The sequence below is a fragment of the Tinamus guttatus genome, unplaced genomic scaffold (assembly GCF_059628265.1).
Source record: "Tinamus guttatus ecotype Peru unplaced genomic scaffold, ASM5962826v1 Tinamus_guttatus_pri_ptg000140l, whole genome shotgun sequence".
Classification (NCBI taxonomy): domain Eukaryota; kingdom Metazoa; phylum Chordata; class Aves; order Tinamiformes; family Tinamidae; genus Tinamus; species Tinamus guttatus.
The window spans coordinates 633,161-769,218 of NW_028288674.1; the positions used below are offsets into that span (position 1 = coordinate 633,161).

General features: G+C 39.8%; 3 protein-coding genes across 3 annotated transcripts; 1 reads left to right on the plus strand and 2 right to left on the minus strand.

Annotated features, from left to right (window-relative positions):
- Nucleotides 1–10,738: 10,738 nt before the first annotated feature.
- Nucleotides 10,739–16,591, minus strand: COX18 (cytochrome c oxidase assembly factor COX18). Its single transcript, XM_088521971.1, has 6 exons — nucleotides 16,244–16,591; nucleotides 14,917–15,017; nucleotides 14,557–14,720; nucleotides 13,676–13,788; nucleotides 11,725–11,832; nucleotides 10,739–10,917 (listed from the first exon to the last, which is right to left on the minus strand). Exons 1-6 carry the CDS (start codon nucleotides 16,589–16,591, stop codon nucleotides 10,744–10,746), a joined length of 1,008 nt encoding a protein of 335 aa, XP_088378097.1. The 3' UTR covers nucleotides 10,739–10,743.
- Nucleotides 16,592–18,596: 2,005 nt separating this feature from the next.
- ANKRD17 (ankyrin repeat domain 17) lies at nucleotides 18,597–96,707 on the minus strand. The gene is made up of 34 exons (XM_088521972.1): nucleotides 96,336–96,707; nucleotides 60,434–60,587; nucleotides 59,702–59,858; nucleotides 57,952–58,099; nucleotides 57,499–57,646; nucleotides 56,168–56,401; nucleotides 54,456–54,550; nucleotides 48,598–48,835; nucleotides 47,851–48,042; nucleotides 47,342–47,451; nucleotides 46,565–46,652; nucleotides 45,456–45,583; nucleotides 44,814–44,957; nucleotides 44,144–44,246; nucleotides 41,847–42,602; nucleotides 38,529–38,677; nucleotides 37,298–37,409; nucleotides 36,989–37,134; nucleotides 35,997–36,139; nucleotides 35,127–35,340; nucleotides 34,589–34,764; nucleotides 33,573–33,735; nucleotides 32,469–32,564; nucleotides 31,792–31,908; nucleotides 30,812–30,983; nucleotides 30,079–30,526; nucleotides 28,932–29,087; nucleotides 28,550–28,699; nucleotides 26,020–27,668; nucleotides 24,027–24,224; nucleotides 22,744–22,992; nucleotides 21,169–21,344; nucleotides 20,659–20,823; nucleotides 18,597–19,198 (listed from the first exon to the last, which is right to left on the minus strand). Exons 1-34 carry the CDS (start codon nucleotides 96,705–96,707, stop codon nucleotides 19,139–19,141), a joined length of 7,806 nt encoding a protein of 2,601 aa, XP_088378098.1. The 3' UTR covers nucleotides 18,597–19,138.
- A 23,168-nt stretch (nucleotides 96,708–119,875) lies between these two features.
- On the plus strand, nucleotides 119,876–131,608 carry ALB (albumin). The gene is made up of 15 exons (XM_010223713.2): nucleotides 119,876–120,014; nucleotides 121,414–121,474; nucleotides 122,397–122,529; nucleotides 122,976–123,190; nucleotides 123,893–124,025; nucleotides 124,658–124,755; nucleotides 125,704–125,833; nucleotides 126,743–126,957; nucleotides 127,528–127,660; nucleotides 128,357–128,454; nucleotides 128,616–128,754; nucleotides 129,229–129,452; nucleotides 129,992–130,124; nucleotides 131,127–131,183; nucleotides 131,418–131,608. Exons 1-14 carry the CDS (start codon nucleotides 119,933–119,935, stop codon nucleotides 131,175–131,177), a joined length of 1,845 nt encoding a protein of 614 aa, XP_010222015.2. The 5' UTR covers nucleotides 119,876–119,932; the 3' UTR covers nucleotides 131,178–131,183; nucleotides 131,418–131,608.
- Nucleotides 131,609–136,058: the final 4,450 nt, after the last annotated feature.

The following is a 136,058-nucleotide window of genomic DNA, read 5'->3' on the forward strand; positions in this document are numbered from 1 at the left end:
GTAAACAGGTTTACTGTCCATCTGAAAACCTGGAAATGAATCATCTCCCATCTTCCAGGGACTTCAAATCACATTTATTTAAGCTTAAAGCTTAAGCTATTTCTTGTTGAGGTGATTTAGTACACAGCTGTGAACAAGGTAAAATGTGTATGAATAAACAACATAGTAATGTACTAGAGTTTATCTTACCATGCTACACGAGGTAAAAAATACAATCAGAAAATAAGCACTGTATGAGGATTCATTTGAGAGGAAAAAAAAATATAGAATGGCTCATCACAAAGCTGATCATTTGGAAGAAAGGGTTTGGTGAGTTCTATTAGTTTCTCTAGTTTCACGCCTTGGGCAATGTTCTGATCAGTCTAGATGTTCCTCTGCCTCTCACTACTACATAGAGTAGAATTCAACTATCTCACATGGTGATGGTCATAAATCACTACTGTAAAACATCAAACTAGTTGAAAGTCACTGCCTTAAATTCAGTTTGTCATCACTGCAGTTGATAATAGTCCTATTTTTTTTTTTTTGCTATTTTCTTCCATTGGACTGCGTGAAAGCAGAGATAAGATCTGTGCTACCATTCTGTCTATTCCTGGTCAAAATCATGAAACACTAAAATTGCTGATCAGCAAAAAAATTGCCAAAGTAACTCTAGCTGGATGGAGAAGTTAGAGCATATTTCTTTGACAATATGGTAGGGGATTTTATTAAATAAAGCAGGGAAAAATATTTTTACTATTACTGCAATTGCATGGTTAATTAAGGCATTAAAATATCTTAGTGCAAAAAAAAATGAGCACAACAAGCTTATTATAACTCTTTAAGTTCAAGGAAGCTATGGAAGTGTGCACTTAGCTTAAAACACGTTATAACTAAGTTAGGTACCTAACTTCATTCAGCTTTTTAAAAAAACCTAACCCAAATCAAGAGTTCATAGGATCATAAGATAGGTACCTGCATGAAGTGTACACAGATCTTACAGCAAATCTCAAATGATTCTCCCACTCATTAGACCACCTTGCAAATCTTCACTGTGTGATTGTATCATAGAACTTGCCAGTGTCGCAAATACGGAGTAACAGGATACCAGGATGGCAACCAGCAAAGGGCAGGAGCAGGAATAAAAACTTAATATAACGAGAGTGATTTCTTTCGGAAAACCTGGACAAAGAAAACAGTTTTATAGAACAGTGTATGTATCAAGCTTTAGGCTCCTAATTCATCAAAAATTTTATGGCCACATTGATAGAAAGCATCAATGCCTTAGAAATTCATTTTGCTGATGTGTTTAAATGTGCATTTCTTTTTTTTTTTTTAAAAAAAGGAGGACAGGTTAATTTTCTTGCTTCAGTCTTGCAGCATATACTATCCTTCTGTGTCTTTTTGCTCAGTCTAGTATCATTTGTCCTCCCACAGCTGGCATGACACTGGCCAAAAAAGAACCAAAAGAACCCTGAAGTCAGCATAAATTCTGTATTTACACCCTCTAATTCAACAAAAATGCAATTCCATGGTTCAGCTTGATCTAGACCAAACTTGCACTGCTGGGGGACACAGAAAAGGCTAGATCTACGAAACCATGGCCTAAACTGTCTCCTAAAATCCACAACACAGGGTAGGAAAATAAAAATAATAATAATAAAAAAAAATTAAGAAGCTTCTCTCAGCCACCTTTTATGTGGTACAAGTACCCACTGTCTTGTTCCACCCTTTCTTTTTTAAGAGAATACACTCTTCCCATCTCTCAAACTTAGAAAATAGAGCAACTAATCTCAGTTATGAGAACAGAAGCAGCTATTCATGCTATGTTAAGCCATGAAAGAACATGTAGCATTTGTATTTATCATGAGAAGTAAGTCAAATCCAATTATATACAAGTTAGACCAACTCGGAAGTTCTCCTCCTATCTGGCCACTATAGTGCAAACACGAATCACTTTGCAAAGACAACTAGTCAATAGAGGGATTATCCTGACACCTGACAATTTCCACTTGGCATCCTCAGTCCAGCAGATAGATAGCTGGTGAGTGCTTTCATTATTGTAAAGATCAGAAGTGTTAAACGCCACGTTACTGCAAAGCCACAGCAATGAGGTGGAAAAGCAGCCACACTGCAAAGGAACAAGCTGATTAAGTTCTTAAACAGCATCAAGATGAAAGACAGAGGAGGTATATTTCGATCTGAGTTCTGCTTGCCCCGGATTTTAGAGCCTTTCTAGTTCAACAGGTTACAAGTAACTACAGCTTGAGCACCCCCATGTGCACAGCAGCATATTCAAAAAAAATGCTTGAGCACCTCTTTTCCCTTTCCTGAAACCAGATACAAAATGTCAAAAAAGACAGTTTGCCTTTGGAAAAGCACTGTTCCCTTCAAGGAATCCACCCCAGTAAATCAGCTTTGAATTATGATTTTGGATTCCCTTCTAAAACAACTGCAAAAAACAACCAAGTGGATGGGCAGTCTAAAACCCTATGGCGGCCACTGGTGCTCCCCTCCAGTGCCTTGCGAACGGTGTGGTAGCATACTGAGATCTGCATCTTGAATGTGATACTCACAGCCTCACTCATTTTTCCTTGCAGTTTTTAAAGCTAATAAGCAGAGGAAAGTTAAGAATGAAAAACTCTTCCTTTTGCAAATATCAGATCTTTTGTATTATTAATAGAAACCTAAAACAATATTCTCTATTAAAAGTTATATTTTTGCTGCTAATTTACACATCACTGTGTTTAGTAAAGCCAGCATGGAAAGCGAGCAGAACAGGTGAAGAAACAAGTTAAGACAAACATTGCTTTATATCCCATTACTAAAATGATCTGTTATCACTCAGAATACCATGCAGCCTTTTCCAAACCAGTTAAACTTTGCTGCTGAGAAAACTGTCTGATTTCTTCTCCAGATATCAAGATCTGTTTGCTTATTCACAGAAAGCATGCCCTCTAATATTACATGAGCACTGGCAAAGCCAGTCACTCATAAGAGATCATAAAGCATGGGTCTTGGTGGGACAACTTCCCATCCACAGCTAACACGCTTTTTTGACCTCAGATCCTTGTACTCTCTCTGCTGCTATTTCCCCTTCCAAATGTAGATCTTAGATCTCATCAGTGTGGACAGAAAACAAAAAAAAAATACCTTATCACGAGTTTGTGTAATAGGAAGGAAAACCATAAAGCTCTGATTCTCTTCACTAGAAATAGCACCAAACATCCAGACAATCCAGTTATGGATAATAGATTAACTACCACAGCTAAAAAATGAGGGGTTTTTTTGTGCACGAAGCCTTTTTTCAGGTGAAAAATATTCAAGCCAAGAAGCAGCCCAGACCTATTTTCAGGACAGGGGATTAAAATATATAATATGTAAAAGCACCTCTAATTGTACACCAGGAAGGTGAGTATGCACTATGAGCATGAATAGGGTCTGCTACTTAAATAGAAACCTTACATAAAACCTCATATATAAAAGAAACCTTATGCATCCTGGATAGGCAAAGGTCAAAGTTATGCTTTTAAACTGGGGCTTTTTCCTCCCCCGCCATTGTACATTGGAAACATTACCAATGCAACAAGACCTTCTATTTCCTCTCTCTCACATGCACCACCTTCCAAATCTAACTCCATGATTCACAAGAATTCTTTCTGCCCATGGAAGAATACAAAAAAGAAACATCCATTCACTGAAAAGCAGCGGCAACAATTGCCTGTAAGAGAATATTAAGTTTCAAGGCTTACAACTCAGCAGCTCCCAGATGTGAATTATAAGCAGATTTCAGAAGATCTCAGTTGGCTGTAAGCTCCGTTCCTTTGAAAATCTGACCACGTCGTGGATCCTTAAAGGGATACTAAGCTCTGTTAAAAATCTTCACAGTTGCTCTCCTGGCAGGTGCCTTAGATATACTGAAAATAAATCAGATTGGGTTTTGTGATGTTAGTATTGAATTCCTACCTTCATGTTGAAGCCTTGTGCGTGATCCAGATGGTCCTCCTGCTTCCCACACATTTCTGTTGAATCTCCAATGCCAAAGAGCTTCAGCTGTTCCCAACTCGGATGAGGTTTCGCAAACCTGAAGGAGACAATGGGCAGTGGCTGGTGCTGCAAAGATTCCAGCTTGCTAAATCAGTGAAGCTTTCTCAGTCAGGCTCACCATGCTGGAGATGGTCCAGATCAAGTTTTTGGCAGCCTTTAGTAACAGAAGTACCAGCATAAAGAAACTAGTAACATTGCATATAATGGCACCTCAGCAGTTAGCTGGTAAGGTCATTAATCAATGCAGATCTGTCCCCATCTGCCAAAAGGTAGCATCTTCCGATACCTATCAATTATCACCTACATTTACAAACCACCAAAAACTCTCTTTGATTCTTTGCACAAAGACATACAGTACCCTCTGTACAGATGAACAGACTTCAGTTTCTGTCAGTGTGCAGTAAATCACTCTTGTATCACAGAATTTCTTCTTCACTACCATCATTAAGGGTCAGTTTTAGAAGGTGTTATCAGAATAGATATATAATGAAAATGATAATACCAAATGTGTCCTAAGAAAGGCTGATTCCCACATATTTTCCAAGCAAAGTGAAACTCAACAATGTAATTCTTAGAAGCCTTCCATAGATTTTCTATCAGATATGCGTTTATGGTGTGAAAAGTGTCCTTTCTAATGACTGGAAACATTAACATGAAATTTTTAAACAAACCAAAAGAATTCTAACATGAAGCCAAAGTGTTTGTGTCAAGTTATCCCTTCTATACTTTCCATTGGCAGAAAATGAGAAAAAAAAATAAGCAAAAGGAAGATAAGCCCGTGACAAAAAAGTTAACCTTTGCTTGAAAATTCATTTGCCTAAGCCATTTCAGTCAGCTCTGTTACTGCCCAAGTGTTGCCCAGCCATGCTCCATTACAGGAGCACAGTCTAAGCATCCCACGTATAAGCAAAATAAAAAGTTACAGCCTATGTTGCCTTCCATCAATATTATGCCCCCTCAGCTTGTCTTTGCAGAAGGACCTTCTGTACAGCAGTGTTAACAAATACTTTCCAGCAGCTTGGCACATTTCCAAGCATGCTCTGAATAACGGTTTTGGAATAGGAAAGCAGTATGGACACTGAAGGCACCAATTATTTTTTTCCATACAGGACACACATATTTCAGTAATTTTAAGCTCTATCAGTACAGAATTCATTCACTGAAGGTATATATAGTTGAATATGACTATGCTGATCTCAGTTGCATTAGCCAACCCCCCCCTCTTCACCTCCCCACCATATATTGCTTTCTCCAGACATTATCCAGGAAAGGAAGCAAAGATGCTTCTTCCTCTAAGCCCTCAATTTTAGACCTCAATCTTAGAAAGTAGCAAGCTTGCAAATACATCTAAATGAAAGGCAAATTTAACACAGCCCATTTCAGGCACTAAACTTTGAAGGTCCTGACAAAGTAGGTAAGCTGCATGAGATACTTTTCAGCAAGCAGTTTTAAGGCCCACTGTCTCCATTTTATTTTTTACTACAAAAAAAAAAAAAAAAAGATAGATATGGTTTAAGTGCCTGCCCTGAAGTTTCAGCACACTTCATTCCTGAGCTGGAAACACAAATTACACACTAAGCACACTTTAAAGGTAGCAAAAAGGCTTTTTCTTCCTGAGCTGCATGGAGTACCATCTCCCCCTACTGCCATCCTAAAACTCGCCCAATCTCTGGAAATCCTCTTTTTGCAACTCCTTCAGAAGACACATATGAAGTACGACCTGACACTTGGGAAGATCTCTAACACCCTCTAAGAACTTAGAGACACTTTTCTACATCTGCTGCAACTCCTCAAAGGGCTTGATTATAACACTTTTGAACCCAAGCCATGAGAGCCTCCTCACATTGGGCTTTCAGTTTTCTTATTACTTTCTCAATTTTGTAAACAAGCTGTTCTCCTGCTACACTGGAAAAAAAACTGTCCTTCTGTCCTTCTTTTGCCTTTTTGAGGCATTCTGCTCCCTTCCTTCCTTTAATATTGTGCCTTCTCCACAAGAAATGATGTGCACTGGCAGCACTGAGCTGCTTTTGGCTTAAGGTGCAATGAGTGGAAATACGCACTGACCTGGTTATGTCTCCAGGGCGGTTTCCAAGACTGTGAAAAATACTTCATTTATTTGTTTTCTCCTTAGATACAATTTCTTGTGGCCTATAATGTGCAGTTTCACACACACAATGTATTTTTGGCATTAAAATACCCCTGGCGACACATTAATGGAGCTATACTACTAATGTTATATGACTAACAACCATCCAAAAATCATCCATGGGAAAAACAGCCAAATCTGTTCATGGGAAGCACGATTAGTCCAACTGCATCTGCATTTTCTCTTTCTCCAGAATTGCTGTGTCACTCAGAAACAATCTCTCTTCATACCTGTAAAGTTAGTTATTCTTACAGCCAATTTTTACTGGTATGAATTAGACCCATTAATGTGCTTGTATGGAAACCTTTCCAAAACTTGAAGGACTTTGCCAAGGTGTCAAAATGCCTCTGTGGGAGAAAGTTTCTATAATTTCCTCAGATAATAGCTGAGCGTCTGAACCAGGAAAATAGTGGTAAGATTAACATAAGAAGCTAGCTGGGTTTGAACCTGTACTGTAAATTAGTTTTCCTCAAGTTTCACTAGATCTAAATTAAGGCAGAATTAGCAAAACACATAAATTTATTATAAATTTAAGAATAATGGGCTTTAAATTCCTTAAGACTAGAGTTTTTCCCTGTCCAGTGTCATCCCTTGCTTGCTAAGGCCATTACCTCTCATACAAGACCAAAACACATCTGAGGCATATGGATTTATTCAATCTAGACAATAATTTCTTCAATAAGACAGGAAGTTTACTTCCTGTCTTATAGTTTATTTTAGTATTTGTCCTGTCGTATTTCTTCAGGGGCTTTCAGACAGCTTTGTGGCTGAAATTCATGAATTTTTTGTCATGCCTGGGATGTTCCTTAATAACCATTTTTTTCCAGAATTTTCATCTACTATTTTGGAATAGAAAGTTATTGAATTGTACTTATCTCTGCTACTGTTCACAGGTCAGCATAAAACTGTTAAGTGATCCCTAGGGTTTATGGGGCTGACTTCTACTTTATGGGTTGGTTTTTTTTGCAATATTAGGAAAAACAATTTAGAACTTCCATCCCTTTGGATTTTGATACCTATTTGAAGTTTCTTTGCAGAAATATCTGTTAGAAATTTGAAATTAAACATACATAAATTAGAAATGTCTTTTTGTTTTACAGATAACTTATGGTTAAGGAGGTTTTTGACAGCTACTATTAACTTGTTCAAACGTAGAAAACAGAGGGATCTGAGCCATGGTCTATTCCAGTGATAAACTGGAAAGTTACGACAATTCTTCAGCCAGCATGAAACAAAATGAGGTAGCTCAGTAACTACTGTAATGCAAGGGTGTGGCTGCAGACATGAGAAACTGTTGCCTGTATTTCGGGCTACAACCACCACTTCAATTTATATTATGCTTGGATTATTGCTAGATAATTCTGAAATGAAACATATCAGTAGCATAAGCTACCAGTACTTAATTTGGAGATACACCCTTTTCAGTCTGTTACTTCTTCAGACCTGTTACTTCTTCAGACTGTTCCACAAACAAGAACATCCTCAGTTCCTCCAGTCTGCTCTGCTGCCACCCTGTGTCAGGCAGTGAAAGGAGGACTGCCACACACAAAATCCTTAAGCAGTTCTTTTTCTCACTGATGAATTTCATATGCATTTGTATATTATGGACTTGAGGGGAGGAAAAATGGAAAATTATTCTTTCCTTCTGTATTGTTCTTTTCTTATTTGAGTGACAAAATCCATTTTATACTAAATTGCCAATGCTTCCAACAAAGATGAAGAACACTGAACTGCATTACTCTGAAAACAGCCAAATTCTGAGCAACAAAATTTTGTCACCTCAAGATCTGGAACAGCTGGAACAAAGTACCCGAGTACCCATAATTCTCTTTACAAAATTGTTTGGGTCAATTTCGTTTGGTGAAGCATGGGTGGTGTTGTGCTCTCCACCATGACAGCACCTTTTATTATGTTCTGTATTTCTGAGGACTGACAGTCCCAATTGCCATAATGTCTATCCACAAAAAGGATTATCATATCTTTTATACCTGGCATTACCGTTCACCTATGTTAGCTGATTTGAACCTCTGTCCATAGAAGTCCAGGATGCTGTCCTTCCAAAAGTGGGGTGCTAGAGAGGTAAATAATTTAGGTCTTATGTCCTTTTTCAAAAATCTGTAAAACTGATTCGTTTTTTTTTTCCCCCTCTGCTTTTAACATGAATTTGGATTTTGTTCACCTCGTAATCTTAGTTCCATATACATTTCCTTTTCAACAGAAAACCAACAAACAAAAAAAAACCAAATCAAAACAAACAACCTCCCCCCCCCCAAAAAAAAAAAACAGTCAAGACAAGAGAAAAGTTGAATTTCTTGCAGAGAAGAGCAGCAATGTTACAACCACAAAATAGTTTTATCTTCCTGGACTTCTACCCTGTAGATATGGAATCAATTATACATACATTAAGAAGTAAAATAAGAGATGAAGAAAAAATTTGGGAGAGCTTCCTCTGTGTAAGTTCCCAGTTAATCTGACACCTTAGGGCTATTAGTCCTTCACTTTACCCTTTCAAGTCTTTGCTTACTGTAATTATTTTGTACATTTGTCAAAAGATAATCTTACTAACTGACCTGTTGCTCAGAAAAAAAAAAAAAAAACAATTTACAGCGCCCTAGTTAAGATGTCTTATAAAACAAGTACAAATCCATTGTGAGATAAGACAGTTAACAGGGCAGCTCATGACAGTTAGAGGATATCAATGACATCAGGCATGTGAAAGTTGGTACCACCTGTGTCCCTGAGCTCTTAAACTTGTTGCCATTTTAGTCAAAGAAAAGCTTTCCTTTGGCATTAATAAAGGGTCTAATAAGCACACTGGAGTCTTTGCTGTGCTTTATGACGGGAAAAAACAAAGTCATTCTTTGTATAGCTCTCGCATCAAAATCAAGAGCACTGTCTCACAGAGTTATGTAGTCCTATATCTAGCAAGACCTAATATCAACATTGTCAAGAGAATCATGCCATTTTAATTTACAAAAAAAAATAAGTTCATATGCTAACACTCATAATCACGCAAACATACCCCCCTTAACCGTAGAAACATACCTATTTTCCTGTTCTTAAATAAGTACACAAATCATTGCAAACAAGACTATGATATTTGACTGAAATCTCCAGAGAGAATAATACAGCCTTTGGGAGAGAGCGTTCATTACACAGTGCTACACTCAGCATTAGTAAACGAACAGTAACTACTACTATTGCATTCTAAACATTTCAGAAAGCTAACTTAAATTTTAAGTGCTCTTTCTCTATAAAAACTCAAAAATGTGCCATTAAACTAACCACAAATACAAGGAGCAGAAATTGTGCAATTCACTGATTTATAGGAATAAACAGGCTCACTGAGCAAAAGATTTGACTTGAGGCTACAAGTTTTTCTTACGATGCTGCTGAAAATTCACTACTACGCATATATAGAAATAGAAATTTGCATTCTCTTCTGAGTTGCATAACTGGCAATGCATCACCTGTTAAGAAAGCAAGTGTCCTGTGTTTTATAAAGGGATTTATAGACTTTGTCATTTTTCTCCAGATTAGGCACAAACAGAATCACAGGATCACATAGGTAGGAAAGGATCACTACAAGTCTATAATCTAACCTCTGCTCAGAGTAGGCCTCATTACAACAGGTTGCCAAGGGTAAGTCTCATAATTGCCATATCAAAGCAAAGTATCTTTTGCTTGAGGGTGTGTGTGGGGTAGGGGTGGGGGGGGGGTACAAGGACGAAACTACCAAAAGAAATGACAAAAAAGATTCTAGGTGCTTCCTGCCATGACAAAGGCAGGTGACTGCTGACAAACAAAAAAACCCCAAATCAAAACAAACAACCCCCCCCCCCCCAAAAAAAAAAACAGTCAAGACAAGAGAAAAGTTGAATTTCTTGCAGAGAAGAGCAGCAATGTTACAACCACAAAATAGTTTTATCAGGTACAGGTAAATCATCCTCTCTCTGTGATATGAGAACCATTTGAAAGCGAAGAACATAAAAAAATGCTTTGCTCTCTATTCTGACTTCTGCTTCTACAAACAGGAAAAAAAAAGACATTTTCTGTAGACTGTGTACTTGCACAGACTTCTGTGAAAGAGGAGAATACTGCAGAGAAGTTTCATTACAAGGTGCAAGTCTGAAAACTTAAAACCTTTTTTTTTTTTTTTTTTTTACTAGTCCCTAGGACAGATTAGCTTCACTACTAGAAAGAGCCCAGGTAAAACATGATTTTTACTTAGTATTCATCTTCCCAGTATCTTACCACACTTCAGGAGACAAATTTCTATTCTTGGAATGTTCTTAAAAAGCAAACAGAAAACAACAACAACAACAACAAAACAAAAACAGCACCCCTGAAACAAAACTGCCAAACAATCATATATATATATATACATATGCCAAACAATCATCCAGATTAGTCAGTAACATTATTAATGGCAAAACAGATGGTCAAAGCTTTATTTAGAGAATAAATATAATTCCAGATGCAGTATTGTACAGTAAGTACATTTCAATAAAGCTTATTAACTACCCATGCTAACTCTGGGGGACAGCTCTTTCAACAGTTCAAAAAACACATCATTTCTTAAAAGAGTATTTGGCAGTCAAGGCAGAGACAATATCCCTGTAAGGAGTGTCCGAGTCAGATTTGGTCCTTGGTATGCGGCACAGTCGACGAAAGGTTGGAGAACGGAGCAACAGGTTATGTGAGAGTCCCATGAAACTTGATGACAACCAGTACAACGCCATGGACTGCAACAAGACAAATACTGAGTTCAGCCCTAGATGCAACGAACACACTACCATTCTAGGCAGCTCTTCACAAACCACACTCACGGGCAATTCCTAATTATTAAGAAAAACAACTGACCTAAATATACTCCCCTCAATAACAATAGTAGCTTCCATTCCAAATGCATTTCTCACTCTTTCTCAACTCCTCTGGGAAAAAAATGCCACCTACACTGAAGTTGGACAACAGCTCACAAATTAAACCATGTCTTTCTTGAACGGCTATGTTTCACTTAAATGAACTTGATGAGCCAAACAACTAGACAGACTGATTTCTTAATCACTGAGAAAATATGTATTTGAACAAGTAAAAAAAAATAGATCAGAAAAACAGAAACAAGTGCTATAAGAAGTTCAGAGAAAAAAAACGCAAATCTCCCAAAACATGCAAAGCTAAAGTTGTATATTACAGTAACCAAATAGGTTCGTCTATACCTCTTTATACAAACTTTGCCTCTACTTTTTAAAAATGCAGAAAGGAAAAATGCAGAAAGGATGCTAAGCCACTCTTCGTTTTTTTTTCTGACCTCTAGGTTGTAAAAATGTAACAGTAAGTTTGTAGGTTCTTCCCTTGAAGTATTACATCAAAGTATTACAAACACAGTAAGAATATAAATGCACATGTAAACAAAGCTGGAACAACATAACAAAGCTGTGGTCTATTAAATAAGTCAGGCCTTTGGACTGTCCCTTGAGCACTGTGAATGCCTGAAGTAGGGCCAAAAATGTCAGCTGTCAATGGAGACATCCTTAAGATTCTGGACTTACCGAGGGCACAGTTGCAGCCACAGGGATCATAATTACTGACACCACTCGAAAGAAATTTGAAGCTAACTTCTGGAACCTGGTAGCTTTCAGTTTTTGCAAAGCAAAGATCTGGAAATAAGAGGGGGATAAAAATACAAAGATATGAAGATCTTTCTAAACAACTAAAACCAAATAAAATCTTACAATGTTTTCATTAAGCCAATATTCTTGTTCATCTATTATTTTCATTATTCTTTTCAACCAAAATACTCATACATTCTTCAGTTTAATCCATCTGATGCCTTAGAGGCCCAATTCCTCACAGAAAACATATCAACCTAACAGACTACTCACCCCAAAAAAATCTCATTTTACACAATAGTTTTTACACATTAACATTTTTCCCAAGCACAGTCCTCTGAGGAAAGGTTGCTGAGAGGAAATGGGCAGAAAATGTTTGGTTGATAACTGAAAGTAGAACAGTAAGTATCTACAGTCACATACTGACTTTTATTACCAAAAAATTGTCTTAGTCCACAAAACCTTAGCAAGAAGGAAAGCCAGATGGCTAGAGTTCAACAAGAACTAACAGAAATATTTAGGAATAAGAAAAATATTTCCATTAAGTTATCAAAAGATATGGGAAGACCTTTTTGTTTCATTTTGTTTCTTTTATCTCCCTGATAATATTCCAAGGTTGTAGATTTTTCAGTGTATCAGAAAGAATTTATAATATTGCTCATTTCAACCACCAGTCAAATTTCTTTCCTAGAAATTCATCAAAATACTTGTTTTCATCCAGCATCCACTATACCAGGATTCAGTCTTAGAACACAGAACGTAAAAAGGGAGAATACAGATCCTCTAGACTGCTTAATAATATTACAGCTGTTAATACTCTGTTCACGATGGATATATTCTTGTTTTTAATGCAAAAAATAAGTCAGTTCTGAAAAAGTTTTATACACAGGTGCCTGAAGTACTCGCAGAAGGTATAAAGCGTATTAAAAAGGAAGCTATTTTTTGAAATGACACATATTACTCTATCCAAAATGTTATGTTTACTTTCTACTTGTAGAGTTCCTGGTGTACATAGCAAAATACTCTGTGAAATGCTTGGCCTGCATATTTCTGTGGAATGAAAGCAAACTGACTCTCTTACTGGAAATAAGTTTTTTTTTTTCAGGCATTTATCAAAGCAGAACCAGAGCTCTATCTGCACAAAGACAAAAAACATGATATATGCTTGCGTGGAAAAGACATTCAGAGGAAAGGACAAGATACAATGTCTGAAGGAAAAAAAACTCATAATCTTGATGTCCTTGTCCTTTTAACATCTTGGCTTTCATAACTTAATCAGAAATTCATTCTCTGCCTAATATTTTTTTAGATCTTGTTTCTTATCAAATGGCCTCTGTTTCTCTAGGACATCACCTTTCTTTCACATCTTTTATACACACACACACATCCTCCTCTTTACATTTATCTATATCATTGCACCACAGAAACCTAAGCTGGTCATAAATGCAAGTCAATAACATTCTTATTCCTGAAAACAAAACAAAATAAGAAACCTTGTTTCAGATGCTTAAAACCTAGTAAGCTCATAACAACATTCTCCTACGAGAAACGTCAGTTATGACTTTTAAAAGCCTAAAAAAACTATACTTTAGCTTGTAGTTAAGGCTAAAATATAGTATATAAAATAGCCCTGTAAAGTCACATTAACATTTATTTTCTCTAAACAATACAAATGCATGGTCAAACTTATGGAACAATTATGCAGTGTTTCAGTTCTGTCCAATGCACTGCAGCAGTCAAAATCTGAAGTAACCATAGCATTACTGTGTTTTAGAACTGGTAAGTGTGATCTTACAATTCTATAATTACAGTATTCTACATACAATAACCAATACAATTCCATAAAAAAACCTGTCCTTTTGAAATCATCCCATTTGCTTCCCCAACATACCTCTACTATCATCAAATTCATAAGCCCAAGTGAAATGGGCAAAATCCACGTAGAATCTGGTGCTGTGAGGTCTGTAAACCACAACGTTCCACCTGTTGAAAACTGTTCTTGAACTATAAGAGAAATTTTAAAAGTATTTGCAATTAAATACGATTTTCTATTTCAAGTTATGCAGAACTGCTGAATATTGAATTTTAATCACCCACGTTGCTAGATACATTTTGTTTATATAATAAATACAAAATATGAACAGTATAGAATTTGGGGTATGAAAGATTACATGTCAAGACAATCTGCTATTAAAACAAGGAAAAACTGGTGGGAGATACAGGCTAAGCTTTTCGTCACATGAAAAAAAAAAAGCTATAGATTAATGGCAAGCACACTGTTGCATGGCTAGCATAGCTTTTTAAGTATCGCAATTTTATGAATGAAAAGATCAAATGACAGCATTTCTTTCCCCGGTAATTCAGCCCTCAGGAGAGCACACTATACTTAAATGACTGTGTAACAACATGCTATGCTGTATGGAGATATAAGAATATACAATATAGCATTAAAACATAGGTCATGCTCCTTTCAGAGTTCAGATTCCACCAGTGCCTTTAAAGAGGCATCTTGCAAAGCTCAAAAGCCTATTACAAATACAGACAGCACATCAGCTGAGATCAGTGATACTTTTTTTAACAGATCTGGAACCACCAGCACCCTCTGCAAAAGTTCAGAGCTCCAGTTTGCTACAACACTGCAAATACAAGATAGCTCTGCTTGAACTATACAGAGTTTAAAAATTTAAGAGTGATTTTTAGATCAGCTAATAAGTCAAGCTTTGGAGATCCTGTTTTTTAACGAGCGCTTTGTTCATATATCAGAATGATCACCTTCTGAGTCCGTGGCACCGACACTACAGTTGCGCAAAGCAAGGGACACGCAGACCCACATTGGAATCTGCACCCACATCATTAAAGTGGCTTTAAAGGGGTGGCAGTTGTCTCGGATGTACAGTTCTGTAATAATCCTCCGTAGATTCTTCTTAAAATGGAACCTTTTAAGAAAAAAAAAACAATATCTTCTAAAAAAAAATGCCACAAATTTCTGAAATAACAACTCTACGGATTATACATGCTAGATTACCTTATTTAGGCATAACTAGAAAATTTGAAAATATTTCTTCTTGAAACATTTCCCCTCCCTCTCCCCACTAGAACAGATTTGTGAGGTACATACAAACACCATCTTACCTGGCAACCTTTTCAGACCAACTGAGTTGCCTTCCACGAACAGAAACTTCATAGCGAAGACGTTCAGCCAGTTTCTGAATTTCAGGCTGCAAATTTTCCAGCTAGCTAAAGCAAAGGAAATACGTTTATGTAACAGACTAAAAGAAGCAACCATAACAAATCATTTCTCTCCCCACACTGTCCTGCATGTCTATTAAAAATTACTGTAAATTGTGAAGCACAAACACCATTTTTCTGTAAATAAAATGAACACATAACCAAACTAATTAAAAATATTTCCCATAAGAATCAAAAAGCTAGTAGCTTATGAAGTATTTTATTATTAAGCATTATTTTGCTTTTCACAAAGGGACTGTGAACAACCACTTCATAAAACAAAAGACCTTTAATGTCCACTCAAACTGCAGCACAACATGACCCAAACCCTGTCCAAAAGACAAAGCACAGATTCCATTATGAAATAGTACAATAGAATTTTCGCTTTTGCAGACAAAAAGATAAAGAAGTAAAAATTACTGATAAGAAAACAAATATGCTTTAATGGAAAATTTAAATTACACATCTTCTACTGTAACCTTTTTGACAGTCACTGATGAAGCACGTCTAAGAAATACATCTCCTTTCACCCATTGTCCTTTCCAGCAAAAACATGATGCTAAACCAGACTTGAGCTCTCCCTTCTGAGATGCACCACCCTAAAAACCACATGACTTGGACAAGAAATAACATGGCCTACAAAAAAGAGACATTATTCGAAGGATGCATCCAGGAAACACTCCTTTTGATACCACAGAACTATAAAGGTTCTTCTACTATTGTAGGGGCAACATATAATCTCTGTAATAACTTCAGCTTTGCCCATGAGAGCAATGAAAGTATTTAAAAGATTTTTTCCTAGAGCAACTTCACCAGGATTTGTGTTTAATTTAATGCAGCCAGCTACAGAGAACACCTACATATGTGTCAACCACGTCTCAGGCAAGGCAACCAAATTTCTACACTGCTCCCATGGCAAAATATTTATTTATTTATTTATTTTTAAATTTATAGCGATTGCACCTGCGAGTGGCCGTGCTGGGGCAGCACCAGCAGACCCAGAAGAAGGGAGGAACCGGCGCCATACCCACCCGGTTGCAGTTTTGTGGAAAGGCGCCAGCAGCAACGCCCGACTCGGAGATCACCCCCCTCACTCCAAGCACGGGTTTCAGCCATGCCCGCGCGGCCTCTCACACAAGCAGGACGCGGGACAGCAAAGGGAGAAGAGCGTGGAGGTGCGGCACCGCGGGCACGGGAGCAGCGTTCGCCTCCGGGCGCAGCGCGGACCCACCTTGGCCAGCAGGCGGCTCTGGTGCGCGGCGAGCGGCAGCGTGACGGCGGTGCGGAGCGCGGCGGCGCCGCACGCGATGGCCGCCCACCACGGCAGCCCGGCGGCGGCCTGCAGCGCCACCAGCCCCTCTTCCGCCCAGTGCACCGGCGCCGACTGGGCCAGCCACTCATACCACGCGCCGGGGCTCCCGCTCGGCGCCGCCGCGACCGTTAGCGGTCTGCTCGGCCCGCGCGCAGCGCCCGTTAACGGCCTGCCCAGTCCGCGCGCGGCGGCCGCGATTGCTAACGGCCGGCCCGGCGCGCGCGCAGAGGCCGTTAACGGTCGCAACAGTCGCGTGAGGCCCCACATGCCCACAGCAGGCGCTCAGCACGGGCCGCCTCAGAGAGGAAAGGGCGGGCGGCCAGCCGTGGGCAATGCGCATGCGCCACGGGGCAAGGCGCGCAGCCGACAGCGCCGCGGCTACGTTGAGTAAGGGCAGGGCGAAGGGCGCTGGAGGCGTCCTTCACTTGTGACCCCCTTCCAAGCGCTGCTAGGACCGGCTGCAAGAGCGCAGTTAACACCTCGAAACGTGAGGGAATTGCCCCGTCCTCCGGTGAAAAGAAAAGGAGGAACCAAGAGGAGGAACCTTGTGATTAATCCGCTGAGGGGACAAGGCATTAACCCCACAACAGACCCCCATTTCAACGAATAAACTCATAGCTTCCCTCAGTCAGAGATAAAAGGTTCTGTAGATGTGTTCCTAAAAATATTTTTTCCCTCCCCTCTTATTAAAAGATGACCATAGCTGGTCTTAAAACAATATATTCTTTTTTTGTGTATTTTTTTATTGTTCAAATAAAATGCATTACAGAGGAAATATAAAAGATGCTTCTTTAAAAAAAAAAAAATCCTAGTACAGACTTCTACTGAACATCCCAGGATTTTATGTAAGAAGGCAGATGCTACAAATGTAGCATCCAGCCTCTGCTCCCCTGTCCGCAGGTTTGATTTTCAAGTTAGCAAAATAGAGGTAAATAGAAACCATATCCCCAGAAATCCTGTTCTTTTGACCCATGGAAATACATTGCTGTAATAGTGAGTGGTATTTCTCAGAAAGATTATTTCAGAGTAAGAACGCAAATAATCCTAATTAGTGCTTAGCATTCAGCACAAAAATCTTAAGTATGGGCAAGGTTATAGGAAAGGCATAAAGAGCACTGTTCCCCACTTCAATACTAAAGTGCTGAAATGAAATTTAAATTATTAATGGTCCTTTCTAAACCAACTAATTTGTTACACAATATATATCTTAGTTCAAATACTTGGAAAAGTGAGTTTTCTTCTTTTCTTCTTCTGGTCTTTAAGATGGTATCATGACAAATTACAAAACAGAGGCTGAAATTTTAAAACAGTAAGTCACATCACCTAACTAATCTTGGGTATTTCTTCCTCTGAAACGATTCCAAAGATGCCTCTGAACAGTAAACTTCCACAGAAAGGACAGAAGGGTTGAAATCTCAGTGACACCACACTAAAGACGCAAGCTTTCTTTTAGCCTTCCTCCATGCAGAATAACCAGTAACAAACCATGTATCCTGTCCAAAAAAAGCACACCCAAAAAACAACACCCACCACATTTGACTTAAGTGTACTTCAAACCATACATATGTACACTGTACTGCTATCTGACTTGCACTGTATCAGTTGAAATTTGCCTCAGATGACACAGCAGTTTGCTTTACAGAAGCAATGCTCACCCCAAGCAACTTCAAGAAGGTAAGAGTTTCTAAGGATTACCATAAGGGAATTTTAATTTGCCTTTTTTTTTTTTTTTAAGGTAAACCTTCATGAAATAGTGACCCAATTCAGAACAACGCATCACCTGCTAAAACAAAGTCTTTTATTCTGAATAAGCTTTCTTCTGCAGCCAGTTTTTATCAGTGAAGGTCTACTAAAACTTCAAGTGAATGCTTTCCTTTGGGAAAAAACACAGAAGTATATCTTGAACCACCCTGTGTAGACAAAACAAGGAACCAGAGAAACAGAAGCTCTGGGAACACTCATGAAACAGAACAAACCTGCTGCATCAATCCCATTTTAAGAATTATCCTTACTAGATACTGCACTAAATGATACATTTACCATGTCTATTAGGCATGTACAAGAGTTGGTGTGTGGAGACAACTCAGAAGGTGCCAAAAGGCTTCCTCAAGCATTTTTTCTGCTGAAAAGCCTTTGAAAGAAGAAAAGTGGAAACCCTTAACATCTTGTCACAATTGATGTATGCCTTCTCAAAAAAAATCCAACACATCTGGAAAAGAAGAGTCTGATAATGCCCGTTTTATATTGTACTTAAATTACACAAGTAGAAAAGTTATGCTTATTAATAGTTTAATGTATGAAGGAAACATCCAGATTTCTGAATATGAAGGTACATATCTCACATTAATTTAAGTCTACATAAAGTAGAGCCTCTATACTGACATATTGAAATTTACTTTCTGCTTAGCCATTTGTTATGTAAACAATTGTACATTTATTTGCCATTCTAAAACTTCAGGATCAAGTTTACATAATTTTGCTAAATTTCTGTGTTGCTCAGAAGCAGTTTACAGTACTAAAACCAACCAGCCAAAGAACAGCTTCAACAGAAAGTTATGTCAAAAAAAAAAAAAGAAAAAAAAATGAAAGAAAAAGGGGAAAGAATAAAGGCTAACTAAGTTGAAACGTATGATGATGGGGAATGGGCGGTCACAATGTTCACAGAAAAAGGTCAGTTAGTAAGTTCTTCTGCAAAAAGCCTACACACTTCAGTCAAGCACATCAGTAGAATGATCTGGGAGCACATAAACTGTTTCTGCCATTTGTGTTTTCCTTTGCAAAAAAGGAATCTCAAGGCTAGCAAGTTGATCCCACTCAGCCAAGTTGGTTCATATGCACACTGTTCATGTGAGGTGTCCAAGTTCCAGTCCACACCTGAAAGAGAGAGCTTTATTTAACACCATACTTCTGGGCTTCTCAAAATATTTCAGAAATGCCAATTACACAAAAATGCTTACAGTTTCAACTGCTTTGAAATTAATTTCCATGTCAGACAATGCAACTATCAATCATGAGTAAACCTAAACCACACTGAGTTAGTCTCATGACTTTTTTTTTTTTCTTTTAATTCAGGTGAGAAAAGGGCTTTTGAAGAGGGAACAGGATCTTTGATCTTTCTGCCTGTAGCTTTTTCTCTTCGGCACCATGATCTGCCTGCATGTTCCTTCCCACATAGTGCAAAAAAATACTCTCTCCCAGCCCAAGTGGGAAGCCTTAATAGCCCATGCAAAGAGTGAAATCAACACCATTATGTCAACAATTCCTCCAGCACAGCAATAAATTATAGCTTTCTACATGAATAATGTACTCCAAGGAAAATAAATATGGTCTCAAAGCATGCCCAGTCCCTGTCCAGGAGATATAACAGGACTTGGCATATGCACAGGATTGTGTGCAAGGGCAACACCTCAAGATCTAAAGTTTTCAGAACAAAAGACAGAACAGGCTGACACCCTGAGTATTTTTTTTACCTATCTGTACCACCACCCTCAGCTTCAGAAAGAAAACAAATGCAACCCAGGTAACACCTTGTGGGACCATGGTTTTTCAACTAAACCTGAAGTTGATAAATTATGATAAAGTGCCACTTCAGAGCAATACATGAATTATGCCTAAGGAACAAGTTACTTACTCTGCTGCAACCCTACAATCTGCCAGAGCTGGGAGGTGCTGCCTGCTCCTTGGAGTGTTCCAAGCTAACTGAAGTCCACAGCTCAGTGTATAATGAAATATAGAGGGAAGATTAAAGATGACAAGAACTACTACTGATCCATGATTGTTTTAGGGGCTGTCCAAGCAGTGCCAAGAGGTTTAGGGGAATGTAATCCCTGTACCTAAGTTCTATTTAATGAGAAGACCTCTAACCCATGAAAGATCAGAGAAATTGCTAAAAACATTTAAGGAAGAGCTACTTTCTCCCTTTTCATGTCAACTCTCAAGACAGGAAGGCGTTACACCTTTCTGGCTCTAATAATAATCATTTAGAGTCATGCTGTATCCTCTTTTCCAGAAAGGTAGATTTGCATAAGAAAAATAAATGTCTTCCTTCACAAAAGCGCACATTATCTCAAATGTGCATCTGTCCTGAAGCACATGATAGTAATTTTAAATACATGTGTGTGTGCACATGTGTGTATATATATAAATATATATGCACAACTGTGGTCGCAGAATACACACATACAGCACAGTGTGTATCAGGGGTGTATCAGCTCAGATAAATGAGGAAAAACAGGCAGCACCATACAAGACATTTTTCTCACAGCTAGAATGTTTTTGTCTTGATCACACTATCTGTTAAGTTAAAACCATGAATAAAAAGACCAAAATGTTACCGTCTGAGGCCCGTTATTTTCTGTGGAATTTGAAACCATCTTTATCAGTGAGTTCCAAGATGGGTCAGCAGCATGAGGCCCATTAAATATAGGACCTCCAGTACCATCTGTGATGGGGGCTACTGGAGGAATCATTGCATTCCCATACACAGAGAAAGGCATACCCTAAAAAAGGAGAAAAAACAAAGAATCACTGTGTATTCATAAATGCTAGTATTCTTGCACATACGGAACGACAGAAAAGGTGGCATGCTAAAGAATTTCTCCACCTTAAAGCAGTAATAGAAAACACAAGCCTAAAAACTCTTCTGAGCATCTATTTTTTTTTCTCTTGGCACAGAAAACAGAAGACCTTTATTAAATCTAGGTTGCCTACAACATTGGGAAGGTTCCTAAATATTTACCTTATACATGTTGAATAGTGCAAATGAACGATACCTCAAGCAGCCCATCTGCCTCATGCACAAGCGTGGAAATAAAATAGCACATCGGCAATAAGAGAATCCTTACCCCGACTTTCGGAAAGTCCATGTATCCTGCAGGAACAGGCTGATGGAATGTACCGGAAGGCGTCACTATTCCCGTACTGTCGCGTTCCATCGCTTGGTGCGAAAACACGCCTGGGTCTGACATGGGCCTGTGGATCATGTGGCTTCCCATTCCGCTGTGACACCAGTCCACTTTATCTAATGCAGACACCAACATTGCAGCGGGTTACTACCCAGAACGCACACTAATAATCCTTTCCCCCAACCTGAATGTTTGGGCACTAGAACATTTATGAAAATGATGGCTCAGTTACTGTTTCCCATACATCGCAATTAACATTTTTGCGGAAGGGATGGAGCACACCAGAAACAGCACCTGTGTGGAGAGATACTCCGAAGCAGAGACCTCAGTCTCAGCAGTGGCAAAGAGGGCTGAAACCCAACACGCAACTAAGGCACAACCTCTGCAATTTTTAACCTCTGAAATACAAAAACGCCATTTGTGGCAACTCTTCCTCCTCCAAAACCCTAAATTCCTGGCAGGCGTGGTGCTGCAAAGAGATCACGCTGTGTGCTATGAAGGTCACTTGTTTCATTTGATTCCCTCCCTTTGAGCCATCTCATTAACACACGGACCCAGAAGCACTTTTTACAGGCAAAACCAGGAAATGGCTAGCTGGAGATGCATGCTTACATACAAGCTTTATTAACTGACATGGGACAGCTGATGTACAGCTATTATTTCCATCTAAAACATTACATAGGCCAATTTTCCATACAAAATAAGGCAAATATGACTATGGGATAAAGAGGAGAGGGGTTGCAGACATGCTGTGGGAAGAAATTTAACAGTAGGTCTGAAACCATCCTAATTCTTGAAAGAAAACATGAATTAAAGCATAAATTCCATTTTAAGCTGAAAATCTAGAGTAATGGACAAATTAAGAAATAAAGTAACCTTACCAAAATAAACTAAATAGACATCAAAAGAAAAAAAAAAACACCCTCTAATGTGACTCCACCTTTGACTCAGTTTTACACAGGAGGTTGAGATGACCTCCGCAGGTCCCTTCTGACTTCAATTAACCCACCAGCCTAAAAAGATGACTTAAACTATCAGTCCAACCTAAATTACATCCCAGAGTCTTAAGCATTTGCTGAGGAGATATCCTTTTGATGACAAACATTTTTTAATAAATTCTTGAATCCTGAATTCCAAAAGACTATAGGAAAGCTAAGATCCTTGTGTGAGTGAAAGGAAAGAAGGTGACTAGACAGAACAAGGGGAAAAACAAATGCAGAATATAGTCTAATAAAAAAATTCCACATCCAAGTTGAAAGTACATAAAATTATAGGTATTCACAAAGAAAAATACATCCAGTTACTTCACTTTCACCTCTTTTGAAACGTATCAATCCTGAACCAGTTAATCCCCATATAAGTGGTATTACTTTCCTTGTTCCTTATTACTTCAGGTAAGAATAAACCTTTGCAACAGAGACATCCATTTCTGCATTATCTTCAGCTTCAAAGCAAAGTAAGGAAAACATATTACAGTAAAATACTAGCATAGTGATATCTACTAACACTACATACCTTGATTGCCACCTATACCTTCAAAGGACCAGATACCGCTATGTCCCACTGGAGCGGCTAAGTTGCTCCCGATAACAGATGGAGTAGAAGTTCCAGTTTGTCTAATACGTGCAGACCGCTCAGTCCCAATTGGAACAGGAACTTTTCTGTCCTGAGAAACATTATTGGGTTTTTCTGATCCCAAGGACACCGCTGAAGGAGCAGGAGACGGTGCTCTTACTCCAGAAGACACTGACTGGGCAGGAGATTCTACAGGAAAACAAGAGCATTTAGTAACATGAGCAATATCCTCTCAAGTCACCATAAATCTCTCCTTTTATGTCAAACCACACACCAAACAAATGAAAATGGGTAGTTTGTTAGTGCCACATTACAACAGCAGACACTTTAGGATTACTTGAACAGTTTTACTTTCAGATCAGAGACACATTCATAATTTGTTTAGTTTCTCACATAAAATGATTATCAAACACTGGCAGCTACTGGACATGCAGTGTGACTGACTGAAACAGCTCAAAATTGTAATCAAGCATTACTGTCCATCAGCAATACAGGATTTGAGGATTATATCCAAAAGCATAGCTCAAGTAAACCCATGTTTGCTTCTGTTGGTTTAAGTCCTCCATATGTTTATTATTGTTGTTGTTGCCGCCAGTAAAATAAAACAAAGATTAATTTGTTCCCTGAATAACTCAGCATTGAATAGTTTTTTTAAAAAACAAAAAACAAAAAAAAAAACACCACTGTCCACAAAAGAACCTAGCAAAACCACAACTGCAGAGGGAGATAGCAAAGGGAAGTACCAGAGCCTTCATTTAGCTTTCGCTCCTAGAATACATTACACAGTCCAGCTTACGGAGCATCAAGAAGCCTAACCAGCTAGTGCTGTATAGGTAGGTTAAGTAAAGCATCATTACCACTCACACTTGACATGTTACCTGAACAAACCCCAAAACACAGATCACTTTGTAATATGACTGAAGGGAAAGTTAAAAACCCTGGCAGAGACTTAGCAAACAGTCCAGCGTTCATTATGAGATAGAGAACTCCAAAAGCATGACCCAGTTCAGCTATGAAAAGAACAGAGACTACAGTTCAAAACTTCCATTGGGAATTTTCTTGAAACCTCTGGCTGCAGAATTTTAAAACACATCCCTCCCCTGCCCAAGTGAAAAATAGCTAGAAATGGAAGAGGAGAACAAGCTATTTCAAATAAGCAGTACACAAGGCCCTTTGATTTATATGATAGCTTCTCAACTGGTTTCCCACTGACTAGAACTCACCATTTGATGCTGATGAACATGGAGGCAATAAACTAAGTGGGGAAAAATGCTGTCTGTTAAAATTAGCAGCTGCAGGTGGTCCTCCCAGAGGTGTCCCAGGTGCATATATCTGACCTCCCGAAAGGTTTGAGGCAAAATTACCCAGGTGTGTAGAGGAAGGTGTTACAGAAGCATAGGGTGAATCCATACTGACAATACCTAAGGGAGAAATTGGCACAAGTGACTCCCACTATTGAAAAAAGTCTCTATAAAGATGTCTCTGTCAAGAGGCCTGTTAAAACGGGAAATGAAAAAAGGAAGATCCATACCCAACCAACTGGTGATTTTTTTTTTCCATTTGGTTAAGAAAATAGAGAGACTTAAGCTTCTTACACAGTACAGATGCCACATACTGTGAAGAGTTGCAGATAAATCAAGAACAATTAATGTTACCATACAGCTATCTTCAGTGACAGTGAATTCAAGGAACAGAATCCATGTTCTGATATAACTGCATGTTGGCATAACAGTATTTTATTAATCCGTAACTTAAGCTTGCTACAGTATGAGATTACACTTTCCAAATAAGAATAGCTGAGACAATACTCAAGTTTTTTTGTACTTTCTCCTCTCGAATTTTGTTTCTTTGTGGGGAAAAACAGTAATAAGCTTATAAGCATCAAGATCAATTTTGAAGCATTTTCCTCCAACTCAGAAATGCATTTTCAATTGTTTAAGAAAATGGTATCCAATTGGGATAAAGGGGCACCAATTCTGTAAGAAGAATTTATCTTAACAGGGATACCCAAAATACAGAAGTGAAATCCCTCTCCATGTCCTCGATGAAGGAAAAAATCCATCTAAGATATTAAGAAACAAAAGAAATTAAGGAAGTTTGTTACCATTCATCTTTCTCCAGCTAAGGACAGAAACCTAGAATTAGTAGCCATAGTAGTAGTTAGAAAAAAAAAAAAAAATGTTTGCCATTGATAGGCAGAAGAGGAGGAAAACAGAATATCTGCCTGCCCTGTACTGTCTTTTATGAAAACACAAGCTCTTTTTCTCCCCTCAAGTTTTCCAGGGTCTAGGGAGTTATTTTCCTACGAACATAATAGTTTCTGACTCTTCAGACCGCTCCACCTTGATCTGCTTGTATCTGAAGCCTTCAGAAAGAACTGAGCTCACATGATTGTGGATAGAGTGCTAGCGTTACTCACACTGTTCAACAGATTCAAGTGATGTGATATACGGGCATGCAATAAGTACAAATGCATAAGAAGGACAACAAATCAGACCAAATTCAGATTCCCTCAAGAGCCGCTTTAGATATGATATTCACAAAATATGAAAACAACAGCTGTTACATGTGTCTTGATTCATACACAAAGCTAGATAAACAACTTGTGCATCTTATTACAAGGGGCACAGGTTGCAGGAACTCTATTTGCTGGGGGCTTCTAAAATCTTACTGCAAAATTCGGCACATCAGTGAAATTGGTTTTTCTGATCAAATTGAGTACTGAAGAAAACATAATCCTCTTCATTCAAGGTCACATTAAGACTTTTTTTTTTTTTTAAATATTGTCCTAACACTTTGAAGAAGTTGTAAATTTTTTTGTAGCCTAAGCACAAGCAAGTTATCAGAGTGAAATGCCTACAGATGGTAGTAGGGAAAGCAGGAAGAAACAGTGAACTGTTTTACTATCTGAGCTATCACTGAAGAGCAGAGTTTAGTGTCAAAAAGAACGCCTCTGGTGGACCATCAAATACATCAGCTGCTAAGTAGTTATTAGATTTTAGAGAAGGTACTTGGAGAGGTGACCTGAACTATGCTTACAGATATAAAAATCATGATTAAATTTATTAGAGTCCCATTTCAGTGCAAAGCAGAAACGGATTTACTGTTAACAATTACAAAAGCAGATGCAGAAAATACTGGAAGTTCAAAACACAAGCATGCAGCAGCGATTAGTTGAAAACAATATTAAGATACAAACACAAAACATGCACTTACCTGAGGGACTTGGAGCTGGCCTCTGTAATGGTGGCCTAAAACCTGGGGCTTTGGAAGTATCCGACTGATGTAAGGGATCCGAGTTTGGCAAAAATGAAGACTTTCCTGATAGAATAGATTCTGGTGCTGTCTGAGGTGAAATGACAGAACCACCCCAGAAGGCATGAGCAGACGTAGGACTGTTTTCAAACAACGTACTAAAGGGCCCAAACGGTAAAGTAGCACTGAAATTGGTACCCATAGACTTGTTTGCTGGATGGGCTGAATTTTGAGAAGCACTTTGTGTACTTAAGGTAGAAGGAAGCTGCACTGAAGAAGGAACACTGTGAGGCCTTTTGATGTGATTAACATTGAGGACTGCGACAGAAGAATTTTGCACAGGAGCCGGATTCTTATGGACGCTACCAGTTCCATGGACAGGCGGTCTGATGGTTGGGGTTTCCATCTTAGCCGCAGGCTGCGAAGGCCCCATTGCCGTCTGAGACATGGGGTAGGTCATCGGGGCATTAGTTGACCCTGCCACAGGGGCAGAAGTGCTTGCTGCTGCCAAATTTGGAGGCACGACCATTCGAGGATCTGGTGCAGGAACCTGAGGTTGCTGAAGAGGAGGTCTTGCCTCTTGCAGAGGAGCTCCTTGAGACTGCTGATGAGCAGGGTGCACGGAGGAACCCCCAGAACCAGCACTGGGCTGCCTGCTGCTGGCTGAGCTGCTCGTTTCCACTACTGGCGGACTACCCACTTCCTGATCAGACGAAGGCGCACCTTTATGCGGAGAGGCTGCTGCACAGTCTGAAGGGCTGTTTCTAGAAGCACCTATGGACTGGGCAGGAGGAGAAGGAGATGACGGGGAAGATGCAGGGTAGTGTTCTTTGGCAGTAGAAATAGGATACGTGGCATTTGTCGGCGCTGTGCTGGTGTTACTCGCTGTCGTTGTCACTGTGGTGGTGGTAGCATTTGACGTCTTCACAACTGTGACGAAAAGCTGCCTCCTGACCGAAGGTGAACTCGGGCTGCCATTTGTAGTAGGACCAGGCACAGTAGAAGCCACTGAACTTGTTGTAGCTGTTGGACTAGTCGTCAAAGAACTTGCTGAATTCACCTGAGAACTGCTGCTGTTCTGACTGTTATGGCGAGGCACCATGTGAGGTTTAGGTGAGTTGGTAGCTCTTGCAGGGCTCAAAGGCCGAACTGGAAATGGACCCCAGGTGGACTGAGCTGGTGGAAAAGTACCTCCAAAATGGGTCATGGGCAACCGAGGCGGACGGATTTGCTGGAAAGTCTGAGCAGCGAGTAAAGCGTGTGCAAACTGTGGAGGAGGATATGCTAATGGAAGAGAAACTTGGAAGCCAGGCCGCACATTATTCACTGGGTTCTTAATGGTTTTGTGAGTGGATGCTGAAGAAATTGCAGGCACAGTGAGTGCAGAGGCAGTTTGAGATGCTGATGAAGCAGCTACAGTGGTCACTTTGATCCCTACAAGAGAACTGTTAGCAGCTGTAGTCATGGCAGGTGTTGATGACCCCGTTTTGGAGCTGGCAGCAGAACTTTTCAAGCGGTTCTTTGGAATAAGTTCATCGATTTCCTTATCTGGATCTTTAATCAGAGCATTGATTAACTGCGTGGCCTGTCTTGTGGATTCAGTGCCACCCCTATAGAGTGAAAGGATATGAAAAGGTAAAAGTACAGAGCATTTACTCATCAGGTTACACATAAGTACTTCAACCACATGGTTCAGCCTGTCATGCTAACATTGACACGGAAAAGACCTCTTACCAGGAGACTGAGCTTGACACTTCCCTGATAACAACTACTACTAAAGCAGCTCAAGACGAGTATGCTAACACAGAGAGAGAAAAAACAAACAAACAAAAAACCACCCAACTGTCTTGTCTAAAAAGAAAAAAAACATCTCCCTAAACGCCTACATATTTAGGCATCAGACAAACCTAAATAAGCCAAGCATATAGATGCCTACATTTATATCTCCAATAGAAAAAGCCTCCCCATCTTACTATCATACATTTTGTATGATCATAGAATCATAGAATGCTTAGGGTTGGAAGGGACCTCTAGAGATCATCTAGTCCAACCCCCCTGCATACGCAGGGACACCTAGAGCACGTGGCACAGGACTGCATCCAAGCGGGTTTGGAAGATCTCCAGAGAAGGAGACTCTACGACCTCTCTGGGCAGCCTGTTCCAGTGCTCTGTCACCCGATAGATAGTAGATAGTAGATGATAGTAGCAACTGGTAGATCTTTCCATCATCCCCACTGCCTTTGCCTCCTCTACCCAAAAAACAAAGTGGCTGCTTATTCTTAGGGGTTAACCACAAGCCCATTCATTTCCCCTGCCCAAAAAACAAAATGGCTGCTTATTCTTAGGGGTTAACCACAAGCCCATTCATTTCTCTCCCTCGAATCATGTTCTAGAAATAAAAAATATATATAAAATAAAAAAAAAGGAACACCCTATTGCAAACACACAATCCACACTCACAAGCGAACATGTCAAGCAGCAGTCTGCTTACCTTATTGTTATTATCCGATCTCCAGTTTTGTCTTTCTGTTTGTCAATATCTATGTGTGCTCCAGTGCACTCACGTATAGCATTGATGTTACATCCTCCTCTGCCAATGACTCTGGAAATGACAGTTGATGGAACAGAAACCTTCTTGGACCTAGGCAAAACAGACCACAAAGTTAGGCAGGAAACACTTCAGCAGTGTGAAGCAATGGGCAGAATAGGCAAAAGAGCACCATAAAGATTCAATGTATGCAACAGTTTGGGAAATTCATCACATCCATTAGAGAAGGAGATTTGCTAACTGCAAGAACAATTAGATTCAAGCTACAACAGTCTTTGAGATACGACATAAAAAGAAGGGGGATTTGGAAGGATGTTTTGCTTACCTTCTTACAACCTCCTTCCATCCTTCCTCCCTTTTCTGACCACATTTAGGGCTAGCGATGGTCAGCTTTCCATTGGGAGAAGAGAGAGGAGAGGGACCAGATTTTGTGCACGTAGACAAGGAATTACTTGTCACTTCACTGATAACTTCAGACAACCTTCAGAAGAAATTAAATGCTCTCAATACAAGGTCACAAAAAAAAAAAAAAAAAAAAAAAAGATGACTTCCATCCCCTTAGCTCATTCCCTCTTAGCTCATTCTTCCATCCTCCCAACTCCATTTCCTCTTTCAGTGCAACAAATACTCCAAAATCACAACTGATAAGCTACAGTAACAATCATGTTGGGTGAAAGACGATAAGCATCATGCCACCTAGAAACAGCCCAAAGACTCAACTAATACTTGTAAAGCTTGCATGTGGTATCAGCATACCACCCAGTGCTTGAAGATATTGGCACTTGAGGAGCTGGCATTGCCAAAGCTCCTGCTCAACACAGCTGTCATCACAACAGTACCACACAGGGAATGTGGAGTTAGTTCAGTGCTATATGCTATGTCCTTGCAATACCCATTCAGGGAAGGAAATGGTACATCATGACCCCGACTAAGTCCTATCCACCAGCAGTTAAAAAGGTGGAGTGCATCTAGTTTGTACCTTCCAAACTGGGTTCTGGAGACAGCCCAGAGATCTCCCAACAGCACCACTGCACAACCCTAATTCTTCCAAAGGGAAGCAAGTACTTAAAGACTGCCTCCAATGTCAAAGCTTTTAAAAACAAACAGTGGACAGCCTTGGGCAAGGCAAGGAAGAAATGAAAAGCCAAAGTAACTGCAATACTGCTGACTTCAAGTGGGAATGGATTATATTAAATAACTGCTTGAACCTAGATGTTGACACTTTGATAAAGTTAGTGGGTTGTGGTATATATCTGACTCCTGCTTCTGAGCCTACTGCACTGAGGTTCATACTGAAACCACATTTATGCTCCTCATTACAACAGGAGTTGTGACTAACAGCAGTAAGGATACAGGGTTTCATCCTTTCCTAAAAACATATTTGATCCCATTTGACCGTGGAGACAAGGATTCAGCTTTCCCATGTATAGTCAACACCTTGAGTAGGCATGTACACAGCCACAAAAACTTACTTTATGGATGATTTGGTAGTAACTGCTTTCCTCTCATCCTTCGGACAAGTGACAAGAACTGATGGTTGTTTTTTGTTGCTCTGTGCGTTAGTAACAGCTGTGGAAGAATGATTGTCACTTTTGTGGCTACTGTTGCTATTGCTGCTTTCATCGCTACAGCTGGAAATCCTCATATTATCACTGTCGCCGCTTTCACTGGTGCTGCTGCTCTTTGATTCACCATTCACTTTTTCTGGTTGCCCATAGGAAATGGGGAGTTGATCATCAAAGATAATTTGAACGTTATCAGGGGTGACTTTGTTTTTCCTGTTTTTTCTTTTGGAGCTTGCAGTGGTGATGGTATTATTTCTTTTTCCATGGGAACCTGCTAAAGTTGTCCAAGTTGCCGAAATACCTATGGTGGTGGTTGTGGTAGCACTAGGAGGCTCCATGGGGACCTCCGGCTCATCTGATGGAAGAGGAAAAACAAAAAATAAATCAGTATTAATCTGTCTCAAGGAACTTTGTGTCATTTTGTTTTCCATGTTACATCTCATACCAAAGAGCTCATTAACTACTTGAAAAAACACCAAGACTCAAAACACTCAAACAAGTAGAACAACTGCATGGACTTTTGTACAACTATTACATGTGGTACCACGTAGCCTCTTTCGGTGTGTTATATGAAAAGCCATTTCAATCATTTCTAATATGGGGAGTAAATACCAAATCTCTTTCAGAACTGTAAAGTCACCTTCAGGTTTTAGCTTCTCCTTCTCCTGAGCAGCCTGGAGCTCAAAATTCTCTTTGTTTTTTGCTTCAATTTCTTCTAGTTTTCGCCTTTGTTCTTCTTTCTTCTTCCTCCTTTTCTCCTTTCTTTTTTCTCTTTTGGCAGCCAAAGCCAATCTTCTGCTTTCTTCCCTTAGCTACAATCAAGCATATTCGACTGCATTACAGGATGTACCATGCATTTCAAAAATGTGAATGTTTCTTTACAGCATGCTTGCCCATTTCCTAGGGAGCTGAACTTCAATTTTAGACAGCTTTTTTTTTTAAATAATAATAATAAAAACACCACACACACACACAGAAGGGAAATATTCTCTCCTGTGGTTTTATGTAGTTATGCTTCCAAATGCTAATGTTGCCAAGAACTGTAGAAATAAAAAAGTCAGACTGAAGAGTTTTCCTGCATGTGTTTTTAAGATTCCTTAAACAACCATACATGCAGCAGTATGGTCTGCACAACACTCACCTCACTTTCTAAGAATGGGATAAAAAACACTTTCAGCTATTTGGATGCTGTGTGTCATATGACATTACATTCTACTTGTATTTTTTTCTATTACATTTCCAATACAGTACTCTGGTTCCTAGTGACATTACTGGCATACATATTCATATGTAAGACATACACAAAACAGGTTTTATATCTAAAATGCCTAGGAATGTGATTGGAAAAATCCCGACTTATGACATACTTGGCAAAACAACTGCTAAAAATACTTCTTTGGGTATAATATTACATAGAGAAATCATTTAATTATACAGAACTTTTTTGATCCATTGCTCAGTTAGTAAATGACAAAAATCAATGGAGCAACTAGACACTAAATTCTTTACATGCACATTACAGTTAGGTTTGCATTCTTATGTACTTTCACTGATCTTATAATCTTGAAGGAATGCAGAATTGGAACTTAAAAAAAAAAATTCCAAACGCTTTCAACTTGCCTTCTCCAAGTCCAGTTCCTCTAGCAGAATGCTTGCATTCTTGTTTGCTTCAGCAGCCTGTCTATCTTTGGCTTGAACAATTGATTCCATACATAGATGGCACTTCTTCAACATCTCCTACAATGATAAGGTATGTGAATCTTCAGTCTGAAAAACGTCAAATCTCACAGTACGTGTGTTCAAATAAGCATTCTCAAGGTCATACCTGCAATTTACAGCCTGCTTACACATAAGGTTTTATGTAAGGCTACCACAAAACATTTTTTTTTACTTATGAAATGCCAATTTTCTAGTGATATGGTGCCATCATGAGAAGGAAGAAATTTTCCCTCAATTCTTGAGTAAGACATGGATATCTAAACACAACTATCATGCTATTTAGGCAACCATTCTTTACCCCTGACATCCTTCCAGTAAGCATTTCTTCATGCCCAACCTTGCTAACTGATATGCCACAGTCATAGGTGAAGACTGCAATCAGGAATCAATCTGTGTGGTAAAAACTGTAGAGCAAAGACAGTTCATAACCTATGCCTGTTATCAAGATAAATTAAGCTCATGAAACAAAAAGGGAAGAGTCGGAAAGGTGAAGAAAGCCATGAAAACAAAAGCATTCGTGCTAAAGCTGAGTCACAGTATCATCCCTTCAGAAATATCTTATTTAGCACTCTACTTACCTTATCAGTAATTGTTGCTATGTATCTCATACATTCTGAGTCTGATGGAAACTGGTTTACTTCTTTGACTAGGTAGCGCACCACTTTTACATGACCCTGAAAATTAAATTTCACAGCATTCATTTCATATCACACTCATGACCTCTGCTTTCCTAAGTGGCACTGAAGTTCAAGCACTCCTTGCATAATATTTCTTTTAACTGCCCTCACATAATCCTCCCAACACTTAAAATATTTCTGAACTATCTTTAATATCTCTTTAACAGTAGTATATTTTCTTGTTTTTATGAAGAAAAAGCAAACAATTAATTATTACTGTCAAAACTGCACACACTTGACAGTAAGAGAAACCTGATTTCTACCTCTCAGTTACATTGTTTAATTGGGAAACATATATTCCATTCTGTTCATGCTTTTCTTCTATTTGTGTCTTAGTTTAACTTGAGTTTAGGGTCAAATGAAACTCTTTCATTTCATGTCATGGGATGAACAGCGTGAACTGCAGTACCAACTTTTTATGTAAAAAGTTTCCATAACAGATTAAGAAAATGGAGTTTTCTATGCTAATTACAATTGAAGCAGCCCTTCTTCCAATCACGTGTTCACCTGCTTCTTTCCATCTTGTCCTTTTCATTGGTTTTCAAATGCCAGGTTCTGGCAATCTAGACTCTAAGTTGCTACAACCACTTAACATTTTTAAGTAGAACAGCATTTAAAATGATATGTAAAGAGTCAGAGCTGGCTAAAAAGTCCTTTTTGCTTGTTTTTCTTTTTCGTACACAAGTGCTCATCTCCTCTTGCTTGAGACTCCAATCCAACATTTATTTCTAGTTCTATTGCAAATTTCCCCTCTCCACCGACACTGGAATTTTCCTCCTGGCCCATGAGAGCCAGACTAAGAACACCTATACAGCAAACCTCTCCTAGAATTTCCACACAATAATTATACAGGTGACACACATACCTATTTTTGAAGATTCAGGCCAAACACTTAAAAAAGCTTGCAGCTTTTGAAAGATTTACTTCCTCTCACCTATGTTCTATTATAACCATGCAGTTATCATCAAGACAACAGTAACACCAAAGTTCAAGTTCAGATTCTACCTTTCGAAAGGCTGCCATTAGAGGAGTTATCTTCCTGTTATCAGCAGCATCCACATCTGCTCCAGCTTGAACCAGCAGCTGGACAACATCTAGATGTCCTCCATTTGCTGCAAGCCAGAGTGGAGTATTCCCCTTCTTGTTACGCACATCGATGTGAGCTCCTCTACAAAAACAAACATAATTGATCAAAATACCAAGCCATATTTAAGTAACACATGTCAACCGGACTGGCAAAAGTCCTGCAATCCCTGAGGAAAATTGGCTGAGTCAGAATTCTTTTTTTTCTGTGAAACACATACATAGAGCATTAGAGTTTCTGAAACATTATTTTTTGACTTTCTCTGATGCTGGTAAGAGCCAAGGCTCAGCCTATGATCACTCATATCTGAATCACTGTCAACTAGCTTTGAAGCTTCAATAACTACTTCACTAACTCCCATCCAGCAGTGCACTGTATTCCTCACCAAGTTACCTGCACAAACTTGTTAAGCTTTGAGCGCAGGCGAACAGCCAGTGCTGTCACTTGTCAGACTGACTCGTCAAAAGCTGCTTAGAAAACTTTTGCATTGGATGTAGTTTGTGATCAAGTTTTACAACAAATGGCATCATTAGGGTTTATGTTTTACGCCTTCTTTTTGCCTGTTTAAGGATTTGACACTTTTATCTAACATATACTGACACAGTTATCTCCATTTAACATAAATGTCAATCTATTAAGACACTGCTCACTTCCAAGACATACGACTTGGCGAGCTAGAAGAAACTCCATTAGCCAGACTTGGGCAAAAAGAAGCACCCAAACACCAAACAATTTTGTTTGATTGCTCTCAATGAATAAAAATATCAAGTTCTCAAAGTAAACAGATTCCTATGACCCGACTTCTTTTAGCCAAACCCTGATATGGGATAAAAACAACTGCCTTCTCCCACACACGTGCACTGGAAAATAAAGATTTGCGAAAACAACTCTAGATTCCAAATGTGTTTTTTTAAGCAGTATTGCATCAGTTACGTACCTGCTAATAAGAAGCTCACAGAATTTGTAGTGCCCTTTGTCTGCTGCGATGGTTAAAGCTGTGTCTCTTGAGGAAGGTACTGGAGGAGCATTTACATCTGCACCTTTGTCCAACAGAACTCTGCCCACTTCTGCATATCCACCAGAAGCTGCTTCCATTAATGGTGTGAGGCCAGTCTATAACGAGCAAGCAGCAAACAAAAGCAACTCAGACTCTTTGAATACATGAAAGTCTTCTATTTTATTAAGTTAATGGATCAGTACTCTTATGCTTGTAACATCTGAAGATTGATTAAGGTTTCATAAAAAATACTCTGGTCTGAAGAGCTGTATTGCCACATGATTACGCTAGCCTTTAAACACAGCCATATCTCTTCTTTAAGATATATGGTCCTTCTCTGGGTGGGTTCATAAATATGCACTTGATCCACAAGAGGTTTCATGTATTCAGTCAACTTCCAAAGGAAATGCAGAGAACAGAAAGAAGTTTTGAGTCCCACACAGAAGTCATGCCTTAAAAGAATCTCTTGGCTCCTTACCTTAGCTCTATGCTCCACATTTGCCTTTCTGTCAAGGAGCAAGCTGACCACTTCAGTTCTCCCCTGGAAACAAGCTAGGGTCAGCGCTGTATTTCTATTGGTCTCTATCTGGGCATTTATATCAGAGCCCATGTCCAGCAATAGCTTGACAGCAGCAGTGTGCCCATTCATGGCTGCTAGCATCAAGGGTGAAATGCCCAACTTGCTACCAGTTCTGAAAGAGGAAAAAGTTTAATCATAACAACATTTATAAAAATGACTTATACACACTTGTGAAGGCAGATTATCCAAAACAGAAAAACAGTTAAGCAAACTATTGATGTAGCCTTAAATGGTGTATTACTTAACACCAATAAGCTTCTTTTTAATTGTGACAGTTTTGAAGGCATCCTTTACAAGCGGATGACTTTTTACTTGTGCAGTCCATTGGTTAGGTTGCTCTTCCTCCCCAAAGCTGGATACAGAATTCCACATACCAACACAAACCCACCACTATACAGGAAAGAAATAGAGGGGGCACAAAACTAACACTCTTTTTACATAACCCAGAAATGATTTCAACTACTAGGTCAAACAGGGCAAAAAGAATTATTTCTATCTTTTGACTAAAAATGAAAGTCAGTAGGGCAAACGAAAAATAGTTATGGAGACTATAGAAATAGATGGAAGGAGATGGAAGTCAGTGCTGCTGATTGTTAACAAGCAAAGGGGAAAAAAATCCCACAAGACCATGCTGTTGTTAAATGACCAAAAGTGATCTATAATACATATAAGTCTTTGTTTCACTTAGTCACCACGAAAGCCTTTTGGCTGGGTCAAAACGCAGAAGACTACAAGAGCCATGACAGAAGGTGTGAAAAGGGAACTTGCCTGGAATTGATTTCTGCTCCAGCATTTAGCAAAATCTTGATTATGTTCACATATCCACCAGAAGCAGCAAGACTTAAAGGTGTGTAATCAGAAACATTCCTGTGCTCTTTGTTTGCCCCTCGAGCTAGCAGCAACTCCACCACCTGCAGTGTTTGAAAAAAATAACATTTGCTTTTCTTCCAATCTTGCAGATCTGTCTGGAGTAAATGTTTATGAAGTCTAAATATACCACTGACACCTTCCAACAGAAACAAAACCCTTTTGCTTAGTTGCTTCACCATGCTCTCACACTTCCACACAAATCCACAAGACTGCAATCATGCTTCCAGAACTGCGATGACACTACCTTCCACATCAGCCATAACCACTCATTAGCATACTTAAGGTTCATATCCAATTATACATGATAGTCAGATAAATGTATGATTATTTCAGCTAGTAAGACTGCCAAAAAATACACATTCAGTTTGAATTCAATATAAAAAGTAATCTTGCCTTTTGCCCTCTGCCATTCTGGTGCTCAATTTTTTATCAAGTTAAAAACTCATCTTCCAACCAAGGTGTTGGAGCAAACCGAAGATGCACTCATTTGTTTTCATGTTTTGTTTGCTACTGACACAACTGAATCAGACTGCACATAGAAGTGACATTGTGCCCCCATCGCCTCTGCAGGAAACATGCACCACAAGCTAACAGAGAACTCGGTACTTGCACCACTCAAGCTGTTCTTTGCACAGAGAGAAAAAGAAATGCCTAGTGTTTCTTAGAGAAAGCCTTCCTTACCAGTAATTAAAAAAATATATATTGCAAAATGCCCAATATACAACCTAGAAGAGGTTTTGTTAAGTTATGTCTCTGCATTGCTTTTAAAAACCACCCCCGTAAGACAGGATGGGTCATGTTAGTCCTTTTTTTTCTTGGAAGACTGTTTTGGTCTACTGACATAATATTTCATCTACAGTATGCTTTTGAAAACTTAAGTTAAACTTTACCTCTTGCCTCCCTCCTGAACAAGCCAAAGACAAGGGAGTGTCCTTGGTTCTCTCTGACTGGGCTTCAATATCTGCTCCATTGTCCAGCAAGATTTCAACAACACCCACGTGGCCTGCTGTGGCAGCCAAAATAAGTGGAGTAAATCCTGGAAGGAGAAAGGATGTTAGAATTGTCTACATGCACAACTTCAGTTTAAGTGATGAATTAAACAACCAAGAAAGACTCTAAAAAATTGACATAAAGATTTTATTCATTATGCTACACTCTAAGCTTAGAGTGGGTCTACGTAAGCACTTTTAGTTACCTACCTTTCTTGTCCCGATGTTCAATATTAGCTCCTCTCTCCAGCAGTGTTTGTACTAATTCTTCATGGCCCCCAGCACAAGCAAGTGTCAATGCTGTGTCATGGTTACTCTCAGTCTGAAAGAAACAGATACCACACACAAAGTGAAATAACTATCTCCTTCACGACATACAGCCCCTTGTCATATTGCATAGCAGCCTACACACAAGTGCATCAGGGACCAAAAAAAGCTTCCATAATTTAGCACGTTTACTGATCACCACACAGTCTTCATGTGAACTTCAAGATAAAACATTCTACTTCTCACATGAGTTTGGTAGAGGGACTTGGGCAGCAACATATGTTATTCCTGGAAGCACCTGGGTATGTGACCACCAAAGAATTTTGGAGGACTATCATCAGGCTTTGCTTCAGACAAGTTTCCCTACTGCTTTAGTTTACTACGATCCACGGGAGCTGTTCTACATTGGGTCAAAGCCTATCAGGCTGTGGAAAGAGTCCTTGCCCACAGTTACAGCAAAAACCAAGCCAATACCAAGAGCAACAGAACTCATGAAGGCTGGTTTCCGAGGGATTTTTCTCCCTTTCAATGCAAGTTATTACCTCTTCTTGACCCTGCCTGCCATATCTTTTAAGACAAAAAACAGCCTTATCACTTGCAGTCTAAAACTATGCATGTGCACCCATTACTATATGTACATATTCTTCTACAACCAGTTTGATCAACATCAGCTAGCCAATTAAAAAGTTATTTTCAATAGAGATAGCCTTTTCCCTTAAGTAGGGAAAAGAGTTTGCATTATTTCTTCCTCTTAAAAACTTATACAAGTGATTAGTTTTGACGCTCCCATTTTTTCCATACTTGGTTGGCATTAGCCAACAACTTAAACAGTCCAACTCTTCAGCCTCATGACTCTCTCAGGATCGTAGGCAAAGAAATATTTATATTTTGTCAGAAAACAACTTAGCTGTTTCCTGTAATTACACAGACAATTCAAAAAAAGAAAAGATAATACACGCTGAAGTGTTCAACCATTCAATAGCTTCTTTTCCTCTGTTTAGCTACAGCATAGAGGAAGGTGGGTGGAAACTCTATGCGGAGTTATACTGCCTTCCTAAAAATCACCAAATTAAGTCTCTAGAACGAAGGACACTGTACAATAGAGCTGTTGATAACCCAGTTATTCCTGATCTAGAGAATACCTTCTGTGCTGTGAGGATGGTTTCGGGCTTACCTGGGCATCAATATCTATAGCAGGGTAGATTGGTAGCATGGCTGAAGGAGAAATGATAGGACTTGGAGTTGATGTCTGAGGTTGGGAGACAGAAGTTGCAATGCTGTGGGTAGGAGTGTTTGACATTGCAGATGCTCTTCCACTCACTGCTGTTGAACAGAATAGCTATACTTAGTAAAAGCACCATTTTTACTTCTAATTTTCAACATTATTGTAAATGGCCACTAAGATGGACAGAACTCTCTAAAGTCATTTTATCCAAATAGCTTGTTATTTCACACACTTAACACTATTTTGAACCTTTAACTCTTTGAACTTAACAAATGTGAACTTTTAGACATCATTAGATCGAATAAGTATCCAAATGACATGTTGTAAAAAACCTTCAAAAAAAAGTATTTTTAAACAACATCTTTTTCCACAAGAAATCAGTCATTGTTTGGACTCAAGGTTCAATACCTTCCCAAGGAGGACCACAGCACAAGTAGCAATGGGTACCTATGTTCTTTTTTATTAAACAGTTTAAGAAGTCTCATACGAGAATCTATCCAACACCCCCTCCAAAACATCACACAGAAAGCAGCAGTGATGGGGCCAGGATGACCGCAGCATGATTTGTTAAAACCAGAGAAGTAGCAGCTTTGCATCAGCCATTTTGCAGAGGCTTGGGTGAAAGATGTCAGGATAAGCAAAAGGTCATAGCGTTTTACAGGTGGTGACAACGTATCAACACAACACAGGTTAGCACCCTGACTGCAGCACTTCCCTGAAATTCATTGACATGTGGGATTTTTGCAAGTACAGAGTACATATAACACTAGCACAGCCTTTGTAAAAAAAAAAAAAAAAAAAAAAAAAAAAAAAATTTCACAGTTACTTTCCTCCCACTTCCCCCCCTGCAAAGGAATTCCATATTATTCTTCCTGCTTTTTCTTCAGTATTTCTCCAGATACATCAGGCAAAGGAAAGAGTCAAATGTCGTACATTTCTCCTGTCAAATCCACATTCCAATGTTTCTAAATATCACCACCTGAGCACCGTTCAGTTTTTAACGAACATGCAAAGGGTAGCGATCAAAATCTTTTAGGTGCCCCAAGACCAGTATTACCAAGTTTTGAACAAGCCCAAATGCTTCAGAGCATTCATGAGCAATAAAAAGAGTAACCAACTAATTTAATTCACCTAAATGCACTGATTCTCCCCCACCACCTACCCCAACAGACTAGCTGCAAGTCTAGGTAGCAATTTAATATTTCAATACAAAGCAATTGCTATTGGGAGACTGGTATACTGAACTCTTCCAAATTGCATTACACAATAGGATATATATAAATAGGATAAATATATGTGCTTGAGTATGCAGCCAGCTACATTTCTCAATAATGCTGAGATGCAAGGTAAAGCCCCCAAAGCTCATTTGTTGAAACACATAAAATCTAAGCACCACTTAAACACTGCAGTTGACCTTTTGTACATTTATTTGGCTATTATGCACTCGGTTTTGTGCTTACTGCCATTCATACCACAATCTGCCCTTTAACATTGGATTCTTTATGAAGATCTCCACTTTGTGATCTACATCCTAAATCAAAAGCATACCAAAATAAAAAAAAAATCCTGAAAAGGAACGTGGGATTGCTTGACAAGTTTGTTGCTTGCTTTAAGAACCACTATTTGCAATAAGTGCAACAGGTTATAGTTAGATATAGACACCAAATCCCTTTATAAATCCTGTTCAATCTTTATCTTGACTATTATTGCTATATTTCTTACTGATGTTGTCCAGTTGTGTGTGCAGTGGTGTTCTTATATTTACTGCATACTCCCTTTAATATCAGCAGGGGACATTTAACGAACAGCTTTACACTACATTACAATAAGCCAATATGAGCAACAGAAAATAATATATTTAAGAAAATATATCTGATGGCTCAACTTTTCCAAAGGTTTTTTTTTAAACACAACTCAAAAGGCTTCTGGTTTTATTGTGAAAATGCTTCTGTAAAACCCTTACAAACAAGGAGAGAATTGCCTAATGAAGACAACCAATCCGAAGAGAACCCGTGGTGATCAGACCTTAAAAGGAAATACCTGGTTTTGTGTAACTGCCTTCCCCTTGCTTGTATATAAACCCTGCGCGCGACACCAGGGGGGTCCTTGGCAAGATTCCCTGTTTGAGGGTGAGCCGGGGACCCCAGCTAGCTGGTAATAAAGTTGGATCCTGCATCTATCGGCCTCTCTGCTTCTGTCACGCTTGTGGGCTGGGGAACCGGACTTAACATTATACGTCCACTTCTTCCTCTCTGTCCTAGTATCTTGCAGGAGAGTGTCTTTGCAAGATCTCAAGTTATTAAGTAGCTATGTTCCTTCCATGTATACTTAAAAACAAGGTATTGATATATATCAATCTCAATACATACGCACAGCATGCTCTGAATTAGAAACGTAAAAATCATGTTTTGCATTAGAACACATACACAGCAGCACTTCTATCCACTAATGGTTCCAGTGACGAAGACCCAAAGCACCACACTGGGGTTCTTCCAGGAAATCATCACTAGTCCTAGGGTAGCTCTTCCCAGGTAGCCTCTCACAAAGTTTCAGTCTGAGGGTAGACTATCAACCCTTCAGGTTGTGTTCAAATGGGTTGCCCATTTAAAAACAGCCAGGAATCTCTTAGCAGTCCAAGGAAAAGAGCCCAAGTGCTTTTACCGCCAATTTGCAAGAGCAGCAAAACCATTGCTAAGAACTGATCAAGTTCATTATACCCGTGTCTAAGAATCATGCAGCCCTTCTTCATAAGGAGAAATACAAATTTTCAGTAAGACTATATCAAGTCAACTATAACAGTTCTCAAACACAGCGGGCCTACAGGTTCACTGCAGAAACTAGATTTGATGTGGGTCTAGATCTGCTCAAAATCTACCCTCAAGTCCTCTAGTTCAATTCTCAGGTGACTAGTCCCAAGTACGGACAAACTGTATTTTGTCAGGGTCCAGAGCTACAACAGGCTGAAACCCAACGGTTAAAACTTCAACACATCCTCATATACTATGAAAAGAGGGGGGAAAAAAAGCTACTTCTGATATACCAACCTGACAAACAGGTATCAGTTAGCACAACAAAAGGAAAGTTCACCCTGGAAATCAAAAGGTTATAGCTGCTTCTGTGAACTGCTAAAGACAGGGCTCAGCAGACTAGCAGGGCTTGCTGCAGAGCTAGCAGGAATACACACATACACACACACACACACAGAAGTTGACATACCCTCAACTGGTTAAGCAAATATTATACCTGCTCATAACAATATAAACCCACCTGCCATGATGTCATCCAGCGTGTCATTGAGGGTCTGAGCAGGGCTGGCTACCATTAACCCTTGCTGTGTTTCTGTCAGTATTCCTTGCCCCAGCCCTGCTAGTTGTGCTTGGCCCAACACTGGCTGTCCAACTATAACACCTTGCAGTTCTGTAAGGTTTGCGATGGACCCTGGAGGTAAGGAACCTGCTGCCAGAGGCAAAGCTTGTGGCATCGCCAGAGGCTGAATTGGTGCAAAACCCGTCTGAGTAGCAGCTTGCTGGGGATCATCTTTAAGCAAGATGGGGTCCACTTGCTGTAATCGTGCATAGTCTCCCTCTGAGAGTTGTTCTCCTACCCCAACAGGAGTCAGTAGTCCCAGATGCTGGCAAGACTGTTGCTGCTGCTGCTGCTGGAGCTGAATTCTTTGCGCTTTTACCTCTAGATATTGCTTTTTTAGCTGCTGCTGAGTTTTCAACTGTAACTCTCGCTCCACTTTCTGCAGTTCCTCCAAAATCTTTTGTTTCTTCTGAATTTGTTCCTCTCTCGTTTTGTTCAGCTCCTCAATCTTCTCTTTGGTGAGCTGGTCAGCATGTGCCAATTCCAAGGACTGCAGCTGAGCATTCTTCTCTATGGCTTCTTTTATCCTCTGCTCCAGCTCTGTCAACTTGCCCTGAGCCTCTTCTACAATGCTCTCTGGAGACTGATTGGTGATGTAACCCTGTACATCCTGGTTGTTTGCTGGCAAATGACTGCTGGACTTTTGTTTAGAAGCAGCTGTGTGAAAAAGAAACCCCCTCAGAACCAATGGAAGTGCATATGAATGGCATCCTCATTATAGAGCTACTGTTGGGATGCTAAATGGCTGGTTACACACCAAGACACAGCATCCACAGAAGGTGAAAGTGGACTGTAAGGCCCTCCTTAAAAAAAAAAAAAAAAAAAAAAAAAAAAAAAAAAAAAAAAAAAAAAAAGGTATCTTTCGCCTCCCATTTTAATACGGCAGTCAGATTGCAGATCAACAGCACAGACACTGTGCATACATTACAAATAATCCCTGCGCTATGTTGAGATATTTACTCCAATTGTTATAGTCTGTCAAATGACTCAAGACTGTCTCAAGATCCGTTGTGACCCACTGGTGCAACAAGGTCAACGAAAACAAAAGGGCAGGATATGCTGTCTATTACCTTGATGTTTTGTGCCTGAATATTGTGTTAAACAAACATATGGTTACAGCCCTGAAACACAGCACAGGTGATGCAACAATATTTCAAGGGACAGGGTTTTTTCCCTAGGCAATCAGATTTGGTACATTTTAGGAAGCACTGATTTTTCTAGAAATACTGAATCCTTTCACTACAGGTATCCAGCTTTACTCAGTTGTCAAATGCTGCCAGAACCCAAGATATGCATTTATGTCTTAATATGAGCTAATACAGGGTATGCTTAGCCATTATATTTTATCCATAGGAGACATGATTTTGCACGTGTGAAAACTTGGCTCTCTGCCTAGGCAAGGCAAATAATTCAGCCTTCCTGTAAGAACGAATGATGGACTAATCCAATAGATGCTTTATGAAGAAGTCCACAGCAATACAGCTGACATGGTCTGCCGTACCATTTGGAGAAAGAACAAGCTGTTAATTTTGAAGGGTGAACAGGAAATCAAAACTCAGTATTTGCATCAGTGGAGGTGCCCAGTTTCTTCCAGTAATACTTGCTGTATTTCCAGAACAATGCAAGGGTACACACAGTATTAATTTTATGACATGCACACATGTATCTGTGCTAATGCTGATCCTTGATAAAAAAAATATTTTGGAAAGACTTCTAAAGTAGAGAAAGTATAAGTATCAAGGCGATATCAAAATAAATGCAAATTTAGTCCCAGGAGGACCTGAGCCACATCAAATTAAGTCTTCCATAGCACAAAAAATTCTGCCTTCAGTTAGTCAAACCCACTCCAAGACTACTAAGCTAAGTAAACCAGAGAACCCAAATTTACTATATGTCAGTTAGCATTTTCACAACTTCCATTATTAATTTTATAAAAGCTGCTGGGTGATATTCTGCATCAGTCCAGGATGCCAGACTAATACATATTTCATATATTTACTAAGGCAGAATTCTTGATGCTGTGTGATTATAGGGTTAGATGACTTGATACTTGGTGGATAAACAATCCTCAAAAAAAATTAGTTTCCTTGACTGAATGTAGAAAACCTCTTCATAGGAACTACTCTGCTGGAAGTGCAACCCTAAGTCTTCTACCTAGAAAGGTTATTTGCAAAATAAGCTACAGAACTAAAACTGACCTTTATTTCTGATGGGAAGGGTTGTGGCGACATTAGCAGGGGGTTTGTCAGGCTCCTGGGGTGGGACGACCATGGGCAGCGCCTGCACTGGTACACGAGGAGCCTAAAATGTTGGATACTAAGAGATTACTTTTCTCATACTCTAATCTATTTATAATTCAATAGAAGGTAAACAAAATCCATTACAAAAGCAGATTGTTTCATCGTAACTAATAAAACTTAACACTTTTTAATATGCCAAGTTCAACAGTTAACAGCTTAAGACCATCAGACTTGCATACACTTCACATTAACCTAAACAACTACACACGAAAGAATACTTGCCTTGATATGGTACAATGCTACAGTCTGGTTTAGCCAATTACAGCTATAACTGAAGAAAAGCCTCACAGAAGCAGATTCCCTTTCAGTTGCTGTTAATTTTCCCTTGTCCAGATCTCAGTAAAATGACAGGAAGGAAACTGAAGAACTACAAAGTAATGCTCACTGAGAGTCTTTTTTTTTTCTCCCCACCACAGCTCAAAGTTATTTACATCATGTCTTTACTTAGAATTTGTAGTAAACAAAAATGAAATAACTGGTTCTTCTCATCTTTAAACTTTCTTAAACTGCAAGAAAAACAGCAAAGCGCCCCACAAACCCACTCATATCATCAACCCTTAAATCTTACCCTATTTAAATCATGGGATGGAGGGGTCAGCTGAGTAGCATCAGGCGGAGGAGCAGAAAGCAAGTTGTTTGGGTAATCTAGAAGGTAACAAACCACGCTGGTATGACCCCCTTTTGCTGCCTCTATTAACATCGTCGATCCATCCTAAAGAGGTAAAGACCACAGTATGAGAAACAAACATCATCAAAATACAACAACACTCAAGTGTTTTATGGGGCATAACACAAGGCATGACTTAAGATAGCTTTAATAATTATTCAATCAGTAGTAAGTCTGCAACTAAGCTTACAAAGTTGTTCAATAACTTGGAAAAAAAAAAAAGGGACTGTGTAAAGAGCTGTGTTATTTTCCTTCCTCTTCCTCAGTTATTACTGCACTACCTCAGTCAAACATGTGGATACATGGTATCAATGACTACTTAATTCCTGCACACACGTGCTTCAACGGGTACGTTCATAAAACTAGTGTGTGCTCGTGGTTTTAACTGACAATCTAGCCCTTGCATCTTGTTCCTGATTAAATCACAAGATACTGGGTCAGGTCAGCTGCAGTGTACAAGGACCAAATAGTCTTGGATATGTTCAGTTGTAAGGTTAATGAAGGGCTTGCCTCAGAGAAAAATAAGGTAGTTAAGTGACCAACCTTCAATCTGTGTGTAGGATCAGCACCATGAGCTAGCAGTAGCTCCACAACTGCCAGATGACCTCCAGCACAGGCCAGCGACAATACTGTATGATCGTTGTTAGCTGTGGTCCTATTCACATTTGCTCCTTCAAAAGTAGAAAAAGATTGCCAAAGAGACTTAAGTCTGCCAAAACTCACAGGAAGCTAACCTTTTTCCAACATGAAAGCATAGCTGTTCACAACTGCAGTCTTGTGACAGAAATATAGAATTGACGAGTCAAGCACTACCACCATTAGAAGCTTCCAACCTGTCACAGTCACTGAACCAAAGGACTCTCTTGTCAGCTGGCTATCAGCTCTAAGGAATTTAACTCTTAGAAATACATCTAGAAAGGAGAAGGCACTACTGTATTTGCACTCATTTTTCAAGCGTCTTGATTTATAAATACGGAACTTCATATACTAGGTGTTGCTATAGCTTTTAGTTTTTCCAGCACTTACACCAATATAACGCCTATTTTTATGAATGAGTCAAGGCACAGATCTTAACTGGTCACTAGCAAACAGAGATGGCTCATTGCAGCACTGCTTCTTTCCTTTACAATCTATACATGAAAAATAGGCCATACTGGAAAGTTTAGGCCAGTTCGGTTCCACACAAGATAGGCATGACCAAGAAAGCCTTTGGTGGCATCAGTTCAAAGAAATAAAAAATAGCAGCACTGAGCTCTGTAGCAACTATATCTAAGGCTGGAACTGGTAGTTAGCAAATTACAGTCAAATTGTGAGACAAAAAGAAACCTAGGCACATGAAGTTAAACTTCTAAAAAGACAGTACCTACAAGCTAAACCAAGAGTACTGAGACAACCAGTAACCATTACTGCTGTTGCAGTATTAACTACACAACTGGGATATGACCATTTTTCAAGTTGTTGCAAATCTCATCACCCATTAAAGGTGCTCATTACGTGCCTAGTTTAAGACTTTCTCAAAATATCTGAACCAAATTCGAAGAAGTTGTGCTAGTAGCAATGTCTGTCTAAACAAGTTTTCAGCAACATTCCTAGAGTTCTTCCAAAACCAGAAAAGGAAAAGTGCAACTGCGAGAGCCTTCTCACAAGCTTACCTTTGCTTATCAAGAACTGGACAGTGCAAACGTGACCTGCCCTTGCAGCTTTCATGAGAGGAGTTCTTCCACCTTCAGATTCATGCTCCTAGAGCAGATAAAGAGAGGTTTAGAGCTCAAGAATGAAGAAACAGCACATGTCAAAGGAGTAATTCAGTCTGTTGTTTATTCTTTTTGAACTGGAAGCAATGGGCATGAAGATCCCGTTGTGACTTTCTTCAGACATGGCATTTTAAACAAGACTTAACGGAATACATCTTCAAGACCCCTGATAATATCACCTACCCTTGTACAGGTCTGACATTACCGGAAGAAAGATTTGAGCAAGTAATGGGGATAAATTTAACAAATTATAACAAAACATTAACAAATATTAACAAAATATTTAACAAAATATATTTAGACACGTTTAACTTGATATTTTGTTCATGCACTGTTCTATGACTCTACTGAAATACAACATCAGTTTACTTCCATGATCTTAATTCATCTGCAGTGCACCAAATAGTTCAGTTCTGATGTCATTATCAACTGTGTGTTGTTTAAGAAACAGAAAAAATGCAAAGCAAAAGATTAACCCATAACCAGCTCAAGGATTCTACTTAGCAACATCACTTTTCAATGTCAAAGACAAAGCTACTAAATAATTTGCATACAAATGGAACATTAGCAGCCAATTTGATAACAAGTTTTCAGCAGTAAACAAGACCAAAAAACAAGTATCACACTTGCCATTTTACTTGGTAATCGTAAATTTTTAAGATGGCAATTACTTACCAAATCTGCACCTGCCTGAAGTAAGACATCTGCTACATCAGTATGGCCATTTTCACAGGCATATGTCAGTGCTGTATCACCTGTTGCTGTTGTTGCATGCACATTAGCCCCTGAAGCAGTATTAACAAGTATGTAAGCTTTATGGAGGTCACTACAGAAAATATGCAAGTCTCTTCATAGTCTTTATCACATCAGATTACAAACATTTAGCGTCCCCTTTTTAAATAACGCACCCATGAATTTAAGAAACATTGTTATCAACTGCATTTGGGGAGTTGGGGTAGTAGTGAAAGAAAACCGCCATAAACTAAAGTTTCAGGTCTAACAGAGTTTGTGTCAGCTTATTCTACAAAAGCTAAATAAGAGTCCAATTTGTAAAGCACTGTAAAACATTACACAAACCTTTGCAGTCAACATCAAAAAGCTGCTAATCAAAACATAGCGAATACAGAAACATAAGTCTTAAGGTTATGGTACTCTACAGAATTAGCAAAAAAATTAGTCCATACCTGCAGCTAATAAATATTTAACCAGTTCCAAATGACCCTCTTGAGCAGCCTCCATTAAAGGTGTTGAACAACCAAGTTCTATGTCAGCTCCTGCTTTAATAAGAAAATCAGCAACCTCCAAAAAACCTCCGCAGCAAGCCAGAGTTAGAGCAGTTTCTTGCGTCTCCTCTGTTTGAGCATTGATGTTCGCTCCTTCAAAAAAATAAATGAAGGCACATACCATAACTTCAGCCACAGCAGAAAACACTAATTATCAAAATCAGAATCAGCAGACTAAACCTCTTCTTCCAGCAAAGAACTCTTTACGGCATACTCCTTTCTACAGCTGCATTAAGTATTTCTCCTGAAAATGGGCTATGCCAAACAAACATTTTGACTTCCTCTCACTACTTCAGAAACTCCTCCAAAATTCTCACAAAGCTCTTGCCTGCAACTCCACAGCCTTAATGCATTATCCAGACATACTTAGGCCACTATGTGGAACCTAGGTTACCCATATTGGTTGTTCAATACTTAATCCCTGTCTGAAAAGCAAAAACTCTTCTGAATGGCCAGTTATCAATTAGGGTTTAAGTAAGAGTACAATAAAGAATATTGGGCTAAAATTAACTACTGGATATTCAAATTTGCTAAGAACGGAAATAAAATTGCAACAAGCAATGTAAAAATATCTTTAAAACCAAGTGTACATTCACAATACCAGATGCTTATGAACCTGTAATCTATCGAGTGCACCACAGTAGTTACCTTGGCCAAGTAACAGTGCCACCATCTCTTCGTGTCCTTCCCTAGCTGCTTCCATGAGCGGTGTGTATCCTTCATCATTAACCTCTTCCAAGTTAGCTCCACGTTCAATCAACAAAGCTGCCAGTTCAACGTGCCCACCGCAGGCTGCCAAAGTCAATGGAGACTCGAAAGAATCCGCGGGCATGTTCACCTGAGCTCCGCTGTCAAGTAGTAATCTTGCCACTTCCACATGGCCATCCTAGCAATGCAAAGAAAAACACACCAAAACAGAAACACTAGATTAAGACAGTCCAAGAAAAGGCATTTGGCCTGATCCAGGTAGCCTCTCACTTAACAGCTGAATTGCTTCATTGATCCAGGTGATAACAGATGTATTGTCAGAGGAGAGGTATTTTCAAAAACTTGAGGAATTCAGAAACTCAAATCCTATTACAAGTCTCAGAACAGAAATAAGTGAATTAGGAAACCAAAATATTTAAGAAAGCTATTCAAGAAGTTTTCTAAAATATTTTCATTAGTGCTAAAAATCCACTCCGACATACGCATGTCAGAGAATGCTTATGCTCAAGATTTTTTTTTTTTTTAATATGCTTGATGCAAAACTACAATAATGTGAACCACATACTCAACTTTGCTCTGCCTACTATAACAAGGTGGTCAACTTAATACCAGATTCACAAGCTCACATGTTATAGTGTGGTATAAGTTTAGTTCAGAAAAAACCCACACCCACATATTTAAAAAGGAACTTGAGGCTATTTTAGAAACTTGCTTCCTCCCCAAGAACAACACCAAAACGCTATGACATCTTGTACTGTTCTTTGTTCACAGAACCGAAGAAGGACTAAATTATGAAAGAAAGAAATTCTAAGAAATAATTTACCACAGAAATACCATGTATTTCTTTTGATCTACTATCAAAACTTTTCCTATTAACAATACGTGCTCTGTATTAAATAAAGGAGTATTAAGGGAATGTCACTAGCAAGTATTTGATCTTAGTTCTGAAAACAGATTTGTGTGGGGTTTTTTTTTGCCCTAAAAACTACAAAACCTTTATGCTGCAAACAATTCATCTGACATCAGTATTCCCCATTTGTTCAAAGAGAGACCTTCTTGTTTAAATAAGTGGTTGCATTATTTGTTACATAAACCCCAGGAAGCTATCCCGTCCTCATTTCCGCTGAGACTGTTAGTCTTTCAGGTTATTTACATTACACATTCACAACTTGGGGGGATGGAGACAGCAGAGAGGATGAGCTCTAAGTATAACAATTTCACTTCCTTTCTTCCTTCCTCCCAAAGAAGTGGTGTGTAATTACGCTGCTTGCCTGCTGTCTCCTGCAACATCATTGCACTTGCTGCTCAATTTTAGAGCCGAATCAGAACATTCATCTCCAAGAGAAAAAACAAACCCAGACCGCCTGTCAAGGGTCCCTCATACATCAACAAGAGCCACCTGAACTAGAGCCTTCTCTGAGCCTTCTCTTTTTCAGGTACTGTTATCAAGCTGTTCAAATAGCTTACCAAAATATAGCTCCTAATCCGATTTCTTCATCTAAAAACAACAAAACCTGAGGAGAGTATCTTTGTTACGTTATTAGTACGCTAAAGATTCAGGAACCTGCTTGAATGGCTTCTCATATACATACATACATACATATATATATACATACATACATATACATATATATATGTGTGTGTGTATATATATATACATACATACATATACATATATATATATGTATATATATATATATATGTATGTATGTGTATATATATATATATATATATGTATGTATGTATATACACACACACATCTGTCAAAACAATCTTTCCCTTTAGCCTTTATATAGAAGAGAAAGTGAGTAGCTTGGACAGAGCACTCCAACAGTAGGCACAATCTCTCCAAACACATTTTCTCCATGAGGAAATTGCCATCTTTGATTCCAACTTGCAACAACCACCGTAGGAAATATATGGTATCAGGCATGCAAGAGGGTTGCATAGGAATAGCAGCAGCTTAGCAGGAACATGAGGTTACCTCAAGGCCGTCATTGAACAAGCTAAGTATACCATTGTGGAGTTGTTCTTGGAGGAAAATGGCCGCCCGATGAACCAGCCATATCAGACATTGGAGTCAGCACGTGGCGCAGAACAAAAGGATACTCTGAACCTGCGACCTAAGAGAAGATCCACGGAGCCTGACAACAACCAGTCAGGAGAAAGACTCTAGCCAATCAGATGAGGCGGGAGCACAGGAAAGGAACTGGTATAAGGGACAGCTTTGTTTCAATAAACGTTTTTTTCAGGTTGATTCACATTGGATCATTCTGAGCCCACGTTTTTTCTCTCCTCATACCATGATCTTAGATAAGAGAACAAACTGAAGCTACTGCCATCCTCATCCATCTAGGAACCACAGCTGGAGCTTCTTTCCCAGCAAAGCACAAAACTACACCTGACACTGTTAGAGGCTTCATTTTCTAATGCTTTATACCTATTCATCATATCCAAGGGGCCTAACAGGATTTTCTCTAAGTAAAAGGATCTAGGACATATTATCTAGGACATATTCAGCTTTTAAATAACAACATTATTTTAGGGAAAGATTCAAGGGCTGCATAAAGAATCCTTCCTTAGGGAAATACAGGGATGGTTCCTCAGCCATCAGTCTCTGTCATGACAGATCATTTACCATCCCAAATTGATTTACCATGAAAAAGGTATTGCAAATAGCAGAAAATAGTATGTTTCGAATTTTCATGTATAGCTCAAAAAGTCTTTAAAACAATAGTGGTGTTTTAAAGGCACCACTAGGCCGTTTCACTGTTTCTTCAGGAGCCTTGCAATGGGTGGTGCTCTTTATCTCATCTGCAGCATCCCCTAACACTCCCGAGCTACTATCTGATCACAAAAGGATGCCTGTCCCACCTGCACCAGCACAAAAGGAGTTTGAGTGCCAAGGAGGGCAGGCAAACCCTGCTCAGCCTTCACTGTGGGTCAGGTTACAAGACAGAGGGCAAGCTAGACAAACCAGCTTTTCACTCCCATGAGGGAAATCACATTACTGAAGAAATCATCTGCATTGAACTAGTACGTGTCATCCTTCTTGGTGCAACTGCTTTACAGTGTTACTTCTCCTCATGACTGGTGAACGATGCTCTTTCTGGAGTGTGTGGCCTGTGGACAATTGGACAGAGTCCTGGAACAGGCTGCCTGGAGAGGTTGTGGAGTCTCCTTCTCTGGAGATCTTCAAACCCGCCTGGATGCCACCCAGTGCCAACTGCTCTAGGTGTCCCTGCTGGAGGGCGGGGGGTGTGGGTGGACTAGATGATCTCTAGAGGTCCCTTCCAACCTCAACCATCCTGTGATTCTGTGATTGAAGCAAAGCTACTGCTGTATATAGTAAAAGCACTTGGACAGAAGTCCTTTTGAATGCCTTGTAGGACAAGGTTTAAGCAGTTCCACAGCCTTGCACTGAAGCACTGCAGTACAGGCACACACTTTGGTAACATATATTCAAGCTCAATGCTGCGCTAGAGAAGGTGGTAGCCTTATTGAGATGAGCAAGCCTCTGCCTTGCTTCATCTGAGACCTTCAAGTGCTGCTACAGAAAGCTGCTCCTTTTTGCAGGCAGAAAGAAAGGTACCAAGATTCCCACTACATCCATCCCTCAGTCCCATGAGTGAGGGTGGAGATGCTGACACAGAAACTGCTTCTTGGCAAGTCAAGGAAACCAGGACACTTGCCTCATAGCTCAGCAAGTCTTAAGAAATGGTCTAGACTTTTTCCCAGTATGTTGAACTTCTGTTAGTCTGGTGGGGACATACAAAGCAAAACAGCGTAGGGAGGCAAAGCAGGCTTGATCGTATCTCCATGAATAGCAGCGCTCTCAGCAAACTCCTGGTGTATCGAGGTACCATGGCAAGCGGGTTGCTCGGAACAAGCAACACCATTTTATAGTCACCCTGCATGAAGCTCCCTGCAAGGACAGCAGCCTGATCTTCATATGGCTAATCTACTAATATTTCACCAGGGTAAAATATACAATTCCATACACACTGTTTATCTACATGCCTGTCTTTCTAAAGCCTTCTTGACAAATGTTAACAGCTTCTGTCAAGAATTCTCCCACCTTAAGACATTACATTGCTTGTACAGACAAAACCGACCGCATTAGTACTATTACAGTTAGTTCAGAAAAGGGAAGACTAGATCCAGTCCCTAATGAGAATGTGTGGCACTTCACCGTGGCTCTAGAACCATGCTGAGACACTGCGCAGCCTCGCAACAGGGCGAAAACCAACCCAGGGCAAGCTAGGTAGGCAGGAGAGCAAAAAGGAGATATAATACATGTTTCCAATTTTAGGTTTGAGCTTCACATACCAGTACAGCACTAAAAGAACATAGGCACAAACATTAATATCTCATCTAATCCAGCCACAACTACAGGAAACCTGTGCAACAAGTGCTTTTCACTGTCTCAAAGCTGTGCACAGCAGCCTGTTTCATTTCAGGAGCACAAGGACAACTAGGGAAAAAGCCTAAGCCTGCTCAGCTTTGTTTCCTTTTCTTCACTGCCAGATGAGGAGAAGGGAGAATCTTGACCCCATTTACTCAATCAAAAGAAATTGCCCAAGTCAAGTTCAAAAACTTTAAAACCCTTTCACTTCAGGTTATTTTCATTAAGTAAATTTCAAATAGGATGTTTGCTTCAAAGAAGATGTAGGGAAAAAAAAAACACACACCTGCACAACTGTTTCAGCTGGACATTACCTCAAATGGAAACTCTACCTGAAGATACTGATTCTGGAGTTTTTTCACTGTGGAAGTCTGAAATCATTTAAACTCAGACATGGTATCATTTCAGATTTAAGATGATCCTAATATGACCTACTGTAATAAAAGCTTCACACCATAGGCATTGTATGACAGGAAAGTATCATCCAAAATCAGGACTTATCTCAGTCTTACCAAGTTCTTTTTAAAAGGCCATCTAGTTTACACAGCCATTTTACAGCTACTTCAGATAGGCATATTTGCCTCTTGCTAGTCAGTCTAAATTAATAACTAACATCATCCCAACAAAATTCCCTTTAATTTCTAGTTGCTTCCCTAGCCGCGGCTAAGCAACTATATGACCCACACAGGAAAAAAGCTGCACACATACACTTACACATAACTACTTCCAACCTAAGCAGAAGAGCATAACTAGGCTTACAAACTCCTTAATCACGATAGGTATGTTGAATGCATTTGTTGCATAAGTTGGGCACATTTTAAAACTGTTGCAAGCATTTCGTCAGGCAACGACAATCTGTTGTTTTTAGTAATATAATTTGTAAACTCCTATAAAAACAATTTTCTAAACTTCAGTTCAAACTTGCTGACCCAGAAGCTAGTAGAACTACACAAAGAAAAAAAAAAAAAACAAACATTGTTTAGGGAAACAAGTACATGCAGTGAGACACAAAGACAGGCGCAACCCATAGAAGCTGCTTCTGGATAATGAGGACAACCTACTGCAGAAAGACAATTGGATGTACATGCACTTTGAATCCCAAGTATGAGTTAACTGAGGTCCCTGCACTAACGCTCAAATGATTCAAGTTTTACCTGATGTCGTTCAAGACCCTGCCTGCTTTATCAGCCATAAAAGTAAAGGGTTGAATTTCGCTGTTTTAGAAAGTACAGTTTCAAGGGCATATTTTTCTCCGTTCTTCTGCCAGCAAACCATCAAGCGCAGGGAGGACCAAAAGGTTTGGCACCAAAAAGAGATCAAAAGCAATCACTTTACCTTCACAATGTAAAGAGACACCAAGAACCCCTCCTTGTTCAAATTAGGCATTTCTTACCATGCAAGCCTCCATAAGAGCAGTGTGCATTTCATCTGTCTTGTGCTCCTGGTCTGCACCAGCCTCCAGTAGAAATCTCACCATTTCTAGATGGCCTGGATTAGACAAGGCAAGGAAGTGAAACACAAACAACAGATGAAGATAACTTTCAGCAAAAGGGTGTCTCAAGAGGGTAAGAGTTTATCGAACACAGTTAAGGTAACCAAGATCACAATACAATATTAACAGTGAAACACTCATGGAAGATACATGCATATCTGTACCCACAGTGCAATCAGCAGCTCAATAGCAATTCGCTGTATGAAAGATTCAAATCACCTCGTTACCAGAGTTATTTCTGCACTATGTGAATTTCTTGAGATGACATTTAAATAGAGTAGCACAAACTCCAGAAGATTACCAGAGTGATTTATTATTCTCCACAGAACTTAAAACATTTTCATCTACAGATTTATTTATTTATTTTTTTTAATAAACTCACTCAGTTTTAAAGGTTTCTGTATTCATAAATGGGACTGTACCCAGTCCTTGCATTTGCATCAAGCCTTTGGCCATGGGAAAGGTCAAGTAGGTGAAGCTTCACCTGCTCATCAACAGGATGAAGATGACATATCAGGCAATATGAGTATATATTCACTGCCTTTTCATTCTCCCCCTTTTATTGGAGTGGAGAAGGGGAATGGCACACTTGGCCCCAGCTATCACATATTACAATAAAACATTTCAGCCAAAGAGGAAATTTAGGAACAAGTTTTTGTCTTAAACACACCTAGTTGGAGCAATACCATCTCATATGCAATAAATAAATAATCAATAAATAACTTAAGAATAAAAACCCTAATGTTTTGGAGTTTTTTTCCCCTCCTTCATAGCAAACCATTCATTAGGCAGAAACATTTTCCCATCTCTGATTTCCAACCTCACTTCAGGAATTTAAGGGAGGATGAGGGTTCCCCCCCTGCTCCCCCCACCCCTTTTTTCCCCTCAAAACATCTCTGATCTTATAACTACCATGAAATACATAATATAAGCTATTATTATTATTACAGACATGTAAAATCTATGCTCCAAGAATTAAGGAAGAGAAAATGAACATAAATCAAAACAAGGACTATCTTCTACCACCTCTCCTATAAACACGTCAAGAACCATTCTAAGAGCTCTAACAAAACACGTCCTAGGTAACTAGTAGAGCAACAGCTCAGATGGTTGTACAAAATTGGCCTTTTCATAAATAAACTTTGACCTTTTGAGTTCGTGTAGTGGGGAGAACAGCCTGTTCAAACCCTGCACCTAAAACACAAAACCCTGAAACTTGGCACATTTTCCATCGCTTAGCCATTTTAATATAAGTCACTTTGGTGCTTGTGCAGAGATGCCCTGTAAAATACTTTTGTATTTTAAAGCGATTCTCATTTACTCTGGTATCAAATGAGTAATTTCTTTACCTTGGAACTCACTTGAGACAGAACACAAAATGCTGGTTGTTAAGACTCAGATCAGAGTTCTGTGTCTTGATACTACTATTTTCCACATATACCCCTGATCTTAGAGGGGTCGCACATGTTTTAAGCAATATAGAGCCTGGATAAAAAGCTTTGAGGAGGTCAAAATCTACAGCCTTCAAATTCATCTTGTATCAAACAGTGACTTCACAGAACTACAAGCTTCAAAAGACTGCCCACAGCCAAGGAAAGGGCTCTGAGGCATACCTTTGTAACAAGCCAAGGTAAGTGCGCTCTCCTTGAACTCGTTGGAATGCGTATTGATGCCTGCTCCATTTTCCAGCAGCACTCTGGCCACCTCCACGTGGCCGGCACTGCCTGCTTCCATCAGGGGAGTGTGACCGTTTTCATTGTGGTCCTCAATACTAGCGCCCGACTCCAGCAGCACTTTCACGACATCTACGTAGCCTCCGGCACAAGCATATGTAAGGGCTGTATTGCCTAGCAAGAGAAGACAAAGTTGTAAAAACTCAGAAATTTCTACACCAGAACTTCAGCTTTGGCTCCATATCAGTCTTTTTACAGGGCTATATTATGAAACAGGCTTCTTACCTCAAGAAGACAAACAAACAAACAAAAAAATCCAGCATCCAAAAGAGTAAGTAACTTTTGAGGAGCAGTAGTGACAAACTGAAGATCTAACCAATTGCCAACAACACTAGTCTCTTCCAATTTATCTCCCAATTCATCTCAACTCTTAACCATAATCCCCCATGCAACCTTCCCTGCTCCTGCTCATCAACAGGGACATGCACCATGATGTAAAAGGAAGAGCTTGTACCAAGAGCTGTATCAAGAATCAGCTGCTTCTCTAAATCAAGTCTTAAACAGGTGGAACAACTGCAAAATATGAATGCGAACAAACCAATGAAACAACCTGCCTTTCTGCATGCCATGTTTTGGGGGCAAAGGCAGATAAAAATCAGTACTCAAAGTTAATTTGTTGGAGGAGGGGAAGGGGAGATGTTTTTTCTTATCTTTATTTTCCTTATAAACTGTTTGTTTCCCGATTTAGTGTCTGCTTGTTAATGACTGGTGACTATACAGACTCTCCGCTACAAATATGAACGAAATTAAAATGCTGCTAAAGCAGTTCTGTTACTTCAGCAGAAAATTCTGTAGAGCTGAGGAAAGGTAAAAGTCAGGGAGAGGAGAAAAAAGAAATCCCTCCTCCACACCTACCTTCAAGATCATTACTTAGCACTTGTTTACCTAGACCAGACAGCAATTTAAGTACACATTTCTACTCAAGCTGTTGTCACATAGTATTTTGAGGACAAGACTCATATACTAACACTTTCTAGTTATAATTGGAACGTACCCACTTGTATTTGTCTGCAACCAGGTAATAGATAAGAGCCTCAAAAAGAAAAAAAAAAAGAAAAAAAAAAGAAAAAAAAAAAGAAAAAAAAAGTAATCTGCTTTGCAGAGCCCCACTTTGACAGACAGCCACTCCTCCTAAATTACTGCACCAAGTTTCCTGTACAAAAAGATCATATTTTCCAAGTTCCAGTAAGCTTTCCAACACCCACATTTACCTGTTGATGACTGGGCATTCACATCAGCACCATGAGCTAGCAGCAACTTGACAATTTTGACATGCCCACCATTAGCGGCGGCCATCAAAGGCGTTATGTCCCCTTTAATGCCCCTGTCCTCCACATTAGCATGCATCACCAGAAGAACCTGTCAACAGAAGAGGTCATCAGCAACACCCAAGGGACAAACCAGCACGCCAAGATAGTTACAAGTCTACGCGCAGCCCATAATTTCAGCAACGCATGGCTCCATGTTAATAACATTTTAAGAAAGCAAGCACAAAGAACACATTAGCAGCACAGAGTTTGTATGTAAATTTTCATCTGTCCATTAACTGACTCCTTGTACAACCTCAGCACCCCCATCCAGGTGAACAAGATGGGTTTACATGAATTCAACACTTACTTTTATGTAATGATCACATATGCACACTGAGAAGTTTGGAAACCAACCTGTGCAAGCTCATAATATCCTGCTGAGCAAGCTAAACAAAGGAGGCTTTCCCCTTCTTCTGTGTGCTCGTTCACACTGCGGCCTTCAATTAGCAACTTCCGCACCGCATTGACGTCTCCTTCCGAGCAAGCCTCGGCCAAGCTACGGCTGGAAAGACAGAAAGCGCTTAGAAGGGAAAGCAGACCACCTCTGAAATTCCTCCTCTACACACACAGCAAAATAATCCAACGCACCATGAGGACGCAATCAGCTAACCCAAGAAAGCATCATCACAGCAATCTCAGTTGCTCATTAAAGAGGTGCTATCTTCACATTTTCCACGCAATTTCTTCTTTAAAGAACTAATGTGAGTATTCAGCCACCCCTGTTACTAATTTTTTAGCCCAGTAAGATGCTAACTCAAACATCTGCCATAATATTTTTCTTTTCTGTTTGATTGAGTTATCCTGGCTGCAATCACCCTTAGTCACACAAGGGAATTTTGGATCCTTGTGTCACATTACGAATTCTTATTCTTTATCTAACTCCATAATTCAAATATATATATTTGGGACTGATACAAGAATGCACGTTTTGTCTATTCAGCTCCCAATACTTGGAACATTAACAAGAAACCCAAGACTACTGGCTTCATCCCACCTATCCTCCTTTTACCTCTTGTCCATCTAGGAAAACTCATTACCAGAGAACTAACTCAAAAGGCAAAGGAAAAAGAAAGCAGTTGACAAGAAAAAAATTGCAAGTCATATTACTGAAGGTGATCAGGAACAACTTCTGAAAAGCACAAAATGTATTAAGTAGTAGTAATTCTTGAACCACAGGCTAAGTGATACTGGCATATAGCATCTATAGCTAGGCCTTCTTTGTGTCACTAGGCCAAATCTTAATGCAAACAAATACTTCCCAAATATGTTTTGTTGACAGTGCTGCTGACATATATTTTCATTTTTCCCATACCCTCTGCCCCCATATCATCCATTGTTAGCAGCAAAAAGAAATAGTTAGGGGGAGAGGTGCCCTCCACATAGGAACAGAAATAACTCCAAATGCTTCCTTACTCTTTCTATGCCCTTTTTCACTTCCCTCTGAAAACATGCTAAGAGAGGAGCCAAACAATTTAAGCCAGAAAGTCTGTCTAAAAATCAGAGGCTTTCAGGCCTTGGCTCTGTCCAAGGTCCTACCAACTGCAAGAGCAGTTACCAGCATGAAGGCTCAAGTAGCCTCTTAAGTCCTGTTTGCCTTCCTCAGGAGTTCAAAAGTTCCCCAAGACACATTCTGTCCCGAAGCTGGCTTACTGCTGTCACTGAAAGACTTCTAAGGTCTCTACAGTAGTTAAGAAAAAAAAACAAATCCCTCCCAAAAAAAAAAAAACAAAAACCAAAACCACACTACACCATTAATTTCAACACTCCTACTTGTTTCAAGAAACTTTGGGTAAAGTTCAAAGGCTTGGGCTACTCACAAGCTCAGGGATTTAGTTTTTATATTTGTCAAATTAAAAAGACCAGCTACTTGTTGAATGATTACTGGGGATCTTGAGCATTACTACTTGCTCCACTTCCTACTGCAAGAATTATTAGTCCAGGAATATTCAACAGGAGAATCAGAGCTGACAACCTGCTGCTAGGTCCACTTGCCTAGCAATCTTGCAGTCAGAAAAAATAAGAGAAAAATACCGCAAGCACTGCATGGAGAAGTCACAGCAGCACAGTACTAAAAGCAGCCTTTTAGGAGCAAGCGCAGGCTTACTTGTCCGTCTGCCCTGCATTGGCGGTGCTCTCGGCTCTCATGCGGGTGAGCGCAGCAGCAGCTTCATCCAACGCGCAGCTGACCGAGGAGGTCAGTCTGCGAAGCACCTCGGGATCCGCAAATGCCTTCCCATCTGCGGTAGACAGCTTGCCTATTCCTGTCATGGCAAGTGGGCACCGCAGAGAAGGAAAGAAACAGAGAAGTTAAAATTGAGCCTGAGTTCTGCCAGCACAAACATTCCATATTTCATCAGCTATGGCTTCAACAGCTATGGCTTTAGCTGTTCAATAAGGTAATGTAAAAGCTGCCATAACATTATTAACAAATGTATCATACTGGAACGAAAGCTTCCAACACACAGAAGCTGCTATTTTTCAATTACTGACAACTACTTAGCATATGCAACCAGTAAGGCTTTTCCTTCACCAATCACTACAAAACAAGGCTTCCTTGAGTAACCTAACTTTAAAAACTCAGGTTTTTCAAAATAAAAATTTGGAGAAATCCAAGTAGAAAAGTTGCTTTTCCATGAAATTTCCACTTGACCAAAATTCAGAAGGTCCTAATGAGTTCCCTCCCTCTTCAGTAACTAGCACAACCTTGCTGGGCTCATGTTGCATTACATTCCATGTTTGCAGCACACTCACAGGGATTAAACTTATGCAAGCAGTTCCACTATGGTGTCTTGAACCTGGGCTTCAGGATTAACCTGTAAGGGACGGGAGTACTTACCTGCAGCTTCAAGTAAAGCTTCTAATCTAGCCTGGGTCTCTGGATCTACTGTTCTCAAGTCAGCACCATCGGCAGTACTTGACAAAAGCAATTTGGAAGCCGTTTCCAACATGGGGTTTTCAAGATCATCCTGATCCAGGATGAACGATTCCACCTGAGGAGGAGAAAAAAAAAAAAAAAGATTTAGGACTAACAGAAGAATTAATAGGAATCCAATTAATTCATAAGAAACCAAAGCTGCAATTATCTGCTAAGGGTTTTCTTCTTGAGTACTTTGCCAGCCTAACTATCCTCAGCTGACTCTAAAGGGATTTCCTCCCTGTTCACTGGAAGCAACGTTTTCCAAAAAGCATGTACAAGAAACCACTTTTTTTTTCCCCCCTCTTGTCAATCTGCTCTCCAACTAAAATATTCAGGCACATCCTGTGGCTTTTAAGTTACACTTCAAAATTGTTTAGTGCAGTGTGTTGTGATGTGCCATTTTAGACAAGGATGGAAATGTTAAGGAACAGATATTACTGCAGAAGGCCTATGGTTAGCAGCTGCTATATGTTTCTATACACACAGTATGTTTCTGTTTCCAAAGCATCAATGATGAACATACAAAGAAACAAAAGTGCTCCAGACTATGCAGTCATCTTCCAAAGAAATAACCTTCCCTTAGTGACACCCAAATGACTTAGGTTCTTCTAGACATCCCATTTTTTTGCACTCTCCATTTGTTCAGCTTGTGAGATACAGTGAAATTCAACAAGAGAACAGACAGAGAATAATGGAGAGAAAAGCCTCCAGACTCCATCCGTGCTTTATGTCCTATTCAAAAAAATGGACTGGCCAAGTAGTTTCAAGATCCATAAACACTCACTCCTGTCTATGAATCAGGGCTTTTATTAAGACTGTCAAGACTGACCCTAAACACCATGACCCCCAAGAGAGCTCAACCACCTCCTTTTTCCACCAACCCAGCATCTTCACAAGTCCAACAATTATAGCTGCAAGTCTGCCAGTCAAACACGCCTCCCCCCCACACAGTATCACTGAAATCTCAAAAACTTCTTAATATTCAAGAAGCTCCTGTCTATTAACACAGCAGTGGTACATTGCCACACGAAATAGAGTTCTGTCAAGAGAGTAATACATACATTTTAGGGCAAGATCTCAGAATTTTACAAGAATGTTCACGAGCATTGCAAATTCAGATTTCTGTAGATGCCCCAAGTTTCTCTCAAGGGCAATAGCACCAGTAAAGTGATGCTTCTTATCAGACAACTCCAGTAAAGCCTCTAACCTTCCTCTCATATTGTGTAAGAACTTCAGAGCCCACAGCAAGTCTACCTTCTGCTACCTGTCTCCAATACTCTTGGGTTTATGCACTTTTTCTCCCCTTTTCCCTACGAAGGGTAGTAGAATGCAACTGCCCATAGCCCAGTTTGACATGATCTACTGAAATCCAAAGTTCCTATGATATGTTACTAGCACATCAGTACCTACACACGCAGTTTGTTTAGGAAGTCAAGCTGCGAACTGCTTTTGAGGTAGTTATTTATCACCCACAAGACACCATCCTTTAGCAGTTGCTTTTATACCCACAGGGTATTTGAAGCCTGTCTTTCCTCTCCTCCTCAAACCCCAAGGCACAGCCAAGCTGTAGAGGAAAACTTCTGACCAGAGTGACCCCGATGGCAACAATATATTTTTTCCTGAGACTAACACAACACTCTCTTCTTACTAAGGTTATGAAATATTTACTATGGAAAATATAATATGAAAACTTATCTTTCACTCACCTCCCACCCAAAATTAAGTATCTTGCACAGTTTATGTTTCAAAGGAAACATCATCTCATTTTCATTTTCCTTTCAACTATCCAGATGAGCACAGTGGGAAAAAACAAAAATAACAAGCAAACAACACAGCCTATTAACAGAGCACCAACACAAATCCAAGTCATCAGGAAAAAGCTTTCCCAAAGACGGATTGTGGAAGAACAGTTCTTATTATGCATTCTCATCTAAACACAATTTCAGAGCAACACCTGAAAAAATTAGCATGTTAAAACCTGAAATGAAAACCCTTTTTTTAAGACAGGAAAATTTTTGTCAAGCCTCAGGGATGGAAGATCAATTTCCCTCAAGCCTGCAGTCACACATGCACTATTTCCCCAAGCGGCCAATCCTAGGAGTTTCATTAGGCCAAGAGCTTTGCTGTCCAGTCTGTGCTACCTGAAACAGAGCTCTTTGCAGGGTAACACTGCAAGGAGATGCTCTCCAGCTGTGGTCAGCTCAATGGTACTTCTGCAGGAGAGAAATTCCATTCTCGTTTGAGGAAATTCTGCCTTCTCCACAAAAGTCACGAACTGAAGATAGCATTTCCATCAACCAGTCTAAGAAAATAGACATTTTCTTTAAATATCTTCAGATGCATTTTATTTTCCTTAATTAAAAAGAGGTGCAGAATGTATATTTAGAGATAAGAATAATCAACCCAAGGTTTCAGTGATTATTTCTTAGACCATACAAAGCTCTCACTTGATCCATATTTCATCCTGCGTAAAGTCTCAAGTTCTGGACTTGCCAAAATTTAATTCACCCACAATCCTAATAAAGCAGATACTTTCATGAATTCAAAAAGGTGCAAAGAAGATACCAAGTTCATTTTAATCTCTATCAAGCAAGGTGACCTACAGCTTTGGTGCATTAATATAACGGTGAAGAGAAATTAAAACACTCTTCTCCTCTCAACTCTTGTTAATCAGCACTTGTTTAAATTTGAGGTTTTTCCTAGAAGACAGCTCTGCTGTAAGGATGACCCAAAAGCATTACAGACGGACATCAAGTCACTTACTCCAGCAGGGACCCAAACTGTGGGAAGCAGTGGCTTCCTCAGCTTCTGCTTCCCAGTCCTTTTCATGAGGGAAATCCTGCAAGCACCCAATACTGACATTTATCTCCTTTCTAGTGTTTAGTCAGAAGTTAGCACATGCAAGACCAAAAAGCAGTATGAAAAAAGTAGCATTACGTTACTGCAATGCTTTCCTGTGCCACTCGGAAGCTGAAGGCATAGGAAGCAAGGGCAACGTGGGGATGATTATCCAGTACACGCAGGCACACTGCGTCATTAACCAGCCAACAGTGGTTCTCAGAAGGACAGGACTGGTACCCGTGGGCAAATGAGCAAAGCAACAATCAAGTTTTCTCTCCTGAGGCTTACTGTGAAGACTTGCTCTCCCCAAAAAAGCTTTAGCTCCTTGAAAGTTATCACGTCAAGCATCTGAGGCCAACACATTTCAAAGGCTGTTGCATAGCAAGTGGTAGTCATTAACGTAACAGGACCAACGTGATTTTTAGATTCGGTTATTCAGAAAACATTAGTCCAAAACCAGATATGGACAAAGGAAACTAGCCCAGCCTAGTGCTTCAAGAAGCCTCCAAACACCTTTAAGGACACTTTTTTTTTTTTTTTCTCCCCTCTCTGCAGATTAGGGATGGGGCATAACTGCTTTCTATGCTTGCCATTCAGTGGCAAATTCCTTTCTCAACTTTTGACAGATTATTCTCATTATTTTTTCATTTTATTATTTGCTAGATTTTTCTTGGGCCTGTGGTATTGGTTATCCAGAAACTATCCAAGAGAATTCTATGAGAACACATATTCAGTATAAAACTTTTTAAAAGAATGCAGTGCACAAGCAGCAACTACTTGCTTCTGTCACATAGCACATTTAACCACTTAGACATAACAGCTGAGAGTCTATTTTTTATTATTTCTTATCTGGATATTATTTCTTATTACGTTTTTAGAAAGTACTCTTGAGTACTCTGTTTTAAAGACAACTTGCAATTTAATACAGATTTTCCAGCCCATGAGATATTGCAATGTTGCCTTTAGGCTGGATCTGAAATCGGTTAAGTCAAACTCCAGCCCTACTGCTTTGACAAGTCACTAGCTACAGGGGCTAAAGAGACTTTAGACACTTTATTTTCTCAACTCAAACAATTCTCACTCAGTGAGAAGTTTTACATAAAGACCACCTAGCAAAACAGCAGAGCCATCCTCAGTTCTGCTGCTTCCCATTGGGTTCTAGGGACTCATACCCAAGATAATCTCTGCTTTTTCTACCGAAGGGGTTTAGCTTAAATCTCCATGGGTAGAGAGCCCATTATTTCTACCACCATCCTTCAGCTTTCTGAGACCAGAGTTTTTCATAACAGTTGACATCATTTACTTATTCAGCGGTGGACTGCAAGGCCACAAACTCTGCATGTTTGACTCGACAAGCAGAAACAAGGCATGGGGCTACGACCTGGACCAGTGTTTACCCAACCATCACCAATGGACAGGTCTCCACAAGTCAGAACACCTAGGATATTGTCCCCAAGCTCAGGATCAGGACCTCTGTCAGGAGTTTGATCCATTGGTGCTTTTATCAAAAATAGCATTTATCAAAAATAGCACTGAAATGCAAAAACAGCATTTCATGATGTTAAGCAACCTCCAATCATTCTAAACTGCTTCAAGATACCACACAAAAATAACATTCCTGAGTATTTATTCTTTTTATTTCCCCTTGTTTGTTTCATGATTTTTTTGGCTGTTTTACACAAAACACCAGCTTTTATATTGCTTCCCATCAACCTAAAACACACAACAGAAAATACAGGAAGTTTGATGCAAGAACAAAGTCAAACCCAGAGGAATAACTAATTTCACAAAACTGCTAGGTATTTTTTGAAGTGTCTCCACATACTACAAGCATCAAGACATGCATGAGAAAGGAGAGAATACAAGCAAAGCAATAATACATAGTTCAAAACCTGGCCAAGAATTTCAAGCACTCACTTCTCACTTAGGCATTCAAAACCTAAAATACAAATGTGCAACCCAAAGTTAGGCCAAACACTGTAACTTTGGTTACCAGTGCATAATTCCATCATATGCTAACTTAAAGTGACGACCTAAATCTTAACATACAGCTTTTAATTGCAAGCATAAAGAAATCTGGAGTCATACACAACACTTAATTCCAGGCACACTTCATATTTCCTTCTCACTATACATGCCCTGCATTTTTTGTCCACCTTAATCACAACTCAAGATGGGTGAAAGGTTAAGAAGTTCTTTTTCAGTCTCTTAGATCCCCTACCAAAATAAGAATTGCCTGGTGTCCCTTACCCTGCTACTTTTCACCCTTCTAAATGCCCTATCTCCCAAGGCACTTTCAACATGCATGAACTCCCATTCAACAGCCTTCTGAAAGAACAAGTTCCATCTGTAACAGCAAGACAAAGCACTTACCTTATAGATGTCATGTGAAATAGTAAGGCAAAAAGAATGTACGATCCAGCCCTTTCACTTAAAGCTGGAAGTTTTCAGTGGAACTTGTTTAGTTAACAGAAGTAAAAAGGCTTCTGAAGATGCAGGTAATCACAGCATGAACATTGTATTATGTTTCACAATGAGACTGCAACACATAACATTCACAACAACCATAGTTTTTTGCTGGCAGAAAACATCAACTAATTTACATGACAACTCTCAAGTGTAAGTGATGAGTTGGTAGATTTTTTTTTTTTTTTTTAAACAAAATACCTTTGGTTAGATGTAGATCAAATCCCTCGCTACTGAAGGGGGCCGCAACACCTGCAGCTGAGCCAAGGACCCTATTTCACTTATCCCATTTCAGCCTCAACGTCTGATTAAAAACATGAGTTTTTAATCAAAACCACTTTGAACTATGAACGAGTCGTATGACCCGCTACTAGGGCGGCATTGCCACGTTAGAGATGAAGCCTGACAGTGATACTCCCTCTCCGTGCGGCGCCGTGGGCTGCTCCCCGGCACCTGCAGTACGGAACTTGGTCTGCTCTTTTTCCCATCACGTGATCATCCTCCTCAAACCAAACTGTTCCGCTCGGCAAAAATCCTGAGTCCGGCAACCGAAATGTCTCAACAGCATCTCCTTTCGTTCTGTGCTTGGCAAGTCAGCACTCCATTTCTCTTGCTGCCTGTGAGGGAGAGGGAGGGATGCATGGCTGAAGTGGCCTCGCGATGGCCTGCGGCAGGGACCCCTGCATCACACTGCGGTGGCGGCTGCCGACGAGACAGGTGCCGAGGCACTCACGTGAGAGCCCTCCTGCCTCCTCCCGAGGCCCCATTACCAACAGTACGGAACAAAACAAGCAAAAAGACAACCACAGAGCTGTCTAGAGCTACACAACCGTTGTTCTTGAAAACCTGCAAGAGCCTCAGCTTAATGATATTCCCACCTCCCTGTTTCCAAGCTTCATTCCAAACACTTGGCACACCTCCATATAAAGCAAATTTACACATTAACTAGTACTTAGCTTCAATTGTGCATGCTAGCTAGACAAAATTTTATCGCACTGTAAAAATAACACGTCAGCTCATCATCTTATTAAGTTCCCTGCCCTAGATTCATGTTAATAGAAAAAAATACAACTTAGGTCTTCAATATGACTAACAGGGTATTTAAAAAAACACACACACACACACAAAACAACTTCAGTGTGACCTTGTCTCTAAAACTTCCTGCCATCATAATCTGAAAGCCCTACCTCTGCCACTACCTGCCTGCTCACAATAAAAGACTGGGCAGAAAGGCCTAGTACAACCTGCAACCACTTGGGCATGTGACTTCTTTAAGCTCAAGATTTGATAGAAATAGTCCCATTTGGTCTGGGCTTGGAAAGAACTTGAAAAAAACAAGGCAGCCAGCCAAACTTTCTTGACTGCATATGAATAACTCACCAGAGTGCTGCTGACTGCAAAACGACCCCAAGATGTGGTAGTTTGCATCAAAGCAACCGCAGTCAGATGCGCCGTTTCTTCTGCCCACTCTCCCTCAGGGTTCTCAGCTCCAGCACAGAAGCAGACATGAGCACCAGGTATGCTCAACTCTGCCAGTATTTTCTACCCTTTTCCCCAGCAGCAAATTAACCTTCAGCTGGAAAGATTAAGCTGACCAACTAACATATTTGTCCTGCCTATAACTAACTAGGTAAGACAAAGACTACCTCTCCAGGCCACACTTGGGCACAGATCTCAGCATCACCTTTTCCTTGTAAGCCTGAGCATCGCAGATGTAAATCCTTCACTTTGAGCTGTAACCAAACAGGTGCTTCGTTGTAGGCTGCTGCCAACTCTAGGCTTCAGTTCACCAAAAAGTAAATTACACATTACATCTGTAAGAGAGATTGTTCCCACAGTGCTGGGAAACCAAAACAGAAACCACTTCCTGCAAGAGCACTCAGACACTGGAGAGACATTTTGACCCTATCCAGGCCATTTTAGCTACCCTTGATTAAGTAACTTGTCAAATCTTCTCAAACAACAAAAATCTATCAGAAACACACAAAGAAAGGGCACATGATAACCATGAACAGGAAATATAAAGCAACTGTGATCTTCCCTCCTCTCCCCTTGCCACTCAAGTCTCCCATCTCTGCATTTACTCAAGAGCTGCAGTCCCCTAAGTCTCTTGCCAAGGTAAGCATCACTTAAGCTACTTAACACATTACTTATAGGGCCACACAGAGCAGAGCCTCCTCATTAGAGCTGTAAAATGCTTAAAGGGGTTATGCTGCCTCTGCCTGCCAGCTGATTCTCCACCCAGGCTGTACCCTGGGCTCCTAAAGAGATGCCTTCCCAGTTACATAAAAGACCTTTAGGAGTTTTCCTATTTCTTGTCCCATTGAAGGGCAACACAAGGACTCAGCCTCTCTAGATACGGCTGCATATCAGGCACGTCCTCACAAACACCACTGCAGACTCCCCGGAGCATTTCCCCCTTGCACAACTCCAACACTGAGCCACAAGCCAGGCCTCTAGCATTGCCCATTGTGATATATTTTGTAGAACCCAGTGATGCAAGGAAAAGCAGCAGGACCCTCAGACCCCTTTGGGTCCCCATCTGAAAAAGACATGAAGTTCCTTAGATGATCATTTAGTGGAATAAGATCTTTTCAGTCTGGCCATTAACTATATAAAAATTGCTAAGCATGTTAAGTATAACTTATAACAAAGGAGAGTTTGGTAGTCTACCCAAGAGCACTTCAGTTAACAACAATACCTCTGAACAACATGTGTCTTGTTACTTAAAAACGGCTACATGGTGCTGCAATGCACTGCTCTATTCCTCACTGCTGTACTTGTAAGGAACTAATTACTCTCCAAAATCTTGTTTAAGGCAGGCAAGCTCAGAAGAAACCAAAAATTCTTCTCTGTTAGTCATGTTTCCTTCCCAACAGACTTGCCTTTTGCCTTGCCGATATGCTCCAAGGATCCTTCAAAGGCTGCCTTCTCCATAAGACCATTTCAAAGCCAGCAACATATATATATACACATATATACATACATATATATATATATATAAAATCTCTCTCTCTCTCTCACACACACACACACACACACAGAGATTTATCACCTTGAAGCAACCTCCTCTGTAATGATACCTAAGGAAAAGGTGAAAAACACACACAAAACTCATACCCAGACCTGGCACAAAAGCGATGTTTCAGTTGTGTTATCTCTGCAAAACCCTGCAAGCCTAGCTTGGAACCCCAACCTTTACCATCATTTGCACTGGTTAACATTAGGGGCTTTGTCTGCATATTTGCCTCCTGCGGAGCCTTTAAGGAGAAGCATCTTGGGCTTTCTTGCCACAGCTCAACAAGCAGCCATTTCTCTGCCACTCGCTTGGGCTTTGAGGCAACAGATCAAGACCCTTAACTAATCCATTGAGAAGGGAGTTCAGAGTAGCTTGGTGCAACTAAAGTGCTTATGACAAGTTGGCCACCTTCTTTCTGGAGTAGTTTTTTTTTTCAGTTGCTCCTTCCGTTCCACCAGGCAGATGCTATCTCTTGTAGCTTAACTTGGGAGCATACGCTCATTTCCAGCTGAAAAAGTTATCTTCTTCTAAGCATTTTACAGAAGAACAGATGACTATCTTTTATATGGACAAACATAACAGAAATAAACCTATATACAGACACAATTCTGCTGTCTCTTGCCTTTGCCTGGATTTGGTTACAGTGTAGTTGTTTAAGCCCATCAGCACAATGGCTGCTTCTCTGCCATGTGCGATCGTGCTTATTTCTTGCAATGAGGACAGGCCTCAAATGACCCAAAGCCGCCTCAGTGGAGTCTCTGCCAAGGAAGCTGCTGAACTTAGCAAATTATGCAGATTCAGAGGAGAAAGAGGGCAAGCATTTATAGCTATTCATGTCAGTCATCAGCAATATCACTCTTCATCTCTCAACAGATGAGACTGAAAACACTGCACACTTACTACTCTTCAGAAGATATACCCAGAAAAAAAAACTCCGTGAGCACTTCCCCCTGCACAAAAACATACCGCATTTACAAGAGGAGAATAACACCAGACTTGTCAGCCTCTGTAAAGAGATGCTTCATATTTGTTATGCTAAGTCTGCCAGCAAATATTTCCCAGCCAGCAGGTCTCTGAGCAACTTTGCCTAGTCAGCTTGGCTTCTTTCCTCATGTATCTCAAGCGACTGCATTTGGGCTAAACCATCTAACACTTCCTTCCATTGACCTCTTATGTCCACCACCTGCAGTCACACAAGAAAGCTGGAGCTGAACATCATATAAAAAAAAAACACTACTTGACTATAAAAACCTACTTGAACCCCAAACCAGCGGAAGGCAGCTATACACTCACATGCTCATTTATACCACCAAATATCCAAACAGAGGAAAGTCAACTCAACTGTCCAAACTGTAAAACACATACACAGAGCAAGACCTCCACCTAAGACTGCTGAACTTCAGACAAGAGCATCTTGCTTTAACAGTACCAGAGGCAAGCTCCCTGTGCCTCTCCACAGATTTTATTCCCCTTACACCGATAGAGAGACATACAGAATAGCCACATCACAGAATAAGAGAACAGGAGCAGAAATAGAAGGATTAAATAGCTTTTATTATGTCACAACATGCTACTGTCACCACCAGGATTAAACCTCAGACCTCCTGATTCCCAGTACATCACTCGCCTAAAACCCTTGCCTCTCATCTCTATAACAGGCTGTGCCAAGATGCCACCCTCTCCAGACAAAGTGAGGTGCCTCAGGCGCCAGCCCTGCCGCCGCACACCCCTCGGGACACAGGAGCAGCTGCTCCCGACACTGCAGCGCCCAGGAATACCGCACATTCCTTCCACAGGAAAAGGAATACAAAATGCTACGGCTTGCTGCAAGCAAGGATCGATCGACCTTTGTGAATGCAGCGGATGCCTAGAAGGCTCTGTTACCGCTGACTGGATTTGGGGGCAGGCGGAGAGGCAAGGGTGCACACACATACAGCGCTCCAGAACCTTCCACACTCCCACCACCAAGCTGCACAGTTATTACTAGCAAAACTAAGGAAAAACCATTTTCCCTGCTGCATGAAGGGACCCTAAAGTCCCCTCATGTCCAAAAACTACAAGCTTGGAAAGAGTTTTCCTCAATGGACCAGTTTGGGAGGGGGACAAGTACATGAAGTAAAATAGCAAGAGTACCTGCACAAGAGGGGCTTTAACAGCTCTCTGCACTCAGGCCTCCAAGAGCAAATGCTTTTTTCCTGACTTTTCACAGGCTGCACCATTGTTCCCATGCTACAGAAACTCCCAAATACTTGAGCACCACTGTTGAAGAGCTCAGGGCTTATGTAAACACAGAATTTGCACTGCACACCTAGATTACATCAGCTGTTAAAAAGTATAATAGAGGCCTGTGTCAAATATGCTGGTGTTGCAGTATGCACTCACCTAACCACAGGACAGGCTCTTTACCAAAGTACTCATGCTAAGGCAGGCGCACACAGAAAACTGCCCTTCTGAGCAGTACCTACGGAGCAGGGAAGAGGAAGGCGTTAAGTTTTCCCCAAAAGCATCCCATTTGCTCTTTTTAGTAGCAGCATATGTGAAACTTGGCATAAACCTTCAGTACCATCAGCCAAGTTCAAATTTTCCATTTAAAGGATGATGCAGCAACCTTGGGGTAGCAAAATTCAGTTCCATGGTAGTAGCACAGTGGGCAGAACAGAGTGTAGAAAACCAAGTGTGCTGGAGGTCTTCTTCACCTTAGAAGATGCATCTTACTGCCCAAGATGCATAGGCTCACTCAGAAGGGCATAAATCAAACTTAGCAGTCTAAAAGATAGTTAAGGCTAAGGACAGAATGCAGCTGAGAGCCACAAGCAAGGCTGGCGCACAAGCCCTCTCCTCTAATCCATCCCCATCCATGGAGGGGGGGCTCTTGGCTGGTGCTAAGCAAAAGTAAAAACTACTTCATAGCAACAGACATGTGAAGGGCACAAACACAGCTCTAGCAGAGCAGAACGCCAACCTGTTGACCTCCCACTGTTGTCTGCCTTGTTTCCCAACCTATGCACCCAACAGAACCATTTCTTCCTCCAGGACATCACCAAGAAGAAAAGCTGAGATAAAATTCCAAGTCAACAAAAATTTTGCACAAACGGTAGTTCCTGGGTTCTCAGTGAATGAATGATGCTAAGCAGCCCTAGCTTTTCACTTACGCTGCATCTTTCTTCCTCCTCATCTTGAACGAAACCCCCTTGGATGGTCAGTTCAGATGGCTCTTGCACAAGATATTGACACCAGGATTTCAGGTATCAGACCCACAATCACTAGCAGTAAACACAAGTTGAGCCTACCGTGGCTACTGGGCAAAGCCACATAAAGTCATCTGAACTGCACAATGCCATATTTTTTTGAAACAGAAATAGTTCTAGGCTGCCCATATGCTTTCTTACACAAATTTGGCAGGGAATCATGCTCTTCTGTAAGTAGATTTCATCAGCTATTCTTCACAATATAGCATGCAAGAGCTCCGCAATGAAAGATGAAGCAGCAGAAGGGAATGAGGACATGAGGAGGAGGGAAAGGACAAATGCACAAACAGCTACTCTGTCTCAGCCCAACTCAGAATTCCCTTTGGCATGAATGAGATGGGGTGTGTGTGTGTGTGTGTGTAAATGCAACATCAACATGGGTGCCGAGATTGAAAATTAAATTCAGCAGGACTAGAGCAGTTTCCTTCCAGGAATGAAATTAGGTAGTTCAGCTTAGTCATGGCTTTTCCTTCACATTACCAAAGTGATTAGAACACCTATCCACTACTGTTCCTGTCAGGATAGAGGAATCAGCAGATTCTGTCCCTGTCTTCAAGATTTTAAATCCCAATAGTGGGAATAAAAAGAAGAAACCAAACACATACCTAAAATCCCTATTTCTTATTGCTAGATGGCTACTCCTTAAGCAAAGTCACATCACAGTAAGCAACCAAAGAACAAGGATGGCAATGCATACGAAAAACACGAAAAAGCATGTAAGACAGGAGAGAGTTATTAGCTAAAGAACACTTTTTCAAATCTATTTCCATACTAACATAAACAGTTGAGATATGCCAGGGAGAAGAAACTCTATCGGCTGCATTTTGTTCCCAATCATTGCTTTAAGATAAGATGGGGAAAACATGTTTCTCTTGAGCAAGTTTAATCCTACATGTCATTCAGTTGCACAACGGTCTATACAAATCCAATTTTCTTCTGAGCAGATGACAATTAAGAATTGGCTACTGCATTGCCTTTAAAAGGTCTGTGGCGGGCATTCTATTTAAACCCTCTCAGGATCAGGGAGGAGAAACTAGAACAGTCTACAAGACATCTACTTTTCTGTATGTAATTAGCTTGCTCAAGTCTCCACTCAATAACTCGTCATGAAGTACATGCAATTCAATATATTATGTAGATATCAATCAAGTTAATAAAAATAGTTTGGAAAGGACATGACTAGTCAGGTCAAGAATTTTAAACCTGCTTAAAATGATTCCAGTTGTTGTAAATTTGTAATTCAATGTTGTCTTACAAAGTAAAACAGAGCAATAACTACCAAAATGTCCCAAAACTGACCATACTTAAAATTCTAAAAGCTGAGCACAAACGAAAAAGTAACAACCCAAACATAAGGCTTATTTCTTTTCTTTTTTGCAATTTTTTGCAATTAAAGATACAATTCCTTTGCAAGAAAAAAGACTGGTATGGCCTGGGTTTACAGTGTGCTGTTCTGATGAGAAATGAGAGGATAACATTACAATAGAAGGCAGTTGGGTTTGGTATGTTACAATGATCTTCATTGTTACTGTCCAGCAAATTGAGCAAACGGATTCATTTCTAATTCTTTTTGACATATTTGGTCAAAATTGAAAGGCTTAGTACTCAGTTGTTCTTCCAACAGGAAGTACTGTTAAGCACACCTAATCTATGAACTACAATCTGTGTTGCTGTATTTAGCATATCCAGCTGAAAACTTCTCCATGTCCAGCACACATGGGCTCTCCTATCTGGTAAATTTACAGGACTTATGAAGGTACCACAATAAAAGCACAAGTACTTGACTAATATCAAATATGCGCATACCTCGTTCTTCTGAAAAAGGAGTCCTGAATCAAGGTTTGGGAGGACAGTAATTTTCAGTGGAGTCCTCTCTGAACAGTGTTTAAAACAGCATCCTAGTTTTAAAAATCATGTGCCAAGTTTCTACAAATCATTGTTTCAAGTGCCATGTCAACCTTCCCGTTAATGTGTCTGATCATATTTGCTCCATGAAGATATATTACCATTTTTTCTCCCTTTTTTAAATGTGCATAAACCCAATACCAGTTTCTTGGTATGACAACCTGTATCATCCATCAAGTGTCTTCTCTTTCCCTCCTGCCCTCCTTGTTCAGCTCGTGAACACACCTCCTTCAGCTATATTCAGGTCACAGATAAGGCTGATGGTACAAAGCTTATTTTCAGATTACAAACTCGTCCACAACGAGGAACAAGAAAAATATTTTTTTTCCTTTGGGCAGATTTGTAAGCTGATCATGTCTGCTACCTGTTAACAGGAACCTTGCTGCTTCCTCCAAGAAGCAAACTAAAGAATTTGTTCAGGAACTGTACAGAACAGTCAATTCCATAACCGTAACATCCATGGCATGACAAAGAAGGGGTATTTGTACTAGCCAGTTATCCACACTTGCTTCTCCCACAGTTCTGATGCTGAGGCAATGTAACAGGTTGTTTTGACTGTGGTTACAACTCTACAGCATGTGACTTCCTATCAGCAGACACAGCAAGCAAATTCCAGCAAGGCAAAGATCTTGCAGGACAAAAGGGACAAGTTACATTAGCCATGAGAACCACCTTCTTAGAGATTTCCACATAATTTAAGACAGTACATATGAAGAAAAAAAAATCTATTAAGTTCTTCTCTGTAAATACAGAGAAAAAAAATGATAAGTCAGGCTTGAACTGCTTCCAAAAAAAAAGGTGCACAGTCTGGGTTGAAAGAGAACTTAGAAGATATTCTGGTCCTACCTGTTGATGAGAGCCTTAGGTTTGAGTTACTCCAATTAACAACTCGTTTTCTGGCAGACAGAGCTGCTTAATAATGCTGACCTTTTCCACAGCACTTACCCAAGTACAAAAGTTACTACTGCCTTAAACTTTCCCACATAACAAGTCTATTTTCTGACCATTCTGCAAAGAACAGACTGTTACTGAAAAAGATAAAACAAGAAGATGTTAATAAGAGGAAGGGCTTTTGATCGTACCATCAAGCCTATCACCTCTTCTTGCAAGTGAAGCAGAGGCAGCTGAAGTCTCCAAGCCAACAATAAACCCACCAGGTTCTACTACTTCCTTGTCAGGGAAACAAATTCAACTCTGGTAGCTGAAAAATTAATATCTTGCCCTGCAAAAATGCATTTGATTGCAAGGTACAAGTATCAGAAATCAAATGCGGAGCCTGCTTTTCTAAAAGACTCAAGAGTACAAGCTCATTACAAGCCTTTTGTTCCAAACAACGAGTGAAACAGGCAGAGAAAGCAGTATGAGGGCAGGTAGTATGAGCGTAGGGAAGGTAGTTTGAAGGGGAAATAAATCACATTGCTGTTTTGCTTGAGAAAAAATGAAACGAGCCAGGCAGCTTTACTCTAATTCCCACTGTCCTTCCGAGGCTGCAAGTATTCCCACTGTCCTTCCAAGGCTGCAAGTGCGCCCAAGCTTGCAGGGCCCTGGAGACTGCCATCACCACTGCTCAAACTGACACAATTCTGTCAATTCCACAGAGCCACAAAAACAAGGTGGCAGCATGGGAATTTTTAAACATGTCAACTAGTTGAGCACAGTAGTTGAGTAAGCAGCAAAAAACTGCCTCTGCCAGCAGGCTCAGGAAGACATAAGAAACAGACTTTTCTTCTCCAGCTGATTAGAAGTTGGGGGGAGGAAGAGGGTGGAAGGAGTTGATTTTCAAGAAGTTGATTTTCAAATATTACCTACCGGCCAAACAAGGATCTGGCAGAAGTCCTAGCATCCTGCTCCTCCTTGCTAGTTTAACCTCACTAAGACTGCTCCTACTCACCCTTGCTACAGTGACTAGGGGAGCTGCCTCCTGATTAGCAGGTAGCTGATGAATTTCAAAGCCTTCTTGCCATAGTCATCATGCCTAGTGTCCTCCGGCTCTTCTTCCTCCCTGAACCAACCACCCTTGGGTAAGCCACATTCAAGTATGTTCCATCCTCGCTCCTTCAAAGAGCTCCTGGGAGAAGAGTTCATCTCAGAATAAGTCAGTCACGTAGCCAGAAAAGGCAGCAGAAACCATCTGCTTTCCTCCCTAAACTCTGGACAAACCATGGCTGGCTACTGACTGGGAAAACTGTATGAAGTCTAACTTGATGCAAATGACTAATGAAACTTACGGTCCTACCTAGTGGCACTCGCTCCACAGGCATCCCAGCATTAAGTTCAGTTCTACTTCAGAGCATCTAAGAACTGCAGGACTTACCAGTATTTCAGCAGGTAAGAGGCCAAGTATTGACATATTTCAAGCGTTCCAGATTACATCCTGTCTTGCCATAGTACATAAGGCCTTCTCAACATAGGGTTGGGGGTATAGAGCCACATCATATCTAAGTGGGGGCTTCTCTCACTTGTGTTAAATGAAGGTTTCTCAAAACTCATCCATAGAAATTCTACTAACTTGGAAGCATAAGCTTCCAATTAATTATTAATTATTATTATTATTAATTCTCTTTTATCACAACATTATTACAGCAGTGCTCCAAATTAAATGAAAAGAATGCAAGTAGTAGTTCTTCTGGTAGAGAATATACAGAATAAACTTCACACAGAATCCCTAGCAAACTGTGGAGCACATTAGTAACCACTGGTGACTTCACAGAGGAAAATAGTTTACCAGGAGAAAAAAAAAGGGGAAATAAAGATGACAAATTAGGAAGGTGGGGGGAAGCAGGGAAAGAATCAACATATTTCAGAGATATCAATGTTCAAAACCAAAATGCTGTAGTCAACTCATAATTTTCGTCTTCAGATCAAAAGACTGCAAGGTTTATAAATAGTAAAAGCCTTGGCCTTTAAAAACCACCAAAAACAAAACAAAACAAAAACTACACACACACACATAGACCTTTTGCAGTGTGGAGGACTTGTTGGTGACTGCATGTGCAGTATATGCATCACCCTCCCATTTAACATGAAATGATTCCCTTACTCTGGCTTTATTTACTAGCTCATTGAGCACAGATGCACTCAGGCAGGACACCGCTCTCCACGCTACATGAAGCTTTTGGTCACCATGAAAGCTGAGCTCCCCTCTCCAAGCTGGGGCTTGACCTTGCAAGACAACCCATGAACCCTTTGTATCACCTTGCCCATATCGACAACAGCTGCAGCATTACAAAAACCAAGGTAGCACTTAAGGGGTTCTAAAAATCTCGTGATGTTACTATAAAATCCAGCAATTCTCTGAAGCTTGGAAATACTCCCAAAACTATAAAGTAAGGAAGGTGTGCTGTTTGCTCATATTAATTCAAGTTTCAGCCTAACAAAGCAAAGGAAGATTAACATTAATGACCTGAAACCAGAAAATCAAAGGCATTAAAGACATCCGAAATGCAGTTCAATTCAGGTCATTTGAAAGAAGGAAAAAAGGAAGAAAAAAAAAAAAGGAAGTTATCACACTCAGACTTACAATATATCCCAGTCAGTCTGTCTTAAGTACAGGAAAACCTGGATTGTTCTCTTTTAGAGTCTCAAGTGAACATGTGGAATGTAAGTTCACCTATTTATTGCAATAAGCTTACTCTGTACTGGCAGTTTGAGTTCAGCATACCTGCAATACAGACCACGTGCCCATCCATCAGGACCAAAGATACCTCCACTCTGGCCAACAACAAAACCTTTCTGTTGATCAAGACAACTGGCAGCAGAACAAGCCCAGGTTTATGTCTCTATTTGAAGGTCACATTTAGATCTCTCGTAACTTAAGTGTTCCTCCACTATCTAACGTCAGCTGAAAACTGGAGAAGAAGCCCTCATCACTTAAGCTGCACACCAACAAACAGGGAGTGCCAAGACACATATTCCAGAAGAACTAAATGAACAAAAGCTAACTGGAGATCAACCCCATGGTATTTCCATTTTATTCAAATGTATTTCTGTAAGCAGCTTTCAATAGCAGAGAGGGGGAAAAAATAGAGCTGGGACACTGCTCAGCTGGTAAAAACAGAGCATGCTCACATACTGTGCCTAGGCTATCTGTGAGGCAAGTGGGCTTCACTACACTACAGCCAAGACCCTGAATGAAACACTGTGGGCCTGGAGCTGCGTTTAACTCACCAGTTATTTCAGTTTTACACTCAGATGCTAAAGAAAACTCTCAGGGAAGACTACTTCCTGCAGCCTCAGCAGGTAAGGAAGCAAACGGGAAAGGTTCTTTCACCCAACCCTCTTTCCCTGCAGAAGTCTCCTTTGCACTACAAATTTGAACATTTGAATGCACAATTATGTGATTACCATCTACTATTTAACTCAAGTAATTTTTACCCCACATATTCAATCCTTGCAACAAGGCCCTTGAGCCCTGGACTCAAGGTGAACTCATCAGCAGGTTCAGTAAGCTACAGGACAGCCCCTTTTTCCCATTTCCTACTAGAAGAAGAAAATGGAGGACAAAAAAATATATTAAGTTGTGTGAAGGTTTTGGAAAGAGGTATGGACTGATCCTTGGAAATTTAACCAACCACTAAAGAATACAAACTCCATCCAGTGAGGTAGTGGCCAGATTTGGGATGTCACTGCCTAAGCAGAAATACCTCTTTCAATCTTCATATTGTGTCTCTTAAGAAACATAAGAAAAGGTCTCATAGAGAAAGAAAAGTCCTAAAAAGAAAGAAAAAAGAAAGAAAAAAAAAAAAAAAGAGACAGAGAAGCAGCCACACACAATCAATACACTTCAAATAAGAAAATCTTCAGTAAAAAAGGCGAATCAAGTATGATTTCTGGATCCCTAACAAGAAGTCTAGACAGCTATATACCTCTCTAATGTGCTGTGAACAACTTCTGTGGCTACCCGAGTACTTTAGAGATGTATTAACAACCAATTCAGTTAGAGCTCACACTGAACAGAAGGCAGACAAGCTACTTAAGTTATTTTAAACACGTTTTACCTGCATACAAGTGGTTTCATTACCAGGAAAACAAGGTATGATGAAGTTACCAAGGAAAATACCTGCTTCCTAACCCGAGAAACAAGATGTTAATGCTTATTTCATACAGGCAACCACACAATAATGCTGTATAGACACAATTCATTTGCTAATTATTCCTCCCCAAACATTAAGGTGAAGGAATATCAAGTTATCACTTAGCCAACATACTGGAGGCAGCCACAATTATAAATAAATAGAAGGTAATTCCAAAACACAGAGACAATTTTCAGAATTAGGCAAGACAAGTGAAATACCCAAATGTCTGTCTGCTGGCAGAGCTCCCAGGTCACCCCAGCGTTCCTAGCTCACCACAGAAACCAGCCCACATGGCAGGTACCAGAAGCCATGTCTTGCTCAGACATCTGCACCAGTTTCTTCAGAGCAAACTGAGCCATGGTGCAACTGTGTTAGGCTCATCTGGGGGTGACAGCGAGGTTTTAAGTGTTGTTACGTCAATAAAAATCAAGATTTTATGCCACAAAGCAACCAGAGCACAGTTCTTCAGGAAAAGCCTGAAACGCCAAGCACCGCTGCAAGCCATTTGATATTTTGACAGCAGCCCAGAAGGCAGCCGCTTATTGCCGCAATGGAAGATACACTGCAAATATTCTGCAAAGCCACCTGGTCGGGAACGACGCTTGGGGAACCCGGAACCAGGAGCACGAGGAGGCAGCAGGCGGGCGAGCGCCGCCCTGCGGGCTGGGGGGCCGGGGCCAGCACCCGCCGCGCCGGGCGGGACGGCCCCTCCAAGCACGTGCCCGGGCCGGGCCGGGGCCGAGCCCCCAGCGGCCGCTCTGCCAGGGGAAACCGGGCGGCAGCGGGGCGCGTGTGGCGGTTCTGCAGCCCCAGGCTCCGGGAGGCACCGAGGTGCTTTCCCCCCACCCCCGGCGGGGCCCGGCCGCGCCGCTTTGTTGCGCCGCTCCTACCTCCAGGATGTCCTCCAGGACGTAGGCGTCCATGGCGGCCGGGCCCCGCGCCTCACCGCGCCGCCGCTGCCCCCGCCATGCCCGCTGGCCCCGGCCCCGCGCGGCGCCGCTCGCCGCGCTCCCCCCGCCGCCCGCACGGGAACAGGAAGTGGACGGGTCCACCCGCCGCGCGGCCGGCGCTACCACCGCGCGCGCGGGGGCGGCGCGGGGAAGGGAAGGGAAGGGAAGGGCAGGGCGGGCGCACGGGGCGCCCCCCCGGCCTGCTGCGGGAAACACCCGGAGATCATAAAGGAAACCAAAAGCGAAGGAAATGCACCCAAATACACACCTGGGGGGGAGGGGGAGAGAAGTCGCTCAAATATTTTTCCTCCCCTCTTGCCCCCCTCAGTCTTTTTTCCTTATCTTTTTATTCAATAAATTCCTTTTTTTTTTTTTTTCCTCCAACCATTCATTCTGCAATACCCGTGTTTTGTTTTGTACCTTTCTCACACACACACACACACATTCACCTGCCTTGGCAGCCCATGCAATCTGCACCACTGGACAAAAGACAACAGGCCTACCCGATAACGAGCCCCAACTAAATAATAATGATTATACAAGAAGTATCAAGCAACCCACACTCTCCCCCTTTTCTTCTGGGACTTCACAGGTTTTCTCAGGTCTCCAGAAATTGACTTCACTAAGAAAGGAAGAGTGGCAGCCCTGCAGGCTTCAGAAATGACCTCGAGAAAAGAGAAATGCCAGAGTCTGTACTAAGGTCTTTGGCACAGCCCCTCTCCTCTTCTGCTCCACAATTCAGTTACTGGTTTACAGCAAATCCTCCCAAAACATTCCAGCCTGTCCTAAACACTCCAGGTTCAATCACCACATACCCATCCGCCCCGTCCTTCTCCTCCTTGGCTCCAAGGGAACGCAGGGTGGGAGGTACTTCAGAAACAGCTGGAAAAAATAAATGGAATAACCATAAAGAGGAAAGACCAGGAGCTTTCAAGAAAGCAGGTATCTCACCACGGGGCACTGGGGGAACAAGGCATCTCCAACAGGCCAGGTGCCCTGAGTCAGCAAGGCAAGGCCGCCGCTGAAGGCCGTATCCACCTTGCATGCACCAGGCCTGCATCACCCATCCCTTTCAAAATTCACATGGGAAATGATTAGAGCTGGATCTCATCTGCCACGCTGACCACATTTCCAAATGGAAAAGGAACATAACACACCAACAAAGCAGCTCTCTGTTCAGCACAAAAGGAAATCAAATAGTACCACCTTTTTCATTTTTATGAAACGAGTGCCAGGTTCTCAGCAAAGGGAGAAACAAACTCATCTCAAGAGATTTTTGCCGTTAAGATATCTTCAGTGCAAGCTGAAGGCTTTCAGGCAGATTTGCATTCTGTTCTTGCAAGCAAAACAGAGAAATCCAGGAAAAACAAAAATAGTGTCTACATCAAAGTCAGCCATTTGTGTCATTCATATTTAAATCATACCATTTGGGCTTTTAAAGAAATGTACCTTTAAGTTTGCAAAGGTGAACAGAGGTCCATTTATTCTTGGTTTACACACCCTGTCAATTAGTTGAATTGGATGTTTTTAGAAGAACATATTCACTATCCTTAATACATCTAGGCTGCTGTTTTTTCTAAAGGTACCTACCCTTATTTTCTCTTACTGGGAAGAATCTCCTCAACTATCACTACCCATTAACATTTAGGAAAACAAACAAAACAACAACAACAAAAACAAGTGGTACTTAGAAAAATCTTTCCAAGTCACACACATTTGACAATCATAAAAGACAGTGAAACCCTTAAGCTCCGCATACAGAAGTTGAAAGAATTAATACTCAGAAGATCAGCTTAGGGATTTATAAAAGCATTGCTCAAAAACACAAGACTCGTATTTCAAGCTGCACTGAAATGCCTTAGACCCAAGAGCATCTTGAGATAGTATTCTGCATGAATAAACAAGGCCAGAGACACGCAAATCAATGTTGGTTTTCTCTGTGGTGTGTTCAAACAGCAGTGGCACCTAAAGCCGCCTAAATGAAAAGCAAATGACTGGACAGCATGGAAAATAAAAGTGTCTAAAAACCCAGCTGTTCTTCTGTGAAGAAGTAAATGGTGGTCTATGAGCACTAAGCAGATAAAAAAAAACAAACAACAACAACAAAAAAAAAAACCCCAAAAATACACTTATTGCTAAGTACACTTTTCAATATCCCAATACGCCATTTGCCACCACTAACTCTCAATTGGCATCCCGGGTTGTGTCACCCTGCGGCCCAAGTGCTTTAACCATCGATCAGGGGCCCACCCTGGTACCCTGAAACGCAAGTGTTTCAACGATTGATCAGACAATTCCTCCTCTTATATCACAAAAGCACATTGTTGGCCACTTCCAGCTGATCAAGCAGTACTGGTCACCAACTGTACCAAAGCCTATAAAAACACTTTTTCTGTGTTTTCAGAGCCACAGAGCACAGTGCAAAGGTTGGCCTTTTAAACTGTGTCCCGCTCAGATACTAACATCTTATTCAACAAAACAGATGATGTGCAGTCATTACTGAAAATCCATATAAGTGAAACTGGAAAAAACAAAACAGACAAGAACCCCCCCTATAAGTAGTCCTCATTAAAAGCATTAAAAAAATCATGCAATATTCCTTTCAAGGCGGTTTTCCTAAGCATTTCTCTTCAGTAATAGGCAGGCTGTTCCCAAGAGATGACCTTAGAGGGAACCCAAAGCTATCGGGGGGGCCAGTTAAGACTCAAGTCAGGCAGGTCCCTAGCAGAAGTTTCCCAGCATCTGGATTTTCAAACTAGTTTAGAGCATGAAATGACAAAAATCCTATCACTGCCACAGGAAATAACCTGAAAACTGAGGCAATCACAAACATGATATGTGAACATCTTGAATATGACATGATACAGAAACATTGGCATTTCTGATTCACATGAAAAACAGAAGAAATCCACAAAGCAATTTAAAGTTTTCAAAGTCCCATGGGCCCTCTTCTAACACTTGGAAATAAAATCAGTGGTCCTAGATAAGATACGCAAGAGGTTCAATGTATATCCGAGAGAAACATTTGACGGTGCAAGAAAAGTTCACACAGCTTTTCCAACAGCTGCTTCAAACCTTCTACCTTTCAAGAACTCCCTAGGTCAGGATACCCTACTAATGGGGGGAAAAAAGTAAAGCCTGTAGCATAGGCCTTGCAGTGCAGCCCTTTCAAGTTTAAGTCAGAATCTCCCTGGTGCTGCAAGAGCATTCCCATTAGTATTACACAGGAGAACAAAACAAATAAGACAGATGAAACCAACTTCAGAATAATGCAGAAAATCAATCAAATGGCTTCCCAAGTCAACACACACAGAGGGGATTAATTTGGTCTAGTCTGGACTTTCTTAGAGGCTACAAAATAATGGTTCAACAGAAAAACACTTGAAATTTAGGAACTTAGTCCAAAATATAGGAAGTGGGCCTTCCCCCAACACTTAACCACATAAATAGCTATTAAACCTCTTCAATACTACCAAATATTGTATGGTCACCAAAATTACCTTGGAGAGTGTACAGGAAAAATTCAAACAGTATATAAAAGCCTTAATTTGACTGCGAGACCCACTAACAGTTAAACAACTTTAAATGACACATTGGTATTATCTACCATCTAATGTACATCTACTATACTATATATACAGTACTACATACTAAATATAAATCACTAGCTCTCAGCTTTGCATTTTGTCCATTTTTTTTCCAAGGGTGACAATACTCCTACTCACTTTCACTTTGCTGAATTGAGCCAAGTTCTTGCAATCTGCTCTCAATGTAAAAATAGAGTTTTGTCAAAATCCTCTACAACCAAGTTGGATTTAAATTTACACATCTGTAAGGATACTCAACAGTCCAATTAAGCCAGCTTCCTTATAAAACACACTAGAATTCATCTAGCCTCATTAGGAATTACTTCCAAATGTGCGTATACCTTTCCTTGATATCACTAACTCGCTCAGATAACCACCAAAACACTGACAACCTTCTTTACCCTCTGCTACTTCTAATATAAAGAGAGAAACTATAAGAAAAGTATTTTCATACCACAAAAGCATGACCTTCATTTCACAATAGATTGCATCATATAACTTCTGGTGCATTTTTAAGGTCATTCAGTTCTTTGTCTACACACACACACCCGCCACTGCTTCAGTTTCTTTCTCCAGCCAAACTTCAAGTCTCCTGATCCTCAATGGTTTATTTTTTTATCAGATCAGTCTAAAAGTAAACCTTAAGAGAAATCTGCTTCTCCCATACAGTTTTTTCCTTCTTTACCTCACCCATTTCTGCAGTTCCATCTCTAGTCACCAGCCTAACAACATTTCCAACCTCTTCAGGCGCTTTAGTGAATTCGTACATCAGAACTACTTTTCTTTTAGGTTGTGTTTTTGGGGTTGAGGGCAGACGCTGTTTAACCTGGTGCCATCTACTTTTGTTAACACGTGTTGCCTTTTATTCAGGTTTCTATTTATTCTCTTACCTTTAAGCATTTCTGAGCATCCGGGCTGTCAACAGTGCTCAGCTAACAATGAGACAAAGCATTCATTTCATCTCTGAACGACAAGATTATTCCCACCGTCCCATCCTTGCTTCCCTATTGCAGCTGTTACCCCATGGAAACAATGAAATTTCTCCATAAGGAGTCCAAATATTTTTTTTCTGCTGGATGAGTTATTTAATAATTTGAGGTGATGAAATCCTAACCCTGAAAAAAAAAAAAAAAAAAAACCTCAAAAGGGTCTTCATATCATATCGTTCAGACTTAAGTTCTCTGCAGCTCCAAAGAAACTAGTACCTTCAACCTGTGTCCATACTTAACTACCTTCCAAAGAGCAAATAAACATGTGCCAAGCTTTCTGTGTCCATTTAAAAGACTGCATAAAACCACAAAAGGTTTAAAGACCAACTGTTGACAATAGACTTGACAGAGGTTTATGAGATGTTTATGGTCTCACCACATAAAGCTGCTCAATGTCCATCACATAGCCCTCCTTGGAGCCACTCACCCCTAACCAAAGCACCCTGCTGACAAGCAATTATCCGCCCGCAGGACCCAACCGGATATAGCAATATTGGACAGGATAATGGCTCCACATTCAGAGAATTTCAAGCACAGTAATAACTGGGGGATTTTAACATTTACACAGCAACATGCTCTCCTAGAACATCTATCATTCAAGGGTCAGCAAGAAGGCAATCACTCCCACAACTGGAAAAAGATTACAAAGCCATGCCAAGAATCCAAGGAAAATCTCCAAGGATTCACCGACTGCGCTCACAAGCTCCAAGCAAAGGCATTCAGCTTAGAGTACTTTTCCAGGAAGTCCAAGGCAAGAGACTTCAACTCTGCCTCAAGTGAGATTCCAGCATGCAGTTCAAGACACATGAGCTAATGCTTTTAAACTCTGTTAGCAATCTCTTATTCTTACAGCAGAAAGCCACAGACACAAAGTGGTTTCTCAATATCAAGGTACTTCTGAAATAAGTGTTCATTTATGACTAAATAAAATTGACATCCAAAAGTTTTATCATGTGGTAAGCAGCAGCCTGGCATAGAGTGACAGAAACTCTTCCGTACAGCAAGAAAACTCTTCTCCTTTAAGTGCTTGTCTAAGCTCTACACTCCTTTTGGAATTACAGTCCTCTCTAAAGAATTAAAATTAAAAAAAAGGGGGGAGAAAGGAAAAGCAGACTTCTATTTATATATAATATTACCCCAATGATGCCACAAAACCAGAATCTCATTAAAAGCCATTCTGCCAAGCTATATTCCTGCAGACTTATACATGACACAGACTGAAAATTATTTTCTATCTTATTACAAGAGCCCCTATGATTTTGCTATGAAGGGAACGCTCAAAGCAAATGAAAATTAAATTGTTACAAACATACAATAATGAAAAAAAAACACATTTTTAAAAGCAATTAAAAGGCTTAGGCATTTTCTCCATCAAAATGAAAAAACTGCTATTCCCAATTTTAGTAAAAGAGGAGCTTTCAGTAGGAGATAATCTTATCCCCCTGAAGGACTTGATGTTTTCACTGGGCGACACTGTAAGACTGTTTTAAACCTTTATTCTGAGAACCTTAAACTCAACAGGGAAATTGGTCTTTCTCCTTAAAGAAAAGATTAGGAATACAATGTAGAGAACACCAACTTGGGAATAGGGAGGGCGCAGGGGGGGCTTCATCCTTCAAACTATAGAATATGTGTACCATTCCCTTTCCACTCATTAAATATTTGTGGTAGGACAGTTATGTGCAGGTAAAGGGGCATTTGCATAGCCTCTAAACAAGGTACAAAGTGATCTCATGTGCGAGTCCACCAATGCTCAGTAGTGCTTCTAAAACGCTAAGATAGGTATTAATCCAAGACATCTTGACATCAGTATGCACAAACAGGAGTAACAGATAGCAACCATGCTCTGTTTACATACACCATGCATGTGTATCATTTTATATACAAGCAAGAGAACATGTTCACTTACGGAAAAGCGGTTCCATATTTCCCCTGGTTACTGTTTGTAAGCACAATCTCCAAAAGAGAGGGGCTTCCCCTCAGGCCTGCTATGATGCAACACATTTTGGCAATTTCAAGCAGCTGAACATCGCACACAAACAGCGTCGCCGACCTCAGCAGCCATAAAAGGGCTGAATGCAATGAGCAGGATGCTACTTCCTTTTTCTCCCAGCACATAGGCATTAAAGTCACATGAAAACACATGAAGAACATGGCTTATGTTTTCAGCCTAAGCATTTTCTACAAGTAAGAGCTGTCAAGACACTGGAAGTTGTTGAATACTTCAACTGTAAACACATTTCTCAAAGAGCTAAACCAAATAACCCAGTTTCTAAATCAGAGTCCCCAATTCCTTCTTAAGTAGCAAAGTATATCAGTTTCTCATGTGCATACTAATCCAATTAACTGAACATTGATATGACCTATTTCCATGCCATTTTCTAATCCAAGATCTGCTGGATCAGGATCCCCATGTCTTAACCGCTCTATGCTTAAATGGACTGCAGGTAGTGATGAATTCAGACTTGATTCATACCACATTTCTAGAGCTATTCCAACTGCTATGGAAACAAGCAGAGCCCTGAATGTTGCACTCGATTTTTCTTTTACAAGGCTTCCAGCACATGGAGTTACAAGCTGCCATCTTCAGCTTTATGGACTTAACTGTTCTTTTCATTTACAGCAATACTAAGTCTGGAATGTAACAGGGAACAAGCTGCTATGAAAGACCTGAGTAAGAGGAATACATACAGGGCATAAAACCCCAGAGAGCATCTGTGGCAGCTATGTTCTTGTAGTGTGGTTGCTCACTTCTAGTTTCACTTGAGGTTAGTTTTAAGATCAAGAAGTACTGGGAATCTCATAGCAGAACACGATGCTTTTACCAGCAGCATAGTTGCCCTGATGGTTTGTTTGCCAGCTTAAAACACTTCTGGTTGAATACTTAGTGTTAACTCCCCGTCAGTATCTCCTGTTCCCCATCTCTATTGACTGGGTCTTCAGGAAGGAAATTCCGAGTTCAGTTTTAACTCCAGTTACCAGAAGAATGGCACAGCAATGAAGTTATGGACATCTGCCCTACTCAGTCTAAAATGCGCTCACAATATAAGCCTCATTTTTAGCTGAGGACAAAAAAATAAAATAAATAAAACACCACACACACCACCCTCACTGCCTTGATATCAAAGGCCCTTCCAATTCCAACCCAACAGACATAGAGCAGTGACCTCTCTCATTTTAATTCACATTAAAATCCATCACACAGTATGGATTCATCATTACAAAACCTAATAAACTTATTGCAAGTTACTTAAAGTCTAAACCAGCCAGTCACTTTCGGTTATTACAGAGGGTTATGAGAGGTCCACACTGGGCAGATCACAGACTGGTTGAGGTTGGAAGGGACCTCTAGAGGTCATCTGGTCCAACCCCCCTGCTCAAGCAGGGACACCTAGAGCAGGTGACACAGGGTGGCATCCAGGCGGGTTTGAAGATCTCCAGAGAAGGAGACTCCACAACCTCCCTGGGCAGCCTGTTCCAGGGCTAAGCCACCCTCGTAGTATACTAACTAATATAAATGACCTGAGCCATATGTGTTTTAACAACTATCCCATCAGTTGGGAAAAGTGGCCTACTCCACAATACCCATCTCTGGATTACAATGAAAACCACTGCTATCATGGTGACTATCATTCTTGAAACATCTTTTTTGTTGTTGTTTTGAATGTAAAGATTTTTCGTTTAACACACAGAGAATTAGATTCCTACTCAAATTTCCAGTCTAAATCACTCACTCTCTTGTTAAGCGACACTCCTTCGTGCACCTCATCTTTAACTGCTAATACAGATAAAGCTGCTGAAGGTTGAGATCTGCTGGCTAGCAGGTGCTGTTCATACACAAACACACCAAAGCAATGCTGGCTCACAACAGTCCAGCAGCCCCAAATCCCCAGAGGAGTTAGCATCTGTAGTAACTTCCATAACAAACACTGCACTTGGCAGAGCTGGTAGCTCTTCAGGGCTCAGCTAAAGGTTAGATATCAGATCAACCAACCTGCTGCATCATGCTGTTCCATTCCCTAAAGATTTCTATAGGACACAACTCCAGGGCACATGCCAGTAACGTGCAAAAACTCTCTGCAAGATTCAAGTACAGTGAGGCTGATTTTACACAGAAGTTCCCTAGACACATCAACATTTCCCACACACAGAGGCTTGAGAAGCCCTTTCCAAAGTTTAGCACATGGAGTTTGCCACTATAATTATCACTGAGGAGATCCTTTACCAAGACGATGCTTCCCAAAAATACCAGTGTGCTGTTGTGCCAACTTTCACTTCTGTTAGTGATGGAGATGGGCAGAAGGCATATGTTCATCCATCTAGCAGACTGCTAAGCTCAAGGGAGTGCTCTTATTCTTCAAGCTAGATTGTTTATTCATATTATGATTGCCCTATTGACCCAAACTGTGCATTATGACTACTTCATGCTAGCCAGCACAGAGAGGCGCCTTGGCTGCCTTTCGCTGATTAACGCAGAGGTGGCAACGGTGATACCAAAAAATGCAGAAATTATTTAACAAAACACTGCTTCCATCCTTCTTGTCTCTTTCCAATCACTACCTAGTAGAAAAATAATGTGAAAGAAATAGTTAAGGAACAACTATATGTAGTTTAATCCTTCAGACAGGTGTGGTTTTAGACTTTACAAGGTAGGAAAAGAAGCAAAACATCTGGAATCCTGAGATAACCTCTGGGTACTGAATCACACAAAGCATCGACTGCTCAGTGAAAACAGAAACGGAATGCTGTCCTTTATTGGTCAAGTATATATTCTCTTAAGGTATTATCCCTGTGCTTGCACAATGACTGTGCCTCTGCGCAGAATTCACACACTAACACCAAGACATGCTTTTATTTGCTGATAAAGCTGTTTGTGTGTTACGGCAGACATTTCTCTCCCAGCATATCTGTTAGTTAAATGCCCTTATCCAAACAATTTGTTAACACTAAGTCTTTACCCGCCCCCACACTTGGTATTCTTTTTTGAGGCATCAAGTTATTTTGAGAGCGACAGGATTCAGGAAAAAAAACATAGCTTCGGAAGACGGAGCAGACCTTCTTCTCAAGATGCCACTTCTCGCCAACCACCTAGAATGCTACAGCACACAGCTATGAGAAACATGTAATCCTCTCAGGAAAAAAAGCCTAGTGGCTAGGAAGGCAGACACAGATCCCACCTAAAATGATCCAAAGACTAACATTAAAAATGTGTCATCTTTTACTTAACTCAAAAGGGTTAGTTTCTTCATCTTTGGAAACAAACCCTCCGTATCTGTCTCAGACTGGCAGCAGCGATGTTCAATTCCCACTTAGGATTTGCATATTAGTCACATTCCAAGCACACACCAACAGTCCCGTTTTGAAAATCATAAAGAATAGAAAAATACCTCTAAACCCATTTGTCTTTAAAGTTAACAAAGCAGGAATTTTGCTCACATCTCAGCTAAATCTCTTCCACAGAGAGCATTCTCTTTGAAGACATAAATTACTAACATAAACCATAGGGCTTTTAGCTCCAGATTGCATAGAGTGGAAGAGTTAAACAGTTCTCCTGCAGACATACAGTCTTACATGCAAACAAATAAGCAAATTCACATGGTGCTTGAACAGATAACACTCGATTGCACAGTGATCATTTTATGCCAGGGGCTTCTTTTTTTAGACATAGATACTCATTAATAATTTCAATTAAGTAAACAAACATCTTGAAGATAAAAAATATACATTTGGTCTAACAAGCCATCGTTTATTAGTTCAACATACCTCATGTCTTTTCCATGCACAGAGGCACCAGTACGTGCCTGTAGCATGTAAATGTGAGCAACCTGTATAGCTTCAGAAATACAGGCATGCTGTATATGGGACATATGCAAAACATGATCTACAGATGATGGCAAGAAAATGAAGAGGCAAGTAATGTCATCTGCCAATAATGATGAGGCAGGTAATGACATCAAGCCAGCCAAATCATTATTTCAGTCTTCCAAATTGATTTTATTGGAGCCTGCTCCAGAGAAAAATAACTAAGGGACATAATATATTTTTGGCTAACACAGTGGCCAGCTAAAGAAAATGTTACTGTTTTGAAACTTCATTGCAGAATTCAACTACCAATTTGCTCTATAAGCCCTGACAGCTCAGGGATTTTTGATAGCTATCCTTTACAGTCTTTCAGAAAAACCTGAAATTCTTCTCAAGACCAGCAGAAATTAAAGGATGTTAACTCTTTGACAGTTATATTCCATCACACTTAACATATTTCTCACAAGACATAAATCTCACCTCCAGCATCAAGCAAATATGTTCTGTAAGGGTGGGTTTTATATCAGGACTATGTATTATACAGGTCAGCATTAGGGTTTCCAAGCTGCTTAAGATGATTTCTAGAAATCAGAAATACGTCTGTCATGGACTCTGCTGTGGCTGCTCACCTGGTTCCTCAGTCAGGTCAATTGAACCGATGCAAGATAAGTATGATTCTACCATGTGACACACTGTATTAACTGTACCAAGAAGGAAAGAGCCAAAGTCACCTTAGCTCTTATGCAACAAGTTGTTGTCGTTCCCCGCCTCCCGCCAAGAGATTTCACTGTTTCTCCATTTGAAGGGGAAAGTTTACAGCAGAAATACAGAAGAGGAGGCAGGGAGGATTTTGGCACAAAGATACGAACTATGAGTCTTTGAACTATACATCAGAATTCCATTCACTAACAAGCACACATACTTATCTATTGCTTTTTCAGCCCTCTACTCGAAGGGACGAAAGCAACGGCAGGACAGGGGATGTATCGTTCCATGGTCAACTGATGCATGCTGGCTTGGCAAAAGCCAAAGGCCCTTTCTTTCCCACTTCTGTACTCTCAGGAGTCTAATTAAGAGAGTTAGCATAAATTTGGCAAAGATTAGAACATCAAATTCATGTTTGAAGTCAACCACTTACATTAATTTCTAATTTGTTACAACCTTTTCTAGGTATTACATCTGTGTGTTTGTGACCCTCAAAATAACATCAGTAAACCCAAATTTTCAGATTCACATCTTAAATTCCAAGGTTAAATGAGCTGCTAAGAGTAGCTTCTTCTCCAGGATGAGAGTTTTAAAACAATATCAACAAACTCTTAGTAGCTCAGTTCAACTACTAATCCATCCACAACTGGGGGAGGAGGAAGAACTACACAAAAGTGTCTTCTTTACAGAAGCAATGAGAGCAAAAATAAGAACAAGAACCCCTGAGAAACAGCTAAGATGATTTTAACACATCTTTTTCACGGGGAAGTGTTTTCAGGTATGTTTCCCATTACCATTACTAAGCATATTCCTTAGTTATGTGTAGAAATCCTCAGAGAACCAGTTACAAACTAAACTGTCCAGAAAAACAACTCCTCCTTGGCCAAGACTGATCTGCATCTACTTATTAGACTCTTCAGTAAAGGGATAAAATAAGTTACACATTCATAAAATATATGAAACAAAGAAAAAGCAGTCGTAAACTACGTAATATTTTTGCGTGTTCGCTGCCAGAAGCAAATATGCTGCAAGTTCAAAGACTCAAAATCAACTTGTAAATCGAGTTTAAATAATTAAACCTTTCTGTACTTCATAAAGGAAATCCTAACGCATTCCCAACATCAGACTCCCAGATATCAGCTCCTGCAGAGAGGAGGAATTGATCTTTTTTTTTTTTTTTTTCACTTTACCATTTCATAGTTGATTTACAGCAAATGATTAACAGAATCAGCATATATGAGAAAACTTGGAGCCTGCAGACTTGCGTAATCTTCCAGAACCTGTTCCAAGGAACAGCTAAGTGACGTTTTAAAACACAAAGATGACCATGCACCTCCCTCAAGAAACTATGAATAAAAATATAAATTAACAAAAAGATTACTATATTATATGCCGACATTCACTTTATTTGCTTACTTTCAGAAGCTCAGTCAACAGGCTTTTGACCTGTCCCCTAGCAAATGAAATCTGACAAGCAATTTCTTCATCTTTGCGTATTACAGATTTACCTTTCAAGAATAAGTCATGTTTAACTGGAGGTGGAGGAAACGCTGCAAAGAACCCCAGTAGAAGCACCTTTCCATTAAGCTTCCCTAGAACAGACTGTTCTAAAAGCACCATCGTTTTCAATTACTCTTTTCAAAAAAGTCTGCCTCAGAACAGCAAATGCATCAACCGACAGAAGATGCAAGGAACGAACACTGCTCTAGGGATGCAACTCCTTTTCTACAGATGAGTAATTTGCATCTCTAACTCCACAATAGCTAAAAGAAAACTACATAAGATCTGTAAAAATATTTATGTGCTTCATCCAAATATATCTCAGCCATAAACATTTAACATGTCAGCCTAAATTTTCATATGTAGCCTTGTACTTATGCAGTTTTTGTTTGAACGCGTAGCCTGCGAGCTGCCACCTGACCGAACTGTCACAGAAGACTCATTTGACAATGGTAGATGCAGTTCCTTAAAACTGCTTATGAGACTACTGTTTAAAACACTGAACAGTTGGTTATACATAACACAGTGATTCATAAACCAAGACCAGAATCCTGCTAGCACACACGCAAGTTGACCTGCTGCTCAGTGAAACGTGTGGTATGCATCAACATCTCAAAAACAGAAACCTGCCACAATAACAGACCAAGTTTTTTGCAATGTTGGACTTCATCTATCATTTTCTCTTCACCTTAAGATTGCTCTTCCTGAATACTGAAAAGAGTTCCCATGTTTTCTTTTATAACTGGTGGGTAGGAAAAAGATCATTTGTCGTTTACAGACTATGCTATCATACTGGACTGCGCTATCAAGAACATGGTTTGGGGTTTTGTTTTTGTTGTTTTTCTTGGCAATCAGTAGTTGAGCTGCAATTTCACAAAACAACCTTGGAGGTTACCCTGTACACTGGCCCGAGCTCACTAAGCTGTTGTACCATGATGAAGTATCAATTTGACTTCTTCCAGCACTCCATTCAGTGCCTAAGCTTCCACCCTGAGAGGCAACAGCATTCAGAGATCGACAGAGGGGGAAACATCTGATGACTAGTTTTCATTTCACTCCATTAGTTGACCAATGACCAAGCCCAACAAGGTCTTTCCACTCATGGGGCTTCTGCTATTTAGTGCCTGCCAGCTTTCCAATCACGCTTCCTACCATACTCCTAATCTAGAGAAGCTGCCACATCAATAGTCAAATCTCAAATTTTGCACTTCAGAGAGGAGAGAAGACAAACTGCATGGGAAGAACAAAATCTAACCAGACTGTCTCAAGTTGACAGAGCTAATCAACTGAATGTCTGAGAGCACCAATTGCTGCATCAATTCTTCACTTACACAGCATTTTGACAATATTATCCATTTACAGCAAAACCATAAGGTAAAACACAAATTTTAAGTCTGTCCCTTCCAGATAGCCCATGGTCAGAAGACCACAATCAAACTGCTAAAAGCTATACAAGCTATGCCTATCTCAAGCAAGTCTGAATCAAAACCATTTTTTTTTTAAACAAAGTTTTTAAAAGCCAAAATTAACTATCAGGTGCTTGCAAGACACCAAAAACTCCCTGTCATAAAGAGCACTTGAAACATTTTCTTCCCAGCAGCACATGGAAACTACTTTGAGGTTAGATCCTTCACTCCATTATTCAGGCCATCCTCCCACACATTCGCATTCCCCAAAACAGTGATTTTGGGTGTGCACATTGCATCAAGCCACACTGTTTGATCCTGAACTCAGTGAGATAAAAACCCAAACAGTTTTTCCTTTTTTTTTTTTTTTTTTTTTTTTTTTTGTAAGGAACCTAAATGACCAGTAAGAATTACTATAAATGAAGCAGAAATTATGCATTTATGCTGACCCTTGTTAACTCAATGACATTAATTTCTTTATAGCCTGGGAAACCTTCACTGTGACTAAGACGAAAAAGCCAAAGAAGCTTCTAGATGCCAGGATGGCCTCCCCAGCTACTGATATAACAAGGCAAACAGTTCTGTCAAAAAAGAGGCAAGTGTTTTTCTGCAGGCTCATGATATTTTAATGACCACTGGCTTTTCCATCTCTCTGCACATCTTAAAGCATTTTAAATAGGTATCAGGCTAGGGAAGGCCAAGGCTCACGTCAGCTGACACTTGCATGCGTTCCTCCCTTCTCTTGGCATTTCTTACCATGCCATGCACAACATCAGTTGTCCTGCTTGTATATGGAACCATTCTGAGGAGTGGACAGCTAACAGTTAGCGACCACATAATACATTTGCCTATGGTTTTGTCAGCAAATTTTCCTTTACGTAAATTCTGTTAAAGGTTGTTTTCAAATACATCTAATGCTTAACTCTCAAGTGAGACACCTGATATGTGAACACTCACATCCCCTTGTGCCTTGCACACCACCGTTGCCCAACTCAACCGCCTCTTCTCAAGCACGTAACCAACTAGGAGCTATTAGAGTACTTGCGGGTTTCACAGTTTGACACCTGAAAGCAGCTACCTAACGTCATGCTTAGAGAACTTTTAGCCCCATGACAGTATACAGTATTTGCTTTCCTAAAGCAAGTACTACAAAAACAAAATATCAGATTTAACTGCTTGTTAGCTGAGACACACACTCACCGTATACCATTTCCTTTAGAACAATGTGATAAAATGCTTCTAATATCACCTTCTGCAGACATAAAAACCAGAGTACTTCTTTACTATGCAAAAACTGCCATAGCTTAGTTCCTATCCATACTGGACTCTTTCTTCCCTTTCTTCCTCTCCATGTTCATATCTAACATAAAGGTAGAACATGTTACTTGAAACCCAAAATGCTTATAAAGATCAAAGAAAAGTTTACAGATTTATGGAGGATATTTCAAGGATGCTATTCAATAAAAAGCAGAAGTGAACGTCCAGTTTGATGGGTTGCAAAGAGAAAAATCAGTCAGCAAAGCAACTGTGTGTAACTGTATATGCAAATGTGAATGAGGTTTTGGTCTTTATTTGTCCTTTTCAGCAATACCTACCTGAAAAATCTAACATTAAATGAGAGTGAGGTGAAAATGCTTCCCTGTACTTGTTTCAGTATGACCTTTAAGCGGCAGCTGTCATCAGGCTCAGAGAGCACTTGGGACAAGGGCTAAAATGACAGGATTCCACAGCGGCCTTGGCTTAAGCAAGGAAACAAAAACCTGCTCATACTCAAAATTGACCTATCCCTGCCATGCAGAGCACCAAGGGCTTCCCTGCCAGGCACCCGACCTGGTGCCAGCCGATCCCCAGGGCTAAGCCGGGGTCTCTGGGGGACACCAAGTGCGTTCCCAAGGTGAAACCCTATGGTGGTGGCTCTGACTCATGGCAGCACATCATGGGAGACGTGGATGTGAAACACAGAACGACACTCAACGTGCCCAGTGCCTTTCCATGCAGCAGCAGCTTACCAAAAAAGGGTGGAAAAAAAAGGAAGAAAAAAAGGGGGGGAGGACAAAAAGTGGGGAAAAAAGGTAATCCCCAAAGCTGCACCCCCCCCCCCGCCATAGGAAGCCCCTTGGGGGAATGGGGTCCCCCCCGCGGCCCCCGGGCCGGTGCCGCCCCGCCACGGGGCGCCCCGGGGGCGGCGCGATGCTGCCCCCTTCCTGCCTCTGCGGCAGGGTTCGGCGGGCGGCGAGGGAGGCGGGAGCCGAGCAGGGGGAAGGGGGGGGGGATTATGAAACCGGATCAGAAGGGCAACCCCCGGCGCCTGCCCCCCACCGCCGGTACCTCGGAGACCTCCTCCTCCTCCTCTTCCTCTTCGTCTTCCTCCTCCTCCTCCTCTTCCTCCTCGCTGCCGCCGTTGCTGCTCTCGCTGCCGCCGCCGCCGCTCTCGCTGCTGCTAGCCGGCCGGCCCGCCCGCCCGCTCCGCTTCGCCTTGCCCGCCGGCACCGGCGGCGGCGCCTTCTTGTTCAACAGCAGGTCGCACATCCGCACCAGACCCCGCGGCGCCGCCGCGGCTGCTACCGCTGCAGCCGGGCCCGGGGGTGACGGCGAAGCGGCATCGCCGCTCAAGCCCTCCGGGGGCCCGGGCCCGGCCGTGGCGCTGCCGGCCTCGCCGCTGCCGTCGTCTCCCTCCGCCGCGCCGGGCGCCTTCTCCATGGCCGCCGAAGGAAGGAGGAGGCCGCCGCCGCTGCCTCGGTCACCTCTAGCGCCGGCGCGGCGCCACCTCTCGCGATACTTCCAGGCGCCGCCGTCACCAACGGCCGCCGCAACCGCCGCCCCGCGCGCGCCGCAACGGCCGCAACGGCCCGGCTCGAGCGGGCTCGGCCCCCGCCCCCCCGCGCGCGCGCGCGCCCGCCCCGCAGCGGAGCGCGCCCCCCCCCCCCGGTCCCGGCAACGACCCCCCCCTCTTCCGTGCGTGCCTCGGTCACCGGCCCGGCGCCGGAAGCGCCGCCAACGTCATCAGCCGCCGCGGTGGCGCCGCGCGGCGCTTGCCCCGCCCCCCGGCCGCCTCCTGCCGTGGCCACGCCCCCTTTTGCTCCCCGCTCCCCGCGCGTGGTGGCGCTCGCGCCGCTCTTCCCCTACCCCCGCCCCTAACGGTCACTCCGCGGCCGTTAGGTCTGACATCACGGCGAGGCGTGAGGCGGCGCGCGCCGTCGTGGCTGCGCCTCGAGTGACCTCCACGAAAACCAGTGGCAGGAGAGCGGTAAGGTCTCGCCCGCCTCTCATTTTTCCCCACCGTGGTGCCGTTGGGCTTGTGCGCTCCCAGAGTTGGCGACAGCCTGAGCTTGGCCGCACCACGCGGTGGCAGATGTGCGAGCGCAAAACGGCACGCAACGCCCTTCGCTGCGTTCCACACCGAACACACGTTTTATCCAAGTTGCCTGTGCTGTTTCAGCGATGCACTAATGACATCCTTGAGCTGCATCACTGTATCCTGTTTCCTCTGTCAGCTCCCTCCCACCTTCATCACTAATGTGTATTTCTGACACTCGCGCTTAACTGTTTTTTTTTTTTTTTTCCTCTGGAAAAACACGTTCACTGAGAACGAGGCAGGGAAACTCATATATAAACTTAAGGCTCTTGACAGATCCTGTCAGTTCATAGGTTGTCATTCAAGGAAGGGGCTTTTTGTTCATCTATATCTGATGGAAGTCAACAACAAAAGCAGTTTTAACTACAGAAGTGCATGATTGTAAAATCTGTGGCGATAATGCAGTGCCATGCTACTGATGTTTGGAAATGCAGTTTTTTCAAGCCAGTAGTGCAAACAGCTTGTCATAGCCCATTTCTTTAACTGCGTCCTCTCTCTTTCTTGGATAATGTCAGAAAGCACCTCCTGTGTTTGCATCACCTCTGAAATGAAACATTGCTTTTAAAAAAAGCTTCTCAAAAAAAAATTCTTATGAATCCAAGTCTGAAGAGTTTCCCCCCTCAAATCATAGTGCTCCTTATATCCCACTAAATCCTCCCTTTTGTGTGCCTCAATATGTAGTTAATAGAAGTACTGCATTAATGGCCACGGGACCACTGTTACAGTGTTATTTCTGAGACACCCAGCACTTTAACTGTAGTCCTTAACTACTAATCTTCAGGTATGAGGTGTAAACTGAACAATAAATTTATAAACAGTTACACAGATGACAGTTTGATGAAGTTCAAGAGGAATAAATTGAATGTTCTGGTCACCTAACTACTGCTTTCTGGTATGACTGCATTAAAATCACAAAAACAAAACAGGGTGAGATACATGAAAGCAGATCAGTGACATGAATGATTTTGTCCTGTCATGTCAGACGCACTGGTATTCACTGATTAATAGTAAGATGGATACACTTACAGAGTGTTCATCCCAGAGGTGACTGACTCCTTGAAACAAATTACACATTAAATGTGTTTGGCCAGGCAAAAAGACAGATTGTCCAACTACTACAAAATTTCTGGCTGGGATTCAGGAAGGACAGTCAGGTTTTACCGTTTGAGCCGTCAACGAGGAGTTGCCCCCTCGGACACTTTGCGGCGCAGTGTGGTGGAGCGCAGTGCAGGGACGTGACACTGAAGGCTCCACTGCACTGATCGAGGCCAAGCAGGGGGAAAAGGCCATGCTCCGTTCAGCTGTGTACACATCCGTGTTAGAATGCCAGGCTTGTATTGCTTCAAGTGTCCAGGTCAGATGGTAGGCTTGGAAAGGGTCTTTGAGCCTCCCAGGCCAGTCTCTTTCTTGTAACAACCATATTGTTTTACCACCCTGTGTTATATTATCAAGCTCCAAATCAGGCTTAGCAGTTTACAAAACAGTACTCTTCATGGCCCAAGCAGCATCACCTGTTTGGAGCCATTTTGTTCAGCTTCCTTTATGATAGTGACCTCTGTCCTGATCAAAGATTTGTTCCTTCTAGTTTTACAGTGCACAACAAGTATTTTCCCTCATTTTTATTACATACACTGTATATATAATCTCCCAGCCTCACTAATTTGAGCCTTTTGTAAGTGCGATGGCAATAAAAGCACTTGCAGTCTTGTACAAGATTAGTGTTACACTTGTCATGCTTGTAAGCTTTATTTTTTTCATAGTCAAAAGCTGCTTAGAGAAAGGCAGATATGAATCTTGTAATGGTTTAAAAAGGAGAATATTTTGGGGAGGCATGAAACTTCCTCAGACAGCATTATATGCACTTTATATTTTAGAAACCCAGAGTAAAATGTTCTTATAGGTACTATGATAATCTTCAAAATTGATGAAAGAGTAAAGAATTAAGTTTTTTTTTTTTTTTCCCCTTTTTCGTATTCTCTTACAGGTATATTAGCAAAGCCATGTTTTTTTGATAATGGATTATGTAGCAAGGGAAAAATGGTAATAGGATCTAATCAGGAAGGTAATATCTAACACATACATTTCCTTTTGTGAGTCTATAAAGCTTTAGACTTTGTTTCTGTTGGTACCGTAAAGCTGCAGTAAATCTTTAGACAAATAATAATCCTTTGTTATCCTTTTCATCTGTGACTTCAGTATTTGTTCAATTCCATTCTGCCAAGCACTAAATATGATCAGCAAGAAGACCTGAGGTTTACATTCAGTTAGTACCTTCGTGAATGTGTATGTGTAACAGATCCTGTAAAAAATTCAGTGGGATAACTCACATGTTTAAACCTCTGTATGGATATGCTCTCAGTTTCATTTATTACTGGAAGCAGAAACTGAACAAATACTAATGGTTTGAGCATTAATAAGCCCCTAACACACACACATACCCCATTCAAATTTTAACACCACTTAACACTGCGTTGCCTCCACCTACCTTTCTGCCCTGGTTGTGTGTACATCCTCTCTCCCTTCCAGATCATGGAAGTTCCAGCTAATTCCGTGCACCATTGCTCTGTGCCATCCCCTCCAGCTGTCCTAAACACACTCTGTCCGCACTCAAATCTTTGTTTCCTACGTGTTTTTTCACCCCAGAAGCTCCTCCACAGCAATCAGAACCTCTGAAATTATCAGTGAGGGTTGTGGGGAGGTAAAGGGGTGCAAGCAAATATCTCATTCATGATGAGCAAAGATTAAATAATGAATTTAATCTGTAACTATTATAACTTCTAGTGCAAGTGCACTTACATGATACTTCTGCATTGTTGAAATACCTTTTTTGAGGGGTGATTTGGTAGCAGGTGATTTTTTTTTCTTTGCTTTTGTGAAAACTTCTTGAAATTGGGACACGAACTGAGGAATACTCCAGCTAATCACAAAGCTACCTTTTCCTGTTGTCTCCTCCGAGCTGGTTCAGTAGCAGTTTATGTCTTTCTGTGATTGAAACTGCTTTTTCTGAATACTTGTAAGTGCTAAAGAGCTAGTGGCTCTTAAAATATCTGAATTCTCTTAACATAAAACCGCTCTCCTCACATTTTTCTCCTTTCATCTCAGTGCTGAACACATCTGATTTTAATATTTGCAAGAATCAGAGATTCTCTAGCATGTGAGGAATGCAGAGTTTACACACCTTCAGAGCTATGAAAGTAAATGAAAAACCAAGTCATGCTATTCTCAATGGTTGTAGAATGAGTGAATTAATTAGGTATCTTTGATGTTGTATTGTTTTCAAGAGGATACAGTTATTACAGCTTGTATATGTGCTGCAGTATTCTTACTGTCATCATTCTGGGAACCGTGAACCCTGAACTGTCACATTCCTTCAACAAACATTTCAGAAGGACTGGTTCACGGTACCTCCTTGGCACATCGCCTTGTGTCAAAGGGAGATATAAAGTAGGAGACAAATGAACTGAAATTGAAACATAATTGCTTTGTAATAAAGTTGAGTTTATTTAGCAATTACACAGTTAGTGCTGATCAGTTCAAGGAGAGAAAAACAGAAGAAAATGAACTCAAATGCCTTACCTCCAGAGGCTTTCTGTTTTCTCTTACGTATATTTTAAGATAGTCTAAAACAGTTTTAATAACCATAAATTACTCATGACAGAAATCATTAAAAGTTATTTTTATGCAGCGATGGCAATTACTTTAATTTACAATATTTCAATATCTGTATTTCTCCATTGCAGCAAATTTCGTGTGAACACCTCAATCAGTGTGGTCTTATGAGTAAAGAAAGGAAAGAAAATCGAGACATGCTCAGAACAGTGTTAGCCTGGAAAAACTGCTTAGAGTTGCAGGAGCCCCATTCAGCAAAAGACAACATGGCTAAACATGGAGAAGGTAAAGCATTTACATTAAAAGTAGCACTCAAATAACCCCATCTGAAAGCACATCCAAGAGTACCTTCCTTTGCCCACATTTGGCATTATCAACCAGGTAATTTTGCCATTTATTATGCTTATCCACTTTAGTGTCAGGCTGAGATACATATATATCCTCCTTGGACCAGTGATCAAGTGTTTTGAAATCTGTGTATCTTCCTTCTTTGATATTGATATTAGATGTTCTGGAAACTGCCCCTAGGACTGAACACAACAGTGTGCCAGTTTTGACCACTGGCTTACAACTCACCTGGGAAAGACTGAGAAGGAAAACTGAAGTCCAGAAAGCAAAACCACTTCCAGAGTGATCAGACTGATTCACTGGAGAAATACACAAGTGCTCTGTTAAAAGAGTCTTTTTTTTTTTTTTTTCTTCATGAAGCAATAGTTTTCCATCTACTTCAGTCTTTGTTAATGACAGAAAACTAGACTGTGGCACTAAAATCACCTGGCAGACATTAAGTAGACATTCTAAGCTTGGCAATGCAAAGAAAAGTAGTATGGTTTGTATTTAGGTGACTTTTAATGTAATATTTGAGCTTGCTAGGTTTTTTACACCAAGCTGCATGCACTCGTCACTATTTCAGACCATTTTTCATAATCCCAGATCCACATGGCATTTAACAGTTTTCTAAACTTGAAATTCTAAGAATTCTAAAGGCATGATTAGTTAAGAATTCGTCTAAAGCATTATGTTTTATTTTTGTTTTTTGTATTATGCCGTACCTCACACCCTCTAATAGCTAGAGAGCTGGCCTTTTATATTCTCTTTTGGTTTATATTGTATTATGACTAAAACAGCCAGCAAATACATGTTTGAATAAAAATTTTCAAAAGCAGGTCAGTAATTGGGAGCCTACACCTTATTTAAGAAATGCTTTAAGAACTAGGCCCCTAAAATTTTTAAATAATCTGTAAGAATTTATATTTTAAATGGCTAAGTCATTTTTGAAAATAGGTTTCAGGTTCTTAACTTGCTTTCATGCATGTTCACAAATTTTACCCTTTGCAAATATAAAATGAAAAAATAGCACTTCAAATTGAAGCAAGTAGCATTTGATTGGGCTTTTGTTTCTCTTTCTGATTCTGCTCATGATCAAATATGATCAAAATAGGGGGGAGATCTTAAGATAAAAGAGAGGGCTTTAACACCTCACATAGAAGCCTAATCTCTTTGTACGGTCAGTAGAGAAAAAAAAGGCTTTTTTTAGAGGGAGTGTTTAAGAAGAGTAACCTCTGTGTAATATGCTGAATTACATGCATGAAATAGAGAAAAATATTTGTACCGAATATTTGTGAAATTTCTTTTTACTTTTGTGAAAGGTTCTGGACTGATAGCTGTAGAAAACATGATCTGCCTACGGGGCAGATAGATAGAGTATTGCTGCCAGGACCAGATATAGATACATATCCAAATGGATCTAAAAGCTAATTCATACAGGATGACCGAACACCTGCCAAATAGTACCAGGTAGTCATTAACACAGGAAGATATACTGGAACAGACAGAATACTAACGAGCGGTTAGAACAGAGCTTTGCTATCCAGAAGTTTCTGTGATAGCGGATGCTGGCACTTCTTTTACCAATTATGTTCAACCAATATACTGCTAAGTTTTGTATTATGGACTTGCAGTCCAAGGTTGTGAATACTAGACCTCAAGCCAAAACTGCTTGCATTTCAGTAGGGAAGTTTATTCGCCAAATTAATGAACCTTCCTTTTATTAGCAGCATTCAAGGTAGCTTCAACAGTAGGCTACATAACAATCAACTGGGAGGTCAAACATTTCTTGTGCTTTATGTTTTGCTTTGAGCCTTGCAAATCCTTAATGATATAATTTCTGCAGTAACCACTTTTGAAGTAAACAACTGATTAATTCTGAAATTAGTCCTTGAAATTGCTTCTCTTCATGCAACTCAGGAGATTATAATGCAAACAGCCTTCTGCTGGCAGGCAGAAAAACAAGGCTCAGAGCTGTTCCTCTTCTATCTTCACATAAAGGATCCCTAGAAAATACTTGTCCTACAGGACTGTCTTATTTCTGGACATGACCAGCAGAGAGAATCTCCTCCTTTCCATGGAAAACTTAATGATTTTGGTTTAAATGAAGGCAAGAGATTTTTTTTTGATACTGCGAAAAGTTATGCAAAAGGGAAGGTAAACATTCTGTGAAGATTCACTTTTTTTCAAAACAGACGGCACTCTACTTATACTGAACTGTCTTACCTAATGGCTAACTTTTTCTGCCTTTTTGTCTTTCCTTCGTTTGTTTTCAACAGTTAAATTTATTACCTCTTCCTAATCTGTTTTATGAGTTTTGAGTTTTATGAGTTTTGCGTTTTTTTAAAAAAATGCAATAATGGTTTGGCACAGTAGATGGAGCTACAAGCTAGAAATTGATCTTCAGCTAAAACTAGTTAAAATTGAAGGCTAGGACAAATTCTTAGTCTTCCCAAAATTTTGGAAAGGAAAACTTAGTAATGCATTTGATTCTTAACCCTAGATAGTTTAGAAAATGATTGGTTATAGTTCCCTGTTATTCCTTTTATTTGCTTCCATTTAACAGGAAATGTGTATATATATATGTATTTATCTACTTTTAGCAAATTGAATGGGGATGTTTTTTCTTGTGCATATGAAGTATACTAACATTGTCATTAACTTTAATGTAAGCCAATTACAAGATTTACTTATTATATGCAGAATTGAAAATAATTAAGTCCAGCAAGTCTGAAGCAATTTTATCCATTCAGTTATTTTAATTAATTGATTTTTCAAAAGAAAAGTTTTTCTTTAAACAACCTTATACTTAAAATTAGCTTGCTAAATGAACAGTTTGGGGTTTTTTTACAGGAAAACTGTAGGCTGCTAAACATCTTTGTAAAGTGTTTTAAAAATACACATGCTTCAGATATAATTTAAAAGAGGCATACTGAATTATTTCAAGACTAAGTTTGCAGTCAGTTGTCTGGAAATGCTACAACAGATTGCCCCTGCTACGTCACTCATGATCTCTTGCCTTCTGCTTCACACAATGTAAAGAACAGTCTGTGCTTTCCCACCAAATATCTGTTCAGTATATTTTCCTCATATATGTTAAGTATTGTGTTCTTGGCCAGACTGCATTGCCATTAACAGCCCCTTCATTTCATTTCATTTATTTTTTATTTTAAATTTAACCAGATCATTATTATCTAATGTTTCACAAAGTAAGCTGCACAGAAGTTTAGCTAGGTGATTATTCTGTTTTACACATTAAATTCTAAGACGTCAGGATTTAGATAATATTTTCCATTCATTTTGATGACACTTCTGACCTAATCTTATCACAGTGCTGCATTTTTAATGCTGTATATATATACGTGTATATACATACATACATACGTAAATACATATATATATATATATATGTATACAGGCCAGCAGTGGGCCTTAGGAAAATAGCTCTTTTCTTTCTTTCATAGTAAACAAAAGAGAATGTTCTTCCCAAACGTGAGGTTTTCTCAGTACGATTAGAGTATCAAAATAAAATTGGAAACAAAGATTACCGAAACTTTTTGGTAGGTAGTCCTGACCCCAGATATTTGCACTGTTAGCAGATAAAGCTTATAAAAGCTAAGAGAGGAAACAGATGAAGTGAGATCTAAGGAAATAGAAATGGTCATGCAGGTTAATGACAAAGCCAAAAATAGGACCCAGCTTAGTTCTGTGACCTATGTATTGAGAATGCACTTTCTAGTTTTGTGCCTGTGCTCCTTCCTTTGGCCTTTTGCTATAATAAGCACCTCGAGGGGTTATTTTGGCTGTATCAATATAACCTGTAATCTCACTAATCACTAACCACCTGCAATGTGCAATGATAGTTGCAGTGATTTTTACCCTCAGCAGCCTGAATAAAAGAGGGGAGAGAAGTAGAATTAACAGGCAAATTTCCATCCTGATTTAATAATATGGCCTGGCCACTCTGAATCACAGACTCTTGTAGCACAAGCAATTGATTCCCTGATGTTTTAAAATGTTGCCGAGGCACTTTTAGCATCTTGCACCAATGCAGCAAAGTATGCAAAAAGACTTCGCAAGCTGTTCATCGTACAAGAGTCAGATACTAAATGGGAATAGTCTGCAGCAATGGTGTCTCTATGGTCCTGAAAGAGTAATCCTTTGCCCACAGGAGCATTACATATTTCTTAACACTAAAGTGGACGGGCTCTCTAGTGCAAAAGAGTTTTGTTAACAGCAGGTGGCATCCTTCTCCTAACTGACAGATTTGAAACAGGGAGATTTGAAATCTTCCTTCTGCAGTAGTCAAAACTAGCTCTAACCAAATGCTCATACCTGTTTACCTGCTTACTTAGGGAACCATAGTAGCTGCAAAAGCTCGCTTTTTTTTTGAGAGGAGTGGATCTGACAATCAGTTTTAGAATAATCACAATATAGCCTGAGGCAGACCTGCTTTTTATTGTCCCTGGTTGTGCCCTTTTTGTGCATTTTTACTAGAGCTTCTTCCGGACAGTACTTTACCCACAACTCTTGCCAACAGCTTCTTCATCTATTCCCTCCATTCTATCTGGTCTGGTCCTGAGCTGCAGTTTCTAAGGGGCCATTTGACCTCATATGCTGGTGGTAATTAAACACATATATGCTTTCCTGTGTGACTTGGGCATATCCTACTCTTCTGCTAACCAGATTAAAAATACTTGTCTATTTTGGTATGGGCTTATTTAAAATGCTGTAGAAAATCCTTATAGAAAATTCAGGTATTTGTTTTCTTGGCCTCTTTTATAAATTAAATCCCTAACCTCAAAAACCAAGGCCAAATAAAGAATCTTCTGCATGAATAACAGCCTCTTATTTGTAAGCGAAGTCACTTGTATAAAGTAAACTATTTCTGAAACACCTGTGCTAACTAGCATCTCTAGTGGGGCATAATCTTGAGATATTACTGGTTTTAACAAGACTATGTTTCAGCACACAATTACTCACATTTGTAATTCCTGTCTTCGAAGTTTTGCTGTGGTAAAGGCTCGCCTGCACAGAGCTCATGGCCTGATAAAGATTTTAATTTTTACCTGACATAAATTTTCGCTCTGATTTTAGCTGTTACTTTACTCCTAAAAAGCTTGATTGTTACTATATCAGGAGTATTTTCATCTTCCTTTCTGAGCTAACCAATTTTCTGCCTGCAAGTGGAGAAGATAGGAGGTATACTTTTCAAAAGCACACAGTTTTATCTAAATTTGTTTCCAGTGAAGTCAGGAGAGTTTTAGCTTTAATTTCAGCAAAATTAGGCCAGAATTAGGCCACCACTGAATATATTTCAAAATACTATACTGAGGACCTGAGAACCTTACCGAGTCCTCAGATGGCTGCTTAGATGATATCAGTGTCCAAAAAACCGGGAGCCTCTGACTCTCATTTAAATCTGTCTTTGCACTACATAGCTTATGGTGTAGTCGTATCCTAAATGGAGGGAGGAAGTATTTGCTCTTCCTTTCAGAAGTGCAAGCAGATAGATTGCCTAGTGATAATGCTTTTCACAGAATGCAAGAGTCAAATGAAATAAGCTTATTTTTCTTTGAAAAAAAAACAATAAAATTAATAAACTGCATAGAAATAGCTTGCAAAACCTAGCGATTGTACTTTAAATTTCAGATTCTCCACACAATAGTTTTTAGGTTCAAATATTACATTATTCTATATTGCATTTAATGATGAACTTGATCCTGAAGTTTTCATGGGAGAGGCAAGATAAGATGGCCTATGTCTATGGAGCTTTGTTTGTTACCACACAGTAACAAATAATTGTGTGGGGTTTTTTTACGACAAGAGAAAATTCAGTTCAAAGTTCCATGAATAAATGCCAAGAAAACTGACAAAAATACAACTTATCGGTAAAACAGCAAAGGTTATTAGCCATGGGCTTCTCCATTTGTGGTTCTAAGACTATGCCAACTACAAATCTTTCATAAGGGTACCTGGGTTTGTAGGTCTCAAAGAAGGAAAATTCATCTTTGAATATCTACAGAGGCAATATGTTAATTTTAGAGACAGACTTGGTTGCAAGTTGATATCTTTTTTTTCCCTTGTTTTTGCACTGGGTTCACATGGCCACACTTTTTTTAACGGAAACTTTGTGTACAGAATATCTTCTAATTCGTATCTGGCTATTGCAAGAAATCACATGCCTACAAAATAGTTGAGTTGGGATTGAGTCCATTTCATTGGATTGTCAGTGTAAGACAAAATAGGGCCTGTGGGATCAGAAATTTCACTTCATTTTGTGTTAATAATACCAAGCATTCTGACCTTACACTGTGTAGAAGCCAAAGAACTGTCCATTATGAAAGATTCTGCACCTCCCATGTGCAGAAGTTTAACTGAAACAACACTTCCTTGTGCACATCTGCTTTCTGTCCATACGCTGTTCCTTTTTATACATATTTCTGGAAGAAAGAAAGCACACAAAGAACTTGAGGCACAGTCTTTTTTAAGAAACATTGACAAACTTTGTACACTTTCTAGTGTAAGGCCCCCAGGCCTTATATTAGTCACTTTTTGGGTGACTATTTCAGTCCTTTTGGGGATTTAAGATCGTTCCTTACAGCTAGCAGGATCAGTTCTATGCACAGATACGTACTTAAAACTTTCAGTAAGACAAAAGGTGGGTGTCATATATCTTAGAGTTTCCCTGGACAAGCAGAATCTGATCAGCACATTCTTAAAAGTCTGAAGATAAAAATAATAACGACTATAAGAGGCTAAGTCCTTGGAAAAACAGTCAGTCACAGGTCAGATATAGTAGCTGGACTCTGTCATTCCTAGCCTGAGAAATGGGTGTTTTCCTGTGTAGGTCATGGTCGAGTACTAGTTCTAGGATACCAGTGTTACTTTGTTCTGATTTTTTATTGGACATAGGTCAGGGATAGCAGATTAAAACATCTTTGTTATTTGGAAGGTTTGACCATTTTAAATGTTTGCTCTTTTTTGAACAGCTTTATTTTCAGAGCACAGAACATTTTTCCCAGGGACAAAGAATTCATTTGAAAGGGTAATTTCCCAGGGATTTGTTGCTGGCCTAACTCAGCCTCCTGTTACAAGTTTTACTATTGTCTACAGGGAAACAGGCCCTGTCCTTCTACAATTTCTAGCTATGGGGCAACTGGTCAAATGAACCAAGAACATCAGTGTTCTGGGGTGAATGGCCATGAGAAAGCATCCTGCTCTGTGAGATGAAGCTGGGATTCCCAAAACTTGTGACTATCCTGAGACCAATTAGGCTACAGTATCTGATTCCAGCAAGATACTGGAAGCCATTGGACTCCTGTTCCTGTCAGATTCTCAGTGTTTCTAGGCTCCCCATTCTTATACCAGGAGCTGAGTCCTGAGTTTTGGCTCAGAACTACGCTGACTACTGTGCAAGTAGGAAATACGAAAAATATGGTTCAGCACAGAGTTTGCAGAGCTATTTCCACTTTCTATTTTCACTTTGTATTTCCAGTCCTGATAATCATGAAAGAAAGTCAGAAACCCAAGTGCCTTTAAAATCATAGAAGCTGGATAAGGCTAATTCTAAATTAAGCTTTATAATTTAATTTAATGAATTGTTTTTGAGACCAATAGATTTTGAATACTTCTGACTGACAGCACTGAAGCCATTTGAACTAAAAACAGATGTCAAGGACTCTCAGCATGGGGTTGGAGGGCAGTGTAGATGAATGGCCTAGCGAGTATATCCATTGGATAATTGATCCAAAAGACAACACTAAAGTCTTCTTGTGCAAAGAGTTTGTTAATATTTCTTTTCATGACTTGAGAAGAATTCTCACATTAGCATTTAAATTTTTAAAAATAGCTATTCTAACTTTGCAAAGCAATGGATATATCTAATGCCTCTTTGTAAGTTTGTTAGGCATGGTTTTATTTAGACTTTTCAATTTTTCCCATGTGAATATCTGAACTAATCTTTTTATTTCTTACGGAAGAGAATTACATGAACTATACATATTTTTAGTAGGATTAATCACACCTTTTGGTCCCTGATGATTTTTTTCTTATTCTTGCAATGTATTGAGAAACCTCTTATTTAAAATCAGGCTTTCCTGAAAGAAGTCAAAATAGGCATCCAAAAATCATTCATCACTTTGGAAAATCTTAGCCAAAAATTTCAAGCAGTGCTCTAAAAATAAACCCCCAAATATTTCCTTGGTTTCATACTAGTTTCAAGTCACTTCTTTGCTTCTTTGACCACAGGGATCCTGTTACATTTCATATCATAACAAACAGAGGTAAAGAAAAACAGATAAAAAGAATGGCTGCCAGCAGAAATGCAACTTTTTGTTGGTGCTGCAAATCAAGTTTTCTTCTGAGAGCGCGTTATGTTTTGTTGACCCGATTCATGTTTGAATGAATACTGGACCTGGAAACTACAAACCAAAGATCACTTCATAAAAGTCGTCTGTTTGAATGTTGCTTGGAAAACTTTTAGCTGTTATAAGTAATTGATTTTTTAAGAGAGAAAAGTACACAGGCTCAGGTTTGACTAATAGAACTTTGCTTCTGAGGCAGAAGTGTTGAAATGTTTCACTGTTTTTAGACTAACCTGCAGGGACAGAAAGCTTCATGTTGGATTCATGACAATGGAGCCTCAGGGTTCGTTATAGCAGAATACCATGCAGGAGTGGATTTTTTAGTCATGTCAGTGAAAATGTTAAGGACAACTTGGAAAAATCTGTGCTCTGTTAACCTGCCTCTCAGAAGAAGGGAACAGAGCCTGCCCTAGCTTTAGCAGATCTGATTTGCAGGCTGCAGAGCTCTACACTCACTTTCTTCCAGTCCATCCATACCCTTCTGCTCTGAGCTTCCTAGTTCCCTGCTATGAGTCCTATAAGGAAACTAAAATTGTTTCTATAGGAGGGCCTGAAAGGTACAATGTCTTTAACTACAGCAGTATAGGGCTTTGTTCAGTATATGCTGAACTGAAACAAGTCTTGTAAAATTCTTTCCAGTTTTCAAGGTTGCGAGAGCTTTAAATTCAGGAATTGCTTACGCAGACATGGAAGAAAGAATGAGAACAGCATCGTTGTCTTTTTCTCCTTGATGCTTGAACATTTTCTGACTGTCTGAAATAACTAAACCAGTAATTTCCTGGAAAAAAAAAAGAACCCAGAAAAAAAAAAGAAATCCAGCACTAAGCACAAACTAAGAGAAGCGTAAAATGCATCTGCTATTTCTACGCAGATGGACTTGAAAGGACAGTGTGAATCAGACCTACAGTTTTTATACTAATATGGGTAAGCTCTAAGTTTGCAATGGAGATAGATGAAAAAGAGGATGAGGTAGGAGTGTCTTCCATGACCAAGCAGCCAAGGCTGTGAGTAGTCCAGTGACATTCAAGTATTCTATTGCAAACTTGGAGAGACCATGTAGAATCTTAGAAATTCTGCAAAGGTCCTTTTATCCCGTTAGCCAGCAAATGTGTCTTTCTGCTGTTACAGAATCTCAAGTTGGGACCAAAAAGAGTGGCTCTCAGAATCATTAGTTCATTTTAAAAATACTTCCCCTCTGATTTTTAGCAAATAGACTGTTTTGCAAACATGCTTCTAGAAGTGTTATTTATAAATAGGAAGTCACAGATAAACACATTAAAATAATTAAAACCAAAACGACTTCACAAATTCCCTGCAGTTTCTCAGAAGTTTTCATTATCTCTTTCACTGCTAAAGCTGTAATACCTCAAACCTAGAAAAGAAATACTAACAACCTCTTGCAAAATGAAAACTTTCGGGTTTGGCTCTTGAGCCAACTGTGTTCACTGAATGGTTATTCCAAATTGCTGAAGACTGTTTACCTAAAGTTGTCCGCACTAAAGTTGCACTTTTCTAGCCATGGAGCCTCCAGGAGTGTTTTTGAGGTTGGGTACTGTTTATTAGATGTCAGAAACAAAAAGGCCATGACAGACCGGTAAAAAGGTTGAACCACACAGACTTTTGACTGGAAATATTCAGAGAATTGAAAAAAAACAAACTAAAGAAATTTATAAGGAGCTATATACATCAGCTGCCTTATTTTTTATGGTATCTTATAGAAGAATGCAAGCAGAAGATTGAGAAGATTACATTCTATGCATATATGATATCAGCAAGGTAAAAAAAAGAGCAAAATAAGGGGGGTCATAAAATGCAAAATGACAGGCTGCAAAGCTCAGGTAGCAGCATGGAAACTAGAAACTCAGTGCCAAACAGGTCCTAAGGTACAAGTGAATGTGCCAGATCCCAGTGGCCTCCAGAAAATTATGTAAGAGGGGAAAAAAAGGATTGCCACCAATGGTTATATCATGTCATAAACATCACACCACTGCAAAAAATTAAAAGCTAAGCAATGTGTCAAAGAAATATATAAACAATACTGAAGCATAAAGTTCTTGCAGGTAAATGGAACGAATTCATGAACTGAACAACTGTATACTTAATATAAATCTTGTTACATCTATTCTGCAAATCACTGTGCACTTTTACTCAGAACACTGCTGTGATGTTTTTGAGGGACCTTCTAACTAGAATGGGGTAAAATGATCAAGCCTGTCTATCTGCTTTGCAGATTACTTAACTACTGTAAGAACAAAGCCATGAGGAGATGGGAAAAAGGGGTGTAATGGCTAAAGTCACCGAACTGGCCAGTTCACAGTTGATATCCCTTACAGAACACTAAAAGCTGCACATTTGGATAGAGCCAAGCAACTTAATGCATACAAAAGAGTCAATATGAAATACCTATGATCGATAATATATTACCTCACTTGATAAAACAAAATCGTTTTTGAACTTGACGCCAAAGGCTGATAATGGCAACTGTTACTTGATAAGGCAAGTAACTGCATCACCACATTTTGGATTTATTGAGGCAAATGGGTAGAGATATTTATGAATGCCCTAGGAATCAGAGCTATAATGGATGAAAACCAGAAATGACAATAAGACCTACTAACCGGACCTAGTTCAGGCTTAGTTAATGTCAAAATAGACTATTTTGGATGTGAATAAAACATGGCAAGAACTATAGAAACATATGAACTCAAGCCTTATGTCTGATCAGTGGACATAGAGGAGATGTGAAAAAAAAAAAGGTGATTGGTCTGTGGTTGACTGATGCACCATGCATGATCCATTTGCTATTCTTCTATAAATATGTACAGAGCAAAAAATGTCCACGAGTCACTGTGATCATGGAGTTGTGATTAGCACTAGCATCCTGTGGATACTTAGAAGACCTGATTATGAAAAGAAAGCATCAGGTATAAAAGCAATATGCCATTAAACACATCAATAGGAAAAGACATTCTCTAAAATATACATTAGAGTCACTTGACTTCTCAAATAAAGATAAAAATCTGATGAGTAGCTATGTCCTATGTAGAAAATAAATGGCTAAGACAGTGAAAATGCACCACCTTTCAGATAGAGCACTCTATCCTCTGCCCCATGCAAAACCCGAAAGGATGCAAATATCTTTCCTCAGTTCTTTAACTCATTTTTGTTGTTCCTTTTAATGCAGTTAGCACTACAAAACTAAGCAGTTCAGTGAGGGTGAGGGAAAGCGAGGGAAAAGACCTCATCCTTCCTCACACTCTCATCAAGCACACTTGCAAAGCAGAACTTCCTTAATTATGCTCAAAAACATGCAAAAAAAAAAACATTTCATACATGTATGAAAATAACTTTTGTATACATGGTAGATGTATGTTTTCCAAGTAGCAAAGCTTGAATTTGAGAACCTGATTACATAATTTGGCATGATAGCCTCCAAAGTCCACCTGAAGACAAACAGACACACACATTTAATGCTTCTGCTTTTCAAGTTTTTCCTTTTTATTTGTCTGAGTAGTCCCTAAAGCAGTCTTTTAACAAATAGTCTTGTTAAAATAGCAGGAGTTGGTAAAAGTGTCTCTCACACCATACTAGACCTAAAGGCCTTGGGTAGGCTTGACAGGCATCTTGGTGGAGGACTCAGCACAAGTCTGTTGTGTGTCCGTGTCCTGTTGATCAGGCTTCAGCAGGCTGCCTATTTCACTATACTCTGTATAGTCAGTGTTACTGATTTGCCCTTGCAGGACTGTATGGATTTGTAGCTTCGTTAAAGCTGATTCACTGCTCTCTTTCCTGAACAAGGAAGCCTTGGTTCATCAGACACTTTCAAATACACAATTTGAAAATGATTCAGACATGGTCTTTGGCCTAAATCTTTCTGCTAAGCTGTTAGTCTATAGTTATATTAGCTTTACAACATTGTGTGTCTTCCCCTTTCTTTTCTATCTTGTCCTCTACCCCATTGGCACTTATAGACAATTAAGACTGTCAGCATAAGGCTTCGGTGGGAGTTTTTTCCTGTTCTCTGTTGCATTTGCATGCATTTCTTTTCTTTTTGTTGTGCCCTTTAAGACAATTGTGGGATAATTATCCACTAGTTCATTTTTACTATTTACTGGCTATAATATAGTGAAGACGTAGCTAAAATCATGTTGCTAGCTAAATTGCATCAACTTGCACCAAAACAATTACTGTAGATTAGTACCCATTGAAATAGAGAGTTCTGCTTGACTTCTTCTCGTGGAATCCAGAAGATTTTGGTCCAACTCATCACATCTTTTACACACAGCTGTCACTCTGGTCTATGTCCTGAATATTGGCATGAATTTCAGCTTTGCAAGATTACTTAGAGTGCAGATTTAGCTTCTTGAAATCTTCTCCAAAAGAGTTAGGCACTAAACGAGCTTATTGGAGCTAGCTTCTTGACTTGTTAAAGTATGTTTGAATGCACTTTGAATGCTTATTGTATTTGATATAAGCATATTTATTTGGATGAGAGAGAACTCTGCAAAACTGAACCTGAATGGCTGATCACAAAAATGAATGCTCTAACGACAGTTCTGATGTGCCAAAAATTATACCCTCTTCTATGTATACAGTTTAATGCATATTACTATCTCTTTGCCTATTCTGCTACAGTAATCAAATCCTTTCAATGTTTATATACGCTTGTCAGATGAGCATATTTTGCTTATTCCTGCTCATTTTATATCTAAGAGTCCATCTCTATCCAAACAAAAGACTTATATCTCTTTCAGTTGTTTGACTTCTTTTACATGTGAGACAAGCATCAGTGATAAGAATAGCAAACATAATCCACCAGAGCAAAAAAGGACCAGTAGCTGTTTCCAAAACCCCAGACACTTACTTAAAAAGATACTGGTAATTAAAGTTATTTAAAAATGAGCTGCAGTCTAATGGGAAAAAGTACTGGCTAAACCCCTTGTCTGTAAGCACAGCACTGCAAATAGGAAACAGCAACACTTATTTTGGTGTTCCACCTGCAGAAAGATTAAAGGAGAAGTAGCATTTGTTTTTCTGGATTCATTCACTTGAGTAGAAAAGGCTGAGGCCACCATTTTGGTGAAGAACATTGCTACTAGGCTGCTTTCCTTTGTGTGATCATGAGATAGGTTTAATTAAAAAAAAAAAAACAACCCACACGTCCAAAACAGAACTGCAATTACTTGGAGTAGGCGTGATCCTGGCACAGGCATATGTCAAGATTTGGTAAACCATCCTAACTTCATTTCTTAGATTACTATTTTTATTGATTCACTCAAACAATACTGTTGGCCTTTAGTATTAAGAAGAACAGTAGTAACTAAAGTTGAGGACCATAGAATTAGAGGGCTACTCTTAGGCCCTATTTTCTGAGAGATGGCTTTCAGAAGGACCAACTTCCCAAAAGTGCCCTCTACGATTTATCAGATCTGTTACTCAAAAGGCTCACATAATTTTTAGCAGTATTTATTTTTTAAAGCAGGAATATAAATCCTATTGGAATATGAATAGATTTCCCTTCAACTACTAAATTCTTTCTGTTCACCTTCCTTCAAATGCTTCCACCTGACAATAGAGGTAAATGGGTTCTTCTTTCTGATAAAGAACTCGTAAAATTTGTGGTTCGGAAACTCTGTAACAACTATTGTTCTAACATAACATCTCTTCATTGCTACTGGTTATATAGTACCCTACATAAGATAGCTCACAGCAGAAAATGCAAACTGGCCATGTGCAGGATGGAAGTGTTTCTCCAGTAAGAGTTTGAGAGGGAAGTTCTCCATTCTTTATCTGATCTTCCACTTTGCACAGGGTGACATGAGGGATATGTTTTAAAGCAATGTGTGCTTTTTTATTCCCTAAAAAAAAAGTCCAATTAGTCAATTAGATTTGGAATTGTTTCGATCTGCCACATCAGAAAATATACTACTTTCTGTGGACAGCTTTTCACATAATTTTGTGTGCAGATGCATTCATCTTAAAATGCAATTGGCATATTCCTTTCTGGAATACAAGGAAAACTTTGTTGAAGGTTTGCTCAAAGCATGGAAGCATTGAGTAACAGGAAGCTCGGTATAATATTTAATATTGGTAAGCAAACATCAATGCTGGAGTTCACAGCTCTCTCTCAGCAGTGATATGAAACGTTGGCATGAAGTGCAGGACAGACAACAGACGATATCTAGAAATAAACATGGACCCTGTCTTACAAACTTACATATTAACTCTAGGAGACCAGCAATATTCTTGCTAACACTGCACAATGCTGCAGGGGAAAATTCCAGATAGCTCTCAAGCAATACTAAATTTTGAGGCTCACTCCTGTGCTAAATGTCAAAATAGCAAAAAAGATTTGAATCTCTTAATCTTTAGGTGTCATTTGCTGAAGAATGCCTTGTGAAGAGAGCCAGATACATGCTTCAAGAGCTGTTTTAAGGCATGATTTGTCACTACCACATTTTGTCACCACTTTGACTTGAGCAATGTTACAAGCTGTTTGCATTTTATAGATAGTTTACTGTTATCAACAAACACAAGCTTTTGTTTATTTTTTATTCTTTGAGAAGTGGATAATATCAGTAGGTTTGATAACAGACTGAAGGGTTTAAAGAGCTCTTCCATGGGGTCTTCTTGGGGTAAAGCAGTACCTGTCTGAAAGGTTCAGATTATTTATCACAGTTCCCATTATTCCCCAGAGGGATGGAGTTTTGCTACAACTACCTGAAAATATTCTCTCTATCTATCATGGAAAAAATGAAACAAAACAAACAGAATGGCAAATTTGCCTGGAAATCTGCTTTCCCCTACTATTCTTTATATTAGAGTAATCACATCACCCTTAATTTCTAAAATAAAACCTTATTCCTCTAAACACTGACAAGAAAACTACTTTTTCCCTGAAAAGATATCATGAGTAATCTTAGGAAAATGTTAAGCTTCTTTGCAAAAGCAACAGCTTGTACAGATTTCATTGTATCTCAGTGTTCTTAAAATTTATTTCGGTTTTACACAATTATTCATAAAGAACATAATGGGCTTTCTGAAAGAAAAGTGCATAGTTTTGGTATTTTTCTAAATGTAAATTGTTTGAAAATGTTTTAGACTTAGACATTTCATTTGATTCAGAACACTTTTTATATAAAACATATTTTTTTGATTTTGTCAGAATACCTACAAACTGAAAATTGAATATGCAACTCAAGTCCCAGTAAAAGTAATATAAAATACTGGTAAAACTGTTTCCTTCATAAAAAGTGAACTTAACAGGGTGCATTAAGACTAAGGAAGTCTTAGGAAACCTCTCTTCTATTTATATCGAGATAGTTGCTACCACCAGCACTAAGGTGCTGGGGAAGACTAGGACGTCTGGCAGTGTACTGGGAATAGGTGTGCGAGGGGAAATCCAACCACCAGAGGGGAAAAAGCTCCAGGTAGAAGGAGCTTTTGCTGCAGGTTTTCAGCTAGAGCAGAGAGCAGCAGTGGGAGCATGGCCCATCACAGGTCATCTGGAAATCCATCTGCTTTAGAGCCTCTTCGAGAAGAAATGTCAGCCACTCCTTTTTTTTCTTCTTTTTTCTCTCTCTCTCTCTCTCTTTTTTTTTTTTTTTCTCTTCAGTAATAACTTCCTTTTTGGAGAACCTTAAAGATTGAACTTTAGAGTTAGCACGATGTGTCCTTATTCCTTTTATATTACTCTTTCAGCAATAAGATTCTAAGCTTTGTGGGCTTCTCCATCCTAATTCCAGCTAATCACCTGTTAAGGGCATTAGATCTATATATTTGTCTGAATTCATATTCACACATATTCTGTGGTTGCAGTAGAAGTGGGTTTTGCTGAACTATCACTAACATTAACAGCACTGAGGTCATTCTCATTTTCTAATACAGTTTTACATTAGTTGTTATGCTTGTAAGCTGTTTTATTAATTTTAATGGGACTGATCACATGTTTAAAGTGTTTTATTGAGCACTTCTTGGAAGTAATTTCTGTCAGTGCCTAAGGGATGCTTGCAAATGTTAGCTCTTTGGTTGACTTCTGTCACATCCTGTATCCTTCCTAGCCCATGAAACACCAGAGTTCTAGGTAGTACTGCTCAACCTGCTGATTTCTGCCCCGTGATTAGGAGAGGAGGTGAGTCACAAGTGAGAGAGGTACTTCAGGAAGCTACTCTGAAAGGTCCTTCTCTGTTGCTGGCTGTTGTCATTCACCCATTTCTCAATCCCTTTGCTATGAAGGGGAGAGAGGAAAAGGATTTCTTCCAGAAGTCTCCTATATGCCTAAACCCTACCTTATTATGAACAGGATTTGCAGAGGAGCTACCATTTCAACTATCGTCCTGATTTGCCCTCAGTTTGGCTCATCTAGGGCATCTACATTTCTAGGAGGAGGGGAAGATAGTGAATCACTGGGGAGGAAAATGTTGCTTTTTGTTAGTGGACATTGCATGGTAAACACCTGAGATCAGGAGGGATGTGGAAAGCATCCCAGACAAGTGAAAGCAGGATTTTTAAAAAGATATCATTCAGTCCATACCCCACACTCATCATACACCAGTATAGTGGTAGAGAGCTTTCAAGCTGGCTATACTATCACAATGGTTTTAACAGCTTTTAGCACACTGGTGACTGTCTAATTCCTGAGATTTCTAGAGTATTTGCAAACTAAAACTTAAGTAATTGACTGCAATAGGTAAGAATACTTCTCTGCGTTTGCTAGTAAAGAGGCTGAAGGACTGACTGATGTCAGCTTTGTAAACGGGTGCTTCTAGCCCCTCCAACAACAGTGTGCTCTTTTAGCTCTCATGTATTCTCCATCAGCTCTCCAGTAAAACATGGTGAAGTCAGCTGGTGTAAATCATAGTATTTCCCACGGTGGAACTACATCCCTTCACAAGTTTCAGTTGGTTTCTGAATTTGAGGAATTTTACCGGAAGTGAAGTCTTTTACTTCTGTCTTTGCATTCATAGTGTTCATCGCTGTATTTTACCAATATGTAATTATTCCTATATCAAATACTTTTTTTTCTTTTTTTCCTTTTTTTTTAAACTCTAACTAAATATTCTGGAAAAAAAAATCCAGTTTTATTCCATGTCCTGGAGCAGCGTATACAGTTTTCACAATTCTTCCTGTCTCTTAAATTACTGACTGATCAATAGAAACCTTTCAAAGAGGAGAGCAGTGCATAATGAAGAGACTCTTACAAGCACGTTAATGTAAATGAGAATTCTTTGCAAAAATTTTGAAATGAGAGTTCTTGCAAATGTTCGCGCATATATTTGGCAGTTATTCATGAATAATAGCAGTCATAGAAAAAGAAAACCTGGCCTCGCAAATCAGATGCTCAGATCAGCCCTTCTGCTGCGTGGCCAGCATTCTTCTTGAATGTTACCCTAAGTGTATGGCAGGAATTAGCCTCTTGTAGTTTAAGAGTGACAATTCCAAATAACAGACCCAGATTCAGTGTCTGAATTAACTTGTTACACTCTGGAACTACATATATTGTGAGATACATTGTCCTTCCTACCTGTTCCACACTTGTAACTTCTGTTTCTTTAAAAATTCAGAAGTTAACTGAAATTCGAGACTCTATTTACCAGTATCTTTGTGCTCATCCCTGTATTTTACCATGATGTACTTATTTTTAAACCACATAAAGGACTAGATTCAATTGTGCCTTCGTGCCATTCCAAAATGAAATGCAGTTTCTCAGATATTCAATTTATCTCTGTCACTGCAGGACTTTAAAGCACCTCGAATATCCTAAGAAATTTGCAATTTCTTATCTTGTAAAGTGATTTAAAATTTAAATGCTTTAATAAATGCTCTAGTGAACGTGAACTGCATCCTACCTGGGCGAACAGTTACTGTACAGTACCAATCTGCTGTGTTTTGAACAAATACTAGCAAAAGAGAAGCATAGCTATAGGATTAGACTTGATGACATTTTTGTCTGATGCCTTGAACCTCTTGTTTGTAATTTGATAAGGAAATTTACGCAAAACTTTATCTATTTGGGTGCTGGAAGGTTCAACCTCTTCAGGACAGAAAGGTCCAAAGTAAAACATAATAAACAAATAATATCAAATTCATTTTTGGCAAGGACATTCCAAGTTTTGTAATCTCCTTCAGACCAAATGGAAATCTACAAATGCCAACTGTAAGGTTAATAATTGACAAACACTGTCCGTAAAGAGTATATAAACAATTGCTTTCCCTACAATCGTCCTAGCATTTTCTCAGTAATTCAGCCCACATAATAATCTGCAACCATGAAGTGGGTAACGTTAATTTCCTTTATTTTCCTCTTTAGTTCTGCTGCTTCCAGAAATCTGAGAGTTGCTCGAGACTCAGGTAAGAATGGACTAATTAATTGCTTCTACAGTCTATTACATGATTTTGATGACTTTAATGTAATTTCATGAACAATTTTTGAGAACTTGATCCAAAGTCAACGAAAGAGAACAGAAAATTTTCATTGACTTGAAAAGAACTGAGCAAAGGAGTCTTGAAGGGATGGGTGGACCACTCCAGGCAATTCTTTAATGAGGCAAGGAAACGCGGTAACACGTCCTTTGCGTGAAGAGGGGCTGATCATTCAGAACCTGTTCCTTTCACCTTGGAGCCAGTGGAGGCACTGTGCTTCTGGAAGTGCTCTCTTAGAAATGCTATTTCCAATGTAACTTCCTCACCAACTAAGATACAGTAGGTGGCCGGTACGTCAAAAATCTAAATACCAGTCTGGGCTGTAACGCTGGCCCATTGGGTCATTTTTTCACAAGTTATGAAACTTAAGATTATAGTTAAATATTTCTGCAACAAAACCTAGATTTCTTTTTCAATGAAATTGTGAATTTAGAGTATGAAAAGGCCCAAATTTAACAAAACTGATGTTTTGGAGCTGGTCTGGAAATGTCATCGAACAACAGCAATTTAAATATGATTTGCAATTATAAGCACTCTATCCATTATTATCAATGCAGGTCTGTTGACCTCAGTTGAGGTAGAGGAATTGTTGTGCATGTTTGCTAAAAGTTGTTGGATGGTACTTCCCAAACAAAGTGGCCCCATCTTGTTCAGTCACAACTGAGGCCTCCTGCCTCAGTATCTGCTTGGAGAGCTTTGGGGAAGCTTTCTGACCAATAGTATAATATAACTACAAGCTGCTTTATTATCATCAAAACTAAGTGAGGGATTTTTTTCTGCTTTTCTACTCATGAAGAACACACATGATATGCATTCATTGAAAGAAGGATATGAATTTGCCAAGTAAATAAGTTTATGTTTGAAAAAAAGGATAACTCTACTAACCTGTATGTAGTCAGACTGCAGCTGCATTTTTATTTATAATGCAGACATTATCATATTGTTCATTATGAAGAGTACGTTTGCTAACCCTTACCAATTACCCATATCAATCATGTTAAATATTTGAATTAGGAGTATGTTCACAGAGTTAAATACTCTATTAGAGTCATACCAATGGCACACTTGAGTTCCCTCAGAAAGATGAGGTGAAAAAAGCTTAAGATTAAAATTCTCTGAAAAGCAGTACAGAGTTCCAGGATGATATGCCATACAGAGGTGGGCATTTAACAAGTGCTGCGTGTTTCAAAATAATATAACTTCATTAAGCACAGGATCTGGTAAATGCTGAACTCTGAAAATCCCAGACTGACCAGAACGTATTCGTTGAGGGATCTAGCAAGCAAATGTGACAATGAGCATCATTGGTCTTTCCTTTCTTTCCTAGAGCACAAGAGTGAAATTGCCCATCGGTTCAATGATTTGAAAGAAGATACATTTAAAGCAGTGTAAGTGAATGCTCAACTTGTAATTTCTGCTTGTTTTCCATTTTCCTTTCTTTTGTCCAATATCAGGAAAAAAAGCCCTATATGAGCTAGCAAGAAAAATACGTGCCACACTGAACCTTAGCATAAAGTTAGCTTTCTTGCTAAGCCTAGAGATACTTTTAGACCTGCAAAAGTCAAGATGACCTTCTTGGTCCCTGAGAACACAACCTTCTGCAAAATGTATGAGAAATCCTATGATCCTTCTATGAAAATAACATAGGCATGAGTAATGTAGTTTTGGTAATCTTCGAATGAAGAGAAGTTATTCAGGAACGAAACATAAACAAAAGACTGAAGCATCAAAGTTCCACGGGAACTTAAGGAAAAATTTCTTAACAGTGAGGGTGACAGAGCACTGGAACAGGCTGCCCAGAGAGGTTGTGGAGTCTCCTTCTCCGGAGATCTTCCAAACCCGCTTGGACGCAGTCCTGTGCCACGTGCTCTAGGTGACCCTGAGTATGCAGGGGGGTTGGACTAGATGATCTCTAGAGGTCCCTGCCAACCTTACGCATTCTATGATTCTATGAACAATCCCTAAAATAAACCTATGACAAGGTTCTGAGAGAATTCAATTATTTGATTTAGAAAAATGGTTTGGGGAATAGCAGAGGTCCCTGACAGGAATGTAACTACTTCCGGAAGAAAAGAAGTCTGATCTTTTATACAACAATGGCTAATACAGCTTAGTTTGTGGTACTTTTGAATGAGCTAGATAGAAAGGATAGAAAATTCAAATCACAGTCTTTTCTGTGTTGCTTCTAATGTTGCTTCTAACCATTTGTGCATATCATTTGAACTAACAATTCAGAATTAAGAACCTCTTTGGGAATTACAACTGTTGTTTTTCTTACCTACATATTCCAAACTATGCTTTGTGTTTCAGCTCCATGATTACATTTGCCCAGTATCTCCAGAGATGCTCTTACGATGGGCTGTCCAAGCTTGTGAAGGATGTTGTTGACCTGGCACATAAGTGTGTGGCCCATGAGGATGATCCTGAGTGCACAAAGTCCCTGGTATGCAGGGATTCCTTTGGTATTCTGCTTCTCCTACTTTTGTGCCGCTACCAAAATTATCCTGTTGAGGATTAATACCCGATAGTTTCAGACTCTCAGGTTTTGGTGCTTCCAAATTCTGCTTCCTTAATTCACCTGAAAATTCAGTTTAGTGAGAATATATGTGAAAGATCATCACTCTATGGTACAGTGTGTTTTTAAATTATAAATAAAAACTTGAATTTTTTTTAATAAACTTTTTTTTTGTAATGCTGTTCATACTAGATCACATTAAGGAAAACTTCATGAAATTTTTAGGAAAAAATGGATCATTTTGAAATATTCTCCAAGTCCTATCTATAAAAAATACCTTTTAAATTTAGATTTTCTTTTACAAAGAAAGAGAATATGCATTACCCTTCTCATAAATAATTTTAGTTCTGATCCGTATCATTTTTCCCTTTTAGCCCTCAATTTTCCTGGATGAAATCTGCCAAGTAGAAAAACTCCGTGACTCATATGGTGCTATGGCCGACTGCTGTGCCAAATCTGATCCTGAGAGAAACGAGTGTTTCTTGTCATTTAAAATTCACCACCCAGACTTCGTTCAGCCCTATGAAAGGCCAGCTTCTGATGTGATATGCACGGAGTACCAGGACAACAGAGTGTCACTTTTGGGACAGTAAGAAAAACACTTATATCCTATTATTTAAATGTTTAGTTTTACAAAGGAATATTCCCAAGGTAAACAGAGTGTGCAGACATATAGAACATTTGAAAAAGCATGCAATCTCCTATCTGCATGCACAAAACAGCTAGTCAGTCAAGCTAGAATAGGTTTCTAACGCTCTAATTTCAGTTTTTAAAAAAAATCACATTTTTATAGTTAAATTTTGTTATTTGTTGTTATTGTTTTGCTAAAACAAAACACCTGTAACTGTGGATTTTTTAAAAAAATGAAAATCACAGTATTAAGTCAATCGATTTAGTAATTTACTTGCTCCACCATCTGCCTCTGCTTCCTTATTGTAATTGGAAAAGAGGCAAAAAGAGATGACAGTGAAGAGAATATAATTTGGCCAAAAATATTGAAAAAATGGACTTTGATTACTGTTTTCACTCTCAAAATCAAAATTTGCTGATATTTGACAATGCATTTTTTAAAAAAGCATACAAAATCAGACTCAGTGAAGATGATAGAGCGAGCTCATCCTTCTATTACTACCTTCTGTTGTGGAAACACTGAAGTTTAGCACTGCATTTATCATTAATAGGTGTTTATCATTAGTTTTTCATTGGGAAACTAAAAATAAAAGAGAAGCCATACAGAGATTTGATGCCATTTGTTGGAGTACACTACTTATGCTTTCCTTTTTTCTTACAGTTTCATCTATACTGTTGCAAGAAGGAACCCCTTCCTGTATGCCCCTGCAATCCTTGGTCTGGCTGCTGATTATGAGCATGCACTTCAAACCTGTTGCAAGGCAGAAAATATCGGTGTTTGCTTGGATGAAAAGGTAGATCAGACTTTTCACTTCGGGTAAAAACAGCATTTTAGTCTGCTGGAGAAAGGTCTCTTCTGCTCTTGGCAGCAATTCTCTTTAAGTTTAAAAGTGATTTTAAAAGACCAATGTCAAATCATGTTTTATAGTTCCAAAACGAACTGTGCTTTCTCATGGTGAGATTCAGTAACCATTTATGTATGACTGTGCAGAAAGAATCTGCATAGAAGGGAACGGATTAATCATGTTTTAGCTATATGGCTCAGTATCAGGTAACTTCCACACACTTTTGCATTTTTGGGAATAGGAGCCAAGATTTCTTCAGGATGGCAGGAGCCAATTTCTTCCTTTGTCAGTTCCAGCAGCTTCCATGTAGTCACTGTGAGGCTTTGAAGGACAGCTTGAGCTTCTCTGAGGCCACAGAGTTTCAATTAAATTAATATTTTGTGAGCAGTGGAGGATGGGTAGGCTAGAAGCCGGATACTGGACCATGAACTGGTCAGGACTAAGAAAGGCTCTACTTAGCTTTTCACAGTTAATCAGACAGTTAATCTGCTGTGTTTCTGAAGTGGACTTTTCAGATTTTTTTTTCTTGTTCCATTAAACTTGATCAATTTAATATAACAATGTGCATCCTATTATCACAGGCCCTTGCCATAAAGGAAAAAGCCAAGAAAATAAGTGTGAGGCATCAATATACTTGTGGAATCCTTAAGAAGTTTGGAGAGAGAGTTTTCCAAGCAGAGTAAGTTCCACTCACTATTTTATTAGAAGTTGGCATCCTAAACCAGAAATTACTCAAGGGAAAAATATTAGCACATTCAATTCAACTCCATCTGCAGAGTTTGGAAACTGTATTTGTGATACTTCCTAGAATGCTTTTGTCTGAGGTGCATTCTCCAACAGGCTGAGCCTTTCAACCTAAGATTTGCCTGCAGTGTTTTTTTTCTGCCCAACTATTTTTAAATATTGGACTTAATTCTTTATAAATACAGTAAGCAAAGTGAAACCTGTCTATTGTAGATTGATAGGATGTGAGTGGGACACTAGGGTGTCACTCAGAATGAGACATTCCAGTGTGTTTAACCTGTGTCTTTGCCAAAGCTGTGCCTGCAGCTTTTTGTGATAACCATATTCGTAAACAGCAAATTCAAATTCTAGTTTGAACCTGAAAGCAATAAAAATGTCAAACTTGGCAGAATCACAGTTCTTGCCAAATGCAGACTTTTAAGATTAAGATGGACTTTCTGCAATGATTAATGGATCACCTGCCAAAACACAGGAAAATGCATTGATTCTGTGGCTCCTCTAATATGCTGAGATTACTAGAATCACCATATGAAATAACATCAACTTCAATTTTAAGATTTAATTCAAGACTATGGGCATCTCTGCTAGGTAGTCTAGAGATCCTTCACAGGTAGAATGAGATAGAATGAGAACTGCTCCCTAGAATCCCCTAACATGGCGATCTCTGATAAGCAATTACAAACTTGTTTCTTTCAACTTTAAAAGATCATTGGGTAAGTGAGTAAAGGTGGATATTTTTCTAGCAGGCTCAAGTTAGTTGAGAAGAATTGATGAATATTTCCTTCAAACATTGCTAATTTAGAGGATTGTAAGTTTGAATTACTTGCAAATTTTCTGTTCAATATTGAGCTTTAAATCAAATTCCTCTTCTTTTCCTTTCTAGTAAACTTGCTCGTCTTAGCCAGAAATATCCCAAGGCTCCATTCTCAGAACTTCATAAACTTGTAGGTGATCTTAAGGGTGTCTACAAAGAGTGCTGTCAGGGGGACATGGTGGAGTGCATGGATGACAGGGTAAGCTACATATTTTTCAAAAATATTTACATATCTGAAAAATATTAGGAAGACAATTTCTATATCTGTTCATTCACAGTTCAAAGCAGTTGTATTCAATACTCATGGTGGGTTCCTTAGCCACTAAAAAAAATGTGGCCAGTGTAAATAACTGTTACTGATGCTTGATTTTTGACCAGTTCTGGCTCAAGCCCTTTATGATGATATCGACAAGAAATTATTACTTGAAACTATAGTATGTCTCTTTGCTTGAAATCAAAACATTCATCAGGGAGGTTGTTAGATGGTATTTATTCACTCCAAGTCGAGAGCCAAGTACACAGAGCAAGCGGAGGCAAGAAGGGCAGATTTTTTTTTCCGGTCCTGCTACGTGTACTGCTATTATTCCAGCTTTCCTGTAGTGCCAGTGAAATCTAGAGGGCAGCTCACATGAAAAGACTTGCAAACTGCAAAAGTAATTTTACTTAGATGTTGTCTACCCTCCTGGGACCTAAACACAGTTCTCAAAACTGTAAACAGCATGATTTTATGACACATTTTTTTTTAATATTGCCTTCTGTGTAAGAGGTAGGCATATGGTGGGACTAAAATTCAATGAATCAAGTCCTTTGTGACAGACCACTCAGTGACTTTCACTGCCTTCCAGACTACTTGTCTTCTTACTGTTTCTAAGATTCAGGAGGGAGCCTTATTCTCCCCAGACTCCCACCAGCAAACATCATTCTCAACAGGCACAGAAATGTCAGTCTCTCCAATAGTTCTTTTTTCTTTGGAGACCTGATTTCTTTAGAAAACCTAAGTGAAATGGTGACCTGAACAAAAAGAAAGGACCCTAGAAAAGAGTGGAGTTTGATCTAATTTTAAGTTATGATTTCATAACTTGTCTAATAATGTGTTTTAATTCTACAGGCAGAGGTTGTGAACTATATGTGCTCTAAACCTGAAGTTTTCTCAAGCAAAATCACAGGCTGCTGTGACAAACCAATTGTGGAGAGAAGCCAGTGTATTATGGATTCAGCTTTCGATGAGAAACCTGAAGATCTCCCTTCACTAGTTGAAAGATACATACATGACAAGGAAGTGTGTAAACACTTTGAGGCTGACCATAACTTATACATGGGAGAGTAAGTAATGCCAAGCACGTGCACGAGTAGGTTTAAGTGCAGAGAAGTTGGGAGCACTACATAAATTAATCTTCTGTGATTAAAATATGAGGTCCAGGTTTTCTGCTCTTTTAAATTAACGACTCTTTTTTCTGGGCTATAGCATTTCACAACACCAGAAAAAACTGTCCTCTTGGGTGTTTTGATTGCACTCAGAGGAAAAAAGAGATGACCAAATGGAAGTTCAGTGCGACTAGTGTTGTAAATTCAGCTCTGGTCTCTCGTTCATGCTTTGTGACTGTTCTTGCTCCACACTATCCTTCCTATGAAACCTGCATTTATCAGTGCCTGCTTTTATTCAGGGCCTCTCTGTGCTTCAAAAACCTTCTATTCCGGGACAATATTTTGCTTTTTCTGCCTTTGCTCTGCTGGCTGATGATAGAATGGCTACAGCATACTAAAGTGAACATTCAAGATTCATTTTCTAGCTTACTTGATCCTATCTGAATAACTGTCATTGTCATTTTTCTATGCACAAAGAAGGTAGCATGTTATTCCTTAGCCCTAACACTGTCAGGTTATGTCTTTCAGGTTTGTTTATGAGTACGGAAGAAGACACCCTGAGTTTTCCACTCAGCTGATTCTGAGAATTGCGAAGGGCTATGAAGATCTCCTGACTAAGTGCTGCAAGACTGACAATCCTGCTGAGTGCTATGCACATGCTGTAAGTGTAGTGCTTTCTTTGTACTTAACCGAGTGCTTGGTTGGTACTTATCAAGAAACAATTGGATTGAGGAGCTCCAATAGAAGACCAGACAGGAAGCATTTCAGGAGACTGATTCAGGAGAAGCTGGAATTCTGAAGGGAGAGGAAACAATCCAGTGCCCATGACAGAGATAGAGAGTCTTCACAGAACAAGGATTAACTTAATTGGACATCTTATGAAGTCCCAGACTAGTTTTACTCCACTGACTGATGCATCTCTTTCTCCAAAGTGATCTAGCTTGTTCTAAGTTAAAAGACTAATGGCTGATTAACTGAATTATTCTGCAGGCTCCACTGCATGTACTGAACACCTGTTAACTGACTATGGTGGGAGCCTGTGTGGCCAGATCTGAGGTACCGAGTATGGCATGACAAGGTGGTGCAGGCTTAGGCTACACACCTAATTCATCTGAATATCAGCAATACAAACCACACCTCTTACGCTTCAGCTTGCACATTGGAAGAACTTGCTCAATTTATAGGATGTGGGAAAGATCAAAACATTTTAAGATTCTCAGCTGAAAGAATTATTCTACTTGTAAAATGGTTATCTAACAGCTAATGAGATTTAGAAGAGACCAAAAAGTGTATTACTATGACTGTGACCAGGATGTCCTGACGTAATGTCACTATTAAATTTGATACTAATTTGCAGGAAGAAGAACTGAAAAAACATATTAAAGAAACTGAGGAAGTTGTAAAGGTAAACTGTGATCTTCTTGCTGCCCACGGTGAACACGATTTCCTCAAAGCGTAAGTATTTCCAATAAGCATTCTCAAGTGCAGTTTCATACCTGATTTGGGTAGATCTATTCAGATTTTGCTTCTATTTTCACTTCACTGGTCCATCTCAGTGATTCAGTTCAGAAAACCAAACTTCAGACGCAAACCATCTTTTTGATATTTTTTTTCAGAATTCTGATCCGCTACACTAAGAAAATGCCTCAGGTATCAACTGATACCTTGCTTGAAATTGGAAAAAAAATGACGGCTGTTGGTGCTAAGTGCTGCAAGCTTCCTGAAGCCGAACGCCTACCTTGTTCTGAGGGATATGTGAGTGGATTCATTAATTCTCCCTACTCCTCTTCTACCTTTTTTGTTCTCAAAAATGTTGTATTTTGATACAATGGTAAAGATACAATGATTTTGTTTATGAACCCCACACTAAGTGCCCACATAACAGAATTTGAATGCTGTTAATTTTTAATGGACATGAGAACCCAAATAGTTGTCTAGCTTGTGAAAGTTATAGCTCAATTTATTCTCCCCCCAGAAAGCAAAAGTCACTTTGATTAGGTCAATGGAAACTTGCATTTAGGAAAGCTAAACAGTTTCTAACAAGAAAACTGTACTTACTGAATTTAGCATAATGGTCAAATTGTTCACAGAACCAGCAATATATATCAAGTAAATTATTTTAAGTCCACGTTTAGATCTGAGAGCCCCTACTTGCAATTACACAAGCATTACACATTCCTTCTATTACTGCAGTCTTAACTAGTGTTTGTCCTTGCTTTCTTTTCTCAGCTGAGCATTGTGATTGAGGATATGTGCAGGAGACAGGAGGCTACACCTGTAAATGACCAAGTTACACACTGCTGCAGCGACTCCTATTCTAACAGGAGACCATGTTTCACTGCCATGGGAACAGATGAAAAATATGTGCCTCCACCATTTAATCCTGATATGTTCAGCTTTGATGAAAAATTGTGCACTGCTACTCCTGCTGAACGGGAAGACGGACAGATGAAGTAAGAGTAAAAAAAAAAAAAAAAAAGTAGAAAAATTCCTGCAGTGTAACTCTTCTTTGGGGGACAGGAGGTAAACTACATGAACTCTTTTCTGGTATGTGACACGAAGCTCACTGGAGAGAGAGAGAATACTGGACAAAATCTGTGTTTGTATTAAACTTGCCAGGGCGTGACATCATGTAGTTGAAGAGAGGCAAAATAAGACATTTTCTCCTAGTGAAATCCACTCGCTAGCTGGCCAGGTTTATAGAGATCCACAGCCAGTGTACTTAATTCAGTCACCGTTCAGAATGGCTTGGCAACGTTTTCATCTTTAACTGCAGAGAGAAGAAAAAGAAAGAAAAGGGGAAAAAAAGGAAAAAAAGGAAAAGATGATTCTGGAAGACAGGGAGTTTGAAGTCACAGACCAATGTAGGCTCCTCTGGGCATGACAGAAAGCCCCCAAAATGATCCGTTTCTGCAGATATTAATGGATATTATGAACTGGAAAATCAAACTACAGCAGGGAGCATTAATTGCATATTATGGCTTTTTTTCAGATTGCTTATCAACCTCATCAAACGCAAACCCCAGATGACAGAAGAACAAATAAAGACAATTTCTGATGGTTTCACTGCCATGGTAGACAAGTGCTGCAAGCAAACAGACATTGACACATGCTTTGGAGAAGAGGTATTTCTTCTCTCCCTTATTTAAAAAAAAAAAAGTATACAGGTTGATCAAGAGGAAGCCATGTATGAAAGGGTTATTCAGACTGCAACAGCTGCTTGTCCATGTGCCTTTGCCATAAATTTGCCTCTAGAACATAACGTATATCTTGATTTACACACAGATTGTAGTCATGGAATAATTTCATGTGGAAGTGATGCTGGAGGTCTTCTAGACCCATCCTCTGTTCAATGTAGGACTGAGTTCTAGGTTCGAGGACATTGCTCAGAGACTTCTCCAGGAGAGTGTTGAGCCTCTCCAAGGATGAAGATTCTACAAACTGTAGTTGAAAAATATTAAGAACTGAAGCTAGATATTTAACACACATGAACTTCCTTTTGGGGTACAGATTCTTCCAGGGCACTAAGAATTATCAGTAAAGAGTGCATCTGAGTAAATTATGAGAGTTGTAATAAATATAGATATCACAGCAGGTCAAGTGTATCTGATTATGTCCTGTGAACAGTGATTCCGTTTTCTTCAAACCAGTTAGCTGCAAACACGTTCATTCATTTAGCGTTTGCTCTTTCCTAAAATAATCTCAGGAAGGGCTCATCTACAGCAATATTGCTTAACAGGCTCCAAGCATTTGCAACAAATGTAAATGTCAGTTTGCAAAGAGCAAGCATTATCATTTTAAATACTGAAGATTTTGTATTAACAATATCGTAAGCTGCTTATCTATTGACTTCATTTATAACCCAACTATTACATGTCTGAGTATATTAGAAAGATCTTGGAACAACTTACTTAATACTCACTCTAAAAAAATTATTTTCTACCTTTGCAAGATAGCCAACATATAGGAGTGCACAGTTTTTAAATTTAGAAAGCACTGTTACAGCTATCATTTTACCTGTAACGCAGACACAAGATTTGAGGTTTAGGAAAGGTTTATACTCAGGCACTATATGATTTACTCTCTTTGATTCATTTCTCTCACAACTGCTTTTATTGTTTTTCCAGGGTGCAAACCTAATAGTCCAGAGCAGAGCCATATTAGGAATTGGAGCTTAATACACGGTAGGTAACAGCAATACTATGCATATATTGGAAGATTTATCTATCATTCCCTAACCACCTTTGCAGGTAATTGTTTCAGAGCAAATAATCATCCTGTTTCCTTGAACCACTGGGCGTTTGCCTTTTCTAATGTATGGCTTATCATCTGCACATAATGATACAGCAAGCAGAAGAGTGCAGTCCTAGTAGTATGCTACGTTTTACCAAATAATTATTTTAATTTCTCCCATCTAGGTTGCCAGTGGAGAAAATAAGAAGATAAAGTGTTTCTGTGCAACTTCTCCTCCCCATGACCTTTTTTCCCTGTTATTGAATGGCTGTTCCTTAAACCTTCAGTGTTTTGTCAAACCACATGCTTTTTCAGAAACTTTTCAATCCTATTACTTTGAAAAAAATGAATAATAAATAAAAGCTTTATAAATCTGCATCCATTCTGGTCTTCTGTTCACTATCAATATTCCCTAGAGAGCTACTCTAGCAGCACATTTATGGACACCATAGGCAGTCCATTATTTTCTTTCTCTTGTATTTCTTGCTCTGTAAAGTATGTACATGTCCTACTCATCAATAAACACAAGTAGGTCAGTCAGATTTGAATATCCTGACTCAATTTTAGGAACATTTTCATAATTTACTTCAACAATTTTATTTATATAGTAAAAGAATGTTCAAAAGAACTGTTCCATCTGTATAAGGTGACAAGCAACTTGCCTTAAAGAGAGAAAAAGACTGTTTTACATCAGCCAAAACTCAAGTTTTTCTTTATCTGTGAAGAAGTTGCATACAGATCTGGTTTTAGCCATTTCTATTTACATCTTCAGTTCTTTTTAAAGAACTTTTTTACTTTACAGAATGTCTTTGAGAATCCTACAGTCTAAATCATACCCTTCATTTCAGAAACTTCCTCACAGAGAAATTCAGGAGTTCCATGTCACTAAAGCACTTCCTCTTCCATGAACACAGAAAAACAGGTCTACTATATCAGAATGATGGATGGTATTTTTGATTAGAGTCTTACTATACCGCCACGTTTCATTTGGGTACTTTTATTGACCTTGAAACTCTGGGTTTCACAAATGGTGAATTTTCTGTAAAACTGTAAAAGTATGCTCCGAATGAAACATTTGGAGACATAGGTCCATATAGTGAAAAATTAAATGAAGGAATCACAAATCTTCCTATGGCTGAAAATCTTGATCTTCCAATCACCCTAAGTCACAGTTATGTGCTGCTTCGGAAGAATTTCTATGAATTCAAGGCAATAACAAACATCTTGCTAAAGATTTAAACTTTTGCAAACTTGACCAAGAATCCTTCATTAATTGGTCACAGTTAGGCAGTCACATTATTGTTTTATTGCTCAATTCTTATTTTCCCCTAATTTATGGAAGTACAAACAGCCATCATAAAGGACGTTCACATTATGTGAAAAAATAAAAAAGCTGATAATTGGTCAGTGCAGGTGAGACTAGCTTGCTCTGGGACAGTGTTTTAGTATTTACAGTAGAAAAAGCCATGCTATTTCTGGGAAAAGCTGTGAAGCATCCCAGTCAGTGTTATCTGCATATGTATATCAGGAAGTGTGGGTTTTGCCTTGGTTTTCCAGTGTTTGCTGATACCCAGGCCATCTCCTTTTACAGTTCTCACAAGTTAGATGGATGTCAACTCTATTTTGTCTCTTCAATTGCTCTTTCTCCTACTACAGATCGAATAATCTCACCTACAAACACCTTAGATTACAGATTCAGAGACCAAAGATGTGTTTATAATGAACACTTTTGTAATTAGCTGGCTGGTAATTAGATTTCATATATTTTCATATATTCATATATTTCATATATTGTTAAATTCCAGGCCGAATCTATCAATGCTGAAGAGAGTAGTGAGGCAAGGAGCAGAGTCGAGTCGAATATCGCCAACATACCAAAAACATTTGGGAAGAACAGAGAGAAAAAAAAGCCGTTTCTACCAGTCATAGGAGTCTATGTGTTGCATTCTTGCATATGATAATCCTCTCAGTTTATAGAATGATAGATTTTTGCAGGTGAGCTACAGCATTTATAGCAGGATCTCAAGCCCCAGTGCTGATATGGCTTTTAGCAAACCCTAACAGCTTTTGCTCCCACGATGAAAAGTCCTCCTGGGCTCTCTGTGTTGTGGGGTTCCTCAAATGATGTGTTTTTGGTTGGTTGGTTGAGTTTTTTTTTGCAATGAGATGACTTTCCTCTTTCCCTTTTAGAGTTTGAGTTCAGAAGGCAGAGGACGGCTGCACTCTGGCTAGGACCACACCCTTACAAAAGTGTTCTTTAACCATGTAAGTGTCCTCTAAAGAGGTAGGGAATCCTTCAACTATTTTCTGGAACATATTTAAATTTATGCTATTAAACCTGAATGGTGATTTCAAATTTCAGGCCTATTTGGGGCTTTCTCGTTATAGCATAGTATCAGGAACTTACAATTTGTACCAGTTTTTTGTTATCTCCTTCAGTCATGTGCAGACTAATTTTTGCTTTTTCAATACAACACATATCTCCTTTCTATAAAACAGCTATAATATCTAGCAAAGCAATGGACAGAAAACTTACAGTTATCGCAAAACATATGCCTGTGAATCAAATTGTCTAATTTTTAGAAAAACCCTGATGGGAAGCTCATACCTATCCTTTATATGAAAGACAGTGTTGACAGCATCAACCATACCTACTTAGTGCACACATCCCCAGGCCTAACTCCTGTAAATTAATCCATTACTAGATTTAGATATTTTATCCTATAACAAACTAACAAAACACATAAATCACTAATTCATAAAACATGCAAAACTTACCATTGCAGATAAAAGAAGCTCTTTCTGCAGATAACGCAAGTTTTCAGGGTAACAGATCCAGATGCTAAACATTCCACTTTTCTCCTAGCTGGTTAAAAGCAAAGTATTTTCTGCTCCTTGGGTGAAAGAGTAACAAGGTACAGGCATTCCCTTCTTGTTTTCTGCTTCAGTCTTCTAATTTCTTCACCTGATAGCCATCATCTATCCATCATCATCAGCTATCCCTCCCCCCTGCCCAAAAGTGCTTATTCTGAGCAGCCCCTAATTCTTCATTTTCTATCTGCTCTTTTTTTTTTACCTGAAAAAAGGTAGAAAAAAACCTATGCTGAAACATAATGTGACAGTTGTCTATAACCATGGTTTTCAATGTCTTTTTAAACAGTGCTTATTAAATCTTTTTAAAAGAGGGGGTGTTGGTAGCAGTCTTTGTAAGGGCATCCCTAGAAAGTGCAGTTGTTTCTTGGTCTTAGCTTTTTCCACATTACTTCTAATTTTTCCTGTTTTCTTCTGAGACTGATAGAACATATTCACTTTTTGCCCCGAGTTGCTCTGTCTTGGTATTTGGTGTATTTGAAACCACTGGTAGGAAACTAACATGGATTATGGCACTGTTTCTAGTCAGACCATACTGGCAAATAACAGTCACTAAGAATCTGTCCCCAGAGTTAAAATAAATAAATAAAAAGGAAAAAGCAAGGAAATGAGTAAATAATAATAGGACATCCTGAAGAAAAAACAGTGTGTGCTTCAAAAAAGTTCCACACACATTTCAAACTTGTGATTCTTTTCCCCACTTCTGTCAAATGACACTGATCTTTTTCATTTTTTCATTCAAAAAAAAATTTCAAAAAATCTAAAAGTATTTTTCAAAGACATCTTTCTCTATTTTTAAATTTCAGTATTCTAATAAAAATGCCTATATTGTCCCTGTCTTTTTCTAATAAATGTAAGAATTCTTCAATTTAAGAAAGCAAAACAAGGAGGAAAAGTGGTAAATATGGCTGAGAGGATTTCTCCATTAAAAATTTCTTGAAATGTTTGGAAATTTTCATCTTGTATTTTTTTAACATGGAATATTAATAGCCACTTGGTATAAAAACACAAGGAGTCACACAATAATTTCCTTAAGAGATTGGGGCCATTAACAGATCCACAAATAGACCTGATTTATTTTACTATTAAAACACTGCTTCTTGAAGTGTGTTTTAGCTTGTGTTTTTGTGCGTAAAGCTTTATAAAGGTTTTCAACTTTTCTTCTTGTGTTCCTTACATTCAAGAGGTTGCAAGAACGTCTCCTTTTCAGCTGATTGTGAGTCACTAAAAGTTAGCAAGCATGCCTGAAAATTTGATAACACTGCTGAGTGTTACAGAAACACTGTCTGAGATGCTTCTAGCACAGCACAAGAAGAGCAAAAGGGTCAAGCACTGAACCCTTGTGAGCTGTGCATGTCTCAAGACTCAGAGCCTGTAAACCAAGATTGGAGGTGTTTTTAAATCATGCTTTAGTTCTCCCAAGTAGTCCAATATCATCTCCTCAGGACTGAGTTCTTTTGCTCAGAGATGCTGCTGACAAGGATAGGACCCAACTTTCAGCTCAGATCCTGAGGTCCAAGACAGTTTCAAAAATCAGACCAAGTGACTGCTAGAAGTAAAACCAGACTGCTTATTGTAAGCAGAAGCAAGGCTGAGTTCTAGGATGAGTTTAATCCCAGCTAGTTGTGAAATGAAGGCACCCCTCTCCGTACCTGTGTTTCCCACCCAGTGCACCAGTAGTATTTGTCTACCATGCAAGATCATGAAACTTTGTGGGACGTTCAGCTGAAAAACCAACAGGGTCATAGGTGTTCTGCACCATAAGAAGTTTGGGAAGATAATTATTTGGTGAGTAATGTGAACTTGTATTGTGAAGAGCTTTTCCTCAGCAAAAAAAATCAGCTGAACGTATTGCTAACCAATATTTCATTTCCTTTCAGAAAAGCAAGTTGCAAAATCCCAATTAAGAGATACAAGAACTTCTAATGATAAACTGTGAACTCAGCTGTGCATGG

Excerpts from the sequence above, each read along its gene's own strand:
- ANKRD17 (XM_088521972.1), bottom strand. The coding sequence starts at position 96,707 with ATGGAGAAGGCGCCCGGCGCGGCGGAGGGAGACGACGGCAGCGGCGAG. Across the intron at positions 59,859-60,433 it reads AGCTTTACTTGAAGCTGCAG|GAATAGGCAAGCTGTCTACC; the intron begins GTAAGTACTCCC and ends TTGCCATGACAG. Across the intron at positions 32,565-33,572 it reads TAATGGCAGCCTTTCGAAAG|GGTCATGTAAAAGTGGTGCG; the intron begins GTAGAATCTGAA and ends TTTAATTTTCAG.
- ALB (XM_010223713.2), top strand. The coding sequence starts at position 119,933 with ATGAAGTGGGTAACGTTAATTTCCTTTATTTTCCTCTTTAGTTCTGCT. Across the intron at positions 120,015-121,413 it reads GAGAGTTGCTCGAGACTCAG|AGCACAAGAGTGAAATTGCC; the intron begins GTAAGAATGGAC and ends TTTCTTTCCTAG. Across the intron at positions 124,026-124,657 it reads GTGTTTGCTTGGATGAAAAG|GCCCTTGCCATAAAGGAAAA; the intron begins GTAGATCAGACT and ends CTATTATCACAG.
- COX18 (XM_088521971.1), bottom strand. The coding sequence starts at position 16,591 with ATGTGGGGCCTCACGCGACTGTTGCGACCGTTAACGGCCTCTGCGCGC. Across the intron at positions 15,018-16,243 it reads AGAGCCGCCTGCTGGCCAAG|CTGGAAAATTTGCAGCCTGA; the intron begins GTGGGTCCGCGC and ends TGCTTTAGCTAG. Across the intron at positions 10,918-11,724 it reads TGGCTGCAACTGTGCCCTCG|TCCATGGCGTTGTACTGGTT; the intron begins GTAAGTCCAGAA and ends GTCTTGTTGCAG.